Consider the following 131115-nt stretch of genomic DNA (forward strand, 5'->3'; position numbering starts at 1 on the left):
ATTTCTTCATTTTACCTTTCTGCACAAACCCAATACTCAGTTACTCTGTAAAACAGAATTATTTAATGAGAATTTTGTTGGAAAAAATGAGTAATAGCTCACTTTTGGCAAAAATTTTGGTAGGACCAGTTGGTCCAATTTGGAAGATCAAAGTTGATCCGTGTTCTCTTTCGTGAGAACATCATAATCGTATATTTATTTGCCAAAAATGAAGCTTAGGTGGATGAAAAATTGGAGCTCAAAGATGACAATTGAAAGATAGTTATGTGGAAAAAAATTGAAGTTAGTCCACATAGGAAAAATATGAAAGCAAGAACCACTTTATATGGAATTACACTTTGGAATGGTGTAATCATGTGTAGTATAAAGACTCTCTCCACGTGCGCACGCAGGGGGGTGCAAATCTCGGATAGAAATTGTTTTCGGACCTTGAACTTGTGTGCGGGCGCAACCTGCATGACCGGAGCAAGAATTTGCCCCTTTGGAGAGTCCATGTTTTATGCTATATTAGATCTCAAGTTTTCCAGCAATTAAACACACGAAGAATTCCCAAATTCTGTCGTGGTGGTGGTGATGATATTGTTCAGACGCTAAATCAGTTCGTCGGAGTAGTTTCTGTAGTACTCTGATTCTGCTGATTTTGTCGTTGTATCCTGGGAAACAGACGCTTGAACTAGACCTCAAGCACTTACGGTGAGAGGCGAATCTATTTTAAGGAAACTGTGATTACATAGGCCTCAGGTTAAAAGTCTATTCTCAGATTTATATTCTTTCCAGTTTAAATCTCTGTGCATTTCTTTATTTGCAAATTTACATGCTTTCCAGATTTATTTAACTTTCAGTTTAAATTTCTATTTTTTGGAATTTATACTACATTTGTGTTTCTGCAAACAATATAATTGATGTTCTCATTCAAGTAGTATAATTTGTTTTAATTCTCACAATTTAGATAATATTTTGTATGTACAAATAGGGATATGAAACCGTGTTTATGGAAATTCAAATTCTGTGTTGTTTAAATTATGTTATGAAAACAAACAGTTTGTCTAAAATCTGTGTTGTTTAAATTATCATAAAGTTTCTACAAATTCTGTTGCTATGTTACTGCCAAATACGGTAAGCTACCAAATATGGTGAGCTGTCTGGTATATACTGTAAGCTACCTGGCATATAAGGTAAGTTACTATATACGGTGAATTGAACTGCCAAATATGGTAAGCAATTGTCAAATACAGTAAACGTAAATTCGGTGTCTAAATCACATATACAGTATATGAGCACCCGATTCCACTCCATGCACTATTAATTAAATTTACCAACAAACTTAAAACAGATTCCTAAAGAAAAAAATTAGTTTCTTATACTGTTAATTTTTGAAATCTAATTTTTTTGTTTGATTTTCAGAAATGGCAACCAAATCGACCAACATGGATGTGACCCAAACTGTGCCTACTGAAAATCAGGCCATGGGCTTGTCAAGTCATGTTGTTAGTCAAACTGTGGCTCCAACAATTGGCCATACCGTTAATGTTCCGGTTAATCATGGAGAAAAATTGGAGAAATTCAATGGCTTGAATTTCAAAAGGTGGCAGCAGAAAATATTATTTTATCTGATCACTTTGAATTTTGCGAGATTCTTGACTGAGACTACTCCAAAACTCAATAAGGGTGAGGGAGATGTTCAAGCCATCAGTGTACTTGATGCTTGGAACAATATGGATTTTTTTGTGCCGAAACTATATTATGAACAGCTTAGCAGACATACTATACAATGTGTATAGTACTATGAAAACTGCTAAGAAATTGTGCGAGTCTTTGGACAGAAAATATAAAATTGAGGATGTCGGGGCTAAAATGTTCATTGTCGACAGATTCGTAGACTATAAAATGGTGGACTCCAAAACAGTTATCAGTCAAGTGCAAGAACTTCAAGTGATTCTTCACGAAATTCATGCCGAAGGGATGATTTTGAGTGAAACTTTTCAAGTGGCTGCAATTATTGAAAAATTGCCCCTCGCATAGAAAGATTTCAAGAATTATTTGAAGTACAAGCGAAAGAAGATGAACGTCCAAGAACTAATTGTTGGACTTCGAATTGAAGAAGACAAGAAGAGTTTCGAAAAGAAGTGGTTCAATCCTGGTGCCGCTAAAGCTAATGTTGTAGAGTATGGTCAAAGTAGTAAGAACTACAAAAACAAGTCTGGGCCATCCGGTGGCAAAAGGACCAAGCAAGGACTGGAATGTGAAATTTCTAAAAAGAAATTTCAAGAAAAATGTTTCAATTGTGACAAAATGGGCCATAAGTTTTCGGAGTGCAGATTGTCAAAGAAGAAGAAAGAAGCAAATATGGTTGATTACATAGCACAAGATGTGTCGGAGCTGAATTTCTCAGCTGTCATTTCTGAAGTGAACATGATGGGTTCAAACCCTAAGGAGTGGTGGATTGAAACTGGTGCTAGAGGCATGTGTGCTCTGATAAGGAACTGTTTGCTGCGTCTGAAGCAATTGAGAATGGGGAGAAGTTGTTTATGGGAAATTTAGCAACGTCTGAAATCAAAGATCAAGGAAAGGTGGTTTTGAAGATGACCTCAAGAAAAGAGCTGACTCTCAACAATGTGCTATATGTGCCGAAAATTCGCAAGAACTTAGTGTATGCATGTGATTTGATTCACAACGATGTATGTGATTTAAAACTCTTAGAAACAAGAGGTGACAACAAGTATTTCATTACTTTTGTCGACGATAACACCAAATACTGTTATGTGTATTCGTTAAAAAGTAAAGATGAAGTTATGGAGAAATTTGTTCTCTATAAGAGTGAAGTTGAAACTCGACTTAATAAGAAAATTAAGGTGTTAAGAAGCGATCGAGGTGGTGAGTATGAAGCACTATTTGCGAAATTCTGCGCACAACACGGAATCATACATGAAACCACCACACCTTATTCACTGCAACAAAATAGTGTTGTTGGATGAAAAAATCGCACTTTAAAGGAAATGATGAATGTAATGCTAGGAAATTTTGGATTACCTCAGAACATGTGGGGGGAAGCTGTGTTATCAGTTGATTACCTTTTAAATAAGGTGCCCCGAAAGAAAATGGAAAAGACCCTTATGAGTTATGGAAAGGAAGAAAGTCTTCCAATAAATATTTACGAGTGTGGATGTGTCTTGCTAGAGTGGTCATTCCAACACCAAAGAAAGTAAGGATAGGGCTAAAGACAGTAGATTGCATCTTCATTGGGTATGCACACGACAGTAGTGCTTATCGGTTTCTTGTGTATGATTCTAAAATCCCAGACATACACGAAAACACGATATTGGAATAAAAAAATGCTTCATTTTTTGAATATGTATTTTCGTACAAGTCCAAAGAGGAAGCAAGCTCTTCCAAACGAACATATGAGACTATGACTGAAAATAGTTGTGACGAAGAACTAGAAAAGGAGAATGAGGTTAGACGTAACAAATGGGAAAGGACAGAACAATTGTATAGTCCTGATTTTTTCACCTATATGCTAAAAAGTGAACCTCAAAGTTATCAAGAGGTTGTGAATTTCTCGAAAGGACCTCAATGGAAGAAGGCCATTAAAAGTGAGATAGATTCCATACTGCAGAATCATACATGGGAGCTAGTGAATTTTCCTCCAAGAAGCAAACCACTAGGCTATAAATGGATTTTCAAAAGAAAAATGAGAGCAGATGAAACTATCGAAAAGTATAATGCCAGATTAGTAATAAATGGTTACAAACAAAGGGAATGCCTTGATTACTTTGATACGTATTCTCTAATAACGAGAATAACATCTATTAGGTTGATACTTGCGATTGCCGCTTTGCGAAATCTTGAAGTATATCAAATGGATGTTAAAACTGCATTTCTAAATGGGGATTTTGTAACGCCCCGAAAATTTTAAAATATAAATGTATTTATTTTATATGTTATATTTTTATTTTGAAAAAAGAAAAAAATTGGACTAAAATGAATTAGATTTTAAATGCATATTTTATTTGTGTCAAATAATTAAATTTTGATAGAACGAGATTTTATATATCAATATTGGGCTCGTTGGATAACTCGTAATTAATTATATATGTTAGGCTCGAGAAAAAGTCGATTCGGATAAGTTAGACTAAAGATAATAAAGTTTATGGTCCTTGTCAATTATTGGTAATTGTTTATAATTTTAGTTGTGAATTTATAATGGCTCGAGAAAAAGTCGATTCGGATAAGTTAGACTAAAGATAATAAAGTTTATGGTCCTTGTCAATTATTGGTAATTGTTTATAATTTTAGTTGTGAATTTATAATGGATACCAAAGTGTAGACCTATATAACATTTTGGACACTTCCTTGATATAGTACACTGCATCCATTATTTGGTGCCACCAAAAGAGTAAATTGCCCTTTACTTGAATTAATTAAGTTGGCCTTTCCTTTCCTTGTATTTCATTAGTTGATGGACACGTTACATTTTAAATTGAAACAATGTGTAACTTAGGCAATTATATAGTAAATGTGTGTCCATATACGGTGATGGAAGAATTATGAATGATTCATAGGTATATCTCACGCGGATAATTATGACATACCTTAAATAAGAACATCAAATTGGGAATAATAGATGAAATATTTTTCTTTTAGGCTTTAAATGCATATTTTATTAAATTTCGACAGAGTGAGTATGAGTATACCTATATTGGGCTCAGTTCGTAGCTCGCATTCAATAACATATTTTCGACTCAAGAAAATTTAAGTTCTTCTAAGTTAAACCTAAGTTTTTCCAATTCAAAGAAACGTAGGTAATAAGTATTATTTTTACTATTTAATAATATTTCTTTTAAGATAACAAGGAAAGAAAGTAATATTTTATCATATAATTAACGTTATCTTTGTTATTAGAAAAAGAGATTCAATTGTCTTAATTGTTATTTACCTTTTATCCACCAGCAATTCAATTTTTTTTCTTGTGCGTGATTTGAGCATTTTAACAAACAAGAGAGAGAGATATTTCTAGTTGATTTGATTGATTGATGGATAGAGGAAAATGAACTTCACTTATTGTAAGAAGACTTTTACCTTGATTTTGGAATATAATATTAACTTAACATTTAGGACTTTTGATGTTCCCAAGATAACACACGTTTCTTTTGGTCTAGCTTTGAATAATTTATTACATATACTTTTGTACAAATCTCTTGGCGTGATTCATGGCAGTCATGACCTTTGTACTATTAGTGTATCAACTGCCTTTCAATTAGAATTGAAATAATTGTCTTAATTTCATGCACGTGAATGTGTGAAAAGAGCATAAACAAATTTAGCTATTTATGGGAAAACGCGTAGAATACACTATAAATGTTATGAATTATTTTGTGTAGAACAAAGATAGTCACAGATAGAGAGGAAAACAAATTGGGGACGTGAATTTCTTATTTTCAACAATCAAGGTAGGATACTTTTATGTGCAAGTGTATGTCCTTTCAATATTATGATTTTTATGCGTAATTTATTTCATGAAATGTTAATTGACCTGCGGGTTCCAATGAAATGAAATGAAATGTGAGATCGCCTTCGAGCCTTCTCAAATGTGCTAGAGCTTTCGACTGATCACCGATTGTTCTTGATGAAATGATGGTATGAAATGTTATGAATTTACGTTTTAAAAGTTATCATATTGTTTGGACGCACGTATCTTATTGAGTATTACTCACTCCTTCAACTTCAACATTTCAGGTCAGTGCGATCAACGTGGATGGTGGTTGGATGGTGCGCGGGCTGCCAAGTAAAATAAAATTTATGTTTTAGAAAATTCTTTAATAATAAAATTTTTAAAGTATATTTTTTTATGTTCTAAACTTTGTGTCATTGTTTCAATATTTGAGTATTCAATAAATTAAAAATCTTTGAATTAAATATTTCCGCTTCAATATGTGTTGTGAAATGATATTGGTGACACCCCAAAATCTAAGTCAATAAAATTTGGGGCGTTACAGATTTAGAAGAAGAAATATATATGGAACAACCCGATGGGTTTTTATCATCAGGGCAGGAAACGAAAGTTTGTAAATTGGTGAAGTCACTAAATAGCTTGAAACCAGCACCCAAACAATGGCATAAAAAATTTGATAATGTCATGATAGAGAGTGGATTTAAAATCAATGAGTGTGACAAATGTGTTTACGTCAAAGACACTAAAGATGGTTATGTCATTTTATGTTTTTACGTTGACGATATGCTTATTGTTGGTAGTGATAATAAGATGATTGAATCCACTAAAAATATATTGAATTCGAGGTTTGACATGAAAGATATGGGTTTAACTGATGTTATCCTTGGAGTAAAAATCTCAAGAACATCAGAGGAGCTTGTTCTAAATCAGTTACATTACGTGGACAAAATTTTGGAAAAGTTCAATAAGGATGATACTGGCTTGGCTAGAACACCAATAGGTACAAGTCAACATCTATCTAAAAATAAAGGTGAAAGTGTCTCTCAAGTAGAATACTCGAGAGTTATTGGAAGTCTAATATACTTGATGAGTTGTACAAGATCAGATATAGCCTACACATTCAGTAAACTGAGTAGATACACGAGTAATCCAGGAGCTGATCACTGGAAAGGAATAGTAAGACTACTAAGGTACTTAAGATATATTCATGACTATGGACTACATTATACCAGATATCCAGCTGTCATTGAAGGATACAGTGATGCTAATTGGATATCTGATATAAAAGACTCAAAGTCCACCAGTGGATTTGTGTTGACATTGGGAGGTGCTGCCATATCGTGGAAATCCTCTAAACAAACAGTTAAAGCCAGATCTACGATGGAATCTGAGCTTATATCTCTAGATAAATATGGTGAAGAGGCTGAATGATTACGCAACTTCTTAGAGGATATTCCAAGATGATCAAAACTTGTGCCAGCAATTTGCATATATTGTGACAGTCAATCAGCAATAAAAAGGGCACAAAGTAACATGTACAATGGTAGGTCTAGACATATACGTTGTAGACATAATACCATAAGACAACTACTCTCAACTGGAGTTATCACTATTGAATACATAAGGTCAAAAGATAACATTGTGGATCCGCTAACCAAAGGATTAAATAGAGAGTTAGTTGGGAAATCATCGAAAGGAATGAGACTTAAGCCCTTGAATGAATAAGTCATTACAAAGGAAATCCAACCTAGTTGACTGGAGATCCCAAGATTTAGGTTCAAAGGGACAACCTAATTATAAAGGCTTAATAAAATCACTGTGGGGGTGTTTCCTCCTATCTATTTCTATAATGTAACAATGATGCCTTCAAGGATGAAGGATAAACAATAGGCTTTTAATGATTCTTATGTGTTGAAAATCAAGTCAAGTAATGCGGGTTACTTGTAATAACAAATCACTTATGTGAGAGAGAAGTGGGGCCGCTTCTAAGAGAATTGTGTGAGGCTCAATTCTTAAGGACTCTCACAGAACCAGGCATATGTTCTGGCCAAAACGAACATAATAATAAGAACTGAATTGTGTTAGGAAGAATCCTGTGTGGAGTATATCATCGTTGACATAAATGGCAGAACAGTTCAAGGACAACATATCTACTGATCAGTTAGTAAAGTAAATATACTTTCACAAGGGAAGATTCAAAAGGCTACCATTCCTATACAGGTTTTAACCGTTGAACTTTATCACATAGTCTTGTGTCTTACGGTCACCAAGTCTTATGTCTCTCCCACTTTTCATTCATGTAGGTGATTGTTGAAAAAAATGAGTAATAGCTCATTTTTGGCAAGATTTTCGATGGGACACGTTGGTACAATTTGGAAGATCAAAGTTGATCCGTATTCTCCTCCGTAAAAGTATCAAAATCATATATTTATTTGTAAAAAATGAAGGTTGGGTGAATGAGAATTAGAGGTCAAAGATGACCATTAGAAGATGGTTATGTGGAAAAAAAATTGAAATTAGTCTCACATAGGAAAAATATGAAAGCAAGAACCACTTTATATAGAATTACACTTTGGAATTGTGTAATCATGTGTAGCATAGAGGCTCTCTCCACGTGCGCGCAGGGGTGCAAATCTCAGATCGAAATTGTCTTCGAATCTCGAACTTGTGTGTGGGCGTGACCTGCGTACACGAATGTTACCGAACGGAGCAAAAATTGGCCCCTTTGGAGAGCCCATGTTTTGCAATTTTTTTTTTTTTTTTTTGCTTTCTCCATTGACTTTTGAGTTTTTGAAACTTCCAAAACTCCCAAAAATTGAAGTAACTCCAATGTTAATTGTCATAGAGTTAATGACATGTTTATGCTATATTAAATCTCAAGTTTTCAACAATTAAACATATGAAAAACACACGAAATTCTCTCTGAGTGAAAAATTCTCAAATTCTATCGTCGTCTTCTTTCCGTCCAGTGAAGTCATCGTAGTGATATTGTTCAGACGCTAAATCAGTTCGTCGGAGTAGTTTCTGTAGTGCTTAGATTCTGCTGATTTTATCGTTGTATCCTGGAAACAGACGCTCGGATTAGACCTCAAGCACTTACGGTGAGGGGGTGAATCTGTTTTAAGGAAACTATGATTACATAGGCCTCGGGTTAAAAGTCTGTTCTCAGATTTATATGCTTTCCAGTTTAAATCTATGTACATTTCTTTATTTGCAGATTTACATGCTTTCCAGATTTATTTAATTTTCAGTTTAAATCTCTATTTTTTGAAATTTATACTACATTTGTGTTTTTGCAAATAATATAATTGTTGTACTCATTCAAGTAGTTTAATTTGTTTTAATTCTCACAATTTAGATAATATTTTGTATATACGAACCGGGATATGAAACCGTGTTTATGGAAGTTCAAATTCTATGTTATTTAAATTATTTTATGAAAACAAACAGTTTGTCCAAAATCTGTGTTGTTTAAGTTATCATAAAGTTTCTACAAATTATGTTGTTATGTCACTGCCAAATACGGTAAGCTGCCAAATACGGTGAGCTGCATGGTATATACGGTAAGCTGTCAAATACGGCGAACTGCCTGGTATATACGGTAAGCTACCATATACGGTGAGCTGCCTGACAAATACGGTGCCATATACGGTAAGCTGCCATATACGGTGAATTGAACTGCCAAATACGATAAGCAATTGCCAAATACGGCAAACGTGAATTCGGTGTCTAAATCACATATGCGGTATATGAGAACCCGATTCCACTCCATGCACTACTAATTAAATTTACCAACAAAGTTCAGTGCCCACAAACTAATTAGCTATATAGTTGACATTTAAGTAGCCAGCAGAGCAAGAATTCCTCGCATGTAACCGATTTCATGAGTGGTTCACCACCATAAATGCTAGCAACAAGTATCATACCATGCACAAAGTGTTCATAAAAACTAATTCATACAATTAATTATTTCGCCTTTCTCCTTGCCTAACCGTGAATTTAAGGCACAGTAACTTCGACATTTGTATGTTTGGTGGTGGGTTGGTAAGGAGTCAAATTTGGTGATGGTCATGGTGAAAATGTGGACAAATCAAGATTTGAAGAAAAATCCATAAAAAAAGATTTAGATAAAATTCGGGAAATAATATGAAAAAGAAATGTTTGTCTGTGTATAAAGATATATATGCTAACACAGGCATAATCACACGTGATTAAAAAAATATTTTATTTTCCCTGGGAGTAGAAACTGCTGTATATATGGATGCAACATAAAGAACGTGAAAATCGACAAACCATCTCTAAAATTTTTACATGCCAATTGTTCATCTATACGAATAAAAAATACCTTCTAAACTCTTTCAGGTTGTACGTCCCCTTTTACAATTGAAATCTTGTTTTATTTAACTATAAATGTTGATAAAAATTTAAGTCAAAATCAGTAATTAACTTTAATCACAAATTTCATCGACCCACAAATTTTTTCAACTTTTCAAACAAACATTTCATTAACTTTTATTAAAAATTACTAAAAATCTATCTTTTAGCAAAATCAGGGACGGAAGTTGAAACTCACAGTAAAAAATTTCAAGTCATTTAAAAATAAGATAAATTTATATATTTAGGCCATGTTTGAACCACATTTTTTCAAATAAATACATTTTTAAATATTGATTTGACATCATTTCAATCACACATTATTCAATAAAATAATATTACAAACAAATTCAAAACTTTTCTTTATTTTTTAACCACATATTTCCCAATATACTATTCAAAAATGCATTCTAAGAAAAATAATATGGTCAGACAAGGGCTTAAATTATGTTTTCTACTTCTATGCAAGTCAAATTCAATTATATGAAATGTATGATAATTGCAAACTGTTGAGTAATAAAATTGATTTTTGGATTAAATAATATGAGTTTAAGGATTTTGCTCATATGTCAAAATCAATTAAAAAGCCCAACATACTTAGCATTTCTGAAAATATCATCTAGAAAAATCTACGTAAATATCTACTAGAAAAATGTAAGTAAAATATGTGGTGATAAATGCTGTAATGTGTCAAGAAGATTATGTGATCTTATAAAGCCTATCTAGAGTATTCTAGGAAAATATCTTGTCCAAATGTGTGGTCTAAAAGTCTCATATAAATATGTGGTCTAGGAGTCTTTAGAAAATGTGTGGACTAGAAGTTTCATACAAACATTATATAAAGTGGTAGGGTCCTCCATTTTGTAGCAAGCCAAATGTGTAAGTTTTGGAATTGAGAAATACAAGTTTTCTTTTGTTCACTTCCTTCTTCCTATTAGTATTATCCTCCTTAAAAGTTTTAATCAATCCAAGTTAGTGAACCCCTCTTTCTTTGAACAAATTGGTATTAGAGCGCTAAGGTTCTTATGAAAAATGGCAAGTGGGATGATTCCTTTTCAAGTTTCCCAACTCAACAATGATAACTACGACAATTGGAGCATAAGGATGAAGGCATTGCTCGGGTCGCAAGATGCACGGGAGATCGTAGAGAAATGCTACACGGAACCATAAGATGAGGTCGCTCTATCCCAAGCACAAAGGGATAGTTTGAAGAATGCAAGGAAGAAGGATAAGAAGGCGCTCGCCCTCATCTATCAAGCCTTGGATGAAAGCATGTTCGAGAGAGTAACTTGTGCTACTACAAGTAAGGAAGTATGGGAGATTTTGCAAAACTCCCACAAAGGAGTTGAGAAAGTGAAAAATGTTTGACTTCAAACACTTTGAGGTGAGTTTGAAGCTTTACATATGAAAGAATCGGAATCAATTTTTGATTACTTCTCTAGAGTATTGGCCATTGTGAATCAATTAAAGAGGAATAGAGAAAAGTTGAACGACACTTGAGTAATTGAGAAGATACTTAGGCCTTTAGATTCTAAATTTGACTATATAGTTGTAGTCATTAAGGAATCTAAAGATCTAGATAGTATGAGTGTCGATCAACTCATGTAATATTTATAAGCCCATTAGGAAATATTAAAGAAGAAAGTGAAAGAAGATCCATTAGAACAAACTCTTCCAACAAAGCTCACTTTGAACGAGGGTGAAGGAAAGTTTGACAATATAAAAAGCCAAAGAGGAAGAGAACAAGGCCAAGATCGAGGTGGAAGTGCATTGTAAAAGGAGGAAAGAAGATAAAGCTCATTTTCCATCGAGGTCGTGGAAGAGGAAAAGGTACGAGGCAAAATGAAGGGCCAAGGTATGAAAAATCTCAAATTAAATGTTACAATTGTCAAAAACTTGGTTATTATGCTTTAGAATGTAGAAATATTATTAACCAAGTTGAAGAGAAAGCCAACTATGCTAGTCGGGAAAGTAAAGTGGATCATGTACTACTGTTGGCTTACAAAGGTGAAGAAAGCAAAGAAAAGAACATTTGGTATTTGGATACAGGAGCAAGCAACCACGTGTACGGAAGAAAAAACATGTTCGTAGAGCTTGATGAATCAGTAAGCGACAACATTACCTTTGGAGATGAATCCAAGATCCCTGTGAAAAGAAAAGGTAAAATCTTGATCTCCTTAAAGAATAGTATGCATCAATTTATTTCAAATGTCTATTATGTGGCCAATATGAAGAATAACATTTTAAATTTGGGACAACTCTTAGAAAATGGCTATGATATTCATTTGATATCATAATCTTTCAATAAGAGATCAAAAAGAAAATTTGATTGCTAAAGTCCCTATGACAAGAAATAGAATGTTTGCTGGAAGCATTCAAAACGATGTTGTTAAATGATTAAAAGCTTGTTTTAAATATTCATCTTGACTTTGGCACTTGAGATTTGGGCATCTTAATTTTGGAGACTTAAAATTGTTGAGTAAGAAGAGGATGGTGAAAGGTTTGCCTCCAATAAATCATGCGAATCAATTATTTAAAGGATGCTTACTTAGAAAGCATTCGAGGAAAATTTTTCCTAAAGAAGCATCTACAAGAGCTAAGAAGTCGCTGTAACTTGTGCACTCCGATGTTTGTGGACCAATCAATCCAAACTTTCTTGGTAAGAACAATTACTTTGTTCTTTTTATTGATGATTTTAGTAGAAAGACTTGGGTCCATTTTCTCAAACAAAAATCGAAAGTTTTTAGAATTTTCAAAAGGTTTAAAGCTTTTGTTGAAAAAGAAAGTGGCTATAGCATAAAAGCCATGAGATTGGATAGAGGAGAAAAATTCACCTCCAAAGAGTTTGAGAAATATTGTGAGAAGAATGAAATTCGTCGCCCATTGACAGTTCCATACTCTCCACAATAAAATGGAGTTGTCGAAAGAAATAATAGATCCATTCTTAACATGACAAGCTACATGCTCAAAAGTAAGAGATTGCCCAAAAAACTTTGGGTTGAAGTTGTAAATTACACCGTGTATATGTCTAATCGATCATATTCTAGAAGTGTGTGGAATAAGACACCACAAGAAGCATGGAGTGGAAGAAAGCCCAGCATCTCTCATCTATGAGTATTTAGGAGCATTACATATGCTCATGTACCAGATCAAAAGCGGTCCAAGATAGATGACAAAAGTGAAAGGTATGTCTTTATCGACTATGACTCTCTCTGAAGTCTACAAGTTATATAATCCAAGCAACGATAAGATCACCATAAGTAGAGATGTCGAGTTTGATGAAGAAGGAGTTTTGGATTGGGGTGTCCAAAAAGAAAGACTACGACTTCTTACCATTCTTTAAGGAAGAAGAACAAAAGAATGGAGAGCAGCAAGAGCTTATCAGTCCACCTCTATTACCTAATCATGGAGATGCTTCTCCATCATCTTTACAAGGAGAAAACTCAAGCGAAAGGATACCACGAATGAGGAGCCTACAATAGTTATATGGGTTAACAGAAAATCAAAATGATCTCACACTTTCTTATCTTTTTGCCGATTGTGAGCCAATAGGGTATGACGAAGCAGTGCAAAATAAAAGATGAAGAGATGCCATGGATGAAAAGATTAAGGCTATTGATAAAAATGACATGTGGGAGCTGACTACTCTTCCCAAAGGAATGAGAGCTATTGAAGTTAAGTAAGTGTACAAGGCAAAGAAAAATGCTAGTGGAGAGTGGAGAGATATAAAGTAAGATTAGTTGCTAAAGGATACAACCAATAGTCAGGAATCGATTATGAAGAGATATTTGCTCCTGTTACTCATTTAGAAACCATAAGATCAATTATCTCGCTTGCAACGCAAACTAAGTGGAAGATATTTCAAATGTACGTGAAATCAGCTTTTCTAAATGGTTATCTAGAAGAAAAAATTTATGTGGAGCAACCAATTGACTATAAAATAAAAGGACATGAATGTAAAGTCTTATAACTAAAAAATGCTTTGTATGGGTTAAAACAAGCTCCAAGGATATGGAATAGTAGAATTGACAAGTACTTTCAAGAAAATGACTTTACAAAATGCCCTCACGAGTATGCTCTTTAGACAAAGGTAAATAAAAACGGAGATATTTTGCTTGTTTGTTTGTATGTAGATGATCTTATATTCACAGGAAATAATCAAAGTATGATCACTGAGTTTAAGAAAGCCATGACTCAAGAATTTGAGATGATGGATATCAGTCTCACGGCCTACTATCTTGGGGTTGAGGTAAAGCAAATGGAGGATTTCTTTATCTCACAAACAGGATATGCGAAAGAAATTCAATATAGAGAATTGCAAGCTTGTATGCACCCCCGTCAAATGCGGAACTAGGTTGTTGAAGAATGATGAAGGTGAAAAAGTAGACCCAACAAATTTTAAGAGTCTTGTTGGAAGTCTAAAATACTTGATGTGCACAAGACCAGATATCCTTTTTGGAGTTGGGCTTGTCAGTCGCTATATGGAGACACCTACCATGACCCATATGAAAGCTGCAAAGGGATTCTTTGCTACATCAAATGTATGCTTGATTATGGCTTAGGCTATTCATCATCTAATAAATTCAAACTTGTCGGATTTAGTGACGATGATTGGGACGGAGATAGTGATGATAGAAGTAGTACGACTAAGTATGTGTTTTACTTGAGCGACACAGCTTTCACTTGGAGCTCGAAGAAGCAATCGATCGTAGCGCTATCTACATGTGAAGCTGAATATGTAGCAGCTATATCAAGTGTTTGCCATACAACTTGGCTTAGAAACTTGTTGAAAACGCTTGGAGTCTCACAAGAAGAACCGAAAGAAATCGATGTTGATAACAAATTGGCATTGACATTGGCAAAAAACCTAGTATTCCACGATAGAAGCAAGCACATTGATACAAGATATCACTTCATAAGAGAAAGCATTGCAAAGAAAGTAGTGCAGCAGAAACATGTAGCCTCTCAGAAGTAGATCGCCGACATTCTCACTAAGCCACTCAAGCATGATGTGTTTCGCAAGTTAAGAACTCTACTTGGAATAGTAAAATCAAGTTTAAGAGGGGATGTTGAGTAATAAACTTGATTTTTTGATTAAATAATATAGGCTTAAGATTTTGCTCATAGGTCCAAATCAATTAAAAAGCCCGACATACCTAGAATTTTTAAAAACATTATCTAGAAAAATCTATGTAAATATCTACTAGAAAAATTTAAGTAAAATATGTGGTGATAAATGTGGTAATGTATCAAGAAAATTATATGGTCTTATAAAGTCTATCTAAAGTATTCTAAGAAAATATATTGTCTAAATGTATGGTCTAAAAGTCTCGTGTAAATATGTGGTTTAGGAGTCTCTAGGAAAATGTATGAACTAGAAGTTTCATGTAAACACTATATAAAGTGGAAGGGTCTTTCATTTTGTAACAAGCCAAGTGTGTAAGTTTTGGAGTTGAAAAATACAAGTTTTCTTTTGTTCACTTCCTATTAGTGTTGTCCCGCTCAAAAGGTGATTCACTGTGATATTAAAACTACACTATTGTCGTACATTCATGTTTTTGTTGGAGGAAATAGGGGCCCACTTCCTATTAGTGTTGTCCTCCTTAAAAGTTTTAGCCAATCTAAGTTAGTAAACCCCTATTTCCTCCAACAAAAACATGAATGTACGACAATAGTGTAGTTTTAATATCACAGTGAATCACCTTTTGTTCAATTTGACAAAATTAGAAATTCACATCATCTATAGAAGATAGCTGCGAACACAGAGAAGAGATACAAAGACTTACTGAGCAATTAATAAGAAAGCTCAAAATGGAAAGTTTCTTTCTTGATGATGAAATGCAGTAGATGTCTGTCTAAATACATGCCAAGAGTGTTTGCGTCTTATTTGTTATTAAATGCATTTGAACTAATTTCTCAATAATTTGAATTTCTCAATAATTTGGCCAGTAATTCGACTTTCTTAACGTCGGGCAGAGAATGGCACCGCCGATGTTTTAACATGCAGTCAAGAGACAAAGGTCTAAAACTCAAAAGCCAGGTAGAGACGGTGATGGAAGGTCGATTAATTTTAGTGAATAAAGTTGAAAAAATGCTTTAAGAATTGATGGTATAAAATTTAAAATACTTAGTGACTAATTGAACCGAAAAGAACTTTGAGGATTAATTGGAAATTTTTTGCAAACTTCAATGACCAAATGTAAAATTAACTCAGATCCTTTTACATATGTATATATACACAAAAATTAACTCAATATCTTGTCTTACTTTATAATTCCGCCAACTTAAAATATTAATTTGGGGTTTCCAAACAACCAACCAAGGTGTGGCAAATAGGTTGAGCACGTTGTGGACTTGACTCTATCCATGGAAGATTCAAGCTCATTTGTAGACGAGCCATGGGTTGAAACGAGCTTATATTTTTTACTAGTCAAGCCCGCTCATGAGCCGACTTGTTATGAGCTCGTGGATATGAGTCAACGAGATGACTTGTTTGGGCTCATGGGTCGGCTATTTTTGGCTTGTTTTATTATTTTCTTTAAAAAATTGCTATTGAGCTAATTTTATTTTATTAATTTTTGACTTATTTTATTAAACTTATGTTAATTTATTTTTAAAAGCAAGTTGGCTTGATTTGTTTGAGCTTGTGGATGACTTGATTCATGAGGCCTACAAACCAAAGGATCGAGGCAATCATAAGATTTGAACAAGTAGACCACGCCATAAAATCTAATTTAATTGTGTTATTTATTGTCCTCCACTAATTTTTGACATTTTAATTTATTTGTACTAGTTAACTAATGAAAAAAATGCCAAACATGACACATTTATACACCATCTTGAAGCAATATCTATTCATTTCCTAACAAGAGTTAATGTACCAAATTGTCGAAATAAAATACAGTTAAGGGACCAGCTAAATAGAGACGACATATCACAACTTGAAATTAAAAAATCCTATTGCTCAATTTATTGTCAAAAATGAAAATGATTGATATGGACTACTAAACAATCGATTTAAGATTGTAATTAATTCATAGGTTTGTCCCATTTTCTGGAAAAACTTGTATGTGACAACTTGATCGTATAGGGTTTTGGCTGGGGTAATTAGCACAAAACGTCCCTACCTTTCGATGTTTTTGTGGAAAACGTCCATACCTTTCTTTTTTGGCGGATTACACCTTCACCTTTACCTTTTTGCGCAAAACGTCATTCTGTCAACTCTCCGTTAAAATGCTCCGTTAAATCAAAAGGTAATTAGCACAAAAGGCCCTTATCTTTTAATGTTATTGTGCAAAACATCCATACCTTTCATTTTTTGACATAATTAGCACAAAATGTCCATACCTTTCAATGTTATTGTGCAAAACGTCCATACCCTTCATTTTTAGCATTTTCACCCCTACCTTTCACCTTTTATTGCCCAAAAGGTCATTTTCATCCATTTTTCAATAAAATGACGATTTTACCCTCCTATTCAAATAAACAAAAAGAAAAGAAAAGAAAAATAAATAATTAATTGCAATCATAGTCCTAAATCTTTCAAAACATTACAAATAAATCCTAAATTCTCTACTACCGCCACTTTCACAACCCCACCAAGCCACTACCTATAGATCCATATGGCACCACCTTTCGGCCACAACACCTATTGGACTCCACCACCACCAGCCTCGCCTCACTCTCCCCAATATCATTCTCTATAGTATTGGTCACCAATCTGTCCGAAACAACCACATTTACGGTGGTTGAGTCCGGTGGGCATAGTGGCCGAAAGGTGGTGTTATATTGATTTATAGTTGGCAGCTTGATAGGTTGTGAAAGTGGTGGTGGTTGATAATTTATGATTTCTTTGTAATTTTTTAAAAAATTTAAGGACTATGGTTGCAGTTGGTAATTCATATTTTCTTTTTGTTTTATTTGAATAGGAGAGTAAAATCGTTATTTTATTAAAAAATGGATGAGAATGACATTTTTCGCAATGAAAGGTGAAAGGTAAGGATGAAAATACTAAAAAATGAAAGGTATAGACTTTTTTCACAATAACATTGAAAGGTATGGACCTTTTGTGCTAATTATGCCAAAAAAATGAAAGGTATGGACGTTTTGCACAATAACATTGAAAGGTAGGGGCCTTTTGTGCTAATTACCTTTTGATTTAACGGAGCATTTTAACGGGGAGTTGACAGAAGGACGTTTTGTGCAAAAAAATGTAAAGGTGAGGTGTAATCCGCCAAAAAACGAAAAATAGAGACGTTTTGTGCTAATTACTCTTTTGGTTGTTCAACGATGAAGCCAGTTAAGAACAAGAAGAGCAACCACTATGTGACATAATTGTTACAATAACAACATATTTATAACATAACGACTTTATGAAATAGTCCCTCAAAAACAAAGTTTTTATTCATCGAAGATATTGAATTCATTTTTAATCGTCGAAAATGAACTAAAAGCACTTACCTTGGTTTCACAGTAAATACATGTTATGCTGTTTTTGGGTCCATACCACCAAAATAATTAAGTGTTTGCCTTATTTACTAGACATATTGTGAGCCTTTGGACCATGACGTTCTCAACTGCTTGAACTAGGATTCATACTATTCACTGAAAATAAGGTAGCAGAAAGTTATTGGCTACTCAAGATGAAACTGGCTTTGAAGTTTGACAGTATGGTCAGGTCATGACTTTTTGTTGGCCAGAATAAGTTTACACCACACCCCATATCAATCGCATTGCACATGAGCTTATGTTAGACACCAGCTATTGTTATTGACATTGCAACGAAAGAAAAGTAGCCAAACCAAATTATTACAGCAAAAAATCTAAATACCCAGGAATAAGGTCTTTGAAGAAAGTTACTAGAATTTGAAACTACAAAAGGTAACGTCGTTTATCAGGTCTGTCTTACTAAACACCTACAAATATACATCTAAAGCAGAATTTTCATAACCAATCCATGTCCCCTACAGACATAATCACGGCAAAACTCAAAATCAATGATATGACTTATGCTCCTTGCAACAAATGGGTGTCTTTAAATTCAAGCATTTTCCAAAAGGTGCCCCCGCTAAGCCTTCAAAATCATCCTTGACACTACTGATGCTTTCTTTAACTTCCTGCAGTTTAGTCTGCAAAGAAGCAACTTCACGATTCTTCTTCTTTTTAGCTGATCTGGCAACCGAAAGCTCTTCATGCAAGTTCCTTATCTGTTGGTTGATCTCATCAATCTCTTCGTCCACCTTATTTACCTCGAGAGTCTTTTCAACAATTTGGCTGCTAATTTTCTCTAACTGGCCCCTAAACTTTTCCTGGCATTCTTTTACTGATCCCAAGCTAGTAATGCGGTTGTGCACTGCCCGAACATCAAATCCATGTCTGTCCAAGTCCACAAGCGTCTCCAAAATGTCATCCATTATGCTTTTAGGATCATCAAATTGCAAACTCAAAGCTTTATCGACCACACTCGAAAAGTTCACCATATAACCTATAGCCAAACCTTCACGAGAACTCTCTTTATAAGATTCCAGAGGTTTGAAATGTGGGTTTTGGGGAATTCTATGGAAAACTTCCATGGATTCAATCATTTTCCACAGGATTGAGTTCTTCACGAAGGGCAAGCTTTGCTGCTCACTTGGCACAGCAATTTCATTTTGCTTCTTGCAGCATTGAATACATTGCTCAGCAGTCCTTGCGGGGAGGACTTCTGCAGAAAATCAATGTTAGTAGGTAATCTAGATGTTTAAAAGTGATATCGCAAAGAAAATGTATATTAATGTTATACCTGAGCCATCAAAAGCAGTTGGAGTCTGTGTTCCTTCAATCCACTTTGAAAGAGGTTCATTGTCCAAGTTACTGCCAGGTAATTCAGCGACAATTTTCTTGGCCTCATTGACTACGCCATTTGAATCCATGGTTCTCTCTCGCGATGCATCTACAGAAACAATAAAAGGTGAAAAGGATAACATCAGCAGATGTAACATTATCAAGACATAAAACACAATTATCAATAAACTCAAGTCCATATACTTCTACAATTTGACAATCTCTATGATCGCTACATCCCAAAAATTGCAAATGCTAATAAAGGTTAAAAGTATTACAGTGTTTCCAAACCAATATCCGAATAAAGAAACTTCCTATAGTATAGAACAGCTGCTTACCTTGATATTGAGATGCAATGTATTGATCTGCAGAACGCCTTTTTCCTCTCTTTGATGAATTCTTTTCATTTGGAATGGTTGACATTCCAGCAACTTTCTCACCTGGGACTTCTGAGATGGTCTTTTTCATCATACCGACAGACATATTTTTCTGCTTTGGCAGATCATTGATGAAATTCTCATGATCCTTTTGTACTGTCATCTCCTGATTACACACTGAGCCCTTCATCCCTGACATCTCAACTTCACCACTTGTGTGAGAACCAGCTTCATTTTCTGGACAATAAGTTGTCACCATTTCATCTTCCAAAACATCTCCTCTTTGCGCAGTGCCTAAATTTCAGGAATATTTCAATCAGCAAAAATCTATGAAGTCATTATAACATTGAGGAAAAGAAATTTACAGATCAAGGAGGATATAAGGAAGAAAAAGTGAGACTGATTAACAAATGCACAGACCTGTTACTGGAGTTTGTGGGGTTTTGATCAATATCCTTCGAGGCCTTCCCCTCTTTCTCTTCTGAATGTTCACTTCAGTACCTGATTGTTTACTCTCCTAAAGATAGCACAACAGTAATAAAACAATCAGCAAGAGCATTTAATTAAACAGAAGATTAATTAAGGATAAGGACATGAAATAACTAGGTTCTAGAAAGGCCAATATACTCGTCATTGTCTAAAAATCCTGATTGAGACCTGCCTCAGAGCGAGGCGAACAAAAATGCCTGGCGTGGTTCTTCATGGAGTTTTTGAAGGTGTATGCCACATTCAAGGCTTGTAAAGCATGCTCTCCTTAATTTTCCAGACTTATTTACTTTGCTTTAAGCTTGAGCCCGTAAAACATTAAAAAATCTTATTGATCCACTTTATGAATAGCCTTCTACCGCCAGTAGCTATCACTAAAACATTAAAAACTGTGTTTCCCGATTAACCCACATTCAAAAACAGCTATTACTTAAACATTAAAAAGTTTATATTTCTCAGACTCAATTTGAGAATAGTTTTTCTTTTTTGCTTATTTACATATTTTTCTTTTGTTTCTTTTCACACTTTAAATTGTTCTATTATGAATATTAAATTTCTTTTGATTTAATACGTGCTTATTTTGCATTTTACTAATGTTTTTACATTGTTTTGGTTTATGCTTATGCCTCGCCTCACGAAGAAAGGAAAATGCATTAGTAACCGATTAAATGTACTAACAGAATCTAAATAAGTTGTTTATTTGGTGGAAAGGGATAGAAACCAAAAAAGGTAAATTACATTCTTTTTTTATACTTTGCTCTTCTCCATTTTTTTTTTTTTTTAATGCAAGAGGGGATGAGATGAAGTAAGGAATTCAAAGAAACAATAATTGGAACTGGCATTTTGCCGCTAATAAATTTAGCCACAAAATTCATGACAGTCAAATTAAAATGCCCAGGACTACAGGAAAAATGAACCAAGAAAGTGAAAGACACACTATCACAGAATATGAAGTCTGACATGAGATGAGGATCGAACAGACAAACGGAATCATGTTCCATGAAACAATAAGAGAAAGATACGATGAACTTAAGATTAGCAGTACTATACACGTAATGAAAGGGAATCATGAAAGGACTGAGGTGCCATAGTCTAATTCTTAAAGGAAAAAGATGAGCAAAAAATGGAAAAGAATCACTGGATAATTAAATAGTTTCAAAGAACTATTATCCAGATTATAATATAAAAAATCTGGAAAATATTACAATAAAATTACTCAAAAGCCCTATTATATGTTAGGTAGTAAGGAAAACACTACGTGGTCAAGTCACAATTTGAAACATGCAATAATACAACACAACCATTTGAAGAAACTGACATCAAAGGACGCACATTGAGATTAAAGGCAATTTTATTACTGCAGAAAGATTTTTCCTTAACATTTTTAAGAGAAATGAATCTTATAAACAAGAAATTACAAATATATCCTAAAATATTAGTTTATTTCTCTTGTAGACCCTTTTAGCATATATCTCAATAATCTAGCAATGCAGATTTAAAATTATAGAAGAAAGGTACGATCATTTAACTAATTAGTCCCACGAGATTTCAAGATTTCGTGTTAGCTGGCTTCGCACCCAGTCCTTAAATATTTACAGAGAAAGCCTCATCATCAAAATTCAAAACCATATATAAACAAGTGCCAGTCCAATCATTATAATTACCTTTATATTCTGTATAGCCAAATCATTTGATAGATGCTCCCGGACACTCACAGGCTTCAAAGATTCATTACCATCGGACTCCAGAGTCTTAATACCTGTTATAATCCCTGTCTTATGCCTTGAGCTCCCCAGCTCAGTACATTCCAAACCTAAGACAATTCCCAATCCCTTATTCACACTCGCCTTTTGAATATTTGCAGCATTTTCCACTAAATTGAGCTCTTTGCCTGCTAATTAATTTTCCAGTTACAGTATCTTGATAATAAAAAATTAAAACAAAGAAAGAACAAGAATGCAACAAAATACCTTCCACCAAAAGTTCTGGGATTCCAATTTGTGGCATTTGTGTTCTTCCACTTTTCTTCATAGAACTGGACATAAGGTTCTTTTGTTTTCTTTGTTTTCTCTGCTGCACGAAGAGTAACAGTTTTAAACATAAACGTCAGTTGACACTATAAATATAGCATGAACAACACAGGTATGGGCATTAAATTCTCACTTAGGCTTGTTTCATCCTCTTAAGGTTCTGTTTGGCTTGTAGTTTTTAATGACCAATATTTAAAACCAGTTTTTAGTAGCTTTTAACTTGCCTAAGGTGTTCAGTTATGATCAATACATATAATCCAACCAAAATCACTCAATTGAACTAGAAGAGAGGACCAGTGGCTATACGCAACCAAATCAGATTAAATAGTGCATCCATTCGAACATTAAAGCCTTGTGTAAATTTGAAATAGTTTTCACTGGCTTGAAGTAGCAGAAGACCAGTTTATTTCTCCTGAGTTATGAAGCATTTCCTGTGTTCATACGTGTTCAGCGATACAAATCATGTATCAATCATGGCAAAATGACAGTCATACACTAATATCTCCAGATTAGTTCTTCCTCAAGAATTTATCAGCTTTTGATTATGATAGTATCATCAAAGTTCAATCACTAAACAGGAGGGACTAAAACCGTAGCTACCAGTTAGTGGATTGAATTTGGGAGCACGCTTTCATAATCTTCAGGTATTTCACCTTATTCAATTGAGTAACCAAGATGAACATAATATATGATGAGAAATTTATGCGGAGGTGTGACTTACACTTCTCCCCCAGTAAGGATTATTAGAGGACAGATCCTGAGGCACGAATGGTTTGACAGAGCTGGTCACAGTAATTCCCGAGGTTGGGCTTACAGAACCATCCTGCACTGCTTTACTTGAAGTTTCAAATATAGTTTGTTGATGAGTTGCAAGAGATGAGGCCGCTGCTTTTCCTTCCTTGAGCTTCTTTAGAGGCTGTGAAAATGTATCAAAAGAACCAGAAGGTGAAAGATGCCTGCTCTTTGTCAATGGATTAATAACATGATAAGTTTCCTGATTGCGATGAGTTGATTGCTCCATCCGATTCCCCAATGACTTCAATGAACAAGGCATTTCCTCTTTACACTTGTCATTTCCATTGCCTGAGCTCCTTACTGCCACCGCAGTGTCATTGGTGCAAATATGACTTCCCTGTTTTCCATTCTCTGAAGATGGGATTGAGACATCCTGGAAGAAATGCCAAAGATATTAAGGAATAATCCAATTAAATTCCACATTGTAGATGAACGTATTTTCAGGCAATAAAGCACATAACAATAACTAAAGTTTAGGCAGACCACCATGAAGCCCTAGGTCCAGGTACAATAAATCGGTCATAGATCATTTTACAATAACACAGACATATTTGTGCAAACGGAACAAACCAGAAATAATATTAGAAAAAACGGTAATAAATGGTACTCCCTCCATCCCATAAAGATAGTCATATTTCTTTTTTCACACAGATTAAGAAAATTTAGTTAATATAGTTGAAATAATAAATTTTCCTACCATTTTTCCTAATATATCCATACATTAATGCAATCAATATTCAAGATAATTAAATTATATTCGTGATAACAAAGCACGTTAAATAAGGGCATATTAAAAAACTAATATATTAACTACACTCTTAAATAAGAAACAAGACTATAATTTGATTGGAACAGACGAAAAATGAAAACATGACTATCTTATGGGATGGAGGGAGTATTTAATCATAAGTAACCTTAAAAGACGGTATACAATTTAAGTTGTCCAATCTCAATACCCAACATGATAAGATACAATTGCAGAAATACATTTGCAAATTAAGCCCTTGTTTGCCTCGATTTCTTAAAACCATTTTTTTCTCAAACACATTTTCAACCACACATTTCTTCAAATTTTATCAAAATCTACTAAGAGTCCGATTCTCATCAAAACCAAACAGGGCCTAAATAAATTTTTGTGCCTAAGGGCCCAATTCAACATATGATGGTACTTATGGGTAAAAACTTCAACTCGTTAAGTGGGTTTCAATTTAGTCACTAAATATTTGTTTGTTATAAATTAATCATCCAACTTCAAGATATGTTTCACATGGGCCACCAAACTTTAATTTGTTCCATATTAGTCTCCCAACTATAAAATTTGTTACCTGCTATGTTAGTCTCCTTTAAACTTAGAAATCTTCTACCTGAATTAGCATCAAGTCAAGACATTTTTAAAAGAATCCCCTTTCCAATATGGCGAATGCATGGTCATCAAATTCAACATTGTTATAAATATGAAAACTGATGTAGTGATCAACGTGAACTAAAAATTGAAGTTCAGCGACTCATTTGGAGCAAATTAAAGTTAAGTGATTAGCATGAAACGAAAATCAAAGTTGAATGACTAATTTGAAACAATTAAAGTTGAGTTACAAAATTGAATCCGACGTATCAGTTCAGTGACCAATTTATTTTTTTTACTACATGGAATGGTGGCAAATAAATCCGCAGTGCAAATCGAAATAGATTAAGCTCAATTTTATCTCCCTTTCTAATGGTTCGAGATTGAATTTATCCATGGATTGAATACAATAAAACAATGGCAAACAAATTTACTACAACCTTAATGCCTTGAAAGAAATAAGGAATGTAATGGGATCTTTTTCGGTAATCCATTCAGGTCAGTGTTCAAACCAGAAGTACTACTTGCCTAGTTAACACATGCACAGCATAGACAAGTAAGGTCCTTCTGCCTCCTTCGCATCACAAAAGTATTAGCACTAGATCATAAAAAAGGCTTATAACTCTTTGCAAACTACGTGCAGATAGTGACAGCGAGAAACCCCAAAACATTTTCTGAACATAGTTGTTTTAGATAGATAATATAAAAGGCGGCCAAGGACACTACTGACCGCCACAAACAAACCAGAATTTGAATAAGCTGAGTAAAAAGCTACCTTGGAGGAAGTGATCCATTTGCCATCTTTCCACTCCAAGTGCGGTCTTATTTCCAAATGATGGAATTCCCTATTCCTATTTATCTGCTTGAAGAAGACAAGGTACCTACTATCCTCAAGCACTTTTGTAATTACTCCACTCCACCAACCATTATCGAAGGTTGCATCAACTTTTTCCAGTAAATCAAATTTTTTTCTCTTAAGAAGTGGTGGACGAGGTCTGATATGGAGGGGATCAGTGGTTACTTTCAGAGGCCGAGCCTCATCACCAACTTTTGGGCTCTGGTACTCCACTAGGAAAGAACCATTTCTTAATTTGTCAAATATAATAGCTGGGAACCAGACATCTCGACAACCTTCTGCATCAAATAAAACCTCTACTTCTGTCCCCACTTCAAACATCAAAGCTGCTGTGCTCTTTTGAATATCACACGAGAACAAAACGAAGAAAAATATAAAGAATAGAAAGTTGAAAGTGATATCATCTTGTAACTTAATGACCAACACAATTCAGCCGTTCTTAAAATTAGAACATATTATACTCATTTACGGGAATGTCACAATGAAAAATCAATAATCGACTCTAACAGCTCCCATTACATTTTCAACAGCTTCATCACATGCTAAAGAACATCAAACTTCTGAAAATTATGTAACTTACCATGAAAGACAAGTGTAGAGGTTTTTACCTCCCAAATGTAACTATCAGTAGGACTGAAATTACATGATCATGGTAATCAAAGTAATACCTAACTTCTAAAACATCTATGAAAGCATGGCTCACAATAAATATAAACCCACAAATAAGAAGAAAGAGAAAAAAAAAAAAAAAAAACAGAGAGAGAGAGAGAGTTTTTTCCAATATGAAATTCTAGCAATTGAGGAATATCAGAATATGGAAATAGTAATGTAAAAATCCACAATATATCGAACTCGATGTAAGGATACTACACTTCTGTTATCTAATATTTCCTAAATACAACCCAATATGTCAACTAATCGGCAGCATGAATGCAATTACTAAAGTATTGACCACCTTTCAAGCCCGAAAATCAAAGAGTTAATTGTTGCAGTGGTTACTGAATTTAAATCCATGTCTTTGATCGGCCAATGAAGCTCAAAATGTCGAGTTTTAGTCATTGAACTTAGGTCCATGTCTTCGATTGCTCAATGAACTTAAGTCCATATCTTCGATTGCTCACTGAAGTTTAAAATATTAAGTTTTACCTACTGAACTTTGGAATATGTCGTACGTTACATACTAGCATAACTATTGAATTTTGAAAAATATCGAGTTTACAATGAGTAATATACAACATTTTTCAAAATTCAGTAAGTAATATACAACATTTTTCAAAGTTCAGTGACAAAACTCAACATTTTAAATTTTAGTGAGCAATCGAAAACATAAATCTAACTTCAATGATCAAAATTCGATATTTTAAATTTCAGTGACCAATCAAAAATATGAACTAAATTTAAAATCAAATAGGTAAAGTAAATAGAGCCTCATAGACTCTAAAAATCCTAAATAGTTCGAAATGCATAAGGATAAAAAGACGAAAGGAAAGCGAAAACAATATTTCTGACAAATAAGACGAAAATGTTACACCTCATAGACCCTAACAACCTTGAGATCTTTACCGGCAGAACGGGTCTATCGACCCGACCCGCAGGTCTGTAACGCTAAATTGGAGCTCGTCTGGAGTGTTTTGAAAAGTGACTACAAACATCGAACCTCCATTACTCTCCTCACAACACCTGTCCGCCACCCATCCCGTGGAACGTCAACAATCTCTTCCTGTGGTGGCGATGACCTCACAAACGCCACATTTACGTACTCCCCCAGAAGCTCCGAACCATTTTCATCCGCCAACAGGTCTTGGTACTCCATGTAAACTTTCTAGTACCTTTTAGGGTTTGAAATTTTTTTCCTAGATTTTTGAAGGAATCCTAATTACAGTAGCTAAGAAATATACGTCTTCACAAACTTCCTCGTCAGATTTTACCTCGATCAGAGAACCCATTTGGAAAGAGAGAATTTTGCCGCCTCTTGAGTTCCTCTGGCTGTGAGGTGTTTACTGCATGACCCATTTTTTGGGCGCTCTTCTAGTTTGTATGTCCTCTGCTAGGCATCTCGACCACCACCCTAACTACAAGCCTACTTTTACGGAGTGCAAGTATGGCCATGGACATTGAAGTCTTCTTTTCATCCGTAGATCGACAAGTTCGAACAATTTAGCACACACTAAGTTATGTTTGATGATACCTAAACATGATCAAATAATGTTTTCATAAGCTGACAACCTTAGCCCTTATTTAGCCCTCATTAAATTATATTTTATTTTTCTATTTTTTTATTTTCAACCATATAATTATCCACAAAATAATATTATACGTAAATCGAATTTTTTTCTTTTTCAACCATTCATTTTTTATCTTAAAAAAATACTATTCCACTTATTTTTATTTCAAAAAATGGGACCAAACAGGTGCTTAATATGTCGTTTGGAGAGAGGAACATTCATAGTACTTAATATTCTCCTCCATTCGAATCTGCTTACATCATCGTAATGATAATTGAGCTTTGCATTGGGAATTGAGCTTTGCATCAACACATATTTCTCTCGTTGCAACAATAATAACAATACCCTCCTTTTATGGACGAGCATCCACACATTGTCCTGCATACATCTGCTCATCATAATTCTGTAATATCGTCTCTAACACCAATCTTTACCATATGATCCCATACGCATTAGTTTTTTCAGGTGGACGACCTATGCTACAATTATCGGTACGCATATCGAAGCAACACACAATCTTCCATCATTTGTGCTCGACAATATGAGCTCCATGAAACAAACATGACAAAGCACGTAGGCCTATTAGGACAACGAATGTCATTCTATCCATCATCCCTAAAGCTTTCTTCACGAGTTCCGATGCTTGCCCCGACACGATCTATGGTCCAAAATCTTTTTCTGCAAGAAAGCATGTCATCAATCTTCTACAACCAATAACGCACATTCGAGTGGTCTCTGATATCAACTTTCATGAACAGCAAGTTTGACCCACAAAATTGCACCTCAAAGCAACCTTCTCCTTATTCCATACGCATGCTTTTATGGGTATGATGCTAGACAACATCAACGCATCATAAGTGCACTATTCAATAAAATAAGTCATACGTCTAGCTATTGTTATATGGGAAAATGAGCTTTCTCAGTGTGCGTGACACCTATGATTTTTTCCTCCAAAATTCTTTTATTTTTTTTTTCAATATTTTTCTCTAATATAAGCTCTTTTATTGCTTATTTGGTAATTTATTTCAGACCATTTAGCCTTTGTTTGATAACTATTAAAACAAAATTCTTTTAAAAAAAAATCATTTTCAATTACATATTTTCACAATAAAATAATTTACACATATATCCAAAAAAATTTCTACTTTTAACCACTCACTCGTCGTAAAATAAATAAATCACGATACCATAACTCATTTTTCCAAATATAACTCATTTTGACGGTTGTCAAATAGAACGTAGTGGGTTTGCAGGTCATGTGGGAAGCTTCTTTTAATTATTCAGTGAAGAGAGGGAATTTGACTTTTTATTTTTTCTGTGGTATGAATATTGAAAAAAAAAAAATATCTTATATAGGGAGTGTTTGATAGATATTTTTATATAAAAATGCATTTTAGAATAGTAACTTGATGGGAAGTGTGTGGTTGAAAAAAAAGGAAATTTTTTTGATTTATGTGTAATATTATTTTAATAAAGAATGTGTGATTGAAAAAAAAATAAAGAAAAATGCATTTTGAAAAAAAATGGGTGCCAAACGGGGGCATAATGTAATTTGTTACACATATTATAATAAATAAATTACATGTTGAATTATTTAGAAATTCTTAATACAACAAAGTTTGTTGAAAAACTTTGAGCGGTGTGTAGAGAATTAAATAATTATGATATTGATAAAACAATTTTCTCCAACTATCAAAGCCACTTAAAGTTTATCAATTTCAAACAAATTTCCAAATTACAACGGCTGATTTTTTTGGAGCTGACAATGTGCTACAAAAATAGGAAAAAGTTATCCAAACTGTAGTAACAATGTTAAGAGTACCACATCATTCAATTTCCTCATAAAAAAGACACTAATAGCAAACATGGCAGCCATGACGTCAAAAAGATCCAGTTTTGCACTCGTCTTGCACGTTCATAAAAAAAGATGTGGAAATGAATGTGCACTCTCTTTTAAAATGAGTGAAAAGAAATTGAGGAAGGTGAATTGAAAACAAACACGATAAAACACAATATTAGATTTAAATTACAGTGGTGACAATTTTAAGAATACCGCACTCATCTTGCATTTTTTTTAAAAGAAGGACTAAAAATAAAATGGAGGGGATGACATTAATGGTCAATGTGACTCTCACTGTCTATGTAAGATTCCAATCACAATGATGATAATTTTAAGAATATTGCACTTTCCTAAAAACGAGTGAAGAGAAATGAAGGGACACAATGGCACTAATAACCAAAATAGAAGGAGATTTGCAACACTAAAGCCCTCAATATATTAAATTAGAATTGAGAAATAATCAGAAAAAATTGGGAGAAAAATTGTAGAAATAAGTTTGAATTGTGAGATTTAACACACTATTTTGAATATTAGATCTAATTCAAAGTTTTTACATACAACCATAGTCGGTGAAAAATGAGTCCGAGAAGTACAATTAAAAAGATTATTGGAAATTTTTGTAATGAGGTATATAAGTAATGTGAAAAAGATTTTCGAGAAGTCCAGTTAAATAAATAATTGGAAGTTTTTGTAGTGACATATTAAATTATTGCAAAAATGATTTTCAAGAAGAACATTTACAGAGATAAATGGAAGTTTTTTTTAATAAGGTATATAATTACAATGAAAAAGATTTTCGAGAAGTATAGTTAAAAAGATTATTAGATATTTTTGTAATGAGATAGTTAAAAAGATTATTAAAAGTTTTGTAATGGGGTACACAATTATTGTGAAAAGGTTTTCGAGAAGTATATTTAAGGAAATTATTAGAGAGATTGAATCCTCACTTCTCTAGCGTTGAATGAGTTTTGAGCTAAGGACGAAACTCGTACTTTAGGTGGAATTTCGAGAAGTACATTTACATAGATTAATGAAAGTTTTTGTAATAAGGTATATAATTACTAAGAAAAAAGATTTTCGAGAAGTGCAGTTAAAAAAATTATCAAATTTTTTTGTAATGAGATAGTTAAAATGATTATTAAAAGTTTTGTAATGAGGTATACAATTACTGTGAAAAAGGTTTTCGAGAAGTACATTTAAGGAAATTATTAAAGAGACTGAATCCTTACTTTCTAGCGTTAAATGAGCTTCGAGCTAAGGACGAAACTCATGCTTTAATAGGAATTTCGAGAAGTACATTTACAAAGATTATTGGAAGTTTTTGTAATGAGGTATATAATACTACGGAAATTTTTTTCGAGAAGTACGGTTAAAGAGATTATCGGAAGTTTTTGTAACGAGATAGTTAAAAAAGATTATTGAAAGTGTTTTTAATGATATATGCAATTATTGTGAATTTTTTTTTTTTCGAGAATTACAATTAAAATAAATTATTGAAAGGTTTGGTAATAAAATATTCAACTACTGTGAAAAGGATTCTCGAGAAGTATATTCAAAGAGATCATCGAAAGTTTTCGTAATAAGGTATACAATTATCGTGAATAAAGATTTTCTAGAGGTACAGTTAAAGAGCTTATCATCTCCTTGACAAGTAACTATGGCGTCCTCTTCGACAACAGTTGGATTGTCCCACTTTCCATCTTCTACAAAAATCCCAAATAAAAAAATCCCCAAACCCTTATCAGGCTCAATCAGGACCCTTAATCTCAAGAAGAAAAATCAATCGAATAGTCGAGAATTGAATGTTAGTGTTAAAGCCTCAGTGGGTGCAAGTGGGCCTCCTTCCGTCACCGCTGGGCTGTATTCCTCAGACCAATTCGAGCTCACCATTGAAAACGTCGACAAGGTTCTTGATAACGTCAGGCCTTACCTCATCGCGGACGGCGGAAATGTCGATGTCGTGTCTGTTGAAAGCGGCGTCGTTTCTCTCAAGCTTCAAGGTGCGTGCTTATTGTTTTAAGATTTCCCCCTTTTTTGACTTCAGCGATTAGAATTAGTATGTTGGAATTTGCGGGGGTAACTGATCCAACAACAATTCAGTAGAACTAGTGGTGGTAGGTTTTTTCTAAATTGGGGTCATCAAACAAAGGAGAAAAACTGGTTATAATCTGGACTGCAAGCGTAAATTATCCCTTTATTCTGTTAGGACTTCAGATTTATATTTGCAGATTTTTCTGTTCCTCTTTGTTGGTCATAGAACAATCATGAAGACCTTAAACCTTCAGAATCCAAATCAGTTCAAAAAATTAAATGAACACCAAACGATTAATCAAAGAAATCTGAAATATGTTTTTTTAATAACCAGAAATTGCATTCAAGTTGTTAAAAAAATGCTGGAATTTTCATGAAACCCTCATGCCATGTCTATGAAGAATTAATCTGTACATCAAGTGACATTTTGTTCAATAAAGCTAGTAAAATAAGAAGAGGCTTACCTTTAGCAACATAGTATCCTAATAATAGCCCTTTTTTTGTATTTGGATGCCTCAAGATTCTGTTGATGATGCTGTGTTAAGCATAGAAGGAAACAATGAAGAGTTACAACACTCAAACCTTCACTGTGAAACCTTGTAACCATACAACATATTGTCTTAATAATATAATTTTTTTTGTATTGGGATGTCTCAAGTTTCTGTTAATGATGCTGTGCAATTAAGCATAGTAGGAAACAATTAAGATTTACTACTCTCAAAACTCTCATTGTAAAATCATACATACTTTCTACCCAGATAGAAAGAGATACTCATAAAATGCACAAGATCACTTGAATTACTAAAACCTATCACCTATTGAATACATTATTGGACAAATTTCGGAAACCCTACCCAGAAACCCAAAAGATTGAAGAGGAGAGGAGGGTGGGTGGCAGGGACGGATCCAGGAATTTAGGACTTAGGGGATGAAATTTACCGACAAGGAATCAACAATTCATTATTTTGCCGACAAGGCAACAACAAGTGGACAACCAATGAGGATCGGTTATAAAAATGTTAAAAAGTCATTTTTCATTTTCTAAATAATATAAATTGAAGCAAGAGTATAAAACACGTTAAAAATTCAAGAACACATAACATATTCAATGCAAATTAATTTTTTTTTTACATTTGGCAACCTTAGTTTCCTCCTCAATTGTGAGACCCCATGAAATAATATTTTTTCCCCTTTTCATAGTGCAAAGAGTGAAATTTACATGAAGTTGAGGAGTTTAAAATTTGAACTCCATAAAAATAAGAAAGTCAATAACAGGGAATTTATAGTGGATGGAGGATTTTGGAGTAGGAAAATTCAAAATATTTGTAGGACAAGAATATTCAAAAAAATTGGAACACAATCAAAGCCAGTTAACAAAAAACTAACCAAAAAAAGTAGAAGAAAAAATTGAGACAAGAATACCTGTGACTCTACGAAGTCAAACCGTAGATCGTTAATTGTTTCTACACTGGAAACCTACCAAAACAACGAGATCGGTGTAAAATTCCACAAATCAAAGTTCCGAATATAGAAATAAAAGTTGACTTTATAAAATTTGGGACAAAAACAATTGGAATTGGGGATCTCTACCTTCAATAAACTTTCCTTCAAATCCTTTTTGAGTTCTTGGATTCTTGAACTTAACCTTGAGAATGGCTAAAGAATCGAACTAGACTCATCAATGTAGACGAGAGACTGATGTAGAGAGGGATCGGATATGATGTATCTAATTTTGATGGATTTGGGCTAAAGGGCACACTTGCTGCTCTTATTTTGGACATGAGAAGTGAAGCATTGACACGTTGTTGGCCGTTGGCGTATCGGTGTACAATTTGTATCGACGAAATTACGTCTCTAACATTGAGGTCCCTTGCGGCAGTTTTGTTCAAGAACTGAAGAAGCGGCTTTTCAATGCGTAAAGCCCTAGTTTTTAAGAAGAATTGGAGAAACCCAATTTATAGAAAAATTGAAGAGGCGTGTTTGGTTTTATTGTAAATGAGAATTAAATTTGCTCTTTTTTTAACAATTCAATTACCACTTTCTAAAAAAGGTGGTTTTTTAAATCTAAAAAGAAAGGTAACTCTATAACCACTATAATTTATCATTTTTACTCCAATTAAAAATCAAACTTGTAAAGGAAGCGAAATTGCCTTTTCTTTTATGTCAGGTTTGATTTATATTTGTCATTCAACTACTAATATTTGACGTAATACGTATAATTTTTATAAGTATAATTTTTATTACTTTAGACTATTAAATTAAGGAAATTAAAAATTAAAAAAATAGCATTTTAATCAACGTGTCAATGACGTATTAGGTTGAAATTTTTCGTAAAATCTTGTGTCGACATATTTGTGTAGTTTCTTCTTAGGACGCTTGCTAGTGTTAAAAATGTTTGATTTGAAATCAAAACTGTGCTGCTGGTCCATCCCTCCCTGAATCCACCATTGGTGGATAGGGAGGGGAGTGAGTTCCAAGAGTGTCATCTTCTAAGAAGCTCAAATACATGTAAACTTATTGCATACCCATATTCGATAGTATCCAAGATTGGGTATGCTCGGATACGCTCTAATACGTACCTGATACGCGTTTTCTAATTGTTTTAAATTTTTTAAATTTTCAATACATATTGGATACTTATGACATGAGAAGAAGAAGAATTTTATTGATTTTATACTCTTTTAATACTTATTATTGGTAATAGATAACAACGCTTTTTTTACTTAATACATATCTATTGTTATTATCGATAACTTATTGAAAATAGATAACATTTATTAATGAACAATTTTAAGAAAGTAAATGTATTTTAAGATAATAGATAATTACAATTTATGCTTACTATTGAGAATTGACGTAATAGTAAAAAATTGACAATTATAGCCCCTGTTTGGTTCTCATTCTTTTCTCATTAAAATGAAAAATATGACCGTTATCGATCATATCAAGCCACCAAATTTAAATTTCTATCTCTTGTGTGGGGCCCTTAACGGTTATATTTTTCATTCTCATTTTCGCAAAAATGAGAAACAAACGGGGCATAGTTTTATTATTGAAAATAAACAATAGTATTAAATCTTCTAATATATGTAAAACTGTGTAAATGACTATTTATAGTTTTATTATTGAAAATAGATAATAATATTAAAATTTTTAATACATTCAAAAGTATGATAATAATTGATGATTATAGTTTTATTATTGGAAATTAATAATGATATTAAAACGTTTAAAGAATCATGTTAATAAATTGTACAAAAGGAGAATTCAAAGTGTGGGACAATTAAGTATTAATATAAAATATTTTATATTAGATGAGCCAGAGTTTGGTTGCTTGAGATTGTTAATCTATCATTAGATGAGCCAGAGTTCGAGTGTGATTTTAATGAAAACGAAGAAGCAGATGATGGTGATGTTGAAGCACATGAAGTTGGGACAATTAGGGGCTGCTCTCTTCGTGTTTCAATTTTGTAATTTTGAGTTTTAAATTCATTTTGAGTGACTGTTTTGAAATGGTTGAAAATCCGTTCTTTTCGACATTTTGAAAAACAGTTTCTGGAAACATGAAATTGGAAAACGCATTTATTTTGAAATTTTGAGAATACTTTTTTATAATATTTTATTCAAGAAATCTGATTATTTAATAAATTTTAATATTTTAATGTTAATATAGTAATAAATAACATATAAATTTTGAAATTGGTAAAAAATGATTTGAATGTTGATGAAATGTATTGAATAACTCATTTTTTACCCTACATTCTTTAATAAAGTGTTGATGAAAAATGATTGGAGTGTTTATAAATATAAGCCAAATATAGCTTTTGAAGTTCTCAAAATCAGTTTCATTTGTAATTAATTTTCATTTCCACCACTAACATAAGTCAAAATTCAATGACATGAAACATGTTCGTGAAATGTAAAATTTGTCTTGATTGAAACCTCATGCGTACAAATTACTTCAAAAGTCTATAATCCTTTTGAGGCAAATAATACGTTTATATGTACAAATGTGAAACTATCCCTTCTATATTGAATTGCACATCACCAATGTTTGTAGTTTTATACTCACAATCAAGTATCATATAAAAAAAAAATAACATCCGTTTCTTCTTATGCTTCAAATCATAAAGTTCCATCTCATTTTGTCTCTTATCTTACTCTTTTTTATATCATCAGCTGTATAAGTAAGTGCAAGAATCTCATGTTACAATGGCCAAAGGTTATCTCATGTTACAAGTGCAAGAATCATCAGCTACATTTCACTACATCACGAGCCGCATGTTACAATAGCCAAATTGAACTTCAAGAACTAGCTAGACAGTAGCCACAAAATCAATTAATGAAAACTATTTGCCTAGAACTTATAACTCGCTTCTTGATCATAATCCAAGAATACTCAAGCATAGTTGTGGATTACACGCATATCTAACTTCTAAGTGCACACTTGTGGATAGCACTTTACACCACAGTAGAATAAACAATTTTCTCTCTCTTTTTCCTTAATACTGCCAGACACCTTAAGAAAATCAACCTATTGGCAAGAGCCCTGACCCGTTAAGTTTTTCTTCATTTCTTTCATTCACTGAGGTCAGATCGTATGACCCCTTCAAAGTATTGCATTGTTTGATTATTAACAATAAATAATCCACCCATGTGATGATTCGTGTAAAAACAAAGTAGGCAGATTGCTTGAGGATTCTTTTCCAAGCTTCAGCATACAATTATATTAATACATTGGAGATAGATGATAAATCAGATGAAGAGAAATTCCTATCAGTTCAATTTATTGTATGCAGCTGAACTAAGTTGTAAATATATATTTTGCGCTCTTTAATTAGTACTTTTTGTAAACATTTGTATTACTAGATCAAGGGCATGCTCGTCTCTAAAATTTCAAAAGTAAAAACCTCAATGCATAAACACTTTTGGAGGTCGTATATGTGAAATGGCTGAATATCTTACCTAACCTGTACGTGTATGAAGTGCTTAACAGCTCTTGGAGAATCCCTTAGATGACCATTATGATAAGCAAAGACTAGATTGAAATTCTGCACATCAGTTACCAATAATCCCCACGAGCATTCCCTGTTTCTGAAGTGGTGAAAGTTACATATCTCGAACCAAAATATCCATACTCACAAGCTTGGAAATGAATTCGGTGAAAGAATGAGAGTCTCACATAATCTCAGATTCTTGGTTATTCTGATAGTTTCCCCTTTGCTGCAATTTATTAGCCCAAATGCAACTGCTAGCTTTTCACTATGGCCCAATACTATTCGTTCTTTCTCCTCGCTATTGAGATCATAGAGTACTACAATGGTCTCTGGCACATAACCCTCTTCCTTCATCTCGGTAGACAATTTTAGCTGCAAAGCATGGATCTGCTCAATTTGTGAATTTAGCTCATCAATGAACTTAAATTTGCTCAGTTTGCAGACTCCTTCAGAAAATCAAGAAGCATAATATTGTCAAGATTCTCAATGAAGAAACCAAAGTACAAAGAAAATCCAGAAGACAAAAAGAAGAAATAAATTCAAAGAGCAGGAAGCAAAACTCACATTGCATAAATTTTTGAACTTTTCCCTACTTATCTTCCAGTTACTAAAGCTCCCATTTTGTGAATAGCTAAACCTGCTGGAAGTTCTTTAGTCTTAAAATTTTATATTAAACTTGTAAGCATCCGTTGGTCTGTATGTCAAATCTTAATTGAATGATGCCTCAATCACCAAGCTTTTTCAAATCAAACTATTACCTGTCTTGCCATATTATAACCCAAGTGTATCACATATACAAATATGATTTCTTGTTGACTGCATATCACGTACCCTTTCTCGGTTAGTTTCCACAATAGTTAATTAACCACAACTTCACCCAACAAAAATACAAAACAAAACCTAAATTACAATTAACTTTAAAACATAAAAGAAACTCGCTACTAATATTCAAAATGCAGTTAAAATGAAGAACAACTAATTACGCCTAAATACAAACACATAAAGGCAAATTAAAACTCCAAAAGTCAGCTAACACGAATTCAAATACTGAATTTTTAAAAATTACCTCTTTTTGCTAACATAGATGCAAAAACTTCTTCTCAACATCTAGACAAAATTGCAGGTGACCTATGGTGCTACTAGATGCGCCTGGTTGAGAGGAGTGGAGTGATGATCCGCGCTCAAAATGCTGGCCGACGGTGGTGGAAATATGGTGAAAATTGTGACTGGTAGCACGGTTTTGGGTGGTGATTGGGGTTGTTTTGGGCAACTCCGTGGCCAGGTGGTGACACGAGGTTGAAAAGGAAGGTGAGGGGGTTTGAATGGTTGTGAAATCTAGTGTTCTAGGTGGCGGGTGATGGTCGATTGTTGAGGAAGAAGGTAGCGGGTCTTGGTTGGTTCTATGCTCTCACGTGCTATAATGGAAAAGGGGTTTTTTCGCGTGTTTTCAATTTTTCTGTATTTTGTACTTGAAATGCACAAAACGTCTTTTTTGACGTTTTGTGTTTTAGTACAATTTTTTATTTTTTATTTTTATTTTTTTTGAAAAGTCATTTTTTCGAAAATGGGAAGGAGAACACATTTTCACCGTTTTGAAAAATCGAAAATAGAAAACGGCTAGAAAACAGCCCCTTAAGTATTAATATAAAATATTTTAGTATTTTATTTTATCTTTATTGTCTGGCTTTTGTTTTAATTTTTGTATTTTTTATTATAATAATGAAATTAAGCTAAATTTTATGATATAACTTATGAAAAACACTACACACACATATAGCTCACACATATCCGTGTGGTATAATTTTTGAAAACTTGTATCGACATACGCGTATTGTATCATATCGTATTCGAATCCGTACTTAGGTCAGTAGATTTGTTGCTGATGTAACACTTTTGGATGAAACAACGTGTACTTCATCAAGTTTAAAATGATGAATCATCTTGTCTTAATGGAATAATTGCATTAAAAGCCTCAAACCTTTAAAACACTAGTAGACTTCCTCCAAATATTTGATTTGTTGCCGTTGTTACCCTTAACATTTTCAAACGTTGTAGGTGAAGCCCCTTTGGACAGTTTCCATCCATAATTCCACTAGTTGACCAAAAATTTAACTTTGACCACATTATAATCAATTTTAATGAGGGTAAAATGATACTTTCATATTTATCACATTAAATAGCAAAATTTAAAAAAAAAAAAAAGGAAAAATTGTACCTTTTTCTTCCCAAAACAGACCTACAACAAACAGAAAACCCTAAATTTGATTTTCAAAACTAGATGAAAAGTAGCTAAAAAATACTTTTGCTTTCAAAACCTAAAAGTTAAAGACTTTTTAGCATGAAAACTAAAAATCGCCGCCTGGAAAAAATACTCCAATGGTGGTTTTAGATAGAGAGAATTGAGTTCAAGGTGAGGAGACGAGGAGTTTTGGAAAGGTAGAGATGTTGAGGATAGCAAAGACCAAATGCTTCAGTTTTGCTTTTAATTTCCCCTTCCATCACACTATACCTACCAGGCACACACACACACACACTCTCTCTCTCTCTCTCATCAAAGCCCTTTTTCCAGGTTATATATATATAACCTGGTTTAGTCGTATGTATGTATATCTTTGAACAACGTTTGACCTGAAAGAAGTGATTTGGTGGGTTGGGTGGATTTGGGAAAAAGGTACAGTTTTTCCTTTTTTTTTTTGTTATTTAATGTGATAAATATGAAAATACCATTTTACCTTCATTGAAATTAGTTATAATAAGTTAAGTTTTTGGTCAATTGACGAAATTATGAATGGAAACTGTTCAAAGGGGCTCCACCTGCATCGTTTGGAAAGGGTAAGGATGACGATTGCAACAAATCAAAGATTTGGAGAAAGTTTGTTTTAAAGTTTGGGGCTTTTATTGCAATTATCCTAGTCTTAATTGATAGTAAATGTGGCCTTGAGACTATCTTTGCCTGGTATGTCTTGAACAGAACAAAATGGAGGGAAACAATGACACTATTAATCAGAGATACTCACAATCTATAAATCCAAATTGCACAATTTATGAACAACAAATAAATAAATAGAGCATTGTGATATGATATTTTCTTTTCAAATAGCTTTATGAAACTTATTTTCACTGATTGGGTAACAACTAGCATGTTTTGAAAGGCCAAGGTCTAGATTGGAAGACGCTTGATGCTTATTGAAGTTGCTTTGGAATTAACATTATAAATTTAATAAATGTAAGTTATACTTTTAAACCCTGAGGTGTAGTTCAGTGGTCAGGTTACGAGTTTGCTCACCAATGGTCACCGGTTCGAGTCCTCTTAGGGTCACTGAAGTGAGTACCCAACTGTAAACTTCAGAGCTCCGTGGGATTAGTCAAGGTGTGCATAAACTGACTCGGACATCCATGGTCATGAAAAAAAAGAAGTTATTCCTTTAAACCAACTGCCTGTACAAATTAATCAGCATGATTGTTCATTTATTATCATGTTTTGATGAGATTTGTCATAAAAAAGTTTTTGTGGAAAATTTCTACCAATGTGTCAGCTAAAGTTTGGGTGGACAATTGTGTCCATTCCTTGGTCAGTGGGAGTGCAAATTACGTTCTTAGCTATCAGAGGAGTTAAAATTTTCACGCATTATCACAACTTATTTCATTGGTAGTCCTATAATCCTATTGCTAGTAAAGCTACATGTTAGCTTTAGGAATAGTAGCTTGCTTGTAAAATCTAGCGCCCTCAAGCGTAAATATTGTCTTGTTTACAGATCTATATGCAACTGACAGTGTGCTGTTTATAACAGATGAAGATTGATGCCATTTATTTTTGCATTAGACATAAGTATTGATGCCTACAATGATTTGGGGACAGAGAAACTGATATGAAAATCTTTACTGTACTCTGATGCATGAGTGTATATCATATTTCTTTGCTTTCCAAGAATCATGATAGAGTTTTTGAACTTTTAGACCGATTTTTAGTTTTAGAAAGTCAATTCCTTCTCAACAAGGATACTGAGCTTCTTTTGGCTAATATGGCAAAACGGTTTCATCAGCTTGTATGAGCCAAGCGATTACTGTTTTAAATCATGTATTTTGAGAATTATTACAGAACTTTAAGGCCTATTTTTCGTTTTAGAAAGTCAATTCGTTCTCAACAAGGGATACTGAACTTCTTTTCGCTAATTATGGCACAACTGTTTCATCAGCTTGTATGAGGCCAGGGATTAATGTTTTAAGTTATGGTTTATGGATAAGTTTAGCACACTAAAGAACACATGGATAACTTCCTTTTTATTCCTTGAGGACTTCCCAAAACTCACAATATAATCTTTGCTATAGTTATTCTATTTTGAGGTTTGGTTGCAAGGATGTTTGGCTGATTAGAGATTTCCCCTGGACTATGCAAAAGCAGTAAGTGAATCTACACAATTACCCTTGCATGCGATAGAGACTTCTTAATTATTAATTATGAATTTAGGTGAAAAAGAGTTGTCAGCCACTTTCTATTCTATCTACAATTAGATCTTTTTTTCTCCAGCAAAACTCTAGTTAGATAGCTGACAATTATAAAATAACCTTAGGTTATTCCTTTTGTAGTAATGTTGACACGACTCGTTCCGAATCATCCTAATAGGCCCGACACGTGTCGTGCGCCGATGGTAGATACCGGCTAAGTGCCGGACCACCATCAAGGCAACTTTGACCTGTTTTGATTGTAGTATGTGTTGACCCCAAAAAGTGCGCCAACAAATGCCGGTCTCACCCACGCTTGCGTGGACGAATGTCCAACACGTTAAAACACGTAGACGGTTTAAAACGAGCGGTTCAAAGGGGCGTGGGAGTAGCCCAACGACGCGGGACGGTGACGTTCGGAATCCGGCGGGTTGTTCGTAATCCGATTGTACAATAATTACCAACCGGTGCTCGTAAATGTATATGTGAAAGTGTATAAACTCGATTTGTGTAGTGCAAGTAAAATGAGAGAGTTGAGTAAATGTAGTCTTAAGTATTGATTCTAGCATTAACCTTTGACATTACACAATGGAAGTATTTATAGTGATATATGTGAAATGGGAGCCCTTGGATGAAGTGGCACGTGGAGTCATCTCTTTAGTTCAAACGTCTTTTCCTAGGTATGGGACTTGACTTGCTAGCTTACGGCGCATTTATTGCTTGCGCAGGTCCTCCATACTAGTGACAAGACTTGACCTTATGATTGTGACAAACGTTCCATCAATCATTCGAATAAGATCTCTGAGCAGGCGATCTCTTGGGAGAAGTGACTGTGGAGGTAGTTCCTCGTGGTTAAGAGGCTCGTGCATCAGCTTCGGGGTTTCAACCATTTGACAAATACTTCCACTTGAGGACCTCAGCTACATTCAAAAAGGTTTCCATGCTTCCGAGTCATGGGCCTCGGTAGTTGGACTTCGGCAGACTCGCGTACATCGGATCGAGGAGCCTCGACGGATGGACCTCGGCTGAAGCACTTCGAAAATAACCCACCTCGGCAATGTGTGCCACCTCGGCAGGAATGCCACGTGGATGAGGATGGGTGGGCCATTGGCCCAGGTGGGTAGGACAGGTGTGACAATACCGAACAGTATGCTTTGTAAAAATTTTGGCAGAGTTCCCCTGAATTATGGACTAAAACATATAGTTTAAAATAGGGTATACTGGCCCATAGAATATCAACTATTCAAAATACAACACTGACAATTCGACCTTTGCGACAATTTATAAACCCACAATATCCAAAATGCATAATATATATAAAACATAGCAGACCCAAAACATGGAACTAATTTCTGACCAAAAGAAGTGTCTATCCTAAAACATGAACTATTAAACTGATAAGATGAGTCATACAATGCTTGACAATTTATGGCTCAACCCGATAGGTCAACTGGCCTAGTAGTGCCCAACCCAGCTACTATCTAATAAGAGAAATTGTGATAAAATGTGAGCCTATAATTCAGTAAGTGGATATTTCGTAAGTAAATATATATTTTCTAGATATGCCAACTTTCTGAAAACTAGTATATAATGAAAATGTTCTTTTATTGTACTATAAACTAAAATATTTATTTTTTAAATTGAAATGACTAAATTCTGTAATCTGAAAACTGATGAATTGCAAGTTACTGAAAATCACACCGAAAAGATACTCGGAATAACCTTACTCATTTACCAGTTAGTACCGATATACATGGCAGAACTATTCGATTCTGTAACTTTGAAATTCTTAAATTCTGGTCATACGTGCGCAGAGCTTAAATTCTGGTCATACACTATGGAAACACATTCACAATAGTGCAGAGTGGGTTAAATCACTATAACTGGTCATACACTGTGGAAATACATTCACACTAGTACAGACGGGGGTAAAATCACCTGGGTACTTTCTGGTGGCTTTGAGAAATAACTTTAAATATTCTTAAACACGTAATATCGATAAAACATGCTAATGAAATTATTTAACTGAACTGGATCAAACTTTAAACACAACTATTTATAAATCAACTTTATTCTAAAAATTATTCTATCAATTCAACTGTGTGAAATAATAAATTTTCTGATTTACTATAAATTGAATAAATGCTTATTGCTGAAAAATTAATTTTCATCCACTCACTCAATACGAGTTACAGACTAGGCCGGTCGGTAAGCTTTTTCAATTTCTTCATTACCACTTGAAATACGTTACAAAATAACTAATTTATCCTCTATCAAATTAAGAAACCTTAATATCTAATGATAGAACTTAAAATTTCTTGATACTTGAATAAATTCCCAAATTTTCCTTTATTAATTGGAGTTAATCACACTTCATGATCTCTTGACTAATAACTAATTCATCAACATAACCTTCATTCCAAGCATTTATGTAATTACCACTTCATTCTAGTGACAACTTATCACAATGCTTCGACCAATTAAATTTTCCTCTTGTTCTATAATTTCATGCTTCCAAATAATTTTTTCCACATCACTATCATTTCTACAAACACTATTTAATCCAAAAATCCCCAACAAACTTTCTAGGGTTTGCTAAAATAATATTCCTTACCTAGCTGAAATTAGAATTGAAGTAATCCCCAAACCTGAGCTCCAATTCGTGTTTATCATACCTAAATTTGAAAACTTCTACTACAAGTTAAAACCCTAGAATTTTAACGTAAATCATACTTTATCACTTGAAACAAATAGAAAAATTCAACCCAAACTTGGAGAAAATAACATTAGCTTACTTCCTCTTCTTCCCTTCCCTTCTCTTCCTTTCTTCCTTCTTTCTCTTATTCTTCTCTTTTTTCCTTAGTTTTTCTCCCTTTTTTGGTCTTTCCAGCTCTCTGTCCCGTTTTTCAGTGTGTGTATTTTTGAGAGAAAATTGGTCAATTCTAGTGATTTAATGGTCCACTTGCTAAAAATTGCAAAATAAGTCCTTCAACTCCCTTTTCATAAACATTTAATCCTAAACTTCCAAAAATATATAAATAAATTTCCAACTTTAAATTGTATCCAATTTAACCTTCATAAATTGCCAATTGTAAAATAAACCTCAATAAAATATTTAATTTCATTTTAGTCCTTAATTAGCTTTGAACTTGACTAGTCAACATTTCAATTTTTGAATATAAAAATTGAGTTGTAACAATTTTTAGGCGCAGGAAAAATCTTGAATTTGTAGTTGGAGACAGTTTTTCTTAAATTATTTCCTTGGAAAGGGGTGTTGAGATTTGGCAAGCGAGGAAAGTTGAGTCCACGATATATTGGACCCTATGAGATTATTGAGCGGATTGGTCTAGTTGCATATTGATTAGATCTGCCAGATGAATTATTTCGGATCCATGATGTTTTTCATGTTTCCATGCTTCGCAAGCACGTTGCAGATCTCTCTCATGTTCTGGAGTCTCACCGAATTCAGTTGAAGGAGAATTTGACTTATATAGAAGAGCTAGTGAAAATCTTAAACAAGAAAGTGCAAACTCAATGAAACAAGACAGTTGCACTTGTTAAGGTATTTTGGCAGAATCAAACAGTAGAAGAAGCTATATGGGAGAACGAGGATCAGATGCGTGCTCAATATCCTTATTTATTCATTGCCTAGTCAGTTGTCAGTTGAATTTCGAGGACGAAATTCTTTTAAGGAGGTAAGATTGTTACAACTTAATTTTTATAGTAAAAAATTCAAATGTTGACTAGTCAAGGTCAAAGTCAATTAAGGACTAAAATGAAATTAAATATTTTATTGGGGTTAATTTTACAATTGGAAATATATGAAGGTTAAATTGGATACAATTTAAAGTTGAGAATTTATTTATATATTTTTGGAAGTTTAGGATTAAATGTGTTATGAAAAGGGAGTTGAAGGACTTATTTTGCAATTTTTAGCAAGTGGACCATTAAATCAGTAAAATTGACCCATTTTCTCTCAAAAAAACACACACACACACTGAAAAACGGGGCAGAGGGCTGGAGAGACCCAAAAAGGGATAAAAACTAAGGAAAAAGAAGAAGAAAAAGAGAAAGAAGGAAGAAAAGGAAGTGAGGTAAAGTTATTTTCTCCAAGTTTTGGTTGAATTTTTCCAATTTTTCCAATTGTTTCAAGTGAGAAAGTATGATTTATGTTAAAATTCTAGGGTTTTAAGTTGTAGTAGAAATTTTCAAATTTAGGTATGATAAACACGAATTGGAGCTCAAGTTTGGGGATTACTTCAATTCCAATTTCAGCTAGATAAGGAATATTATTTTAGCAAACCGTAGAAAGTTTATTTATGATTTTTGGATTAAGTAGTATTTGTGGAAATGATGGTGATGTGGAAATAATTATTTGGAAGCATGAAATTAAGGAACAAGAGGAAAATTTAATTGGTCGAAGTATTGTGATAAGTTGTCACTAGAATGAAGTGGTAATTACATAAATGCTTGGAATGAAGGTTATGTTGATGAATTAGTTATTAGTGAAGAGATTATGAAGTGTGATTAGCTCCAATTAATAAAGGAAAATTTGGGAATTTATTCAAGTATCAAGAAATTTAATTTTAAGTTCTATCATTAGATATTAATGTTTCTTGATTTGATAGAGGATAAATTAGTTATTTTGTAACGTATTTTAGATGGTGACGAAGAAATTGGAAAAGCTTACCGACCGGCATAGTCTGTAACTCGTATTGAGTGAGTGGATGAAAATTAATTTTTCAGTAATAAGTATTTATTCAATTTATAGCAAATCAGAAAATTTATTATTTCATACAGTTGAAATGATAGCATAATTTTCAGAATAAAGTTGATTTATAAATAGTTGTGTTTAAAGTTTGATCCAGTTCAGTTAAATCATTTCATTAGCATGTTTTATCGATATTACGTGTTTAAGAATATTTAAAGTTATTTTTAAAAACCACTAGAAAGTACCCAGGTGATTTTACTCCCGTCTGCACTGGTGTGAATGTATTTTCACAGTGTATGACCAGTTATAATGATTTTGCCCGCTCTACACTATTGTGAATGTGTTTTCATAGCGTGTTACCAGAATTTCAGCTCTGTGAGCGTATGACCAGAATTTAAGAATTACAGAATCGAATAGTTCTGCCATGTATATCAGTACTAACTGGTACATGAGTAAGGTTATTCCGGGTATCTTTTCAGTGTGATTTTCAGTAACTTGTAGTTCATCAGTTTTCAGATTACAGAATTTAGTCATTTCAATTTAAAGAATAAATGTTTTAGCTTATAGTACAATAAAAGAATATTTTTATTATATACTAGTTTTTAGAAAGTTGGCATATCTAAAAAATATATATTTACTTATGAAATATCCACTCACTGAGTTATAGGCTCATATTTTATCACAATTTCTCTTATCAGATAGTAACTGAGTTGAGCACTACTGGGCCAGTTGACCTATCGGGTTGAGCCATAGATTGTTAAGCATTGTATGACTTAGCTTATCAGTTTAATAGTTCATGTTTTGGGATAGACACTTCTTTTGGTCAAAAATTAGTTCCATGTTTTAGGCCTGCTATGTTTTGTATATATTATGCATTTTGGGTACTGTGGTTTATAAATTGTTGCAAAGGTCGAATTGCCTGTGTTGTATTTTGAATAGTTGATATTCTGTGGGAAAGTGTACCCCTATTTTAAACTATATGTATCTGTTTGGGATATTGGATTATATATTACAGGTGGTTTTAGTCCATAATTCAGGGAGAATTTTGTCAAAATTTTTACAAAGTATATTACAATCAAAACAAGTCAAAGTTGTTTTGATGGTGAGTCCGGCACTTGGTGTTTACCCTCGGCGCACGACACGTGTCAGGTCTATTAGGATGATTTGGGGCGAGTCGTGTCAAATGTACTACACAGAAACTCCTGATCTGAAAATGGAGCCTATCACTTCTTATTGCCAAACCTAAACGTGTTCTCAGATAGATTTTAATATTATGAAGAGGGATGCATGGATAAAGATTTTGTCTGTTAAAGCCGTCTCAACAGTGAATAAAGTAAATAAGTAATTGTAGGATGGAGTTAAGCTTGATCTTAAGTTTGAATATCAATCCATTGGATGGTAAATTTCTAAAATGGAGTAGTCAGAATTCTTGCCAGTAAGGTCCATCAGTATCAGGTTCAGTTTTTGCTTCGCATTATAGTAAGTTTTCCTTTGTTTAACACCCTTTCTAATGGAATTAAAGCTGTAATTATAATCCTTCGTCTTGGAAGCCTCAAACACATGTTAATGATGCCACACATCAGGGAAAGTTGCGTACATGGTCCCTAACATTTGGAGTCATTTGAAGTTTGGTCCCTAACATTCATTTTATGGAGCAAGTTAGTTCATTTTGGAGTGTCTCGACTATATCAGGTGTTAAATTCATTGAAAAGAACTTCTGCCTGTAGGTTAATGAAATCAAAAATTGAAGAAGAAAAAGGAAATTTTAAAAAAGGGAAAGCAAGGAAAAGTTAAAACAAGATAAAACAACATTGGCCTCCCCCCTCGTCCAACCTGACTTTGGAAGGGAGCTGGACGTTTGGGGAGGAGAAGGGTGGATGGCTGGGCTGGACAGGGGGAAGGAGAGAGGGCGTTCCATAAGTTGAAGGTTGGGGACCTAAATGCCCCAAAAAAAAAAAAAAAAAAAAGGATTGAAGTATTTTCTTTTTAACATCATGCCACCTCGCTCCTCTTCCTTTTCCTTCTCTCTTTACTTTAAGTCTGTTACGTCTGTACAAGAAGAAAAAATTCATTGTTTAAATCACATATCCTATGCTCAATGTCTCTAACAAACTCTTTATCACATTGCCAATTAGCTCCCACCTTATGTCCTGGCATCTCTGAGGTACTATGTTGAGCATGCTAAGTCTGAGTTCACTTTATCCATACCCATAGTTCCCACTTATTGGAGAACAACTATATCAATTAAGAGAGAAGCTTGCTCATGACCCTTGTCTAAGCTTGGACAACTATGAAAAATGTCAACTTCTTTGGCTCAACAATAACATTTTCGATTATCCCATGCCTAAATTTGATCCTTTTCTTTTTTTTTTATTCCATCATCCCCAAGATACTCTCAGCAGGATCTTGAAAGATCTTCCAAGCCTAGAAACACGGTACCAGGGCTTATGGTTTCAACTTACATTGAATTCCCATTTTGGATGTGCTTCATGAAGTGAGTCAAGTTCTTGGCGAATCAATTTAACTGACATCCTAATTCAATGGAACCCAACAAAAAGCATTGTAGGGAAAGGATTTGGAAGCATGGAACCCTAAGGATGAAGAGCATAAAGATTTTGGATCAAAGTGCACAAGAATTGGATTAGATGTATCAAAATAGAGTATTATGGAATGTTTGCACAAACTGTGATGATTTTCCTCATTGAGTGAAAATGATGCAAGGAAAATGAGCTTGTGGGCTTAATGAAGTTACTTTGGCCCTCATATACAAACAGATATCTTCAGCCTTCATATGTATGTATACATTCTTTAGGTTGGATTTTGGGTGTTTATTCCATAGAAGATCATTTTAATGAGCTTCAGCAGATAGTTTTGGGATTTAAGGTGGTCAAGATCAAGATGGTTGATGGAGTTGTATGCTTTGTTTTTAGGAATGTGATGAATCTTAAGAGCACATTGCCTCAACTGTCTTTGAGGAACAGAGAAGTTTGGTAGACGATGTCTGATATTTTGAAAACAAATTTCTTTCAGCTGGCCAATATATGTGCATGATTGCCTGGTTGAAATCCTAGAAGATATATCATATAGAAAACTTTTCATACTGGAAACATAATTGGGGTTTTAGAGTCTCTAATATTTTAATAATTTCTAGTATTTTGTTAGATATTTCTTACCTAAAATAGACTAGTTTAAACGTATATAAAGATAATGAAACAAATTGATAGTTTCTCATACAAAATTCTTCTTCCCCTTCTCTCTCCTCTTCTTCTCTTCCTTTCTATAGTTCTACTATTTTATTTAATTGCATTTGTTTATTTAGATCACTACTTGTGCTTCCAAATCCGATTCTTAGCTGCTGTTGTCTTTACCTGTACTTCATGAATGAACAACAGGAGCATGTGGAAGCTGTCCTAGCTCAACAACTACAATGAAAATGGGTATTGAAAGAGTTCTCAAGGAAAAATTTGGTGATGCAATCAGGGATATTTGTCAAATAAATGATGAACAAATTAGCGAGACAACGGTTGAGGTCTGTCTATATCGAACTTTATCAGTTTAAGTTAAATACAGTGAGTCTCACAATCAGCTTATATATCTGCAGGCAGTGAATTGTCATTTAGACATTTTAAGGCCAGCCATTAAGAATTTTGGTGGAAGTGTGGAAGTATTATCTATCACAGACGGGATTTGCCGAGTAAAATACGAGGGACCTGATTCTATTGGATCTGGAATTAAAGCAGCTATAAAGGAGAGATTTCCTGATATTATTGATATCGAGTTCACTAACTAGAAGAAAACTCAGACTTTCATGAAGGCATTTTTTTTCATGGCTTTGTTAGAGTACCATTTTTTAATTATTTTTTTTGGCAGTTTGAATGGAAATCAAATGTTATGCATGCCAGGAATGTAATTCTATGCACAGTACATATATATCTTGTTCCTAATAAGTAGTCTTGATTCTTGAACTAAGTAGCAACTACCTATATGAAAAATGTAATATTTTTTAAATATTAATTCTCGCCAGATAATAAAATAAGTGACTCTCTCTCTCTCTCTCTCTCTCTCTCTCTCTCTCTCTCTCTCATGTGATCCAAGGGGTAGAAATTATCAAGTATTTGAGGAATGTCGAGATAAAGTTAAGACCAAGAATCGAGCTAAATTTGAGATCTCGAAGAGCCAATAAAGCCGTCCAATTACTTGATTGGGCTATGGAGTACAAAATGTAGAAGTTGACAAGCCGAACAATTTATATGTTGGTCATAAAGGTGAAATCATGTTTGGTGTGTTGGATTCAAAGTTCTGAATGATATATGGAAAATGAGCAACGTGGATTAAAATGGGCATAACTTTCAACTCGAGTGTTGAATTTTTACTCATGAGTACAATTTGGAATCGTCACAAAACTCTGCACATGAAAAAGTCAGAGTTGAAATATAAGTTATGTGACTGCATAACTTTAAAGGCATGTGGCTGCACAACATGTTCACGAGACAAAACTAAAGGCTGTATTTTTATGTGACTATATGGCTTATAACTATACGACCGCATTTGAGACAATCTTATAATTAAGTTAAAACTCTAACTTTATGGTATCATTTTTAATCTTTAGACTTTATATTCGTGTCAACTAGGGTTTCATGAGTTTAGAATAAATAGATTCATTACTCTTCGTTGTAAAACAAGATTTTTTATTATGAATTATTAGAAAGATTTTTTGAGTGGCTTTTTGCTTAATAAATTCATTGCTCTTGTTTGAACAAATTTTCGAACTTATCAAGAGTGAAATCTTGGGGCATTCACAATCCAAGTGAGATTCATAAACTGTGTAATCAAACGGTCGACAAATCCATCGTTGTTAGTTGCTTGATTCATCGTTTTTTGGATTAAATCCAAAATCTTGACTTATTGGTTTTCTTGGAATTTGGATTCAATCTAGTCGTGGGTTTCGTAGTCACTATTAATATGGAGGTTCGCATAACTCCCCCCCACACCACCCCCCACGCCTTTCTCTCTCTCATTCATTTGGTTGTTTATGAATGGATTGGAGTATAGTAACCACCAGTGTCAGTCTTGTACTATAAAAAATGTATATTGAAGAGGCAGACATTCTTTTTCGGAAATAATATATTACAGAAGTCCAATATCTGGTAGTAGGTACTTTGAACCAGCATTTTATTAAAGTAATTAATAATTATCCGGCAATTGGCATAAGATACAGGTACACTGTTGGGACGGCATGTTCTGTTCTGCTCGCAAGCTTCGCTTTGTATCACCAAAATGCTCCAAGTGTCAAACCAAAGATGAAGTTTCAAGACCATCTATTTCAACAGTATCTCTCTCTGTCTTCCCCTTCTTAATAAGCTTGGTTTAACTTAATCGCATTAAAATAGAGGATGCAAACGTTATTCGAAATGATTGGACATAAGACGTTAGTTGGTGGCGTTTGTTTATTCTCTTGCACTGATATTTCTCGTCTCTTCATAGTGAAATGGATGATATGAAGTATCTATCAACTAGCAAGCTACGTAGCATTATTTTTACCGTAGTCTTAAAATTTTACAAAAGTCAGGAAAACAGCCGCTAAATTGTCATTTTTGCCGCTATATTAGCAGCATTTTAACTACTACTCACGTGTGTTCATGTCACCAACTTAATTAATCCAATAAAATAAACTAAGATTATCTAAAACGCCCACTAATTCTAATAAACAAACAGGGATAAAGGGTCCCTCTCTGAGTTGTTTATGATATTTTTCTGTAGGAGTTGACCAAGTCACATATAAATATTCTTTTTGATGCCGCCTGCAATAATAGACTTGACTTTACACCGACGTTCCTAAGATAAGTACCGCTATTTCATGTTGTTGTCTCTCTGATTGTTGCCGCATGTCAGCTTTTATTAATAAATTAGAAGATGATAATATGTTCCTGTTTGCTATAAATTAATCAAATTTTTTAATTGATATTAATAAAAGTTGATGAAATTTTGACTTAAAATTTTAACAACTTTTAATCTATACCAAACATGGCAGTATTACAAATGATGTCTTCTCATTACTAACAAGAATTATCTCACCTTTGGTTTAGTTATGAAAGTTGATAAATATTTAAATTAAAATCAACAATTATTTTTCATCATACATTTAGCAAAATCAAACACGGATTTAATTTATTGGCGCATCAATAATTCAAAAAGACTACAACTAAATAGGGGCAACATATCAAAACTCCGACAACATTAATGTGACTTTTGACAATGTGTGTATATATATATTTTTTTTTTAAAAGTTGATGGAATATACGATTGAAAATTTGTGACTATTATATATATATATATTTAAAAAAAACATTTTTAGATTATTAATAGTTTTTAACTTAAGTCAAACATCCGCGTGGAACGAGGACTTTTCCTCTTGGGTGATCGGGGCATTCACGTTACGCATGAATGGAAACGTTCGAATATTCCAATTGAGAGGGGACAAACCGCCGCTGCCATGTCAGCTTTGCTTCCTTTAAACTTTTCATACAAACATTCCTGCACGTGTAATCGGCCAATAGGGCGCTGACGTTTGGACAAGTACTCGTCCAAGAAGATTACTCCTCCTTGTCATCTTAATATTTAATATATTATTAAATTTTTAGACGGACATTAGAAGCATGTTTAGTATGAATTAATATCTGATTTTAATTTAAATCAAAATCAAACAATCAATATTAACCACACTTTCATGAGTTTCACAACTTTTTAACCACACATTTCGAAAACTTATATCACAATCTAATAGAAAATCTAATTTTAGCCCCTATTCGGTTTCCATTCTTTCCTCATTAAAATGAAAAATATCATCGTTATTCATCACATCAAACCACCATATTTGAAATACTATCTCTTGTGTGGGGCCCGTAACGACTGTATTTTTCATTTTTATTCTTCCAAAACTGAGAAAAAAGGGGGGATCATCACCAAACAACCTCTAATTTGCATAGTATTATAGTAGTTAAAAATTCAGATCTTGTTACTATCCATTTCGTGTAAATATCGACCAACTGATGTAAAATGAGTTTAATTTACGGTACTGAATTAATTTTTCTTGATGACCTATTTCTTTTAACTAAAAACATAATCAACTTGTTCCTCTTGGAACTTAATGTATTGTAATCTTGTGCAATTATATGTTCTAATCAAGAACATATTTGCAATTTTTTATTAAGTAGTGTTCCCCGTATGTTTTCTTCAACGGTCAATGGTCATCGCCAGTGCCTATATATACGATTGCCCCTCGTTCGCAACCTTAAGCTGCAAATTTATGTTCTTATTTCATTGATTAAAGCAGTATGGTTGTTCCTTCTGTAATTCCATTTCGAAGCAAAAAAAACAAGACCCCTCGGAATTCCAATCATAGATCTTAGTCTTGACAGGTCTCAACTGTCTGAACAAATTGTAAAGGCAAGTGAAGAATATGGTTTCTTCAAGGTGGTTAACCATGGAGTTTCTGCAGATGTAATTTCCAGAACTGAGAGACAAGGTTCAGAATTTTTCTCAAAATCTTTATTGGAAAAACAAGGAGCAGGACCTGCTGCTCCCTTCGGTTATGGCTGCAAAAATATTGGATTCAATGGCGATAAAGGCGAACTTGAATATATTCTCCTCGAAGCCAATCCTCAATCCATTTCGGAAACAACCAAATCCATTTCTAGTGACTTCAGGTAACGCATGCAATTAAGATTTGTATTAAGGTTTTCACAACTACTTTTCAATTGATGTGGTCAACTTGTCATAAATATAATTCATTACATTATTCTGGTCAACACGTTTACGTGCAACCCTTCAAACTAGAAGTTTCTGTCCATAGACACGTCCCGTCATATATTTTTGGTCAAATTTTTTATCAAAGATTTGACACGTACACATTTTTTTTTTTTATGGGAAAAACCATATGGACAGGGGATGAGGACAACAGGCGCCCCTGTCCCAAACCTTGTCCCCATCCCTGTCCACGAAGTAACACTCTTTTTTTATAATAGATATGTACGTTGGTTGGACCGTTGAACTGATATTTTTCATTTGCATTTTGTTGCAGTCGTACTGTAAATGATTATGTACAAGCAGTTAAGAACCTGGCATGTGAGATTCTCGATTTAGTGGCTGAAGGGTTGCGGGTCCAAGACAAGTCCATATTTAGTAAACTTATCAGAGATGTAAATAGTGACTCCTGCTTCAGGATCAATAATTATCCTCCAATTAGTACCATTGACTCTTCAGTGCCCAACTTGTTTGATGAGCAATATTCTTGTAATGTCAAACCAACTCGTATTGGATTTGGAGAGCATTCCGACCCTCAGATCTTGACAATCTTGCGATCAAATGACGTGGGTGGCCTTGAAATTTGTTCGCGAGATGGTTCGTGGATCCCAATCCCTCCTGACTCCAATCAATTCTTCGTATTTGTAGGTGATGCCTTGCAGGTTAGTGTCGTCTTTCCTTACTCGTTAATTAAATTTGTTCTTGAATAATTTCCCAACATAAAATACAAAGGGAATAATTACGTCAAGAAAAGTTGCGTCTTTCTAAAAAGTGACTTGTGACATGCCTAAAGTCGAAGCTTTTCTCTATATATTCTTCTGGTCTTGAAATTGAAAATCTTTACAACATTGACCAAGGAAAATGCTCTCTCTTGTTGCTAACTTAAGTCATACTGTGAAATGTGCAGGCTTTGACAAATGGAAGGCTTGTGAGCGTGAGACACCGGGTACTCGCAAACTCCGTGAAGCCGAGAATGTCAATGATGTATTTCGGAGCTCCACCCCTCAATGCAAGTTTATCTCCTGTACCACAAATGATTTCGTCTCAAAATCCTCGTCTCTACAGGCATTTTACTTGGGGAGAGTACAAGAAGGCCGCCTATTCCTCCCGTTTGGCAGACCATCGTCTCAACTTGTTCAAAAACCAACTCTAAGCCATACATGTAAACATAGTATTTTATGCGGCAACATACCATTGTAAAAGGCAGTAAATGAAAATCCCTCGTAAAAGTTTATTCTTTGTTGCTGGAAGATCACAGTTAGGAGTAAGGAGTAGATGGGGGAAAGTTTTGTTATAAAAAATATGCTTTTGTCTGGCAAAATTATTTGTGCATATTTTTGTATCAATTATCTACCAATTTAAGACAGATTAAAGGATTACGAATTGACAGCTTCTGCATGCTATGTTCCAACAAGGATGGATATGTACAACTTCAGCATTAGTTAAAGAACATGTGGAAAGTCAATTCCTTCTCAACAAGGGACGCTGAGCATTGCTAATTAGAGTAAAAAGTTTCATTACTCACTGAACTTTAGATACTATGACGTTATAGTCACTATATTTTGAGATTCTTCTAAACGGTCACTGAAATCTCACAAAATGCCCTCCATCCATCATTCCCTAAGTAACCGTTTGAATATGGTTTGATGCGGCATGATGGAATCCTACATGTCACTAGTGGCTGCCAAGTAAGGAAATTATATTTTCAAACCCGATTTTCATCCCTTGAAAGCTTCTATAATTCATTTCCACCGAAATCAAAACTCACAACAAACCCAAGAATCAGAAATTGCTCGTCGTCCAATGTAAGGTAGTGAAATCTTCAATCACCAAGGTGATATACAGGCTCAGTTGCCAAAACCACAATCAGTACCAAAAACAAACAACCCAAGAACAACACAAATGTTTCACCTATGGTTGCTAGACCTTTTGCCACTTAGAGACCACCACAAAGGAGGAGAAATATCACCAAGATATCAACACAAAGAAAAACGGTAGAAGGCAGTAGCGTCGAGGCGAAGAGAAGAGCACGCAGAGGCGAAGGAGAAAGACACCAAGTCTTGTAAATGTGGCGTGCAAGACCAAGTGAATCAATATTGGGCCAAGTCACAAATAAGGTAAGTTAGGTCTAGGTAATGGGTCATTGCCCAATAACACATAAGTGGAATATAGAGTGGGCCTCAAGTAATACTAGCCATCCAAGTAGGTAGAAAATATGGCCCATGAGCAACACAATAAAATTGGTTGCTTCAAATGGTTCAATCACTTCTTAGGTCGGGTTGTTCCAATATTGGTATTGATATATCGTTCTGTCATATTGCAAATGTTGACTGATAATTAATAACCGATTTACATCATCGCCCGGGAGGCCATTTGACAACAATATGTCTAATATCCAATTTCTAAATGTCCTCATTATTTTTCATTCATGTTCTATGGGGAACTTGAGATTTGATAATGGGAAGTTTTTACTCCAAATTTTTGACGGGTGGGAGTGGGGGCAATGGTTTCAGTCCTACTTATCTCAAACTTTGAGGGAGAGAATAAAATGAGCAAAAATATCGTGGATTTCTAGTATGATTTTCAATAATTTTAATTCTCTGATTTTGCTGGAATCGTGAAATGAAATATCTGTAAACTTCCTTGACTCTACTCTATATATCAATGCAAACAACATTCTCACCATAAATGCATTAGCAAGTGGCTGCAAATTAGTGCAACATGCTCTCTCTGCAAACTAAACATTCTCAAGTGTAAGACTTCAGTATGAACGTAGCCTCTGTTGGGGCTCTCACTTTGATCTAGCCACAAGCTATGGCAGCTCTAGCTCGCAACCATAGGGGCCCACCTTGTCGAATTATTTAGCAGAAAAAGGAGATGATTGAGACATGCTGGTGAGCTCGTTTTCTTGGATTCTGCCGACTATAAGTGTACAGTAGGAATGCAAATTCTACGCACAGTTTCATCAAGGACTCTTGTATTAATATTTTGCTTTCCCCATGAATGTTGTATTGCACTTCACTGTTAATTATGATATTTGCAGATAATTGAAATTTATGGCTCACTTATATGCCTGAAACAAAACCCTGATGTATAAAATAATATTTTTGGCTTGTTTTACCTCTCCCACACCTTGGGAAAATGGTCCACAAAGAAATGTGGCATGACAGGTCGGGCCTCTCTGCAACATGCTCTGTGTTATTGAGATTGACAGAATTTTCTGCAACTAGTCCATTTGTGATTTCGGCATTAATGTATCAGTAGTGCTTACCGTACACCCTTACACCTCTCTCATACTGAGGGCGGTCCACAATTATAAAATTCATGTGGGTCTCCTGACATTGTGAGAGGGCTGTACAAGAAGCTTTATTGTTAATGTATATGTATTTATGCAGAACTCGAATTTGAAACTGTTGAGATGCTTATAACACAAGGTTCCTAACAAGCCTCTTTCTCCTTAGCCTAATCTTATCTGCCGCCTACATCCGCAGTCTGCTCGAGCTTCAGCTGTAACTTGGATTCAAGAGGAAGGCTCTCACTGGGCACATTTTCCTCATTAATTTCGAGGAAGGGGCAGGAGATTCTGGATCAGTGGATCCTAACATCAGATGCCTTAATAATCAATGCTCCTCTCTCTTCGAGAATAAATGGAGTTAAAACTTAACATATGATTTTGGCTTCAAACAAACAGAATTACTGCATGGCATGGAAGAACCCAATTACAAAATTTAAAACCGTTATCAACTTCAACAAGATTAGAAGTGGAAATCGACAAGAACTACAAACAAAAGTTGCTGGTCTTAATTAATCTTTCTCATTTGATGAGCAATCTAGATTACTGAATTTGATAAGCTTAGTTTTACTTCACACTAAAGTATTCAGCTAATCAAATATTTGGCAGGCAACTGTAGATAAGATAGGAACGCAACAGACTAATGCAAAAATACAGGCCATTGTGATACAGAAAATCATAAAGAACACGTCATAGGCTAGAAAAACCACCAATAACCTGCACTTTCAAGAATTAATCTTTGGGGGTTTAGGTTACGGGATGATGAGGCAAGAAAGTTACGAACATTGAATAAATAATATAAATACTATTTAATTTAAATTGAAAAAAATAAAGTTTTATCAATTAAAAAGAATTTTAATTCAAAAAAACTTATCTGTAATATGAACAAAACAATTAAGAAATTTTAAAACTATTTCCAAAAACATTATAATATAAACAAAATAAATTAAACAAAAGAAAAACCAAATGAGAAAAAGAAGGAAAAATGGCGGACTTTAAGCACAGTCGGTAGAAGCCGGTAGTGCATCACCTGTTTCCAACGACATAAAGCTTTTTTTGGCCAAAATTCATCCTAAACCCAATAGTTTACCTAAACAGTGAAGAATAAATATCATAAAGAAAAAATTAATGCACAAATTCACACAACATGCAAAATAAAAAATCAATCTTTCAATCCCACAAAAAAACTAACCTTGTTAAAAATAATTATTGAGTTTTTTGGTGGTCGGCGTTCTGTAGACTATGAGGATGGCAATTTCGACAGGATCCCGATTGTAAAGATTGTGCGAATTTTTTTCTTTTTTCCTCTCCTCTCCTATCTTTGTCGAAGATGAGGTCAATTTTGACAACGAAAATTTCTATTCTAAGTTTCAAACTTTTTTTTTTTTAATGGTCAAAGGCCATTGTGGCAATATGACCGGATCAAATGGCTATTTCGGTCTATTTCCTCGGGGGTTCGTAGGGTTAGAGAATAGGGGGAAAGGAAGTATGATTCAGTGGAAAATTAGAATTATGTGGGCTTCTTTTTTCATATTAAAGACTTAAGATTATCGGGTTTGGGTTAAAAATTATGGGCTACTATTATGGGAGCCTTTTTTTCATTGTAAAAAAATTATGAATTCAAAGAGGGCAATCGCCCCCATTGGGCACTTGATGGGTTCGCCGCGGCACGTAGTGAAACTACTGCATGAAGCTCAACCCCCTTAATGTGTGTGGGGTCAGATTGTAAAATTTTTGGGATAAATGGTCAACTTAGCAAAGTGTCAAAGCAAATCCAAAAAAGATAAAGGCGATAATGGAGTTAATCTATGAATAGAGTTAATCTTTAGTCTATTTAATAGTAATCCCAGTGCCACATAGGTTGACGATGAACTCAATTCGAGTTAAATAAAATTACTCTTTCTTAATAAATTCACTGATAAGGGATGTATGGATTCTCAAAAAGAGATGAGCCGTGGTGGTCCTCCCCGAGCAGTTCCTTCCTAGATCCAGAAGCTTGAGCAAGAAATTCCCGCATTACAGATAGAGGTGCCTATAGACTAGCCTCTCTTTAATCCACAGGAGGTCAAATTCTGATTGCTGTGCAAGTAAATGAATCTATTTCATTCTAATTCGATTTACGAAGAAAAAATCACACTCTGTAGGATTTGAACCTATGACATCGGGTTTCGGTTCGGGTGTTTAGAACATTATTTCTAATGCATTCTAAAATTGCAATCTATGTGATATCTAAATAAGAAGGCTTTCCTATTTACATGGCATTAGTGTCTAATAAGTAGATGGCCAAATCGAGTTTACTACTATGAATTTAGTCTATAATTTAAATTTCATCTTTAACGCATATTTTATTGGAGAGAGAAATATAATAAACAAGAAGAAGAAGGAATAAGAAGTATAGAAAGAAAGCAAGAGAAATATAAAATTATGATGACGAACCTTGTCTAGAAAAGTCTCTACATCTAAACAAAATCCTTTATTTTTATTTTTTTTTATTTTTTGTCACATCAGCTACACATGGTCCTAAACATATTGCAATCGAGATGAATTTTTGTAGGCTCCTATATTGAACAATTTATTTTCATATAAGCCTCCTGTTTGCAAAATTTTTATTAAGAATTTATAAAATGTACGTCAAACTTCATTTTCAATCACATATTGCAATAAATCTACAGCTACTATTCATATATTCACCATTCATTTCCATTCATTAATAAATGAAACAATTCATATATTCTTCCCAAATGGAGGCCAGTTATATTTTCATATATTATGTATGTTATTTTTATTTATGTACAAATCCAATTTCATTGTAGATTTGTGTTGGATAGGCAAACACTTCCACAACTGATTGAAAGCAATTCATTTGAAATGTCACAATACTGGTAGTGTTGACATGGATTATTCCTTAACTATATTATTAGTATGATTTCATTCATGAAGTAAACACTCAAAACTGATTGAATCCCATTGATGTAGAAACCCACAAATCTTCATCCTCTAACGATATTGTAAGTGAATTCTCATAACCCAACGAATAGTCTCCGCCGTGTATGGACGCCTGAATCTCATCAATTCCTTCAAAGCAATAGCTGAAAGGGCTATATACTGGGAAGACGTCGGCCATAGGCTCGGGCGAAAAACCCATGTTGGCTTTGCTATTCATTTCCACCAGCCCAAAAGCAGGTTGATGAACTTCAGAATCTGTCATTAGTTTCTGGCAATTGATGTGGTCAAAATCAGTAGAGACTGCAGTGACAGTACTACACGACTGGGATCCTGAATTAGCTTCGGACGTGGGATGAATTTGTTCCTCCATTATGCTTTGAAGCCATATATAGTGCATGATCTCACGAAATTGTATGCTATTCACGTCACAATTTAGTTGCTTTGCTTGCTTTTTAATGGTCACTCTCCAGTAGTTCTTTATTTCATTATCGGTTCGTCCTGGTAACCGTTTTGCAATCTCTGCCCACCTTCATCATTAACTTGAAAACTAAGTAATGAAAGGAAAAATAAACAATAGAATTGAATTATAAGAACAAAAGAAAATTTAGATTACCGATTTCCATATCGCAAGTGTAGCTCTATAATACTAAGTTGTTCTTCAGGAGTGATATTTCCTCGTCGAACATTTGGATTCAAGTAGTTCAACCATCTTAATCTGCAGCTCTTACCTGTACGCCTCAAACCTTAATCAATGGCACAAGTGTAACATTAGTTAAAAAGTTAGTTTCAATCTCGTAATATATAAAAGATTGTTAGACATGATCTCTTGAAATTAAAGCGTGCAAGTTAATTTTAGAAGAAAATTCTGAGGTTGGAACATGAACTAAGTAAGTGCATATTTGTTACGCAATATTAACTACCTGACTTACGAGCCAGAGCGTCCCATCCTCCTCCTCCATGGATGGCAATATAGTCTTTGAGTATTGAGTCTTCGTTGCTAGACCATGAACCTTTCCTTATGCTTTTATCTCCTTCATTCTTACTTGATATTTCTTTGGCATCCATTGCTAGGTTTAGAAGAATCAGCAGCTTCGGATTAGTGCGTATATGCATGTGAGAGGTTTATATCGGAAACACGAGGAACTATTGGATCCTCTGAAATTAAATTAAAAGAAATTATGTATGTTAGCTTAAAGGTTAAATAATTGAATATTAATTTTTATAGGTGGAATGCCAATCTTGATTATGAATATTGGTTCTGAATTGATACTAATTTGTCTCTAGTCATGATCCACTAGTAATAATTAAAATCTTTTCTTAAAGATTGATGCTTTGAATTAGGCTTTTCTTTGATCTCTATCCATATGTGTGAAGAAGGTCATTCGTTTAAAGATACATTTATATTTGCACGCAAATTGTGAAATAAATTTTAGGGTTTTGGGAATGAGTAATGTTATTCACAGTCACTCTCCGTGATAGTCGTCCTATATAACATCCTACATGACCGTTTATGATTAATTTGATGTATTAATGTGAAAGTTTTTCTTACCTCATAAATCAAATCCCTAACCGTCACATTTATATCATGTATGGTGACTGCGACAGTGAGTGATTACAAATCGCATCATTCTTTGGGAATTTTGTGACAATGAGAGTTAAGATTATAGAGCTAGCTAGCATCATAACATAGGGAGATAATTAATGTGAACCTCTATAGTGTGTAGTTTTTCTTTTCAATGGAAGACGTAGAGGTGGGATGTGTTAATTCTATTTGGACTATCATTATGTAATAAATTTAGAAGGGTAATTTTGGAGATGTTCGAACAAGAAGCAGTACCAGCTAGACATGGATAATTGGTTTGCATCGCCAAATTAGGTTAACCTTACTATGGATCCCCGACACAAATTGAAGAGAAATTTAAGTCGTAAGTTTTAATTTATTCAAATATATAGGGAAAACTTGGGAATTTAGGGAACACTTGGGAATATATCCTTTTCTTCTTTGCTTTTACCAACACTAGGTAGATAAAGTGGCCTTTATAGTTAAATTATATGGTGAAGGAATCCAATTATCTCTTAAGTCAAAGGAAAGTGGTAAGTTTTTAGTCAAAAGTAAGAATTACTTTCACATTAATGCTTTTCCTTTTCGACTTCCCTATTTTAAGTTCAAGTTGACTACAAAATAATGTTGTTCGTGTGGATTTTCATAATATTCTTGACTCGACGCAATAAGATTTGGCTCCTTAATCTTCTACATAGTATGGATATAAGTCCAAAATCTTCAAATGAAGTTCTAGATCTTCAATCTATTTAAATCTGTGAATTTCGGCTCCTTAACTTATATCGAAGCGAAATGTTAAGTTGCAATTTCATGTCATGTAAGATTCTAACGTTCAAAATAGTTATTCAGATACACGGATAATCATATTTACAAACTTAACTAGGTTGTGAAGAACCGATAATCACGTCACGGTTAAGGTTGGGGAGCAATTCCAATTTTCCTAAATTTATGCAAACTATTATAGAATTATCGAAGTAATTACCAAAAAATAGAAAAATCTCACGTAAGTCATAAAAGTAATTTTATATCTTTGACGAGGGAATAAAACTTTGTTAATGGTGATAAAAAAATACAATTCACAGAATCATATACTCCTTGAACTTCTTGTCCTCTAATTGGTAGAAAAAATGTTAATTAAAATTAATAAACCCTTTTGTTGCATTGCTCTGAAAGTTCTAGATCGAAATTAGTTAAGGATAAGTCAATACTAACATAATCTTAATTACTTTGTACTGATCAAAGAATATTGTCTTTACGCGGAGATTGGTGCAGTCAAGACCAAACATGGGGTCAAGAATATAATTGGAACATGCTGATCTCATAATCATGATGTCAAAATTACATTGGATTTTTTTTTTATTAATAACAAAATTAAAAGATAATAAAATAGAAAGAAATAAAGATGAGGAATAAGCTAGTGGCTCAATGCCTGCCTTTGGTCAAAAGTTCAATATTTCTTATTGCGTTGTGGATTCTCTCATTTTATCCTTGTACGGTTAACACTATAGAAAGTCCGTACTTAGAAAACACATCCGTATCAGCCACCAAAAAATAATCCATGATGCTACAACTTCGGGTGAATTTCATCGGTGTCACGAAGTTTTAGCAATATGTTAACCGTGTCATTGAATTTTGATTTATCTCGATTGAATTATTGAATTTTTATTTAGTTTTAATTGGATCACTGAATATCGATTTGATTTCAAATTTCACCACTCAATAATGGTTACCATTATCTTCGAACTTGATGTTAATTGATAGACATATAACGGATCTTTCAAGTAATCATCGCGTTGCGTGTCAACTTACCAGTGTGTCTAGGGTTGGGCAAATCTCCCGAATCAAACCAACCAAACTGAACCCGAACTGAATCGGACCGAACCCGACGGTTCTTGTTAAATTAAATACCCGAACGGGTATTTGAATTGAGAACCGACGGGTCCGGTTCGGTTATCTGTTCTAGACCAAGAACCGAAGAACCAAATCTTTCTAAATTTTTTTTATATATTGAATAAATTAAATTATTTTAATTTTAATTTTTTCTAAACAAATTAACAATTTCTAAATCCAAATTTTTGGTCCAATAATTTGTTTCATTTCTAATTTTTTAATTTTTGGCTAATTACCTATTTTATTGTCTCATTTCTTAGCCTAACAAGATTCAACCCACTAAATAACCATAAACACCTACACTAAAGTGCATAACGCTGTCTCGACTCTCGCAGTCTCGCTAACATTACAAAACCTATACAATCGTCGACTGACGCTGTGACATCCGATCGAAGCTGTGACCTTTGCCAACCGAAATTTTGACTATAGCGATCATTTGAATAAGGTAGTCTACTAATCTCTGACATTTCAAAACCATTGAATGTATCATTAGTTGTATTTATATAATATTGTTATAAATGTTAAAAAATTTAATTATAGTACAGAACCGAACAGAACCGTTCCATAATTATATTTGGACCCGACGATTCCATTTACTAAATACCCGAAAATTTTGGTTCAGTTCGATTCTCTTTAGAACCGAGCCGACCCGCGCCCATCCTTAAGTGTGTCACGACAACAAAGGGTTAAAATGAAAATAAAAATAGGACGTCTTTAAACATTTTAATATAAAGACATTGTCATATCTATTATTTTATCATTTTTACCTTTAGGATGCCACATAGCCATTACATGAAATATTAGTTCTGTTTGTTACAAATAGAAAAATGTTTTGTCATATTCTTGTAAATATTTACATTGCCTGCATATATATTTGGTTTCCATTTTACACTAAGTCGGTTTTAGTTTTTTTTTTTTTTTTTTTTTTTTTTTTTTTATAAACTGCAGAAGAGCAACTTTGCAATTAGCACGCATTTTTCCAAAAGGTAGGAATGTGGGAACTGTTGAACAAACAAAAGTAATTTAGTATTTGAATCTTTTTGACTCATCCACCTACGATATGCTTTTATGCTAACTTTGTTCCTCGTCCACAAAACACTAGGTGGACCACTTAATTTTGGGTTTTGCAAATATCTCCGGTATTAAATTGATATATATTAGGTTAGCTAAAAAACTGTTCCCCTGAAGTTGTGCTTCAAACCATTCAAGTTAAAATACAATTTTGAAATATTTTGAGAAATGCGACTTTGTTTCAAAATTCGCCTATCATGGATGTTGTCGTTACTAGTAATATCCCATAACAATTAAAGATGAAATAAATATAAAACATATAAATGTTTGTCTATTTCTCATATCAAATGTCTACCTGTGTGAAGATTGAACGACAATTTTTAATATGTATTTTCAAAATTGGGATGAAATGATATGTTTGCGAGATCTAATGCGGCAACGTATGGTGACAAAGAGTATGCATATTAGGATTTAGGAGAAATGAAGTATAGGTTTTTTCATTTTGTATTATGTATTCCCATTCTCCAAACTGGGTAGAACGATTTTTTTTTTACCTTTAGTTGGTAGTTGGGTCAAGCCCCTTCTGTTTTATATTATGTATTTTTCCGATGTTAATAAATCATGCCACTTTTGCGCTATATAAAAAAAAGTAAGAGTTTGAGCTACTCAATACTAATAAATGTTGATCTTTAAGATGGAACTTATTGGGATTTTTGTTGACAACAAGAAAGCACATCGATATGAAATATGATTTATTTCGAGATTATATTGACAAACAACATCTAAAGTTAAAGTTCGTGGACAGAGGTTTGGATCTTCTATCTATGATTGACCAAAGTGGAATGCTGCGTCTATGGCGGGAACTGTAGGATTTGGGTTTGTTGGGGGCAAGGAGTGGTTTCTTTTCTGAAGTCTCAAGATCAAATCACATATATTTTCATCAAACCATTGAAAATTGATGTACTTTCGAAGTTTCGAGATTGCTCGGAGTTACCATATATCAAGTTTGAGGGGATGTTGAGAGTATAGACCTAATTTTTATATGGTAAGAGTTAATTCATGTATCTTTTGAGACATTGATGTATTGAACTGTAGTCTATATGATACACGTATTCTATGTACAAATGGATTTATGTACTTGGAAACCGATAAACAACTTCCCTGTGGACATTTATAATTTACACAATCTATTTGCGAAATGCTGCTTCCAGCATATTACATTTTCACGAGCATGATATGGCTAAAAGTTTGCTTCAATTGCCTATAAACAAAAATTTTACCTGTGCATTCTTCCATTAATATGAAATGAAATCCCTCTGCAGCACAAAACTTGTTACAAATAGCATATAAAGCAACAAGCTTGATTGAATTAACTTCTGCACTTCCATCTTATGCCAATTCTTCTAAAGGCCTCGATTTCTTCGATGCGTCTCTTCTTTTTTTTTTTTTCTTGGTTCGGTAGATGAGAACCTTGTACTAGGAGGAATTGATAAAACGATAAAAATATTAATCTAAGGGTGACCATTTTGTGTAAAATGTGACATAGATATATCATTCGCCTATATTATTAGTGCTAGACTATCATTTTATGCATGGGATAAGCACTTTCAAAACTGATTGAAACTCGTTAACGTAGAATCCCAGAAGTCTTCATCATTTAACGAGATTATAAGTGAATCCTCAGACTGAATCTCATTTCCATCGAAACCATAGATGAAAGGGCTATACACCACTTCAGAGCCAAATTTCTGCTCAGATAAACAATCGTAATACCAGTTAACATCTTCGAAATCATCTAGTACTGAAACATTGGATTTGTTGGATTGGCAATTCATTTCCACCGGCAGGAATCCAGTTTGATGGACTTCAGACTCTGTCATTAATTTCTGGCAATTCATGTTATCAAAATCAGTAGAGACTTCAGTGACAGTACTATTCAACTGGGATTCTAAATTAGCTTCGATCTTTGGATGCATTTGTTCCTTCAATATGCTTGGAAGCCATATACTGCGCAGGATGTCACGAAATTCTACGCTGTTCACGTCGCATTTTAGCTGCTTTGCTTGCTTTTTAATTACGGTTCTCCAGAAGTTCTTTATTTCATTATCAGTTCTTCCTGGTAACCGTTTCGCAATCTCTGTCCACCTTCATTAAATTTTATTTTTCAGAAACTAAGTAATGAATGAAAATCGAGTTGAAAAATGACATAAATAAAAACGATTATACAAAAAGCTGCTGAAATGTTTTTGCATTTACCGATTTCCATATTGCAAGTGTAGCTCTATAATGTGAAGTTGTTCTTCAGGAGTAATGTTTCCTCGTCGAACATTTGGATTCAAGTAGTTCAACCATCTTAATCTGCAGCTCTTACCTGTACGCCTCAACCCTTCATCAATGGGAAAAATGTTACATAAAAAAAAAACAGGACTTTGCTGTTTGTACAGAAAAATCTGCCAGAAGCAATGATTGAAAATGAGGGCAAATGATAGAATGTCATGTGACATGATGTAAACCTTGACGTACATGTATCATCTCCCTAGAAAAAAGTTGGTTTCAATGTTGTAGTAAAAGATGGTGAGACATGATCTTGAATTAGTATTTTACTCTATGAGAGGACGAGGAGATTTGATCATGATTACCTGCATTACGGGCGAGGGCTTCCCATCCTCCTTCGCCATGGATGGTAACATAGTAAATGAGTTTTGAGTCTTCATCGCTAGACCATGGACCTTTTCTTATTGTTATCTCTTCTTCTTTCTGAGCTGTACTGTTACCATATATTTCTTTGGCATCCATTGCTGGATCGAGTAAGTAGCAGCAGCAGCAGCGTAGGATAAGAACTTATATGGATGTGCAGTAGTGCTTTAGCCTTTCTATGTGTACATATGTAGGAATCATGAGGAACTGTTGGATCCACTGATATTTATTATTGGAAAATGAAGAAATATTACTTTTTAAAAAAAAAATAAAAAAATAAAAACTACCTCCAAATTAAGCGGAGTACTTATTTATGCCGAAAATAAAAAAGAAATATAAGTTTGAAGATAGTTTTACTAATTAGATTGGGATTAATAACATCTTCAAAAGACTCTCTACATACAAAATACTCTTTATTTTAAAGAGTCAATACTTAAAAATAAACTTCAAGAGAGCCAAACTCACAATTTATCTTAACATACAATGATTGAATTTAATAAGTTATAGATTTCAATATCTACTTAAAGTATTCAGACCATTAGTTATTGACATATAAAAATTTGCGCTAAATAAAATATGAGGAGAAATCGATAAATGCTTCTCGAGAAAAACAAAATAAAGAGTTAAAATAGAAAGCATTGTTAAAGTGTATAAAAATTTTGGCTCTTTATAATGAATAAGATGTTTTCAATAACTGAAAAGTGTCTTGGAGATGCTCTAAAGAGTAATAAGAAATATGATTTATATTTCATGTACTTTGGTCGCTCCTCATGCGATTTGTAAAATATCTTGTTTATTCGTGATGATTCTCATCATCAATATTCTTGTCGTTCATCAATTATTATACGTAAAACGATGGTTATCTTGATCGCTATTGTAGGTTTCTACGGAATTTTCTATTTCGGTGAAATGATACAACGAATTGATACCAATTTTGAATTTGAGGCTTTCTTCCAATTTTGATCAACGACAGATGCTTTGAATTAGTGCACTTTTTATCTCTATTTGTCTGTGTGAATAAGGTGACATCCAAACACCGTCCAAAGATACATATACTATATTTGCCGACCATTGCAAAATATATATTTATTTATTTTTATTTAAATCACCATTTGGAGTATTACAAAAATTTATAGGGAGACTATAGTCATACAAAAATGTGAACTTAGCCAATCTAATGGAATAGGATAATTGATAAAGGGTTGGATCCACCCTAAGGAATTTGGTTTTGAATGTAAATTGGGAAATATATAACTATATAAACAATTAAAAGAAATTTTATAGCTTACTATGCATTTATTTTAAAATTCTATAGACTTAAATTTAATTTAAATAGGAGATTCTTTGGCATATATCCTTCTCTTTTTCTTTTACCAACACTAGACATTTATATTTCATTACATGACGAAGAAATCCAATTACTCTGCTTGAATTGACAAGTGAAAGAAAAGCGATATGAAATCGTTCACATTAGATGCTTTTCCTTTTTCTTTTTCCAATTCTAATTTTAAGGTGACAAATGTAATATTGTTGAGCCATTCACTTGGAGACTTACCACTAGAATAATCTAACTTGGGAATCTTGTTTAATACTTACTTTGTTGCTCAAGATCGATGCAAGTTGATGGTTAGAAATTAGCCAAACTACTATGATTGAAATATAAAGATAAGAAATAAAAATTTAGATATTTTTTAGTAACTGGAATTAGTAGCAAACAATATGTATGTTTGTTTACACAGTTAACCTATTATAGAAATAATTATCAACACTACTAAAGTGAGACGGAAATTTATAAAGTTCATTTTATGTTATATATCCCTTGGACTTGGTGTCTTATAGTTGGTAGACATATATAGAGTACGTTCACATTCAGTTGGGTTGTGTTGAAAAGGGAGACGGGAAAGAAAACGCGACATGACACGACACTTGATAACATTGTACCTAAAATTATAATTTATTTTCGTAAATTAAATATTTATTAATTTATTTAAAATCTATCTAAAATTAATATTAACTTTAATTACGTGTTAAATTTATTGTAGTGTCAGAATTAAAGCCTCAGATTATGTAAAAGTTGTGCTGAAGTATTGGGAAGTAAAAGTGTTTATAGACATGTATAAAAGAGTGTTGGATCGTGTTGATAAATATTAATTCATAACCAATTTTTACCGTTTATAAATACTTGCTAAATATATTCTAGATAACGCATAGTTGAAGCCCATAAAAAAGTTTATAATAATGTGCATTTCTTAATCCAAATATTTAAATACTTTAAAAGTTCTTCTAAAGTTTCCTTAAGGTTATAATTTTATTAAAAATTTGAAAAACTTGAAATTTTATTAAGGCTATGTTTGATATCTATTTATTTTTCGCGAAAGATTCCATTTTCCAACTTTTGGTTGTTTGATGTCCAAAATTTTTCCTAGAATTCATTTTACAACTTTCTTGTCACACAAGTCAATTTCCATCTTTTCCTTGAATTGAAATTCTCACCAAGTTCCCTGTTATTGTAGCGATTTTTTATTTTTTTCAATTTTTTTACTTTTTATTTTTTGCAACGGAAACAAATTCTAAAAATTATTGTAAAAAAAATATTTCCCTTTAATTGACAATTTTCATGTAAAACAAAGTCAAACGAACACCAAAAGATAGATAATTTTCTTGAATTTTTTTCTTTTGACAATGGAAACAAATTTCATCCCAATATCAGTAAATTTTATCTCTTTAATTGACAATTTTCATGTAAAACAAAGTCAAACGAATATCAAAAATAATTTTATTTCAACATTTTCCACATGAAAAATTATACCAATCAAACACAATAATTTACAATTCTCAAATAATTTCTAGGTAATTCGATTCGCTGAAATTCGTTTTCTTTCCAACAAAATTTCATCTTTACAATCAAACGGAACCTTAGAGTTTTCAAATTGTCTTTTAATATTTTCAATTTTCGAATATGATCAAAACATAAATACTAGCATGATATCAGTAGAAATTGACATAGTTAAACTAATCTTCATTCTTTACAATTTAGTTTGGGATGAACAAGTAGTATCGGAGCTTCCACGCCCAACAAGTGGTATCAGAGTCAAGTTCCTTTCGTAGATTGGTTGAGATTTTTCGGGATGACTAGGTTGAAGTATGATATTCTGCAACTAGATCGCAATACAAGATTTTTTTGTGGCAAGTAAAGATGAGAGCTGTTTTGGCGCAATTGGATTTGGACGATGCGTTACTGGGTTTTGAGGAGATGCCAGCTGATTGGACAATGGAGGAGAAAAAACGGAACGATCAAAAGGCTGTGTAGTTGATTCATCTTCATTTATCCAGCAATATTCTACAAGATGTCTTGAAGGAGAAGACAACAGCTGCTTTGTAGTTGAGACTAGAGCAGTTACGTATGACTAAGAGTCTTACTAGTAAACTGGCTCTTAAACAGAAGCTGTATTCCCATCGCATGGTGAAAGGAAGATCGTTGGAAGATCACATTGTTGTGTTCAAGGAAATAGTTGTAGATTTGGAAACATTGAAGGTTAAGTACGATGAAGAGGATCTTAACTTGATCCTATTGGGTACGCTACTTAGTTCTTATGCGTCGTTTCGAGACACCATCTTATATAGTCGAGATACTTTACTATAGACGATATCTATAATGCTTTGCACTCAAAAGAGAAGATGAAGCATTTGGTTGGAACTACATCAAGGGATGGGCAAGCTCTTGTATCTCAAGGTGGTCGACTGAGAGGCAGATCGAAAGTCAACTTTAGCAATGTGTATTGTTACTATTGCAAAGGGAAGGGACATATTCGAAAGGATTGCGATATGTTGCAAGCTAGAGATGATTTAGCTGCAAAACGTGGAGCTCAACCTTTGACTTCAGACGAAATCAATGTAGTTGAGAAATTTTCATATAGCTGAGACGTGATGTTGACCGTGGTATCTGATGTGGAATCTAGGGCTGACGAAGAGTGGATTCTTGATTCGGCATGTTCGTACCATATGTGTTTCGATAGGAATTTATTTCAGATATATGTGGCTGATCAGCAATGTGGAGTTGTAATGGGAAACAATCAGTCTTGCAGTATCGCTGGAATCGGTCAAGTCAGATTGCGATTGCAGGATGGGATGGTCAGAACACTTTTGAAAGAGGAATCTTATCTCCGTGAGTGCCCTGGACGCAAAAGGGTATAAATTTTTTGGATGAGGTGGAGTCTTGAAGGTCCAAATGGGAGTCCGGGTTGTACTGGAGGGACGGAGAATATCCCAATTGTACATTTTACAAGAGAGTGCAGAACCTGTTAAGAGAAGACATTTGGACAAGTTTAGTACTGTGGTGGAAGTTCAGTTCTGTACAGTACCTCTTATGTTAGACTCTGAATCAGTTCAGATCACTGGTAAGGAGAACGTTGGTAATTCTGCTTTGCCACCAATTTCAGTAGGTACATTGTGTTCAGTTGCTGGGATTGGACTCATCGAGCGTAGACACCGTGGTGCCAGTAATGTCTGGGATGCTTCTAGAGACGTTGAAGGGAACAATTCCAGCAAGGTGCCTTCTGATCAGGCATCTGATTTGGTTCTTGCTTCAGGGTATGCTTCGACCTTGTGTGATCAACATTAATTCCGATGAGGAATTTTGGAAACCCTGGGATTGGATTCAGGTATCGCTTGTGGACGTCAGGCAGAGGACGATTATTTGGTTTATATGGAGTGTTTGGTTATTGCGTTGAGGAGATTTGCCAATTCATTTCGATGCAGACGGATTTGAAATCTAGGGGTTTCATTCGATTGCACCGGAATTCATGTCAAGGTGGAAATTGTTAGAATTTTGGATGACCCGAACTGTTTTGTTCAAATAATTGTAGAATTCTAGTTGAAATGCACATCAAGAGGAATTCTAATTGAAATGCTTTGAAGAATCGTATTCAAGTTTAATTGTCAAATTCTATTTTGAAGCCCAGTGGGAGTTGGAATTGAGTTGGACTTGAAGAGTCCAAATAAGGAAACTTTTAGGCATTTTATTTCATCTACAATTCTACTTCTAGAGATTAATATTTCCCTATAAATATGAGGCTCCTCTATTAGTTTTGTGATAAGCAATTTTGCTAAGTTGTACTTGTTTTCTCCATGTTGTTCAATAATAAACAGCATTTCTCTACAATTAATCATTTTTGTTCTTCTTTACTTTAAATCTTGTTTTTGTGGTGTGATTTTGTTTACTTCAATATTGTCATTAAATATTATTATTTACAATTCAGTTTGGAATAACAAGTGGTATCGGAGCTTCCGCGCCCAACATGACCCAACCCATGGCCACGTCATGTGGGTTTCTAAATTCCAAGGCAGCTGATGTCCATCCCTTCCAATTTGCTTAGGACAATGTGTGGAAGGTAACTGACCTATGATGGCTAATATATGACATTATTAAATTGGACGTATGAGCTGTTAGGATGAAATCACGTGTCAAGCATACAAGAAGCCTTGTTCACAACATTTTGGCCTACATTTACTCAATATTTTCTGTCATTTGAAAGCAAACTTAACATTTATGGTATAGTTTAAACCCAACTTTTGTATTTTCATCTTTAATGCTTTTTTCATACCTAAAATATAATTAGTAATTTGATTGGAGCATTGGAGTGGATATGATTATTGCACATTCGCCTTTGAAGTGACAGGTCTGTGCTTCTATCGAGTACGTTCAAGTGTGCAGATAATGTATACATGGATGGAAGAAGATTTAAGATTTGTTGGCTCTTGGACACGTCACTTTCGAAGGTCAACGTCCTTTAATTTATCGGTGCAATTAACATGCCACGTTAGGAAAGGAATGAAAATTGGAAAAGATTCCATATTTGGCAATTGACGGTGCCAAAATTTCGAGGAATATTAGGTCCAAAATGCTGTCATTATTCGTAGAAAATTTTGGGTGGTAAAATTTAAATTGTTTCTCTGTAAAATTTGATGGTTTGAATGGTCGAGAAATTCAATATGATTGTAATAATTTTCATTTAGTAAAATATCTTCGTCTTTGATAATCCGTTATATCCTTCAATTTTAAACTTTTCCATATAAACTCTTAGTGTTGTATTATTCCAATTTTTTTTATATGTTCCAACTACTATAAATTTAATAAAGATTATGTGGACAAATTGGGAAATATATACCTTAGAATAAATGACCACTTGTTAGGAAAGAATTTTCCAAGATTTGAAGCTATTTTGGCCCCGCTTGGTAGCCATTTTTTTCAAAATGCATTTTTTTCTCTTTTCTTTTCAACCACACATTTTTTATTCAAATAATATTACATGTAAATAAAAAACTTTTCATTATTTCTCAACCATACATTTCACATCAATTTACTATTATAAAATATATTTTTACATAAAAATGTCTATCAAACACCCCTTTTATGACCGTTGGGCAACTCAGAAGTGGGCCCATTGTAGATTTTGCTTTTGTCTGTCTTGTCACTAAATTATCACCGTTTTCAAATGTGTACAAGTAATTCAAAGTAATGAAAAGGGTACTACAGACGTTTATCATTTTTTAGGTGATATTTTCTAATGACGACGTAAATACGTAACTAGTAACAATGGAAAGACAGTCGACGGTCATATTTGGACTTAAAATCTTGAGTAAATCCCTCCGAGCCTTAATTTGTACTGATTGAAAAAATAATGGCCAGCGGCCGACCCACTGAGATGCTTAAAGAATTAGAGTTGTTTCTGCGGTCAAAACTACGGATGTCAATTGGGCCGAGTCAGCTCGCGGCTCGTCGGCTCGGCTCGTGGATTGTTCGGGCTCGTCAAATGACGAGCCCGAGCCGAGCTCACGAGCCCACGAGCCGGCTCGTCCAAAAATGTGGGAAAAAATAAAATTTTATCAATAAAATTTGAAAAATTTACGAAAAAAAAATAAAATTCACGAGCCCAAGCCCGAGCCTGAGCTTGTGGGTTAACGAGCCGAACCGGCTCGATTCGATCTACTGCCATTCCTAATCAAAACCAAACATGGCCTAATTTGGAACATTACAATGCTTACATCATATTCATGACATCAAAATTAATTTGAAAAAAAAAAAAAAAACTTTTTGAACTAACCAGTACTGTGAATTGATACGGATTATAATATGGAAGCCACCCACTCAACCGACCATTTGAAAATTCTTTCTTCTTAAGTTCCTTGGATTAACCCAAAATCTTGGATAGAGCTGAATTCGAATATATGCATGCATGCATATTCCGAAGGTAGTCGTAGTCAAAGTTACTTTCTACCCTATAAACGTCTTTTTGACTCATCCACTTCTGCTACTAGCTTTGTGTCCTCCGTCCGCAAAATAATTCTCTAATTAATGAATATATAGTTAGGTTAGGTTAAAAAAATAAAATAAAATAAAAAATAAAAAAATTAGTTTTATACGAAGAACAAGGTACAAATGGCTCATAATAATTAAGTTCCAACGTTAAGCTCCAAAATCAGCTTCGAGAACCAACGAATTTGGTTTGATTCTTGATTTTAAGCGACGAACTGTATCTCACTAATCTTTTTTAATTTATTTATCTTAAATAAGCAAATTATTTGATTTTTTAAAAAATAAATTTTGTAACTAATTAATTTAGTCTAAACTCAAAATATGATTTTCTTATTTCTAATTTTCAGTCCAAGCCCAACTTAATGAAATTGACCTAAATTTTATACATATCCATTTTTCTATCTTAGCGTCTTTTCTATAGTTCTAATAAATTGAATTGAAAGCTTGGTTACATTTCCCTTCATTATTGTGAACTCGCTATATTTCTCTTCCCAAGATTTTAACAATCAAATCTAAGAATAAATCAACAAAAAGAGGCACAAAAATTACATAAAATTGGACTATATTAATTTGTAAGAATTAAGATTGAACATATTATTAGTTAAATTAATGTACTATTGTTGTAAATATTAAAAAAATTAATTATTATATGGACCACTCGAGGTGCTATATTTTATTTATTAATAACAAAAGTGTAACATGCATGCAGTATAAATAAATAGCCAACCTAATACGTATGTTACCAAGGTAATGACAAATTTTTAACATCAATGCAATAGATTGCTGTTGAAGAGAGATTTAGCCCACATTTGATTTTGCTAAAAATTATATTTATTGAACGTTTTAATAAAAAAAATTGATAAAATATATGATTAAAAAATTGATAAAAATTATAAATCACATGAAAATGCGGTTGAAGACTTGGATTTTTGTTAACTTTTTCAGCTAAACCGAACGAACACTTAATCTAAAATTTTCATAGTTTTTGCGATCACGAATAATCTAGTAGCGAAAAATTAAACAAAATTGGGAAAATTATATTATTATGCAAGTACGACAAAACATCTTGTCTCATTGAGGATTTGGGCTTGGATAGGAACATTTCCTTACTCAGATTTTTTAGTGTATAGAAAAAATCGATTAAAAAAAAATATATCCACGTGTTCATTTTATAACTACCTCATCAAACACCAAATGGCATTTCATAGATGCTAATTTTCATGATCCACAGCCGAGTCCGATCATTCCAGGTTTTTTTGCTCTTCTCAGGACAAAAATAAAGTCAACACGTAATCCAACAACAGGTTCCAATATTAGCTGAACATTTTACTTCAAAGCTTTCCCCAATTCAACAGATACATATTTCAAGAATTCAGTGAAGAAAATTAGCAAATGACCTGTCAACTGTACTTGATGAAATTTCAAATTCATATGAAATTTTTATTTACAGAAATGACAACATAAACCAGAGGAACTTCAACAGATGAAATTCTATCTTTAATTGCTTAGAAATCAACTTTGTACAAAAAGTAAATATAACACACCTTTGAAGGGATCATCTCAATCCTTCCCTTGATGTCAATAAAACACAACATTTTATTTATTTATTTTGTGCTCTGCATCCACGTTTTAGCAACTTATTTCTACTTATTATTATGAACAATGCAAGCTAATTGTCTCCATTGTGAGAGAAGTCTAAGACAAAACCTGCAAACATTAAAATCAGAAAATATAAGATCAGATCAAATAAAGAGTACAAATGTGTCACATACAAAGAATAAAATGTACATGGAAATTAACCTGAGACTGCAAGTCCAGTGTCAGCCTTAGATTGAGCTGGAACTCAGTGAGTCAATAGGATCAAATTTATATTTGAGAGCTTGGCATGAACTTCTCCTTGATTCTGTCGGGATTAGAGGAAAAGGTATTTTTTTGGGGGGCAAAATTGTTCGAACTCCACCAACAACCCAACAATAATGGAGACGAAGGTATTGAATTCCACTATCTCAAGTGATCAGGTTTCCCCATCACTTTTGTGATCATTGTTAGTTGGGTTATGTGGTAGATCATTAAATCATGCAGAAGCCTTTTAAGGATAATATCAACCGTGCTTGAAAAACTCCAGGCAAGTACTCTCATCCACAAGCAGCCATATTGAAGAATACACGTGTATAGTACACAGTTCTGGACTCGACAGTACAACAGGTAATATTTTAGGCTTTTTTGTTTCCTCTCATACTGCCCAGAGTCTTACAAAATCCCCCCCACCAAACAAGCCATTACTGTACAGATATACAATGGTGCTAATTTAATTGAGTTCCTAGAATGTAGAATTTGGTGAATAAGAGATCCTTTTCTATTTTCTTCCTTCAATAACAAATAGGAAATGGAGAAAGGGGAGAGACCGTGGATTGGCTTATTTTGAAGTGTAAGAGGTAGTTTAACGACTGATGGCTTCCATGGCAACCCGAACAAGGCGTAATAATCCATCCACATCTTGGAAATTAAAATCAAGTGCCTTTTTGACAGAAGAGATACCCTCTCTATGCTGTGTTTCTCCAAGTCTTGGATTGGCAGCAGCAAAAGCAATTCTCGATTTCCTGGAGGCTTCCATAGCAAAACTAATGTCCTGTGCCTATAAAAATTGAAACTCAATAAGTACAAATTTGATGTAAGACACAAAAATTTCCCCATCCCCCTTCACTAAAAAGATATCCCAGGGAAAGAAACAAACATAGAGAAGTGCCAGGCCATTGTATGAAGGTTTGTAACTTTGTACTTAAAGTAGATGCATGTGAACTTGACAGGATTGAGGCCCAGAAAACCCCCTAAAAGTTACTGGCTACGAGAAGTACGAAAATTGTAAACCAGATTTGGTCATAATGCTTTGGAATCATTATTATTGATTAAGTCATAATCAAAAAATAAAACAAGCAAAGCACACAATAGCACATATTTATTGTTGTACACCCTCAATGTGAGAGATATGCCCATACACCGCCTCTAATGGTTAGGTAAAGCTCAACAAGTTACTCATATTCCAAAATTTGGAGGGAAACCATCTCAACTATTTCAAAGATATACTTGATCGTACTCTTTATGCAAATTACTGTGAGAAGTCGTGGTGCACCTGAATGATAAATTGTGCTTACATAGTCAAGTAGCCTCGTAAAACTAGAACGATTTCTTAGAGTGATAACATTGCTTCCAGCAACTTGAGGAGAACTAACACCTTTGGCAAAGGCAGCCTTGTCTACAGTTGATTGGTTGTTCACATTGTCAACATCAGAAGCCGAAGAGGAAGGAGATTCACCTAAATGTTAGTATGAAAATTATAAAAGAGAATAACTATTGTGAAAGTTGTCTCCTGAAAGAAAAGCAAGCACTTCACCAAAAAAAAATGGCGAAGAAATTTCTACGAAGCTACAATTACAATAAAATTGAGCATTCCATTATATCACAGCGGAGTCTTTGGAAACACATTTCCATTATCAATTATTTTTGTGCAGTTTATTAATGCTAAAACAGATTAGCATCTAGTGAAGACATCATTTGAGAGTCCAGTGCAATTTTTTTTTTTTCCCCGGAAGGAAACATAAAACTAAAACAATTTCTGTTATTTAAAGGCAAACTTAGTTCAATTTTAAGCAGCATCATTATTTTCCAATCGAATTGTGGCTACAAAGTGGTTTATGTTAAAAGCCGTAATCCTTAGTTATGTCGTCCATCTCAAATCAGGCCGGCTAATCTTATAATTAAATACCGACTGTGTGATTTAGTCTGAAATCCTGATAAGAATATGTTGTCACAAATTACCAGGTGGAACAATTTGTAGAACATTTTGCAACTCATTCTGATCCCTGCTTGCACTAGTACGTGAAGAATAAATTACTTTCATGTATGCGACCTCCATGCATTTATAGGCCAGAGAAGCAGCTCCCATGTCTTTCAACTTTTCATATTCACGAGCACAGAACCTATAAACAGAAAACAATTAATCGACATGAAAGGAGCTGTACAAGCCCTTAAAAGTTCCATTAAAGAAGCAATTAGATTATACTAAAAGTTACAAACAAACAATCTGAACCATCAGATTTAAATTCCACACATTCAATGGCTTTTCACATTCATCCATTAAAAGAGAACACAGAAATAACACAAAGCGCCCAGCGAAAGAAACAACTTATAGACTCACAAGTTTCATCCTCAAACATAAAATCAACAGAGAAAATAATTGCATAAAAAAATTTAAATATATGAAGCATAGACATCTCAGATAAATCATTTGCATATAACTTACTCGCAGAGCTTTGCCGTGCTACTATACATTTGAGTTGACTGAATTGTCTCATTACGCTTGCTCTCACTGTTTACAGATTCTAACAAAGATGCTCCATGGAGGAACTTGAGGGAAGCTTGAAAATAGAGGCCTGTACTTTCAGTTGATCCAGAACTCTGCAATAGAAGACCATGTAAAGAAACAGGCAACATAATAATGTCAATAACTACGTCAGATTCAACAGGATTTGTCTGAACCTTGAGACGATCTGCGGTGTGTTTAAGGGCCTTCGCCTCTTTTAAAGCATTTGTAGCAGCATGACTGGAGGAATCCCTTCGAATAGGACTTGGGGCTTCAAGATCCCGACCCTTATTCGCTTCTGGAGTAGGATGTCTTATATTAAAGGACTGGCTTCCATTCTTCTCAGCTTTTTTATCCTGACTATGTGCCTTCAATGCATCACAATTTTCAAATTTATCAATTACCAAAATGTTTTCTCCATTTTCTTTCTTTGATCCAGAAATAGTTGGTACTGTTTCAGCCTGGCCTCTTGCCAAGGGTGGTAGTGAGTGTAACTTTCCTCTACTGGAGGATTCAACCCCAACCCGGTTGCTTGTACATGATAGAAGCTTTCTGGATGATTTTTCGTCACCATGGTCCCGCTGAAGTTTATACATTTTATCGTGGCCTTTTGTAACATCCAAACCATTACGGCCTCCAAATTTTAACTGACTTTCTCCGTTACCACTGTCACTTAATATTCCTTCAGCAAAATCTTTCTTAGAAATGAATATCTTGTCCTCCTTGTCAGGAGTAACAAATTTTTCGTCGAACTTGTTTCTTCCACTCGTCAATTTTTTCTCACAGCAATGCAAATGGCCTACAGATTCAAAGGAAGAATCCGAAATCTCGTTCTTACCTTTATCAATGTTGGATTTAGAATTATGAGTCTTGTCTTTATACCGCGAAGAATACCCCTTTCCAGACTTCTTTGTCTGATGCCCACAGTTTTGAGTATTTGTTCTTTCTTCATCCTGGCATTCTTCATTAACTTGGCCTAAGCAATCAAAATGGTCATTGGTAACATGTTCAGTACCAAAATCACGACAAGCTAAACTCTCTGCCTTGACCTTATCGTGATACGGTTTACTCAAATTCCTATTCGAATATTCAAGAACATGGGAATCTAGTGAACTGTGATGGATGGCGTTGAAAGTTAAATCCTTTATCACCATTCCAGATTGATCATCACCCCCATTATCTTCACCACCCCAAAACCTTCCTGGACTAGCCGTAGTCAAAATTCCAGAGTCCTGGAATTCATCTTTGAGGACAGGGTTCCTTCCTGCTGATGAAAACTTATCTGCATCAGGATACCGAAAAGGGGAAGAAGACACTGATTCAACCGGGGAACCTTTCATTTCATGGACACTGGGCTTGTTTTTACGTGACCCAGAAACCTTTGAAGAGCTTGAGTTGGCAGCAACGGAGGGCTGTATAGCATTTTCAATTTGTTGGTCCTTCATACCCCTACCATTTTTGTCCAGTGCTACATTGCCTTTGCTTCTGTTATTGTCTTTCCCCTCGGACTTGGATATTCTTGTTTTCTTTTCTTTACTGTGCTTACTTTCATGGGTTTCTTCTATAAAACCCTCGTGGTCTTTGGAATGTTGTTCTGCACTAGGCAAATCAAGATATTCATGCTCTTTCCTCTTTGTAACAGATTTTTGACAATCATATTCCCTCATCCACAGCAAACCATCACCTGAAGTCCCTGCTTCCATTTCCAGATTCTTAGCTGATTTCTTCGCATCACATCTGGAATTTCTTCGATCAGTCCCTGCAGCATTAATTAACAAACCACTACTTGAATTATGACCTGGTTTTGAGGAGTCTCCACCATTGTCAGAGGTCCAATTTTCATCACCAAAATGTACATTCTCACTCTTAACTTTTTTAGAAACTCTAAAGCTCTCTGAATCAGACTCTCTCTTGTTCTTTACCTTTGAATTTGTACCTATTTACACATATAGAAGACAATTTAGATGATTCCAGATAAAGAAGTTCGAGAAGCTAAATGGAAAATCATACTAAATTAAGATACCTCTATCAGAATGGCCCTCTAGAGATGACTTTTTCTCTTTCTTATCATCCTTGTGCTTCTCTACAACTACACTACTAGAGTGGCGCAAATGCTGATATGCATCAACAGAAGGAGAGTAGTTCGCTCCAGTTTTGCCTGGTACCTTAACGTCCTTTTTCTGCGAGTCTGAAACGTGAGTGGGATCATCTAAGTCATTTGAATTTTTCACATCTATTGACCCGTGTTTTTTCTTCCCATTGACTCTATCTTGAGAACAAATATTTTGTCGTTCATCACCGAGACACTTAGCATCAGCTGATGATACTCCCAACAAAGTCCTAGCAGGATAATTAAGGGGATTGTGTTGGCTCTCAGAAGCAGGGGCAGGACCTGAAGTAGGAGCAAGATGGTAGAGGGCACGTAAAGCCTTTGTAGTCTGGTCCTCAGGGATACTACAGTGGTTCATTCCAGGCCTAGAGAAATGTTCAAATTATCAAGAGTCGAGTACTCTAAGCACATGCATGCGCATGCAGAATGTCTTTTGGAGCAGCACGTTTCTTGTTACAGAAACAAAATAAGCCTTATTCCATATATATTTGAGATAAATTGTTGTTCTTTTTTACTAGCCAATAGTTTATAAATATAACATTGACAAAACTTACAGCCAGGTGAGCATCCTACAACGCCATTTATCAGGAAGACTCTGAGGATTTGTACCAAGTGGAAGAAGTCTCCACCGTTGACACCTATCACACAGGACCCAATCTTCTTGGACAAAAGGATCCACTCCTGCAGAGGTAGCATCAGAAGTGGGCCCACTTACAGTTTGAGGGGCCATTCTCGAAGCCATTTCAGAATAGGAAGGTGGCTTTTTTATTCTTTTAACATCACTTTTCTCCTTTGATGCATTGTGAGATTCAATGATGCTCCTCTTTTCAATTAGCTGAGAGTCCTTCAAAATTCTCGAGGAAGGGATTTCCCCTGAAATCGATTCACTATCTTCTTCTTCAAGTTCTAGGTCTCCAAAGAAGTCCTTATATCTGTCTCCAGGCTTTCCATGGTCCCTCTTGAAATCAAGTGAATCATTTTTAGACATAAGATTGTTACCAAGAGAGCCCTTCCTACTTTTAGGCATCAAAGAAGAATCATGCATTAACTGATCTTTTGAAACACTCTGAACTTCTTTTGATTTCTTCCTGGATGCTGAAGATATATGCTCCTTTCCAGGAGTAAGTTTCACACCTTCCTCATTACTGTATGCTTCTTTCTGAACTTCCAATTGTTTCGCTTCAGCATCAGAAGCCTTTATCCCCTTACAGAAATTTGACTCAAATTGAACTTTTTCTGCTTTTTGGGCATCATCCTGTGGAAAATCAGCACTGTCAAACCCAAAATTTGCATTTTTATTTTCCGAAACCTTGTCCAGTGGATGCAGATCTTCATCGTACTCCTCAACCCTGTCAATATCTTGAGCAAACAAACTCCTGAAAATTTCCTTCTCTATCGGTCCAGAGCAGGTTTTGTCCGTCACCCCATCTTTAGAAGAAATATCAACTTCCCTAGAGGTACCATTCATAGGAATACCATCACCATGCTGTGAACTTGATAAAAGCGGGAGTTTAAGAGCATTAGAAACAAGTTCCTCACAACCTAAAATGTCAATATCAGTTTCCTTCTTCACCAGACTATCGTTGTTCTTCTCGCTTATGAATTGTGTAGAAAATGTGTCATCCCTTTCAGATGACATCCATTTCTTTAAAACTTTCTGATTTCTCCTACTAGATAGAGACCCACCAATTAACATCAAAGAACTTTCCAAGGTTTCTTTATGCACGAGTTTGGATTGGATCTTCCCCCTAAACTTTCCTTTTTCAAAGAGACGAATCAGATCATCGGATAGAGGGGATAAAAGAAGGCTCCCGTGGGCAGGAAATGATGTCATAATCTGTTCCGATGCAGTAATAGTACAGTGTCAAAATAAACCTCATAATATCAGGTTGATTTACCATTAAAAGAAAAATGAAAAAAAGAAAGAGAGAAAGAATCAGAAAGTCGAGATGAATGATGAGGGACTATTATTCACCTGAAGAATACTAGTCGGAGATTTGTCTGGCACATCCTGATTGTTACCACATAAACCTTCATTAACTACTGGATTATCATCTAATGAAGATGATGGAGATACATCAAGACCAAGTCCACTGTAGATTTCAGCATTCTGTCGTGTCGACAAATTTTCAGCATCAACTTTGATTCGGACCTTCAAAGTTCTTTGTTCAGAAGGATTACCAGACATCTTAACAAGCCCGATGTTTGAAGTGACCTCTTCAGCATGTGTGGACAGGGTGGAGACATCCCTTTTCACAGGATCGCATATGGCTGCAGTCTTTCCTGAAGATGCTCCAGGCCTTGAAGATAGAGAATCACTTGTCAAAGCGAATGAGTTTTCCCTACTGTCCTGTATCGTATACAACTCAGAGTGTTCAAGTAAACTAGAATTTTCATGTCAGGGGAGACAAGTCCTTGTTCCATTGTGCTGTAGAGAATCATGAACAGAAAAAGTATAGATTCAAATTTAAAACTATCTACCTCCGAATGCAGATTGTTTAGGAATTTGGGCGCACTATAGTTATGAACTTCGGGTGAACTCTTTGGACGAGACGAAGAAGGAGACCGTTGATAAGTTGGTAAAAATGAACCATAGCCGCCAAATTTTGCCCCTGTTAGGCAATTAAAGTCCCATCAGTACTTCATACTCTAAGCCACATTAGTGTGACCCTCGAATTTTTTGTGATCAGTCATTCTTCGTGTCAACTCACCCAAATTCTCAGCTGAAACTCCACCTTCAAAATCTTTCTGAAAATGTCCGAGAACATTTTGGAGTTTCTCCCCCTTCAAAAGTGCAAAATAACACATTAAAGACACATTCTAACCAAGACACCAACAATGACTAACTTCTACAACTCTTTATGACAGATCATTATCTCTAGTCCTACTCTAGCCATCTTCGGAAGTTCAAAAACTAGACACAGTGTACCATACATCATTAATAATGCCCAAACATAGTATTTTTTATCTCTCTTAACTAAGTCTGAACAAGAATTAATTAAATACGAAACACCAGTTATCCCTTTTATTAACATATTCTTGGAACGAAATTATTAGGCATAAGTAACTAACAATAAACAGAAATAGCACACATAATTGAGAACTGAACAGGATATCTATTCATAAATCATACTACATCCAGCTTATAATTGACAAGTGAACAGGATGTCTATGAATATTCATAAATTAGACTGCATCCAGCTTAAACTAATTACAAGAAAAATTAATAAAAAAAATGAACTTACAATGTAAGAGAGAGTAATATCAGGGTCAATGGTAGAAGCGTCGCCATCATTCAGCAAACAGCCGGCCTCTCCTTCTTCGAGTTCGTTCACTTCCATTTCTGACCCTAAACCCGACAATTTTCTCCCATCCATACTACCCACCGAAATCATCAAAATTGAAAAATTACATTAATAGAAGATAAAAGATAGCAAAAAGTAAGCTATTAACAACCCTCGAGAGACAGTTTCTTACTCTACAAAACCTCCTTTAAAACCAAAAAAAAAACTCAACGACCCATTTGACAAAATCGAAAACCCAGAAAAACCCCACCAGGGATATCTCCTGACCGGATATATACTACAATTTATTGACCTACCAAACACAGCTTTATTGTATATATATGGTATTATATGTATGTGTACATACAGATACACTCAGAAAAAATAGAAGATAAAGGAATAATTTGAATGTAGAAGTTAAGATCTCTGATTTGAAATTTGTAGAGCTTGTATCGCGTCGTGCGATCTCTGAAGCTCAAACCAATGAGCAGTGAGAGAAAGAAGAAACTTTTTCCCAAGATAATTATTTTTGCGCATACGACTTAGGAGCAGCGTTTACTCTCTCTCTCTTTTTCTGTTTCAATATAACTGCTTTGCCAGAAAGGATAAACTAACAGAACATACCGATCATAATAACACGAACTCTATAGCGCGTGAAGCCAGACGTATTGGAGCAGAGCAAGTTTGGCCAACGACTTTTTTATAGCATTTATCATATTTAAAATAAGTAACTTATTTATTCTTAAATTTGATTTACTTACTTAATAGTAAGTAAACTTATTTCAAATTAACTTCTTAATCACTGTTAGAGAATCAGAGAACAAAATTCTTGAAGAACAGATTATTTTACAGTTGGATGTTACAAATACATTCTAGCATCGAAAAGAAAACTAACAAAAAAAAATTAAATCGTTAAATGTTATAGAAATTACTATCACATAATAAAATGTCTTCGAATCTCCAGATATGCGTAGTTTTGGGAACAAAAGTTCTTCATTAGTATATTTCAGTTATCGACTGACACTTCCTCAAATTCTCAAGTTTTTGTTGAGATTATTGTAAAATCTTTTCCTAAATTCTCATTCTGATGCAAGTAATATAAGCTTATCAAGACATCGTTCAACAACTATTCCTGATACATTTGGATTGTCCAATGGTTCTGTCATCACATCTATAGATTCTGTCATCATATCTTGAAAGTGTTATGTTATAGGTCCAATCAATTTATATTATAAACACTTTTGTATGTTTAATGTATTTATTTTGAAAAAAAATATTATTTATTTGAATCACTATTCTGATATTAAATAATAGAGTTTGGTGGATTTAAGATTTGGTGATTGTTAATCATAAAGAGTTATGACTGTGAGATATAAATTACAGATGACTGAATCTTAAATTATCATTGATCATAAGTAATAACAAGATACAGACATTGTTATTATAAATAGATCATCACCTGTGATATTTCTTACTTGTGAAAAAAGTAGCTGATCTCACGAATTAAAGTATGGTGACACTTAAATGAACACGTGAATGTTTTATTATAGAACAAAACATTGGAAGCCCATTTGAGAGATTTTACAGGATAACTATCCGAGTGTCAGTGGTTAATATCTAATGTTCAATAGTGGAATTGGTCCCTGGACTTGAGATCATCATAGTGTCTTATATGAGGACGGTCATACTTCGATAATATTGGATATTGTTTTGCCAATGGCTACTAATACAACATCATTTTGGGTATGTCAATAATCATATGAAAGTTTTGAAATAATCAATAGAGGATTCTTCACTCTTAGTAAGAGATTATGATCTACATTTTATTCAGTTAAGTCGATAATGAAATCCTCGACCAAAGTGTACTTATAAATTGAAAAAGGAGTTTTGACTTATATTAACTTACCCCCCGTTTGATTCTCATTCTTTGGGTATAAAAATGAAAAATATGACCATTATCTATTATACTAAGTCACCATCTTTGACTTTCTATCTCTTGTGTAGGTCCCGTAACGACTATATTTTTCATTTTCATTTTTAGAAAAATGAGAGTCAAATGAGGCTTAATAGTAAAATGAAAGACATGATCGATAATTGGACACTTCTTCATCAACTCCTTAAATCTGTTTCATGCATCGTGATAGCTTTCCCCATCTATTTTTTTAAAGGTTTGAATTTTCAATCTGATTTTTGCTACTTTAGTTGGTGGAAAGAACTTATTGCAGAATTTTCTGATTAGTTCCTCTCATGTGGTAATACTTCCATCCGATTTGGCATCTAGTCATTTCAACGCTGCATCTCTCAGTGTTTATGGGAATAATCGTAGCTTGATGGTGTCATCATTAACCCCAAAAGCATGACAATTCCTGAGAAACCTTGAGATATGTGTGTTTGGATTCTCATGAGGTAACCCGTAGAATTGTAGAATGTTACTCATCAAATTAATCCAATCAGCCCGTATCTGGAAGTTGTTTACCCCAAAATCTGGATATACTATACTGGATCACGCGGGTACTGCTATAGGCGTCAAAAACTTAGAAACTGGCAAGTCTCCTTCATTTACTTCCATTTGCTTTTGCTGTTGAGCTTTCGCGGCCGTTTATTCAATTGACTGTATAGGAATATGATTGTTTAAATTATCAACCATTTGATGTTGCTATTTTTTACTGTGTTCCCTGTGTTTTCGTCTGAAGGTACGTTCTATTTCCAAATCAAACAGTTCAAGATCGTCACCTTGGGTATGGAGTATACAACGAACACAGTTTTCTATAAATAAATAAAAAAAAGCAAATCAAATAACAATTAAAAATAAGATAAAAAAATAAATAAATTAAGACTAAAAATAATAGTCCCCGGCAACGACGCCAAAAGCTTGTTGTCGATTATATCCCGCAAGTGGACGGAGCGTGACAAGTAGTAAATTGGACCTTTTGAGTCCGGATTATCATTCTCACGAGAACTATGCTTTAGTACTGAATTTATTTTTCCTAACTTCTATTCAATAAAAATAAACAAAAAATGATTAAATGTGATTTTTAAATCTAACAACTAAAATTTTCGTGAATACAATAGAAAATGAGTGAAAATTCAATTAATAAATGCGGATTAGGGCGGCACAAATTCACTATTGGTCATCTTTACCTCTAATATCGTGATTCATAAAATTAAAGTAGTGTTCGGTCGAATTCTTCTATTGTATTCAACTTACCCCTCTCGAGTTCTCGTTGAGCCTATTTAATTAGTTCAATTACATATCTCTATGCAAATTAAATTTAATAAAACGAAATAACAGTTCTAAGAATTTCTATTGGACCGCAACAATTAATATAGGTATCTTTACACGTTATATTAATTTATCGAATTTTAATATGTGGTCTAAATAAGAATCCGTATCTTTACGTAATTATTGTTCACGGAATCATTGAATAATTAGCCGAAAAAATTCAAAGTATTAAAAACATAATTAAAATCCACACATAAAATATAAAAGAACAATAATTTCAAATAAAAGAAATAAAGGTCCCAAATCAGTTACATTGTTCGTCCTAAAATTTAATTTAAATACGCATATTAATGAGAGAAAAATAAGAATTTATGGAAGACATCACCAGATTAATTGACGAAACGTGAATAATTTGTAAAATTGAACCTGCAACGTGTTTTTCTCCAATTAATTCTTCCAAAACTGCCTCCTATTTCTCTCTCCAAAGGATCCGTCTGTGTCAATCACCTCTTTTTGCAGAAAGTGTTGGCTGCCTCAATTTTGTGCAAAATATATACTATATAATTGGCTCCCCCAATTCCTCTATGCATGTACGTATAAATCTCTCTCCAAAAATAATTAAGTAGCCATCAAATTTGAACAAAAAAAGGGATTCTAGCTGCTTCGATTTTCGTGCGTGCATATAAGATATTGGCTGCCCCTTTTTTTGTCTCCTGCGTGTGTCTGATAAAAATTTCAGCCACCAAATTTTGCATGAAATATATCAAATTGGCTCCTTCTCCTCCCCGTTTTCTATATATATATATATATGAAACCTAACAACCACAAGTTTAATTCTAAAAGGGACTAATTTTATCCAAAAAACTCCCAGCTTCCTGTGTGAATTATAATACAACTCTATAGCCACCATCTTTGACTTCAATTCAAAGTCTTAAATGTAATATTACCCCTCAAGTCTTCAATTTTTCATTATAATAAACTTTTGTCCTTAAACCCTTTTATTCTTGCAACTCATGTATTCTTTGGTTCAATTTAAGTCCTTTACTTTCCAAAATATAAAATTTGATCTCCAAATTCTTCAATCTTCGATTCATGGTCCGGAACAACTATTGAATTGTTACAACTTGGTCCCCAAACTTTTGCATTTCGTCCTTTTTTGCTTCATTCCTTCATAAAATTTCACATATTAAACATAAAAGACAAAAATTTAGGATATAATTTGTTAAAAGTACCATCAAATATCGCTATTTAAGGTACAAAATAAGTGTATAAAATACACTTATCAAATACCCCCAAACTTAAATATTTGTTTGTCTTCAAACAAAACTATAAACTAAATAATAATTAACACACAAGCATGCAAAAATATTCGGTTGGACAATCTAGCTTCTCACCTCAGGAAACAAGATTTAAGTGTTAATTTTACCAACATGATTCAAAGTTACAACACCAAACTAATATTCACTCTTCCAATGTAAAATCGACGTGTGTGTGTAGAATTATGTAGACATTAATGACATAAGTTATTCCAATTCCCGACCCTTTGTGGTCAAATATATCATTTCATCACTCGTAAGATTCACATACCTCCAAATACATTCTTTTCACTCATTTCTCAATGTGTGATTTAAGGTTGAATTTTTCATTAATATCCTCACCCTCTTGAGTTCAGGTGGACGTCACGAATTGCAAGTCAACACTTCTCCAATTATTTGTTTGCTTCGACCTCCAAGACTCAATTAGTTAATTATCTTGCATCAAAAGTCAAATTCTCTCAAATAAGTGTTAGGACTTAACCAAGGTATTTAGTGCTTTTGTTCTTTTCATGCACTTGCTTTTTTTGATATATATATATATATATTCTCTCTATTAAGCTTTCTAGATGACCTATGTAGCAGGCTTTAGACCGATGACTCTCAAATCAAATGATTTTAGGGCACCAGATTTTTAAATACCTTTTCAGGCTTACTAACCCGATTCAAAAATGTTTCGAAAAGAACAAATTTTTTTTTCAAGTGCAACTTCGTCTTTTATTGCCTTCTAAATGACCCTTGTAACGAGCTTTAGGTCGATGGCTCCCAAGTCCGACGACGTTAGGGTACCAGATTTTAAGACAGCCTTATAGATTTAATCATTCGAGTCATAAAGGCTTTAGAGAGAAGTTTAGAATTTTCAAATGTATATGCTTTGATTAGTACAATGTCCTTTATCACACACTTATTCAAACAAATCGACCTCTAACTTAAGACTTTCTCAAAGTTTTATCGTGTTAGTCTAAGATAATACACGCATAAGTGTTCACGCATGGAATCCACATTCATATTTGTATCTTCCTACAACTGTAAAATCACCCCCAAACCGTGCTAAATTTGGTCTAAGGATAGATAATTTATTATGGTTTAGGTAAAGCATCTATGTGGTAAAGCATCTATGTCCCACTAGATCAACCTATCAAAAGCAAGAAACAACTCATTTAATTACAATGTCAAACTCAATTATAGTGCGCTTGTAATATCAAATTTTGCAAGGTTGAGTTTCAATTAGTCTAGCATGCATCTTATCCACAGTTCATAAATCAACACCAAATCTCAAATTAAATCATCATTGTTTGCCAGACTGTCTAACTCACACAAGCACACAACTGAACAAAAAGAGATTCTTTTTATTATTTTTTTAATTTTTCCATTTTGTTCTTTTTCTTTTTTTCTTTTTTTTTTTAAACAAACACACAAAAACATAAAAATATACAAAAAAACAAAAACTAAAAGTTTTTCATTCTCAAACTTAAAATTGACATTGTTCTCAATGTCATAAAACATAAATAAGCATATAAAGAGGGTAGGGAAGAAAAAGAAGAAAATACTCCCCAAATTTTTCTGTTGAAAGGTTTGAACCACTATGTGTGACGGCTGAATAATATTCTTCATCATTCTTTCCCTTGGATTTATATTGATTTGAGTGTTCCACGACGTCATGTTTTTAAAAAAATCAAATTTGACTAATTAAATATAGGAAACAAGAGTTACTTAACTCAAACAATCAAAATAACCAAAAACAAATTCAAGGGTCTGAGGGCAGAAGGGATATGGGTGATGTCTCCTAAAAATTGAAACGTGCTTAAATCTAATGCAACCTAGTAAACAAAACAAAACTATATGCTATGCGATACAAAAAGTAAAATAAAAAAATTGAAAATTGGGTTGCCTCCCTCCCAATAAGCGCTTCTTTTAATTCATTAGCTGGACTTTGTGCAGCTATTATTCTGGTACAGCTAAGTCAAGGCTCTCTTTAGATGTGGGAAAATCTTCCACGTAGTGCTTGATATGTTGGCCATTTACTTCGAAGTTTCCTTTTGTTGGATGATGTAATTTAACTGTGCCATACGAAAACACTTGGGAGACCGTATAAGGGCCGAGCTATCTAGATTTCAACTTTCCTGAAAAAAGTTTAAGTTTGGAATTGTATAAAAGCACTTGATCTTCCAGTCTAAAAATTCTTTGCCTGATGTTCTTGTCATGCCACTGCTTCGTCCTTTCCTTGTAGATGACTGCATTCTCATATGCTTCTCTTCTGAATTCTTCTAATTCATGTAGCTACATTATTCTTGTTTCTCTAGCCTTTTCGAGGTCCATGTTTAACTGCTTCAATGCTCAGTATGCTTTATGGGTGACCTTATTGCCCGGTTCAGAGAGCACTTGTGTATGTGATGCAAGTGAACGTGTACGAAAAAGCTGTCGTAAAGTNGCCCGCCCGCCTACCAATCAAAGAGGCTGAGAGTAAGCGTAAGCTCACCCGTAAGCTCTTCGAGCTTCCCTTCATTCGCTTCGTCGGAGCCGCACAGCACATAGCTGGAAGTCAGAAGGCCCATACTACCTGCCTAACCCTTTGCTCCGAGGGACCGTAGATCGGAAAGCGCCTTCTAAAGCACCCCATTCATCCAAAAGAGAAGGGAAGGGGCCTATTTATTTGCATGACCTCTGCAGATTTCACCCTATCTACACCCGGAGCCACTCCCCTAGCGGTCCTGCCACCACGCCGCAGAACGGGAGCTCGTGTGGAACCTTTTATTTCTGGCGTAACAGCGGTAGAACGTAACAAAATATTACGGCCGCCTAACATAGGGGCCGGAGGTACGGTAAACACTGCCTGGAATAACCAATTGCGGAAGTGAGTTCCACCATCACTTATTATGGCCCTAAGTGATCCATAGCGGTTAAAGATGCGTTTCTTTATGAAGTCTACCACCACCATTGCGTCATTTGTACGCAATCCTTTAACTTCTACCCATTTAGAGACATAGTCCATTGCCGCTAGGATGTACTGATTGTTATAAGATGATGGAAAAGGACCCATAAAATCAACCCCCCAGACATCAAATATTTCCACTTCCAAAATATTGTTAAGTGGCATCTCGTGACGCGCTGATATGTCACCTGTTCTCTGACACTTATCACATGACCTACAGAAATTGTGGCAGTCCTTGAATAGTGTAGGCCAAAAGAAACCACATTGAAACACCTTTGCTGCTGTTTTAGTGGGGCCAAAGTATCCTCCATAAGCCGAAGCATGAACCCGTGCAAGGATCGGTTTCATCTCATCCTCTGGTACACATCTCCTAATGACCTGGTCTGACCCTCTCCTGTATAAATTTGGATCATCCTAATAATAGAATTTCGCTTCATGAAGCAGCTTCTTCTTCTGCTGATAGGAGAGATCAGGATCCATAGAGCCACTAGCTAAGTAATTAACAATGTCTGCATACCACGGAGCCTTTTCTATCTGCAATAACTGCTCATCTAGAAAGACCTCATTAATATCCACATCATTTAAATCACACAGTTGCTCCAGTCTTGATAAATGATCCGCTACCTGATTTTTTGTATCCTTTTTGTCATGAATTTTAATGTCAAATTCTTGCAGTAATAGAACCCATCGAATCAGCCTAGGTTTAGCATCCTTCTTCTTAAACAGATATTTCAATACTAGACTATCACCTTTGAACCAATCAGATAGGAACGAAATTTGTCAAAAGCAAAGACCAATACTAGTATCTATTTTTCTGTTGTTGCATAGTTGATCTGAACATCTGTCAAGGTTTTGCTTGCATAGTAGATTACATGTACGACTTTTCCTTTACGTTGGCCAAGCACCGCTCCCACTGCAAACTCACTAGCATCACACATAAGTTCGAAAGGTAGATCCCAATCAGGTGCTATTATTACAGGTGCAGAAGTTAACTTTTCTTTTAAAATATTAAAGGCATTTAAGCATTCATCAAAAAAGTGAAATGACATATCCTTCTCCAGTAGATTACCTAGAGGTTTTTTAATTTTTGAGAAATCTTGAATGAACATTTTGTAAAACCCTACATGTCCTAAGAAGCTTCTGATCTCCTTAACTGAATTAGGATGCTGCAATTTTTCAATCACTTGTATTTTGATTTTATTAACTTCAATGCCCTTTGAGGAAATCCTGCGGTCTAGCACTATCCCCTCCTTTACCATAAAGTGACACTTTTTCCAATTGAGCACCAAATTCTTCTCTTTGCATCTTTGCAATACAAGAGACAATCGATCCAAGAAGTCATCAAATAAATCTCCAAACACAAAAAAATCATCCATGAAAATCTCAATGTACTTTTCTTCCATGTCAGAAAAGATAGTCATCATGCATCGTTGAAAGGTTGTAGGTGCGTTGCATAGACCAAATGGCATCCTTCTAAACGCAGAAGTTCTATAAGGGCATGTGAATATTGTTTTCTCTTGGTCTTCTGGAGAAATAACTATCTTATTGTATCCTGAATATCCGTCCAGAAAGCAATAAGGAGAATGACCTGCCAACCTCTCTAACATCTGATCAATGAAGGACAATGGGAAGTGATCCTTTCTGGTAGCATTATTCAACCTCCAATAATCTATACATACTCACCACCCTGTCAATAACCGTGTTGGTATCAGTTCATTGTTCTCATTCTTCTCCACTGTAATTCCACCCTTTTTAGGCACAATATGTACTAGACTCACCCATGAACTGTCAGATATAGGATAAATTATTCCTTCATTCAGCAATTTCAGCACTTTTTTTCTCACCACTTCCTTCAAGGTGGGATTTAATCTTCGTTGTCCTTCCACTGATGGCTTTGATACGTCCTCCTTTAAAATCTTGTGCATACAAAGAGTTGGACTGATTCCTCTGATGTCAGCTATTGTCTATCCAATTGCCATTTTGTGTTACTTGAGTACCTCCAACAATTCTTCTCTTCCCTTGTCATATCATTCGCAGTGATTACTGAAAGTATTGTGGAGTCTCCCAAATATGCATAACGGAGATGTAAAGGCAAGGGCTTTAGTTCAAAAGTGGGTGCTTTTTCTACTGAAGGTACTGGGGGTGAAGGGTTGTCACCAAGAGATTCATACTGCCAATGTCTTCTTCCTATTGGTTGCTTAGCCAAGTTGACAACACATTCAATTTTTTCTGCACTTGTTGCTCCCGATTGTGCAATTTCTGCTTCACAAAGAACTATTTGATGCTCTGTCTCAAATGTATCTGTCATCAACTCTTCAAGAACATCTACTTGACAACAGGTGTCTAAAGTCAGTGGATGTTTTATCGCCTTGAATATGTTGAATATGACTTGCTCATTGCCTATCCAAAGAATCATCTTTCCATCGTAAACATCAATCAGTGCTCTTCCAGTAGCCAAGAAGGGTATTCCCAAAATTAGAGGGATGTTTGAATCCTCATCCATGTCCAAAATGATGAAATCAGCCAGAAAAATAAATTTATCAACTTTGACTAGCACATCTTCAATAATCTCCTTCGGTCGTTTGATCGATCTGTCAGCCAATTGCAAAGAGATTGTTGTAGATTTTGCTTCTCCTAATGCAAGAGACCAGTAAACAGAGAGAGACATAAGGTTAACAGTGGCACCCAAATCACATAAAGAATGTTCAAAATAATTAGAACCAATTGTGCAAGGTATCGTGAAACTCCCTGGGTATTTTAGTTTAGGAGGTAGCTTTTTCAAAAGAATTGCACTGCACTCCTCGTTTAGGCAGACTATCTCATGTTCTTCCAGCTTCTTTTTGTTAAACAGGATCTCATTCAAGAATTTAGCATAGCTGGGCATTTGGGCAATTACATCTACAAACGGAATATTGATGTGCAGTTTCTTGAAAATCTCCACAAACTTGGCAAACTGCTTGTCCAACTTCTTTCTCTGTAACTTTTGAGGGAAGGAAATTGGTGACACATAAGCTTTCACGGGGCTTGGTGCTCTAACTATGGATGTTTCTTTTCTTTCGTCTTTCTCATTAGTTAGTGGTTCAGACTCTGCTTCTTTCTCAGCCTCCTTAACCATTACTTCTTTATCTTTTCTCTCTGGTCTTTTCACATATATCTCTAGGAGTTGTATCCCACTTCTGGCTCTAATAGCTTGCACTTGCTCTTTTGGATTGACCATTGTGTTGCCTGACAACGTCTCTTATGGGCGTTCTGCAAGCTATTAAGCTATCTGACTAATTTGAGTTTCCAGCTTCTTAATGGATGCTTGCTGATTCTGAAAGTTAGTGTCAATCTGTTGGAACGCCTTGTCTGTCTTCTGCATGTACTAGTTGAATATCTCTCCCAAATTGGTTTTTTCTCCTTTTGTGCATTGTTCGAATTGTTCCTTTGCTGATTATCCGACCATCTGAAGTTTAGGTGTTGTCTCCATCCTGGGTTATATATTTGTGAAAAGTGATTCAAATTTCGAGAGCCATTTTGAATGAAGTTGACTTGTTCCTCCGGAAAGCCCATAGATGTACAATTTTCTGTTAGGTGATTTGCCCCATAGTTTTCGCAGGATGGGCCAGTTATCACTACATGTGCTTCTTTTGTTTGTGACTTCACCAATAACTCTACCTGTTTTGTCAATGCTGCTATTTGGGCGTTGGTAGATACTGTGCTGTCTAATTCATAAATTCCCGTTGCTTTTGGACGCACCACTTTTTCTGATGAAAACATGGAATGAGTATTAGCAATCAACTCAAACAAATCCATACATTGTTGCATTGATTTCCCTATGATCAATCCGCCTGCAGAGGAATCCACTTGGGATTTGGATAGTGGTGAAAGTCCTATGTAGAAATACTGCACTTGATTTCCAATAGTGATTCCATGATTTGGACACTTCCTCATCAACTCCTTAAATCTGTTCTAGTCCTCGTCATAGCTTTCCCCATCTTTTGTTGAAATGTTTGAATTTTCAGTCTGATTTTTACTACTTTAGCTTGTGGAAAGAACTTATTGCAGAATTTCCTGATCAGTTCCTCCCATGTGGTAATACTTACATCCAGTTCAACATTCAGCCATTCCAATGATGCATCTCTAAGTGTATATGGGAATAATCACAGCTTAATGGCATCTTCATTAACTCCAATAGCATGACAATTCTAGCAATTCCTTGGAAACCTTGAGATATATGTATTTGGATTCTCATGAGGTAACACATAGAATTGCGGAGTGTTGCTCATCAAATTAATCTAATCAGCCCGTATCTAGACGTTGTTTACCCTAAAATCTGGATATACTATGCTGGACCGCGCGGGTGCTGCTATAGGCATAAAAAACATAGAAACTGGCAAGTTCTCTTCATTTACTTCTCTTTGCTCTTGCTGTTGAGCTCTCGCGGCCATTTGTCTAATTGGCTGCATAGTGATATAATTGTTTAGATTGTCAGCCATTTGATACTACGATTTTTGTTTGTGTTCCCTGTGTCTTCGTCTGAAGGTACGTTCTATTTTCGAATTAAACAGTTCAAGATCATCACCTTAGGCATGGAGCATACAACGAACACAGTTTTCTGTAAATAAAAGAAAATAAGTAAATCAAATAACAATTAAAAATAAGATAAAAAAATAAATTAATTAAATTAAATTAAGACTAAAAATAATAGTGCCTGACAATGGCGCAAAAAACTTGCTGTCGATTTTATCCCGCAAGTGGACGGATCCGTGACAAGTAATCAAATGGACATTTTGAGTTCGGATTATCGTTCCCACGAGGACTATACTTTAGTACTCAATTTATTTTTCCTAACTTCTATTCGATAAAAATAAACAAAAAATGATTAAATGTGATTTTTAAATCTAACAACTAAAATTTTCGTGAATGCAACAGAAAATGAGTGAAAATTCAATTAATAAATGGGGATTAGGGCGGAACAAATTCACCTATTGGTCACCTTTACCTCTAATATTGTGATTCATAAAATTAAAATAGTGTTCGATCGAATTCTTCTATTGTATTCAACTTATCTCTCTCGAGTTCTCGTTGGGCCTATTTAATTAGTTTAATTACATATCTCTATGCAAATTAAATTTAATTAAACGAAATAATAGTTCTAAGAATTTCTATTGGACTGCAGCAATTAATATAGGTATCTCTACACGTTATATTAATTTACCCAATTTTAATATGTGGTCTAAACAAGAATCCGCATCTCTACGTAATTATTGTTTACGAAATCATTGAATAATTGGCCAAACAAATTCAAAGCAATAAAAACATAATTAAAATCTACACATAAAATATAAAAGAACAATAATCTCAAATAAAAGAAATAAAGATCTCAAATTAGTTATATTGTTCGTCCTAAAATTTAATTTAACTAAGCATATTAATGAGAGAAAAATAAGAATTTATGGAAGATATCACCAGATTAATTGACGGAACATGAATAATTGTAAAATTGAACTTGCAACGTGTTTTTCTTCAATTAATTCTTCCAAAATTGCCTCCTATTTCTCTCTCCAAAGGACCCGTCTGTGTCAATCATCTCTTTTTGCAAAAAGTGTTGGCTGCCTTAATTTTGTGCAAAATATATACTATATAATTGGCTCCCCCAATTCCGCTATGCGTGTACGTATAAATCTCTCCCCAAAAATAATTAACTAGCCACCAAATTTGACAAATAAAAAGGCATTCTAGCTACTTCGATTTCCGTGCGTGCATATAAGATATTGGCTGCCCTTTTTTTTTCTCCTACGTATGTCTGATAAAAATTGTAGCCACCAAATTTTGCATGAAATATATATATATATATATATATATATATAAACCTAGCAACCACAAGTTTAATTCTAAAAGGAACTCTAAATTTTTTTTTTTTTTCCAAAAAACTCCTAGCCTCCAGCGTGAATTATAATACAACTCTATAGCCACCATCTTTGACTTCAATTCAAAGTCTTAAATACAATATTACCTCTCAAGTCCTCAATTTTTCATTATAATAAATTTTAGTCCTTAAACCCTTTTATTCTTGCAACGTATTCTTTGGTTCAATTTAAGTCATTCACTTTCCAAAATATGACATTTGATCTCTAAATTCTTCAATCTTCGATTCATGGTCGGGATCAACTATTGAATTGTTACAATTTGGTCCCCAAACTTTTGCAATTCGTCCTTTTTTTGCTTCATTCCTTCAATTCCTTTTCCTTCATAAAATTTCACATATTAAACATAAAAGACAAAAAATTAGAATATAATTTGTTAAAAGAACCATCAATTATCGTTATTTAAGGTACTGAATGAGTGTATAAAATACATTTATCAACGATGATTATGAATTAGTGATAAATTGAAATGGGTGTTTTAATTTATTGATTTTGATTATATTAAAATAATAATTCACGTCGTTGGGTATTGTGATTGAGAACTTAATCGATCACTCACAAAAAGAGAACTAGAAAAATGAAATGTACCGATTAATTAATTAACAAATGTTGGATAATTAATTAATTGAGTGCTTATAAATAGTCCAAATTAATTAATTGATTGAATTAATTAAATATTAGACTGGGCTAAGAGACGGATCAAACTCGTTTAGACTTATATAAATAAGTTGTTAGGGTTTGAAAATTGTAGAAAAATTTCGTATTTTTGCTGGCACAAGAAAAGTAAAACCTTGGTTCTCTCAATCTTAATATCTGCGTGAATTTTCATTAGAGTCTGAACAATTGGACAGCTCTGGATTGCAAATCATAATTGTTGAAAAAAAAAAGTGAAGGACTTTTCAAAATTAAACAAATGTATAATTTCTATTTAAATACAAAACAAATCCTTGATGGGAATTGAAATATTGTTTAAAGTCGTTATGTATAATTAAGTAAATTTTCAACACATCTATTATTTCAAGTCTTTCTCCACTTAAATGTTCGTCATTCTAGTCGGGTAAGATCTCCACTCTGGACTCTCCCTTTGACTAATTGAGTAGGATATACATAATGGGAGCTTAGTATCAATCACGGTAATCTCAACAATAAACCTCTTCGAAGTTCATTTAATTATATATTTTAACAATTGTCCATGCTCATTATAAAATCAATGGTGGAAGAGATTCTTTATTCACACATGATGCTTAGCGATAATCATGAGAATCTCAACGATAAATCTCTTGTGAGCTTATTTAGTATTTAGATGTAAGTTAACAATTATCTTGTTAGCAAAATTCTTAAATAATCCTTGATAATTGCTTATTATTTTGAAGTGCTGCAACTAAAAACTGTCTTTAACAACCATTTTGAAGAAAATACGAGAACGGGGACTTAAAAAACAAAGGTTGAGAATAAGTTGGTAAAAATAATTAAAAGTTGAAAATGGTGTGAAGACAAGACAGTTGGAAACTTGGAATCAGCTTCGGTTACATTTATATTACAGTGAAAATGTTCGACGCTCCCAAAAGCGCGTGGAAAGCAATGTTTCACAGTGACACATTTTGATTTTGCCTTAACAAGAAGCTACCCAAGAGAAACAACTGGGAAATATGCCCATATTATTTGACCAAAATGCCATTTCGAACAGCAAAATGAATGTCAAATTTGTCAATTCAATTGGTTTACAGTGAAATTCATAAATGGTGATTATATTATCACCATAATTTTTATTTATTACATCACTTTTTAATTGTAGTTAAATTCTTCAATCTTGCTCATTGTAGCAATTTTTTTATTATTATTTTTTGTTCGAATTCTTATCTTCAATATTTCATTAATTAATATAGAGGAAATTACAAAAAATGTCCATTTTGACAGTCATTTGCGAAAATGTCCAAAATTTTTCAATGTCCACTTTTGCAATTATTTGAACGAGAATACCCCTAAGTAGCTCTCATGAAAAGCTACATTAAAATGATACTCTCGATATTTTAAATATCGTTCTCGATATTTTAAATATCGTTCTCGATATTTGAATTCGTTTATATTTCAAAAACATACATGTCAAATAACAATATTAAATATTCTCAACATTTCAAACGTTGTTCTCGACATATTAAATGTCTAGAATGACATTTCTTTCCAAATGTGATATTTTTCTACACTTTAAATATTGTTCTCAATATTTCTATATTTAGCATTAATTGTGATTTGATATGTGCAATATGAAATTATTTATTCTTTCATTAAGGGTAAAATAGAGAATTTGGTATCAAATTTGACCATTTTTACAAAGATTATCAAAAGTGGACATTTTTGAATTGACATATGTAAAACTAGACATTTTTGCAAATGCCCCATTAATATATCTCATCCTTGAAGATGATTTATATTAAAATATTTTGTTTCCATACTTTGAAATGAGGGAAAACTATTTTTCGCACTTTTTATTTATCTATTATTTAAAAATATGGTAGAAAAATAAATTGTTTTACGTCATTTCAACTAATTTTTGGACATAAAACTATTTTCAAATACAAAATGTGTTAACTTGTATAAATTTCAAATATAAGAACGCCATGAAATTTCAAATTTGCAGAATAGTAAAAATGATGAATCTGTAGGCTTTTATAATACAAAAAAGGGTATTGTAAAACAAACGAGGAAAGCACCAAATCTCGTGGTCCATCAAAGGGATGACTCATTCCCATTTACAGCCGAACGTTAGGAAAGTTGGCTGCCACAGTAATGTCGTCTAGAGTGCAATCTGACGTCAGCTATAATGTTTCTTCTTATTGAGTGTGCCAATTTGTTTTGCTATGAAGGTTTTTATTGGAAGAAGAGGTCGGCTCTAGCGGCTCATAATGGTGTTTGGAATGTGCGTTGATATTATCATCATTATAGATCTTTGATTGGTTGAAAACAAGGTGCATAGATCAACTATGTCACGTCCTTGGGAGATTGGTCAGAGAAAAGGTGATGACATCGCCCTAAGTCAAATCAACGATCATGATGTTCCTTAATCACGGTAGAGCTCACCAAGCTAATGAGTGGATGGTACCGAGCCATTTCTAGAAACGGGGTGAAACAATAAAGTGCAAGTTTCGCTTAAGGATCTTCATTAGGTGATGACGTCACCCTAAGTCAAATTAATAATCATGACGTTCCTTGATCACGGCAGAGCTCACCAAGCTAATGAGTGGATGGTACCGAGCCATTTCTAGGAACGGGGTGGAACTGTAATTGCATGTTTCGCTTAAGGATCTTCATTAGGGATGTTATTATGGTCAATCCTTGATTAGGGATACGATGTCAACAAGATTCAATTCAGACACACGAGTTAACTAAGAATAAGAGTCGAAACTGAAAAATAATAAATTAAAATGCAAATTGATATAATTGCTCGAGAAGAAAATACAACTAAACATTTTAAACTAAAACAAGCGCAAACCATGAACAAGAAAATTATTTACTAGTATCTTTAATCAACATGAACTAAATAGATACACCATGAGAATTGATTATTGTTATTTTTATTCATTAAAATATTTTAGAAACCACTAAATTCTGATACCTGTCTCTAGAAATATTATTATCCATCAGTAAGTTGATAATTCATCGTGACAATTGATACATGTCTCTAGAAATCGCTAAATTCTGCAAATGATAATATACCATAGTTTTCCTAAAAAGGAACATTTCCACCATGTCTTCACAACATATTATCACCCAAAAAATACGCACATATTTAAAAATCAATTAAAACATCCTGAAAAAATAAATTCTAGATTATAACACCTTTAGTTTAAATAATTGCTAATGGTCCACGTAAAATCAAGCAACTCCATTCTATTTATCACTATTTTTAAATTCGACTTGGACTCTGACTTTGACCAATGAAGTAGGATAAAACTTCAATCATGATAATCTCAACGATAAACCTCTTGAAAGTTGATTTAATTCTATATTTTAACAATCGTCCATGCTCATTATAAAATCGACGGTGGAAGATGTTCCTTACTCACATGTAATGCTTACTGTTAATCGGGAGAATCTCGACAATAAACCACTTGTGAGCTTATTTAAAAATAAGTTATTGGCAAAATTCTCAAATGATCCCTAATAACTGCTAATTATTTTGAAAAGCAACAAAAAACTATCTTTAACTGAATGAGGACCAAAGAACGTTCTATATACCTCTCGCTCAAATATGTTTTAACTGTGTTAACATGACACTTTCTCAAGCAATGGTAAATGAACTGCGGCTGTAAACAGTGATAAAATAAAGTTATAAAAAAAAAAAAAAAAAAAAACAATTCTATTGCTTTAGATACAAGTGTTGGGTCAATTCTATAATTTCTATTACTTTAGATTTGAAGGTACCAATCTACATAAGTAATTAGCAATATCAGAAGAAAATATAATCAAACGTACAGCACTGAAACAGCTTATCACGAGGCTCCTTGGAACTGCTCTCGCAGCAATTCGTATTTCCTGAGTTCCGCCATTGATAGTGAAGGAGATAGGTCTCCTAAGACCTTCAAGGTGTAAACACAATATTTCAGAGATCATTATGCCAGATTTGGCAGATTCTTTGAACTACAACGCTTTAACGGACATTTGTGGTATACAGTATTATTACATGAGTGGACGTGACAATAGACAGACAAAATGAAATTCTTTTTCTTTCTTAATACTGACCTTACCAAACAAGCCATCGATCACAATTTCTGCTTACTATTCATAGAATTGCAAAAACCGTATTTTCCTATTCACCAAGTTTTAAAGACTCACTGTAGCTTTGTTTATATTTTCAAACACTTCTGTTCTTGCCAATGTGGTAGACACATTGGAGACTGACAACTCCATTAAAATTCTTTCCATCTCTAGAGATCAAATGATCTGTTGCCAATTTTCCTTCCTTCCCTCCCTCTCTGAGTGTGTGTGTGTCTGTGAGGGGCGAAATCATCAAGGTTCACACTTCATAAATTGAAGCTCACTCGTAACTACAATTTTTCTGCTTTTCTGATTAAATGATTACTGTTAATAAGATATCATAATCCTCTCTATGTATAGGAACATGCGGTCATCATACCTTCAAAAAATCCTCATATTCAACAATAATGGAATCAGGCTGATCGTGCAAGTCCATTGAATCTGAATCAGTAACTAATACCTAAAACAAAAATAGTCAAGCTTAATTTCTCTTGCAACAAATATTAATCGACTAGTGCTTAGGCAAAAGTTTATGCATTCATGGTGCTTGAAATTTTTCAAGACAGAAAATAACAGGATTTAATTAAAAAAAAAAGGGGAAGAAAAAAAGAGCTATCCCATCTAAATTTTAGAAGAGAAATTTGGAGGAGAAGAGGTTATTTTAAAGCATACGAGTAAATAGACTCACTTTACGTTTTGCAGCATGAAACCAAGCATCAGCACACAAGGCATACATGTCAGCACCGGTAAAGTTTGGTGGGCATTTCTTTGCTATTTCATATAATGACACTTCCTCGTGCAATTTAAACTTCCGTGTCAGTGCTTTTAGTACCCTGCAAAACACAGTAGAAGGATGAAATATGGAAAGTATTCAGAAAATACAAGCTTAAGTAAACTGATGAACAATAAACCTCTCCCGGTAAGATGCTTCAGAATTAACACCGACATAGAGAAGCTTATCAAATCTGCCAGGCCTCAGAAGTGCTGGGTCGATAAGATCTGGTCTGTTGCTAGCTCCTATTATAAACAAGTCCTATTGTCTCTCCGAACGAAAGTAGTAGAAAATGTAAGAAAGTAAAGAAGTTAAACTGGTTAAAGAGACAGAGACAGAAATAAATCATGCAAACAATAAAGCAACAGTTGTCAAAGACTATAACCAACCTGTGTAGCGTCATTTAGGCCATCGATCTCTGCAAGCATCTAGAAACAATGGAGTATATTAGGCAACCATGCTGGATTATATGTCAGTTATTTTTTCCCTTTCATTCCTCTTTTAAATTTTCTGTTTTATTCAACTCTTGTACATGTGTCTTAGTGGTCATTGAGTTTACGGTATTGGTTGCAAAAGATCAAAAATAATCTGATAAAAAGGAAGAGAAAAAAATTGGCACCTGAGAAACCACCCGATCCATGACACCCCCAGAATCTCCAGAGGCACCCCGGGCAGGAGCAAGAGAATCAAGCTCATCAAAGAATATAACACAAGGTCGAGCTGATCTGGCCTGAAAAAGATGAAGAAATTAATCAGAATAGTTTCCAAGTCGAACAGAATCTATGGACTTTACTCACTACAAAAAGATAACTTTTACCTTCTGAAAAATCTCTCGTACATTTTTCTCTGATTCTCCTATGTACATATTTATCAATTCAGGTCCTTTAACGCTGAGAAAATTCAGGGAGCATTCTGTAGCAACAGCTTTTGCAAGTAACGTCTGTGGCAGCAAGAAAAATAATGGTTAAGGTTATAGAAATGGTCACTTCCATAGATATTGAAATGCAGAGGTATACTGGAAATCTCATCTGATGTAAATAGTAGTGGAAAATTTTGAAAAGGCTGACACCTATAACTTACTTTCCCAGTTCCTGGTGGACCATAAAGAAGAACTCCTGATCGCTTCCGCAACCCAGATGAGAACAAATCCTTATGCAGGAGAGGAAGCTGCCAATATGATTTGAAACATTCAGCATCAACAGGGACAATGAGCCAATCAAAGTTGTTTAGATTGACTACATCATGTTAACTGACACTCTTCTATGTACATAGCAAAGGCATTGTGTAGGAAGAATAAAGGATGAAAAGGGGGAAGGGGATACTAATAAAATAATTGGAAATTAATATTGTTTTGAAGTTATTAAAATATATAGTTACTCAAATTTATTTAAAGATTTTAAGACGAATTTTGGGTACTCAAATTTAATTAATGATTTTACGTTGAATTTGGTGTGGACAACGATATGAAAATAAAAATAAAAATGATGAATAAATTGGCAGTCCAGCAAGCAAGGATAAACTGAAGATTTTCATTTTAACAAGACAGAAATATTAAACTCAAAGTTAAATTATCAATTTGAACCCTTTCACATGAAGGATTTAAAATCTCAAACGTATTACAACATGACAAATTGTTATGTAGTAAAGGCTTGCTCAATGCACTTCGACCATCACATGAACTGCAAGGACGATTCAACAAATTCTTTACTCTTTGGCAAAAAATTCCTCACAAAACCAGGCATCCATTAAGCCAATTTCCAGCACGCTAAAAATTTCATATGACAAAAAATTGAAGTATAGACTTTGAAACAGGGAAACAGTCAACCTCTCAGTGCAAAATACATGCACGTGAACTAATTTTTTTCTAGTGTGAAAACAGCTTAGGCACGATTTTTTAGACTCAAAAGAAATTTAAGGGAATATTCAGCTAAAGATCGTTATATTCTGTTGCGATAAACTATACTTCTATCCTGATTATAAGAAAATAATAATAAAACCTATATTTCTAGTCGATCCATCTTTTGCAGCAGTAAAAAAGAGAAAAAGGGCCTCACCTGAACAGTATCCAAAATTGATTTCTTTACATCCTCAAGCCCACCAACGTCTTCCCATTTGACATTAGGTACCTACAATAGTATCATCCAAGGGGATTATAAGGATAATAGTATACGAATATATATAAATATCTGCATGTACTAACTATCTAACTCTTAATAAGCATACGAACTGCTACCAAAACTGTTCCAAACTGACCCTTTCACCTTTTCTGATACATAAAAATACGACACAGTCAACATTGCTCTACAACAAACCAGTGCTTTGATTGGCTATGTTGATTCCATTATCTATTTCTCTTCCCTTTTTTACCTGGAAATTAGATTATGGAAGAAAGACCAAAGCATCCTATTGAGCTTGAGTTTACCCAGATTACCTTCGGAGTACCTAGAGCAGATGCATTTTGTTTCTTTGATCTTTCCAGTGCTCTAATAAGGTCTTCTTTTCCCAGGCTCCGAGGTGCATTTTCTGTGGGTCTGCAATTCTCCACTGGATTAGAATTGAGTGAAAACTTGCTTTTTTCCACAGATTTGAATTTCTCCTCCTGGAAACTGGTACTAGATATTAAATTTGCACCAGCGTCAGCAATTAGTGCACGCAGATCCCTGGCCATGAAACCTGAAGTCTGTCCAACTATGTCTTTTATAAGGTCTTCTGAAGAAGTCTGCAGTAAGCAATAATCTGATCCGTCAAAGTCAACAGCTGGAGAAAAGGTATTCGCAAAACAATATATAAGAAAAAGAACAATGGAACCATCAAATGCAATTTCACTTTTTCCATCTTTCTATTATTCTTCTAGAATCTATGTTCGTGCAATATGATACTACCATTTATTAAATTTCGGTATTACATAATGACATGATTGTTGCATCAAGTTTGACTAACATTGGGACATAAAGGAAGGAAGTGAAATGACTTTTGTCCCAACCTCGAGGGAAAGAAGTATAGTAATCCTACTTTCACCATATATATAATATCAAAAGTAAATAACATAGTAACGTACATTAGGAACCAATTCAGAGACAGTTTGCAAAGACTGGGACAACAGTTGAATCCTTTGTTCTTCTGTCAAAGGTCCCATACTGATTTCATGACTGAAGCAACGCCTAATAGTAGGTGGAAGGCCTTCAGAACTGTCTGCGGCTGCAACTAACAATACTGGGTGCCCGTTTATCCTTTCAGCTACTTTAAAGTGCTGCATCAACATGAGAATCGATGAGGATACTTAATAGTTTTCTCTCAAACATGTTTTAACTACACAAACTTCCATTTTCATCTATGAGTCCTCACTCACAACTATGACTGGGTTACTTTTTCTAATTCCCAACTCACTTAAAAGTGAATGCTAGAAGAGAGACGTATATGCTAGAAGAGAGACGTATGCTTTAAGTTAGGTTTTTGAAGGGCCAATAGAAGCATAGGAGCTGAAAAATTCGAACGACACACAAAGAACATTTTAAGTCTCTTCCAAAAGATGTTAAACACTCATCACTAGTGCTGTGGCATAGTTCCACCAGATGCACTTTGTCCTTAGAAAAGGGGATAGGGTTCATAATAGAGTGAATTCTGTCTCCTTACTGTATGCTCATAGTGTATGGGATAAAGCAAAACTACTAAAGATGACGAAACAAGATGGTATATTTGACTACTACACGCATTGATCAGAAATATAATAAAGATTTGATCAGGAAGCTTTAAATTTTACAAAAGGATTAGAGTATAAGTGATCTGGGATCGATAGCTTGCATCTTACATGATCACCAAGTAACTTTTCTTCAAAATCATCATCTTCATCTTTGAGAACTGGCTCAGTATATTCCCTAATGACAGACGCAACTTCTGAGTTAACACCTACTTGCTCTTGTGGCGAACCCTCTTGTGATGCTAAATTCCGGAAAACATCAAAATGGCGAAGCAGAAGAATTGTAGGAGCGTATCTGCAACAATGATAAAATAAAGAAATTAGAATTGTCAGGACAGAATTAAACAGCATCAAGTTACTAATTCAAAACTAAAGTTGACTAAATTTATGAAAAGCAAAAACATATGCATCAAATATTTTATTACTGGAAACCTTATATGCTAGATGTTTTGTATTTGAAGATGGACATCCCGAAGCATTTGTCCAGTCACTGAAATCTAGAATAAGAAGCATTGATTGATGGAGGAATGACAGGTTTTTGCCAGAAAAAGTATTAAAAAAATGAAAATGGAAGGTGAGAATGAAATGCCATTTCAAGTATCTGGCAATTTTGAACACATCATGATGGGTGGGTGACATATGGCATCGAGAACACTAGAAGGAAAACAAAACATGTCAGAAAGAGTATCTTTTTTATCCTGTTGTACCCTATTCCAGTTTTAGGGGTTTGTGTTGGAATCGTAGAGCGGGGAAAGGAGGGAGATGCTGAGAAAACGAAAAGAGAAGAGACACTTTTTCAATATTTCTTCCCGGGTATTTACAATTTTCCCCTCCTTCAAGCACAGGGGTCATACTTTTGCAATGGAATTGAAACCATGGTATGAATATCCATATTTAGAAATCAGATAAATTCACTATATAATAACACTATTGCTTATTACTTGACAACTCAGGGATGTCAAAATACCTGCGGGCTGTACTGAAGGCTTCAGCTATTGCAGAAGATGTCTTTCTCTCAGAGGATGCCAATAGATTATGACAACTGTATTCAACCATATGCAAGCCCAACTTTCGAGCAACATATTTAATCACAGACCTCTTCCCACAACCTACAAATTGTGATCAGAAATTTCAGCACATGCAAAGTCCTTTCTATAAGTTAGAGAACCTTTCTGAAGTTTTAAAATCTTCAGCCATGTTCTTTTGATATATTTCGTATTTAAAGTTGCAGAAATTAGAGGACAGTCAGAATTCATAATAAACATTCAGGAACCATGGATCATAAATTTAGTTTTATATTTTCGGTAATAAACTAAGAAAATTCACTTCTTTCTGATTCTAAGCTGTGAATCGAGAAGTTGATTACACACCAGAAAGACCATATAACAGGATGGCAACCCTGAATCTGGATGAAAGTGCTGATGAACATAGAGTTGGCGTAAGTATGGAGGCTAAAGTCTGGACAGTGTCGCCTTGTAAAGGTGTCAAATGTTTTGGTCCAGGAATTAAAAGATCAGGGGGAACAGCAGAAGGAACACTCCCTCCGAGCACAAGAGCAGTTTTACTACGATTCACTCTAAGAACAGGTTCCTCTGATGGTTCAATAGACACAACCTGAAAAACTCGCATGATGAAAACTATAATAAGTGCTGCAATCTTCCTCAAGCAATTAGCAAGACAAAAGAAATTGAAGAAAAAACTAATTAACCTTGAAGTATATAATATCATTGCCACCATTTTGCATATTTTGGCTGCAAGGGATGCATAGCTCTGAGTTGCAATTCCATTTTATGCATACATTGAAGAGATCACCTCTGGCAAGATATCTATCTATAGCAAAGTAGTTGTTCAACGCCAAATCTATCAAGTCTTGACGATCTTTCACTTCAATAGATGAACTGCTTTTAAGGGTTTCAAGGGTACCGCATTGTGGAATCTTTACAAAAGAAACCCTCAAATGTGAGGCATGCTTTGGCAACTGAGACCATGGTTCAAGTCCAAGACTTATGATAGTCAGCTCATTGTCCTTTTCACTTGTGTCACCATCAACATTGACATCAAACAAAGATGACAAAGTCTCTTTCCCACGGTGCAAAATATATTTCAAGCATGACAAATGTAAATTTAGATTGAATGCTAGAATGGGAGATAAATAAGCCACTTGAGGATCAAAACGTGTAGATTGACTTTGAGGATAGGTATATAATGGTAATAGCCGCATTAATCGAGGAGAATGAGAAGAGATTGATGTATTGTCGGAGGAGTTCTCATCATCATTTGGTGGATCTAAAACCACTGCTTGTCCAATTCTACTTATATTGGTATCTCCATTCTTGATGAGTATCTACTTGTTAAATAAGGTAAAAAACAGGTCAATGAATACTCTTATCCATCAAGGCTCCACTCAAAAACACAAAACTATCGGAAAGTTGTAAGTTGTCAGTTTTTTTTCCAATATGTGTAGAGAGTGTCCATGGAATGATTATATTAGCAAGCCACTAAAGTTCTTGAAAAAAAAAAAAGGGAAAATCCTCAAACGTGTATATAAGAAACAAAAGAATAAAAAAAAAACTAGTAGAGACAGTTGTAAATTCCACTGAATCACTTTAAACTTCCGAGGGAATATGATAGTATATAGATAATTAAGAATTTGAATAAATAACTCAACTAATTTGCCGATCAAAATACGGATTGTTTCAACTTTGCATAAACGCAGAATTAATTTACTTAAAAGTAATTTAAAAATACTACACAAAAGCTGAATGTCAAAATTATACCAGAGAGCCTGAAGTGATAGATAACTGTTTCAGCATAGAAGTCGAGAGGCCAACCAAAGCAGAATCATCAAGAGATGGTAAAATCACATCCTCGCCCTTACAGAATCTAAGAATTCCGACCGTTAACTGCAGAGTGGGGGAGGAACTAAGGACGGACGCCCGATGTTCAGTTTGATCGACTTCTTCAGTTTTGGATGGAGATTTCAGTACAGAATTAATCAGAGCTTTAGTTGAAGAAAGCACCAATGGTTTCCTTCTCTCCACCATTTTTACACCCAATTCAAAGCACAGCTGCAGTCCACAAACCCTAATCTTCAACCGAATCACTAATCAATTCACTATCCAAATTATACGAAAAAAAGTGTACAAGTAGTTTCATCCATTATACTAACTAACATTAGAACACATGGGACATAGATACAAAGTCTGTACATCTTTATACGGAAGTTATGGGGAAATTGAGCAAATCAAGACGCGCATCGACGGTTAATTATTTGAACGGTGATTGAACTATGTAAGTGTTACTACTTAGTCCCTACATATTTTCTTCTAAAACAAAACTCTTTAATTCATGTACTTATTTTCAACCAGACACATAAATCCAATATTTTCGCACCTTTTAACTAGATATTCTCAAAAAAATAACCATTCAATTTTTTTTTTTAAATAATGGCCATCAAATATGAGCTAATAACTGAATCTTAGTATTCACTGAAGTATGAATCATGTTATCCATCCATCAATTAAGTGAAAAAATCCATTACTTCAACAAACGACTTTGATTTGAACGATAAAAGGATAACACGATGCACAATTTAGTAACCATTGAAATACCCATAAGCAAAATTCAAAATCTCAACCACCCACTGCCAAAAATACAATCTATACTTTTTTTTTTTTTAAATAATGGCCATCAAATATGAGCTAATAACTGAATCTTAGTATTCACTGAAGTATGAATCATGTTATCCATCCATCAATTAAGTGAAAAAATCCATTACTTCAACAAACGACTTTGATTTGAACGATAAAAGGATAACACGATGCACAATTTAGTAACCATTGAAATACCCATAAGCAAAATTCAAAATCTCAACCACCCACTGCCAAAAATACAATCTATACTAAAATATCAAATAATAAATTTGGAAAAATTGATCTTTTGCAGAACTTTGTGATGTCCAATTCTGAAAAGTTATATTTTTCTTCGAATATTTGTTTCTATTTTTCAATTTCCTCTTTATTCCTTCATTTTCTTTTGATTCTTCTTTTAGATATGTCGATTTTAGATAAGAACAAATTGTTACTACTTAATAATTGAACTTAACATTATATATCGACGGTCACTTACATAGTTCATCACCATTGAGATGAATTTTTAAGTTTAGTTATTTAGTAATAACACTAAATATAGTTCAATGACCATTCAAATAATTAATTACGCTAGAGATAAGAGCTTAAAAGATTGGCTTATATAAATTATTTATATTAAAATCATATTATAAGTGCACAATTTTTTGACAGAAAAATTTTCCTGATAACACATGACGCGATATAAAAAGAGAAAAGAAAAGAAAAATACTCCACTCAAATTTTGCCATGTCAACGTCGATACAAGTTCTGTTACATTTTTCTCGTACTTATGGCTTTATTGTTTATATTACTTTAAACGTTAATAAAATATCAGAGCCTATTATTTCAATATGTATTTTGCTGTAACATTATATATTTATTAATCATTTATTTATAATGATTTCTTATAATGGTATGTTGATATAAAATTTTATCAACTCTAATCGCATTAAATAGAAATAAGAAATTGCAACAAGGATATTTAGGCTATGTTTGAGCCCATTATTTTCTCATTAAAATGAAAAATATGATCATTATCCATTACATCAAACCATCATATTTGACTTTTTATCTCTTATGTGGAGTCTATAACGACTATATTTTTCATTCTAATTTTTACAATAATGTGACTCAAACGGGAGCTTAATTTAAAGAGAACATTTTTTTTTCTCTCAAATGCAAAACCATCTACATTTATTTCTACTGTCTAAATAGGCATACTACATATCTCAAATATAAAATTTGGAAAATATTATTTTTCTACCTTTTATGTGGACTAGCGCGTGCCTCGTGCTTTGCACGAGTATTGTATAAATTATGTTATTATTAGTGTGAAATGTGTAGAATTTAAAAAAAATGTATTTTTAAGTTTTTGGAAATGAGAAATTACTATTTTTATAATTGAGATGTAAATTGAACAAAAACTAATTTCATTGAAAACTATAAAATAAGTACAAGCCACACCAAAAATATATATAATAATATCCAAAATGAACTGGCTTGGTATTCCAACCATTTCAAAAGATAGTATAGCTGAATTTTTTTCTTTCATTTTCTACTTTATTTTTCTTTCATTTTGTCTGATGAAGTAAATGGATTTGAACTAGGACTTTCTGACTGCTCAATAGCTGATTTGAAAAGAGCTCTCTTTGCTGGAGGAGACAAATTGTCATCGGCATCTATGTCAAAAATTTTCAAATTTTTTTTAGAATCAACATTATTTTGGTGGCATTCTTGTTGTTCTTCTGCAATTAAAGATTCGATGGAAACGATGTCAAATTTGTAATTGGATGAATCAGGTTCTGCTTGAGTCTCTTTGAAATAGAATGCTCTTTCAGTGTTTTGCATTTTCCAAATTACATCTCCAAAATTTGCTTCTGAACCTTATATAAAAAATATGTATGTTATGAAGAAATCCACAAAATATAGAGATTGGAGGAGACGGTAAATTATTACAAAGTTTGTTTCTTCCTATAAAGTTTGTAAATATGTGAACATAAGTTTCTTTATGCACTTGCATTTATACATCCCGTGACATCTGATAATTTGACATATGCTCTTGCTTTGAGATAAAGAGAGTAATTATTTATTTGGGAATAAAATATATGATATATATAAAGGTGTGGAAAAATATATTTTACCGAGAAATAGCTCTGGAATTGGAACTTTTACTGAAGATACAAATATATATTTCACCAAAATCACCACTTGATCATCGATAGCAGTTGTTGCAAGCCATGTCCTAACATTTGTAATCTATTTTTTTTCCATTTTTGCTCTGAAAAAAGAATATCTAACTTATAAAGAAAGATAAATAGAAACTATAATTTTATTGTGTATAGGAATATATAAATACTGGCAAAAGTCGGCCATGTAAATTTTGTATTAAGGTGAATTTACTGCGAAGTGGAGGAGACAATTTTGTAGGAGATTTTTGAGTGTATGACTTTTTAAAAATTAACTCATTAATTTTGTCTGAATTTGTATCTTTCCTGAAAGAATGAAAGAGTAAATAAGCCGAATAAAATCATAATAATTGTAAGCATAAGAATATACATACAAACCATTCAACCAACTTTTGTATTGCAATGAAAGGAGTATTCATGAAGAAGGTATTACGAACTTTTGTAGAGAGTTTTAAGCCTATACAATTCATTGATCTAACATATTAAATGCATTTTCAAACAGAGTTTAAATAAGGAAAAATAATAGAAACATACCGAAAAAAGAGGTGACTTTTAGGTTTGTTGCAAAGATTACCGATTTTTTGTCAATATTTTCTGCCAACAATTTGTATTCTCTGTCAACAAATGAATTTCACAGTGTCAACACCATTATTTTGAATTTTTGGTTCAGAAGTATTACATCATGTACTCAAGTTTGGTTGTCATCTTTTGATTGAATCAATCGTCATATCATTTACAATTGTCAAGATGTCTGCAAAATGAAAAATAAATAATTTTTTTGTGTTGCCTGTAATTCTAATTATTTGATTAAATTAAATATAATAGCACTATTTATTTTGAGAATAAAGATGCAATTTCTTACTTATATCAGTATTTGTATCCATGAACCGTTCAACTTCATCGAAAGAAGTTAGGTGATAGGTTGAGAAAACAAGTTCGAAGTTATTGTCATTCGACTTTTGAACACTAGTTTTTCCAGAAATCGTTCATTGTAGAGCTCCTGCTGAATATTTGTATTTTCCAGTGTTGTTTTTAATATAAGTTTTAGAAATTGCATAGATTTTTCCAAGAACAAGTTCATTTTCGAATGCAATGATATTCGAATCATAGAGACTTGTGTGGATAGTGTTACACTAATAGATATAAAGATAAAAATTCATTAGTGCAGGAATGTATATTATATATAATAAAGAGAGAAAACATATTTTCAAAAAGAAAAAGAAAACTTCTTGTCTAATACCAAATAAATGCATAACTTACCTCAGTATCCATTAGCATCATGTGTTGGTATCTTCCATTGCTTTATCTCGAAGGTTTTGGTGATTGTTTCTCTACAATAATTATTTTGGCTTTGCACTTTTGATTGTTGAATAGAATTTTTTGTATAAGTTGGTACTTTTCTTCCATTGTGATTGTGACAATGTTTGTATAGATTAGAAAATAGGATGAAGACACAGAGTAACTTTTGAAAGAAAATGTTTTTCTGAGATAACCAATCGAAAAACAGAAGAAGATATATATAGACACTTATAGTTATATCATTTATATTTTTTATATTATATGTAACAACAATACATTGTAAAATCTAATCTATAGTCATACCTCGTTGTGGTATAAGGTATGGGGATTACTTGTAAACTTGTAGTACTAATAAGATGAATTGAATTAATTATCAGAGTAAATCATATAAAATAATATTACATCTATTTTTTGTACTACATAAAACTAATAAAGCTACGTTATAGTTTGTAAAATTTCATCGTGTCTATACTTTATTGAGTAATAACTTCTGTAAATAGATATTGATGCGAACCCCGTAGCAATGTTAACTACGAAATCCACAACGAGATTGACGAACCCAAAAAAGCCAAATTAATCCAAGAGTTTAGGATTAACCCCAAAGAAAGTCGAACCAAAAAACCCAACAAGAACGACGCTTGAAAGACCCCTTGATCACGCAATCCAAGAATTAATTTCGGTTGTTTTAACACCACAAGTTAACACTTAATAAGTTCGAAATTGTTCAATGAAGAACGATGAAGAGAAGACAATATGCATCACTTTAATTCAATATCAATAATGTCAAAAGTTTTTAACAATTGAATGGAAACTCCTATTTATATTAAATCTAAAAATTAGGTAAAAATCGTGCAAAAGTCGATCATAATCCCCAAAATATGGAAAAGAATCAAAATCTAACAAAATATGAAAAAAATACCAAAAATAGAAAATTCGCCAAAAAAATGACATATGCGACCGCATAGTGTATTTTCATGCGGTCGCATGGTTCAACCAAAAATCACATCTTGAGTTTCGGTATACCTCCATGCGGTCGCAAGCCTGATAAGCCTATGCGATCGCATAGGCTTAGTTTCCTCCGTCTTCGGCCTTTGATATTAAATTGATCCAAGTTGATTCGGCCTTCGACCCGAACATAAAAGTTGCTCCATTTTGAGTCCCGAACATGTTTCCGTCAATGGTTTCTTGAACGAGCAATCTCATTGCTTGTTTCACTTGCTTTGCCCTTGATCACGTCATTGGTTTGCCATCGACTATCAACGGGTCTCGTCTCGCACTCGCCTTCGTCGGGCTTGACTCCTGGATCATATCATCCCCTTTTTCTTCAAAAGAATTCGTCCTCGAATCTGAATCTGCATCAAACAGAGAGAGATCAGATACATTAAAAGTAGCCAAAACATTGTACTCACCTGGAAGGTCCAACTTGTAAGCATTGTCGTTTATCTTTTCAATCACTTGAAATGGACCATCGCCCCTCGGTTGCAACTTGGACTTCCTTTGTTCCGGAAACTGCTCCTTCCTAAGGTGCACCCAAACCCAATCTCTTGGCTCGAATGTCACGCGTTTCCTACCTTTATTCGCTTGCGACGCAACCAACTTACTTTTATTTTCAATTTGCGCTTTTACCTTTTCATGGAGTGACTTAACCAATTCCGTCTTCTTTTTGCCATCTAAACTACCACGTTCATTCACAGGTAAAGGAATTAAATCCAAAGGAGTTAACGGATTAAAACCATATATAATTTCAAATGGAGAATATGACGTAGTAGAATGAACAGCTCGATTGTATGCAAATTCAACAAATGGTAGACACTCCCCCAGCTCTTCAAACTTTTATTGATTACTGTGCGTAACAATTGTGTCATAGTCCTATTCATTACCTCAGTTTGCCCATCCGTTTGTGGGTGACAAGTTGTGGAAAATAGTAACTTAGTACCTAACTTACCCCACAAAACTCTCCAAAAGTGACTCAAAAATTTGACATCTCGATCCGACACTATACTTCTAGGAACCCCATGTAAACGCACAATCTCTTTAAAGAATAAGTCAGCAATGTTCGTGACATCGTCAGTTTTGTGACATGGTATAAAATGTGCCATTTTGCTGAATCTATCTACAACCACAAAAATAGAATCTTGACCTCTCTTAGTTCTAAGTAAACCCAAAACAAAGTCCATCGAGATATCAACCCAAGACTCACTAGGTGTAGGTAAAGGTGTGTACAAACTTTGAGGTAAAACCTTAGATTTAGCCTTTTTACAACTTATGCATCGACTACAAATTCACTCAACATCACTTTTAATTTTAGGCCAATAAAAATGCTCTTTCAATACATCTAAAGTCTTTTGAACCTCAAAGTGTTCCATCAATCCACCACTATGTGCCTCCCTTACTAACAACTCCCGAATAGAACAATTAGGAACACATAACCTATTTTTCCGAAATAAATACCCCTCATGCCTAAAGAACCTATCAACCGCCCCTTTTATGCATGACAAATAAATATTCAAAAATTCAACATCATTTTCATACAATTCCTTAATTGTTCAAACCCAATTAGCTTAGAATCAAGAGTAGTTAGCAATACGTACCTTCGCGACAACGCATCCGCCACCACATTTTCCTTACCTTGTTTATACCGAATGACGTATGGAAAGGTCTCAATGAATTCCACCCACCGTGCATGCCTCTTGTTCAATTTACCTTGTCCCCGCAAGTGCTTTAGTGACTCATGATCGGTGTGTATTACGAACTCTTTCGGCCATAGATAATGTTGCCAAGTCTCCAAAGTTCGAACAAGTGCATAAAGTTCTTTGTCATATGTAGGATAATTTAAAGCAGCTCAACTCAATTTCTCACTAAAATATGCAATTGGCCTCTGATCCTGCATTAAAACTGCTCCAATCCCTATTCCTGATACATCACACTCAATCTCGAATGTTTTATCAAAGTTAGGTAATGCCAAAACAGGTGATTCACACAATCTACCTTTAATAATATTAAATGCAAGTTCCTGTTTATCACCCCAATGAAAACCTACACTCTTTTTAACTACTTTCGTGAGTGATGCGGTGATAGTGCTAAAATCCTTTACAAAACGCCTATAAAAACTAGCCAGACCATGAAAACTCCTAACTTCCGTTATACTTTTAGGTATCGGCCAATCTCTAATAGTTTTTATCTTTTCATCGTCTACTTCTACCCCATTAGCACTAACCACAAATCCAAGAAATATAACTCTATCCATACAAAATGTGCATTTCTTAATATTATCATAGATTTGTTCTTTCCTTAAAATAATTAGCACACATTTTAAATGTTCCAAATGCCCTCCTAGATTTTTGTTATAGATTAAGATGTTGTCAAAATAAAATACAAAAAATTTTCCTATAAAAACACGTAAAACATGATTCACTAAATGCATAAAAGTGCTAGGTGCATTTGTGAGTCCAAACAGCATAACCAACCATTCATATAAACCATATTTAGTTTTAAAAGCCGTTTTCCATTCATCACCTTCTCGCATACGAATTTGATGATACCCGCTTTTCAAATCAATTTTAGAAAATATACAAGCACCATGTAATTCATCAAGCATGTCATCTAACCTAGGTATAGGGTGACGATACTTTACCGTTATGTTGTTGATAGCCCTACAATCCACGTACATTCGTCATGTTCCATCCTTTTTTGGTACAAGCAAAATCGGTACCGCACAATGACTCATGCTTTCCCTCACGTATCCTTTGCTCATCAACTCCTCCACTTGCCTTTGAAGCTCCTTAGTCTCCTCGAAATTATTTCGAGAAGCCGGTTGATTTGAAATGACAACTCCGGGTATGAAGTCAATTTGATGTTCAATGCCTCGAATAGGTAACAATCCACTTGGTGCATCCTCCGGAAATACATCGTCGAATTTCTATAACAAAGACTTAGCCAAACTAGGGAGGGGTGGGTTAGTTTCCTCAAAATTGAGGAGTGCTTCCTTATAAATGAACAAGATCATCTCTTTTCCCTCAACTACCGTCCTCCTCAAATCACTTTCTTTTGCAAAGAAATTCGCTCATATTCTCTCTTTTCTCGGGGCACTCTCTTTCTTTTCTCTCTTGTGATTGCTCTCTTTTTTTCTCTCTAATAGCTATCTCAACATTTTCTCTCTTTTTCTCCAACTCGCTATTTGCTCTTATTTTTTCTAACTCTTTTGCTCTCCTCTTTTCCTCACTTCTCAATTTTAATTGGTCCTCATAAACTTGCGCCGATGTTAATGGCACAAGCGTAATGATCCTTCCATCCTTAATGAAACTATATCGATTTTTATACCCATCATGCATAGCCTTCCTATCGTATTGCTATGGTCGCCCCAATAAAATATGTCCCGCTTGCATTGGCACCACATCACACACTAACTCGTCCTTATAACTCCCAATTGACAAATTAATTAACACCCTTCGATTCACCTTCACCTCGCCATTCTCATTCAACCATTGCAATTTATAAGGTCTCGGGTGTCTCAACAATGTTAAACCCAATTTTTTTACAAGAGATACGCTAGCTACATCAGTGTAATATCACCATCAATTATAACACTACATACCGTATTATTGACGTGGCATCGAGTGTGGAAAATGTTCTCCCGTTGCAACTCCAAGTCATTCGCTTTGACATGAGTAGTGAGAGCTCACCTTGTGACTAGTAGATCCCCAACCTGCCCTTCAACTTTTTCTTCTTCACTAACACCCTCCAACGCCAGCATGTCATCAAACTCGCCATCACTATCGCTCACAATCTCTCCATTATCCCACAACATTATCGCCCGTTTGTTTGGGCATTGAGAAGCAATATGCCCCGTTCCCAAACACCTAAAACATTTGATGTCCCAATTGCGCCACGGTTGTGCCTCCGATTTTAATATTGGTTTGCTAGCGTTTTTATCCTTGCCCTTTTGCCAATCATTTTTACCTCTAGGTGCAGCCCCATTTTTGTTGTTGTCATCCCACTTCGATTTTCATGTTGGATTAGGAGTCGAAGTACCTAACGGTTGCCTAGACGTCACCTTCCTCTTCAATTGCCTCTCGACCTTCATTGCCACATGTAACATATCCTCGATTTTCACATAGTGTTGCAACTCTACAACATTTGCAATATCCCGATTTAACCCATTCAAGAACCGTGCCATGGTAGCTTCCCGATCTTCATCCACATTAGCCCGAATCATAAGAATTTTCATCTCCTTGTGATAATCCTCTACGCTTTTTGATCCTTGGTACAAACTTTACAATTTTTGATGGATTTCCCTATAATAGTGACTCGGAACAAACCTCCTCCTCATCAACACCTTCAATTCATCCCAAGTGCTAATTGGTCTTTCCTGACCCCTACGCCGTGATGTAAGTACTTGATCCCTCCAAGATATCGCGTAATCCACAAATTCGTGCACCGCTTATTTTACCTTTTTCTCCTCCGAATAATTATAGCAATCAAAAATCATCTCAACTTTCATTTCTTACTCTAAATAGGATCGCTTCTCCTCTTAAATTGTGGAATAGTCATTTTAATACTCTCCAAATTTTCATCTACTTTATCTCCTAAATTATTTCTACCCCGTCTTTCCATCCTATCGCCCCTATGCCTCGCTCGACCCATATCAATGTCATTTTCATCAAAATCATCCTCATCACTACGATACTCATCCCGTCTTCCTCTCCTAGATTCACGCCTACCCGGCCCCTTAGCATTAGACATCTCCACTTGTCCCCGGCTAAGATTAGCAATTGTTGTACCTATTTGCACCATCCATTCTCCTTGCCTATCCACCTTCTCCCTAACATCACCAAGTACCCTTTCAAACCTCATTATCATGTCCTCCGATGCATTCTTATCATTATCATTTCGGCTTGAATTAGAACCTTCTCTTTCCGACATCATATCACAAAATTTTTTTTGCCTCACAAAGATTTCACTCAGAAAACACTCACTATGGCTTTTTCCCTCTATTAAACTCACCATTCGACCTTTTACCACTCAAAGTCTCCCTCCAAGCACTTCAAAAAACCAAGTGAACTAAATCAATTGTTTTACCGGGAATTCAAACAAACCGAATATTAATCGAAGACTACGAGACTCAAAGGACTTGAATAAGTGGAATAGATGAATGTTTTGACAAGAATATGTGAATAGACTCAATAGAAGATTGAAAGAATGGAACCCAATTGAATATCCCAAAATCAAACACAATGTAGGAATTGTTGTTGGCAGAAAAATAAAATCAAACAATGATAATATCAAAAAAAATTTCTCTCTTTTTTTGTACTTTTTTTTTACTCCTTGATGAAAGAAGATGATTAAACTATCAACAATTCAACGAAACAACGAAAAGAAAAACAAGAATGAAAAAGAACTAAGAAAGAACAATTAAAATTGAAGAAAAAACTAAGAAAACAAAATTAACGACTCAAACGAATAAAGAAAAGATATAACCTTCAATTAATTTGGAGCCAAAACTCTGATACCAACTGATGCGAATCCCGTAGCAACGTTGACTACGAAACCCACAACAAGATTGACGAACCCAAGAAAGCCAAATTAATCCACGAGTTTAGGATTAACCCCAAAGAAAGTCGAACCAAAAACCCAACAAGAACGACGCTTGAAAGACCCCTTGATCACGCAATCTAAGAATTAAATCCGATTGTTTGAACGTCACAAGTTAACACTTGATAAGTTCAAAATTGGTCAATGAAGAACGATGAAGAGAAGACAATACGCCTCACTTTAATTCAGTATCAATAATGTCAAAAGTTTTTAACAATTGAATGGAAACTCCTTTTTATACTAAACTTAAAAACTAGGTAAAAATCGTGCAAAAGTCGATTATAATCCCCAAAATATGGAAAAGAATCAAAATCTAACAAAATATGGAAAAATACCAAAAATAGAAAATTCGCCAAAAAAATGGCCTATGCGACTGCATAGTGTATTTCCATGCGGTCGCATGGTTTAACCAAAAATCACATCTTGAGTTTCGGTATACCTCTATGAGGTCGCATAGGCTTAGTTTCCTCCGTTTTCGGCCTTTGATATTAAATTGATCCAAGTTGATTCGGCCTTCGACCTGAACATGAAAGTTGCTCCATTTTAAGTCCCGAACATGTTTCCATCAATGGTTTCTTGAACGAGCAATCTCATCGGTTGTTTCACTTGCTTTTCCCTTGATCGCGTCATTGGTCCGCCATCGACTATCAACGGGTCTCGTCTCGTCTCGCACTCTCCTTTGTCGGGCTCGACTCCTGGATCATATCAGATATGGGGTAGTAAAGTTTTAGTTTCAGTACAAGTACAACAATGGCTAATTTATGATGATAGAGTTTTTAGAAAAGATATTTATGTTACTTTGTTAATGTAAGAAAAAATTTATGAAGCTAGTTATTAGTTTTTTGAGAATAAAAGTGAATAAATATGTTGATAATGTGTATGAAATACTAAAAAAAAAAAGTCAAAAGAAAATTTATCTCCTACAATTATTATCCCAACTAACTCACAAAACAAAATAATAATATTCCTACAATTATTATCTTCACTTATTGCATCAACTACTAAAAGTCACGAGAGTTCTCGCATGTGAAGATTCTCACATTTTATCACAATCATACTAAAATTTTAGCATTTTCACATTTTTGCAACAAAAGAAAGGTGTTCAAAGCAGAGAGAAAAGTGTCCAAAGTGCTAACATTTAGTTACATAAAAGGTAAGATTTATTGTTAAAATGGACAAGAAAAGGCTTCGTGCACAAAGAATTTGCTTCTCGGTGCACAGAGAGCCTGTGGGAGCTCTCCGTGCATAGAGAGCATGGAGAGAGGGGTCTCAATGCTCTCTCCTTGCCTGCGTGTCCATGGAGTATTCCAGTAATTTGTGGTTCATGTAAATATAAAGTAATAAAAGCTTAACAAATATATGTTTAATTGAAAGACATTTTCTTCTTAAAAATAATTTAGATTTTATATTAAAACATGTTTACTGTAGGCAGAACTAATAATGCAAAGGAAACTAAAAACTATAACTACTTTCAAAATAAAATCTCTATTTAATAAGACAGTTGTCTTATTCCAAGAGACAGAAAAAAGAAAGATACAACATGAAGGGAAAATTGTAGCCTTAGTTATTCACTTGTAAGCCCCTATTCTACCTGACATATAGTATATTTTAAGTATAAAGTCTTGGAATTATAGTATTCTTTTGTCATAATCATCTGAAAACATAGATAATAATACGTGAATTGTTACCATTGTGAGATGTAGATATAGAGTTAGAATTTATGGAATTCTTATAAATATAAATTTGTCTACTTCTTTTATTGGATTTGTCTATACAGATATCTCTAGAATATATTGTCCCTCCAAATCAATGATTTTCTGCCACTATCTGTCAATATTCAAATCGGAAATATCTCAAAAATTTTATTGAATTTATAGATGCAAATCAACAAGCTTCCATTATGTATAGTAATTTCTATGGATTTTTGCGGGAGTTATTTATAGGGCAGATGAAGAACAATTTAGCAATAGGTTGATACATGAATTTGTAATGAGGTTTATACATTGTGGTAAAAATAACAAAGTATGGCAATGTTAGGTGATCGTATTGCCAGGTTTAGCATGCAAGAATATTGTCTCATTACTGGATTACCATACCATGAACCATCTATGGAGATTAACCATAATAATTATCGCCTTATAAATCATTATTTCAATGGTATGAGAAGAATTAATATGAGAATGTTGCACCAAGCGTTCCATTCATGCGAAGATGACGTAGGTAAATTTAAGCTGGGGTTAGTTATGTTTGTGGAGTGTGTTTTGAAACCAACTAGCAGAATTATTGATTATAAGACTCTTGGTATGGTCGAGCATCTCGATGAGTTTCTTGCCTACCTATGGGGTCGAAAAACATATTTTGTTTTGTTAAATTCATTGCAACAATCACAAGTGGAAAGAGTGCAAAGAGCAGAACAAAATCAACAAACAGATTATAAATATGCATTAAAAGGATATCCACTTGCATTCCAGGTAATTTTTTTTCTATTCTTTTATTGGTTGGTATATATATTTTGTATAACTTATTTGTATAACAAATGATTATAATTATTTTTAATTATCTTGCAGTTCTGGATATATGAAGCGTTTCCAAAGATTGAAAAAATGTTTGGACGTCGGAGATACAAAACACCACAAAGTTCTCGAATGTATAAGTAGAGACCTAATGCAATATTGACTAAGAAAATGGTAAAATAATTTTTAGCCACCAAAGAGGTATAATATTATTTTTTTATGAATGCACAATTACAATTACATTTGTATTTCATTATTTAAAAACTAAATTTAGTTGTTATGATTACAGATTGAGGTAATTGCAGTCTTATATCCCACAAAAGAAGAGTTAGAAATATCATGTTATACAACTCTTTCAATGTCAGCTGATAATCAACATAACATCTTAGATGGTATTGTCAATGAAAAATTAGACAACATAATACAACAAATCCCAGAAAACATCTTTGTGCAAGAAACGACCATTCCCAGTAGTTCGAGAACTTCTCCTGGAGTTAGCCCCAGTTCTACTTTTGTTTTTGATGCTTCCAACTACATAACTCGAGAACAAATGGAAGAAATGTTGGGAATACATAGACAACATGTAATATTAGATGTGTCTGGTATATGCCATAACTTCAAGGAAGAAATAATTCACAACCAAAATCAGTTGTTTGAACAATACCAAAAATGGCAAGAAGATCATATGCAATCCAGTATTCGTTCTTATATGGATACTATTCTTGACAGCCACAAACAAGTATTCCAACAGTAGCAAAAATGACAAGAAGATAATATTTTAGGGAGCATGCAATCTTATATTGATAGTAGTTTAAGTTCAATAAGATCTTATGTAGATGAACATAACAAGAATACGTTAAACAATGTATCAAACATAGAAGCCATTATTGGTTCTATGCAGCAAGATGTTCCTATCCACACAAATCCAATTCTCGGCGATTTGCGAAGGCAAGCATCAACATCTCAACAACAGACGGAAAGTTTTGAAGAGTCGAAAAGAGAAAAAAAGTAAGGGAAAATAGATATTGTCTTCGTCATCGAAAAGTCGTCCTTTAGAAAAATATCCAAAGGACAAGTACATCATGATTAGAGATTGAAAATTGCATAATCCATCAGAGTAACAAATCTAACTCTACTCTATTAGCTTGAATACTATTTTTTTTTATTCAGTGGATAGTAAATTATATTATCTAACATTAATTTATTTTTTTATATAGTACATATTGGGAGGACGGCATATGCAATTTTATTGGAAGGAACATGTTGAAAAATTTGTCGAATGTAACAAAAGATGTAAATGCCACGGTGAGTAAAGTGTAGTAATTACAATTAATTTAATTTTATATTTGATATCAATAAATTAAATTGATATGTATTTACTCTATTAGAGTATTGAGCTGGAGTTGAAGTTACTAAGACGACTTATTAAGGATGGTTCTACCCTAATTTCTAAGGACTCTGCAATTATGGACTTCAAATTTGAAGATGAGTGTTCTCATATTTCACGTGGCTAATATAAGAGAAAAGCAAAGCCATTAAAGGTGAAGTAGACTTCACTACATTAGAAAAATACGCGAATGGTGTTTCGCCTATAAATGGTCGTAAATGGATGGCGTACAAGCATCTATTAATTCCTTGCTCATTTCCTAGTAATTGTTGGTATCTTTTTGTGGTGAATATTCCTGAATGAAGATTTCAAATATATGACTGTAGCGATGATATTCTTATACTAGATCAAGTCATGACACATGCAAAAGTAACATATAATACAATCCATGCATTCATTCTGAATTCTAAGCTTTCTACCAGAAAGGATGTAAGGAAACATAAAACAAAACCAATGCAAGTGGAGACCATATATCTACTATGTGCAGGCAATGGGTGAGCATTTAAATAGTTGTTTATTTGTTATAATATTTAATTTTTCCTTTATATTAATTTAGCCTAACGTATACAGGCCAAACTGTGGAATGTTCGTACTAAAATATATAGAATGCTTTGTCTTAGGACAACCGATAGAATTAGTTTCACTTGATAGAATGTCCATTTATAGACAGAAGATGGTAGTGGATATTTGTAACAATGAATATTTTCTCCATCCTGGTCCTTAGTTATTAGGTCATGTAATGAGAATAAAGATTATGTAATAAGTTTTTGTTGTCCTTTTTTTTTTTTTTTTTTCTATTTTGTCATATTGTTGGTGTATATATAGAAAAAAATAGTGGTAAAATAGTTATAAACCTACACTGCATTTGGGAGGAATTTTGAGAATTGATTTTTGACTGTTAGAAGAAAAGTGAAGCCCACTCGTGAGAGAAGAAGTAAAAAATTATGGTTGGAATAGTGAAATAACGGTCAAAAAATCAATTTTTTGGATAAAAAAATCACTCCCAAACAGGCTGCTAAAGGAATTGACAGTGTTTTAGCTTTAGTATGATCCAACGTTATAATATCACAATTTTACATGGTTTCTTTCCTCATCAATTTATTGTTAAATATTCATATTTATGATTTAAGTAAAAAAGATAATGAAAAAAATCAAGCATATTAGCAAACAAAATATAATTATAATTAAAAAAATATGAAAATAACTAACCTTATATAGCTCATCGTTATTCTTCTATTGAAACATGATGTATAAATCTCCTCTTTGGCAGCAACGGGACGAAAAATTAATTGTTGGACAATTTTCAATTTTAGACTTGTTAAATAGAATGTATTAAATTCAAAATTTTCAGATAGACCATATTTTTTGTGCAACAAGTATATGATTTATTTTCGTCTGTTGGCTTAATCAATTTTTTTTTATATTTTATCTTGTTTTTGCTCTAGATAATGCAACGTATAGTTGACCATGTGAAAAGACAGATTCAATAAGATATAGATCTACAAAATCTAATGTTTGACCTTTGGCCTTGTTAATAGTCATAACAAAACAAGGACGAACGTAAAATTGTGTTCTTTTAAATGGTACTAAATGTTTATCTCCTTCAAGTGGAATAAATGTAAAAATACTTGTTTTTATGATATTCACCGGATCCAATTTCAACTAAAATAACATTTTGTTTAAATTCACAGCAAATAAGTCTAGTTCCATTGCAAAAACCTTCCGAAAGATTAATATTTCTGAGCAATATAACAGGACATTTTTTTGAGAACAGTTCATGTGGAGGTATATCATTTGGAGTTAAACTATTCAAAAAATCTTCATGAATAAATCCTTCTGTTTTATCAATCACTTCATCAAAACTGAAATATGTAAATGCATCTCCTGAAATTTCTTTGACTAACATATTGTTTATCATATCTACATATTCATTTTTTGGAATTAAAATAATTCTGTTCATCATAGTATTTAAATTATCACTATAAGTACGAAAACTCAGAAACACAATACTGATCAACTTTTTCAATGATTTAAATTCATCTTAAAAACTATGACAATATCTGAAGGAAGCTTAATCATGTGACATGTATGCTCTTTTTCAATTCTGTTTTCAATCTTGAGTAAATATTCACAAAATGAAGGATCCAATCTAGCTATCATATTTTGAGTTAATGGTAGTTGTGTAAAGTACTTCCACAAATATGAAAATACTAAACTTGCTTTCATAATATCGTCTTTTGTTCATCTCTGTACCACTGATAAAACTCGACGAAAATCCCCTCCACACAAAATGACCGTTCCACCAAATGGCAATTCACATTCAGTAATATCTTTTAACATTTTATCCAAAGTTTCAAAAGCATACTTATTAATTATTGGTGTTTCATCTCACACAATAAGTTTCGTCATTTTTAAAAGCTGACCAAATGCATATTGTTTACTTACCAAACATCGCATATCAGGACTTGTTTGAAGAGGAATTTTAAAATGCGAATGATCAGTTCTTCCGGCAGATAATAAAGAAGTAACTACTCCAAATGATGATGTTGGTAATGCAATGAGTTGTCTAGATCGTACCGTAGCAAGCAATATTTTGTACAAATAAGTTTTACCAGTACCTCCTGGACCATCAATAAAAAAAAGTTCATTTTTATCGTTCAAAACACAATTTAAAATAGTATCATAAGCAAATTGTTGTTTTTTATTTTAACTTTTTGTAAAATGCATGTCAGACTCAACATTAATATTTGCACTTTCTTCTAAAATCAACATGTTGGCGTCATTTATAGTAATGTCGAAATCTATGAAGCAAAAATCATTTACACTTTTACTAACAACTTCTGAGAATGAATTTATGCACTGTACAGCTCTAAATTCAGCATCGTACTTTGTCTGATTTGTATGTAAAAAATCTTCTATCATGTAAGCTTTAAATTTAATCCACAAATTTCTAGGATTCGTAGGGGCACAAAAAATCAGTACATTAACGAAAAGTCAATGGAGTGATATAGGCATTTGATAAAAAATTGCCTCAGTTAAACACATTTCACAATAATTATTTTCACTTATTAGACCATGTAAGAATGCAGCCTGGCGATAGGTAGGTGCTACAACACCATTAACTGTTTTTAAATCTTCAAAAGATTTTGGTCCTTTAATATGATTCATTAAAACTCTTAAAAAGTATCTTTCAGCCTCAAATGGATTAGCAGCAACTATTCTACCAATAACATTTTACTTTTTTTTAGGACTCCAAACTCGTAAATATGTATTCCATATAAAGTATTTAGGAAAATGTTTATAAAGTAAAGTCCAAGCATTTTCATTAGAAATATTCATTTGAAAAAATTCAATTAATATTGTTCATTGGATAAAGTCTTTATTTATAACTTTTCATAAATCATCTATTTCATTGTACGTAACTAATTGAGAATTTTCAACATGTAACTGTAAAGAAATTACAGAAGAAGATATGTCAAATAAATCAAAACTAAAAATTCTCCAAATAGCTTCTGAAGCAAATATCCATCAAGCAGTTTGGTATTTTGAAATTTCATCAATATAATGTTCATTGGTTTATTTATTTACAGCAAAATTACCACAGTCATACCCTTTGTATACATATTTATATAAATATTTCACAGGTTTAACAGAAGAACATATTTCTACATTAATATGACAATCATATTTAACTAAAATATAAGGATTGCATGGTACAACCCATCTATTCTCTACCATGCATCCTCTGACTCTAACAGTAACACCATCGTTACGACATCTGCAAAGCGAGTATGAATCATTACTTAAGAAAGTATGTAAAATATATTCTTTTGGATATTTATTTTTACAAGTATGATTGTTTTCCATGCAAATAATTGTAAGATTTAATTGTCTACAAGGACCATGTATCATATGTTTGATCACAGTAGCATACATGTAAGGGTTTTTCTTTTCATCTGGTATTTCACACAAAAAATGTCATCAATTTGCATAGAATTAGTAATCTTAAAATTTGATTTAAATATAAGAAGAAAATGAACGTGAGGCAGACATCTTTTTTGGAATTCAATCACATAAACATAAGCAACTACAGGCCCTTACTCTTTAATAAATCTATTTTTAATTCCTCAAGCTTAGCTCGAAATATTCGTGCTAACAAATCTGGCCTATTTTGTATTTCATCATTATGTCTCAATTCTTGTTTAATTTCAAACCAATTTGGATTGCATGTCATTGTTAAAAACATATCGGGTTTTTCATATCTTTGAACTAAAGATATTGCATCAATATATCTTTTAGTTAAATTTCTTGGACCTCTAATAAACCCCGTTGGTAATACTATTGATTTACCAATCTTATAGTCTCTATTCTCACTACTTTTACACTATCTATAATTCCTTGGTAAAGTTCCGCTCTTATAATTTTTTGATTATTACGAAAATAGTCCAATCTTGCAGTTTCAATCTTAACATGCATATGTACTATATATCGTTGCAGAAGTCTGCCTGTATGAAGAAGTACAGACTTATCTGAAAACCTCACTTGAAGTTTGTAGCAATAATATTCGCGACAGGATACGGTCATCCGTTTCTTCGTTTTCTTCAAAACTGAAAAGAAATATGAAGAAAAAAATTTGATAATAAAATTACATACTCTTTCGTTATATATAAAACAATTTCACAGATAATAAAACTTACCACGATCTTCTATTTCCAAAAGTTGTTCAGTGGAATGAATGTTATTAATTTGTATCAAATTTTCATGGATCAGTGAAGAAGTATTTAAATTGACCTTTTGGATACATTCATGTCATCCATGTTCTCCATAGGCAAATATTAATGGATATTGAAGTGGATCATAGCAGCCATAATAGTAATTTACTTTATGTGCAGTGTTTGAATGTCCATTAATTAATATATTATGATTTTGAAGGCTTGCAGATGGGTCTTCATCAACCTATACTGCGGCCACATGCTCACACGATGGCATATTATATAATTTTTGGTCAAGACCTGGATCACACCTAGGTACAATATGATATGAACCAAAATCAGAAACTTCATTTAATAATCGAAAAAACCGACAATATAGATTCATCTTTAGTGCATCTATCAATTTTCTCGAAGTTGTTTCACATAATCTGTCAGAATTTTTTAGTTTATTAGTGATTTCATTATCAGTGTCATAGAAGTATAATTGTAAATATATGAATTTTCCATCAGCTGGTAACAATAGATTTATAAAATGGTACACCTGTCCCTGAACTCTAAATGTATATATACCTTTATTATTTCTAAATTAATTTTTATCATATTTAACACCAAAAGAAGTGAAAGCAAAATGATTGTTATAACTACGAGCAACTTTTTTAAAAGCAACTACCTCATATGAAGTAGAAATAAATAGCTCAAATAATTCAGGAGAAACACTATTTAACTGTAATCTAACTTTTTTATCACAACAGCAAAAGCCCTTACTTTTTTATGAAACTTTTTTGCACCACAATATTTACAAATTGTACATAATGGAAGAATATAAGATTTGACCGGAATATCTCGTAAATTTATTCCTTTGGATTCAATCTCTTTTAGAATCACGTAAAATATTAGGAACTTTTAATGTTTCAATTTCAGAGTCTTTTTCAAGGTAAATGCTTTCATCCTTGTATAACTCAACACAATCATCAATAGAACCTAAAAACATTAAAATAAGATTGATGAAAGATAACATAAACAGATCTAAAAGAGAGAGAGAGAGAGAGAGGAAAAACACAAGGAAATGGACATAAAAAAAACCCAAATCTGTTTCAAACTCACGACACCTAGTTCGCCTTTCTAGTGCATAACTTGTAGTAAATTCCAGAATATCAAATATGTATGTTAAAATTACGTAAAAAGGGGAATAAAAAAAATCATATTTCAACGAATAATCATACCTAAAACCCTTTTACACAATTTGTCTTCTTTTACCATTGACTGAAGTTCAGAATCTTGTATTTATGTGGACGGTGTTCTTAAATGAGCACGTTTAATCTTAAACCAATTATAAACATTCTTATCCCAAATTTGGCCATATAACGACAATTCAGAGACTGTTTATGCGATCTTTGATTTGTTTGGAGTAGTGTTGCCTTGATGAAATATAGATTCAAGAATTTGGAGTTGGGAAAATGTAGGTGTCCATCTACCCATTATCACTATGAAAGCAAGCAAGTCAACTACAAGATATGTAAATCCTCAAACTTAAAACAGAAAAATTAATAAAATATATTATACCGACGAGGAAAAAAATAAAAAATATATTAATATTATGCTAACTCTGAGGAATATAGACTATCTATAGCTATGCATAGATAAGCCGCATGCTTCAACTATTTATCAAAGCGTGCATAGGCATCATACTTCAATTATTTATTTAGCAAAATGTTAAGTTGAAAGCATGTCTAATGAATAACTTGTAATCATGAGAAAAACAAATATAATAGGGAAAAACCTAACTATCATTCACTTGCAGTAAAAATTGGGAGTAAGAGTTAGTTTATGTGTTTTTTTTTTCACATTATATAACATGTATATGTTGGCAAGAAATCATCTAAATTTTTTTGGCGAGATTAAGTAATTTGAGATAGATGTTTTCAGTTTCATTTGATTCGATAAGGTTTATGCATGAATTTGGTAATCAGGTTCCTTGTTCTTGCATTATGCCGTTTGGCAGAAGAAATTGATAATTGATTAGTTGGAAGTATTGCTTTCTTATTTGGGAAATGAAACAACCTAAAAACTCCGGTTGCTTTTACTTGGCTACTCCGTGCAGGGCCATTACCTTCGTGCACGGAGACTTAGGTCTTCCTGCACGAACG

At 33.8% G+C, this 131115-nt stretch overlaps 9 protein-coding genes, 2 long non-coding RNA genes and 2 pseudogenes across 21 annotated transcripts; 2 read left to right on the forward strand and 11 right to left on the reverse strand.

Annotated features, from left to right (window-relative positions):
• The window catches only part of LOC111404561, a 19662-nt pseudogene extending 19168 nt beyond the window's left edge, over window positions 1-494 (reverse strand).
• Window positions 495-18609: 18115 nt separating this feature from the next.
• On the reverse strand, window positions 18610-27725 carry LOC111394715 (DUF724 domain-containing protein 7-like). 5 transcript variants are annotated; one of them, XM_023020675.1, is made up of 9 exons: window positions 27463-27725; window positions 25454-25870; window positions 23263-23709; window positions 22482-22581; window positions 22176-22402; window positions 20446-20542; window positions 19987-20319; window positions 19608-19757; window positions 18610-19529 (listed from the first exon to the last, which is right to left on the reverse strand). In XM_023020675.1, the coding sequence occupies exons 1-9, from the start codon at window positions 27478-27480 to the stop codon at window positions 18820-18822; spliced, it is 2499 nt and encodes an 832-aa protein (XP_022876443.1). In that variant the 5' UTR covers window positions 27481-27725; the 3' UTR covers window positions 18610-18819. The 5 variants fall into 5 exon arrangements, with proteins under 5 accessions (XP_022876443.1, XP_022876451.1, XP_022876434.1 ...); XM_023020683.1 differs by having other exon boundaries at window positions 18610-19526; window positions 22482-22584; XM_023020666.1 differs by having other exon boundaries at window positions 22482-22584.
• Window positions 27726-31166: 3441 nt separating this feature from the next.
• Window positions 31167-49795, forward strand: LOC111394739 (nifU-like protein 1, chloroplastic). Its single transcript, XM_023020710.1, has 3 exons — window positions 31167-31599; window positions 49174-49310; window positions 49383-49795. The coding sequence occupies exons 1-3, from the start codon at window positions 31257-31259 to the stop codon at window positions 49569-49571; spliced, it is 669 nt and encodes a 222-aa protein (XP_022876478.1). The 5' UTR covers window positions 31167-31256; the 3' UTR covers window positions 49572-49795.
• On the reverse strand, window positions 31606-34552 carry LOC111394759. Its single transcript, XR_002702703.1, has 3 exons — window positions 33221-34552; window positions 33053-33106; window positions 31606-32165 (listed from the first exon to the last, which is right to left on the reverse strand). It is a non-coding gene; the product is annotated as an uncharacterized LOC111394759 (long non-coding RNA).
• On the reverse strand, window positions 36305-38181 carry LOC111394747 (pentatricopeptide repeat-containing protein At3g46790, chloroplastic-like). Of its 2 annotated transcripts, XM_023020730.1 has the most exons (3): window positions 37694-38181; window positions 36813-37073; window positions 36305-36724 (listed from the first exon to the last, which is right to left on the reverse strand). In XM_023020730.1, coding segments are annotated over exons 1-3 (279 nt in total). In that variant the 5' UTR covers window positions 37710-38181; the 3' UTR covers window positions 36305-36722. The 2 variants fall into 2 exon arrangements, with proteins under 2 accessions (XP_022876498.1, XP_022876490.1); XM_023020722.1 differs by having other exon boundaries at window positions 36305-37073.
• A 3305-nt stretch (window positions 49796-53100) lies between the features above and the next one.
• LOC111394765 lies at window positions 53101-54982 on the forward strand (annotated as a pseudogene).
• A 1146-nt stretch (window positions 54983-56128) lies between these two features.
• Window positions 56129-58321, reverse strand: LOC111394774. The gene is made up of 2 exons (XR_002702705.1): window positions 58069-58321; window positions 56129-57280 (listed from the first exon to the last, which is right to left on the reverse strand). It is a non-coding gene; the product is annotated as an uncharacterized LOC111394774 (long non-coding RNA).
• Window positions 58322-59823: 1502 nt separating this feature from the next.
• On the reverse strand, window positions 59824-60887 carry LOC111404570 (transcription factor MYB2-like). The gene is made up of 3 exons (XM_023033364.1): window positions 60743-60887; window positions 60436-60565; window positions 59824-60349 (listed from the first exon to the last, which is right to left on the reverse strand). Exons 1-3 carry the CDS (start codon window positions 60885-60887, stop codon window positions 59824-59826), a joined length of 801 nt encoding a protein of 266 aa, XP_022889132.1.
• Window positions 60888-65474: 4587 nt separating this feature from the next.
• On the reverse strand, window positions 65475-67170 carry LOC111394779 (transcription factor MYB2-like). The gene is made up of 3 exons (XM_023020765.1): window positions 66924-67170; window positions 66541-66670; window positions 65475-66429 (listed from the first exon to the last, which is right to left on the reverse strand). The coding sequence occupies exons 1-3, from the start codon at window positions 67078-67080 to the stop codon at window positions 65892-65894; spliced, it is 825 nt and encodes a 274-aa protein (XP_022876533.1). The 5' UTR covers window positions 67081-67170; the 3' UTR covers window positions 65475-65891.
• Window positions 67171-75601: 8431 nt separating this feature from the next.
• Window positions 75602-88032, reverse strand: LOC111394790. Of its 4 annotated transcripts, XM_023020783.1 has the most exons (13): window positions 87700-88032; window positions 84012-84144; window positions 83478-83550; window positions 83248-83378; window positions 82742-83116; window positions 81321-82603; window positions 80680-81131; window positions 78833-80592; window positions 78597-78751; window positions 78113-78273; window positions 77449-77609; window positions 76097-76931; window positions 75602-76003 (listed from the first exon to the last, which is right to left on the reverse strand). In XM_023020783.1, exons 2-12 carry the CDS (start codon window positions 84141-84143, stop codon window positions 76737-76739), a joined length of 4878 nt encoding a protein of 1625 aa, XP_022876551.1. In that variant the 5' UTR covers window position 84144; window positions 87700-88032; the 3' UTR covers window positions 75602-76003; window positions 76097-76736. The 4 variants fall into 4 exon arrangements, with proteins under 4 accessions (XP_022876551.1, XP_022876559.1, XP_022876543.1 ...); XM_023020791.1 differs by lacking the exon at window positions 87700-88032 and having other exon boundaries at window positions 77449-77549; window positions 84012-84727; XM_023020775.1 differs by lacking the exon at window positions 87700-88032 and having other exon boundaries at window positions 84012-84724.
• Window positions 88033-91206: 3174 nt separating this feature from the next.
• LOC111404577 lies at window positions 91207-93125 on the reverse strand. Its single transcript, XM_023033368.1, has 3 exons — window positions 92391-93125; window positions 92036-92235; window positions 91207-91912 (listed from the first exon to the last, which is right to left on the reverse strand). Exons 1-3 carry the CDS (start codon window positions 93123-93125, stop codon window positions 91207-91209), a joined length of 1641 nt encoding a protein of 546 aa, XP_022889136.1.
• A 72-nt stretch (window positions 93126-93197) lies between these two features.
• Window positions 93198-94735, reverse strand: LOC111404580. The gene is made up of 3 exons (XM_023033372.1): window positions 94076-94735; window positions 93516-94012; window positions 93198-93303 (listed from the first exon to the last, which is right to left on the reverse strand). Exons 1-3 carry the CDS (start codon window positions 94733-94735, stop codon window positions 93198-93200), a joined length of 1263 nt encoding a protein of 420 aa, XP_022889140.1.
• A 7030-nt stretch (window positions 94736-101765) lies between these two features.
• On the reverse strand, window positions 101766-109862 carry LOC111394808 (peroxisome biogenesis protein 6). 3 transcript variants are annotated; one of them, XM_023020815.1, is made up of 16 exons: window positions 109429-109860; window positions 108360-108629; window positions 108022-108265; window positions 107619-107760; window positions 106763-106946; window positions 106013-106204; window positions 105386-105673; window positions 105009-105080; window positions 104035-104121; window positions 103772-103894; window positions 103574-103684; window positions 103344-103382; window positions 103094-103215; window positions 102871-103015; window positions 102562-102642; window positions 101766-102004 (listed from the first exon to the last, which is right to left on the reverse strand). In XM_023020815.1, exons 1-16 carry the CDS (start codon window positions 109693-109695, stop codon window positions 101918-101920), a joined length of 2454 nt encoding a protein of 817 aa, XP_022876583.1. In that variant the 5' UTR covers window positions 109696-109860; the 3' UTR covers window positions 101766-101917. The 3 variants fall into 3 exon arrangements, 2 of the variants coding, with proteins under 2 accessions (XP_022876583.1, XP_022876581.1); XM_023020813.1 differs by having other exon boundaries at window positions 108360-108995; XR_002702739.1 differs by lacking the exons at window positions 101766-102004; window positions 102562-102642 and having other exon boundaries at window positions 102879-103015; window positions 103094-103222; window positions 108360-108995; window positions 109429-109862.
• Between the last annotated feature and the right edge of the window lie 21253 nt (window positions 109863-131115).

The sequence above is a fragment of the Olea europaea genome, chromosome 1, assembly GCF_002742605.1.
Source record: "Olea europaea var. sylvestris chromosome 1, O_europaea_v1, whole genome shotgun sequence".
Taxonomy (NCBI): Eukaryota; Viridiplantae; Streptophyta; class Magnoliopsida; order Lamiales; family Oleaceae; genus Olea; species Olea europaea.

Bases quoted from the DNA above. Each gene is read 5' to 3' on its own strand.
- LOC111404577 (XM_023033368.1), bottom strand. From the start codon at position 93,125: ATGTTAGAGAGGTTGGCAGGTCATTCTCCTTATTGCTTTCTGGACGGA. The intron at 92,236-92,390 runs GTAATCTACTAT...TATCTGTTTAAG, and splicing joins GTAAAGGAAAAGTCGTACAT to AAGAAGGATGCTAAACCTAG. The intron at 91,913-92,035 runs GTATGCAGACAT...AAATTTATACAG, and splicing joins CAGATAGAAAAGGCTCCGTG to GAGAGGGTCAGACCAGGTCA.
- LOC111394715 (XM_023020666.1), bottom strand. The intron at 19,758-19,986 runs GTAAGCAGCTGT...TTGTTTCTGTAG, and splicing joins CATTGCATCTCAATATCAAG to ATGCATCGCGAGAGAGAACC. The intron at 19,530-19,607 runs GTATAACATTAA...GATTTTCTGCAG, and splicing joins AACTGCTTTTGATGGCTCAG to AAGTCCTCCCCGCAAGGACT.
- LOC111394739 (XM_023020710.1), top strand. From the start codon at position 31,257: ATGGCGTCCTCTTCGACAACAGTTGGATTGTCCCACTTTCCATCTTCT. The intron at 31,600-49,173 runs GTGCGTGCTTAT...AATGAACAACAG, and splicing joins CGTTTCTCTCAAGCTTCAAG to GAGCATGTGGAAGCTGTCCT. The intron at 49,311-49,382 runs GTCTGTCTATAT...ATATATCTGCAG, and splicing joins TTAGCGAGACAACGGTTGAG to GCAGTGAATTGTCATTTAGA.
- LOC111394779 (XM_023020765.1), bottom strand. From the start codon at position 67,080: ATGGATGCCAAAGAAATATATGGTAACAGTACAGCTCAGAAAGAAGAA. The intron at 66,671-66,923 runs GTAATCATGATC...CCATTGATGAAG, and splicing joins AGCCCTCGCCCGTAATGCAG to GGTTGAGGCGTACAGGTAAG. The intron at 66,430-66,540 runs GTAAATGCAAAA...AATTTAATGAAG, and splicing joins CACTTGCAATATGGAAATCG to GTGGACAGAGATTGCGAAAC.
- LOC111394790 (XM_023020775.1), bottom strand. From the start codon at position 84,161: ATGATTTCGGTGGGTAGTATGGATGGGAGAAAATTGTCGGGTTTAGGG. The intron at 81,132-81,320 runs GTAAGTTTTGTC...ACATTTCTCTAG, and splicing joins TGTAGGATGCTCACCTGGCT to GCCTGGAATGAACCACTGTA. The intron at 80,593-80,679 runs GTATCTTAATTT...ATGTGTAAATAG, and splicing joins AGAGGGCCATTCTGATAGAG to GTACAAATTCAAAGGTAAAG.
- LOC111404570 (XM_023033364.1), bottom strand. From the start codon at position 60,887: ATGGATGCCAAAGAAATATCAAGTAAGAATGAAGGAGATAAAAGCATA. The intron at 60,566-60,742 runs GTAGTTAATATT...CCATTGATTAAG, and splicing joins CGCTCTGGCTCGTAAGTCAG to GTTTGAGGCGTACAGGTAAG. The intron at 60,350-60,435 runs GTAATCTAAATT...TTAATGATGAAG, and splicing joins CACTTGCGATATGGAAATCG to GTGGGCAGAGATTGCAAAAC.
- LOC111394808 (XM_023020813.1), bottom strand. From the start codon at position 109,695: ATGGTGGAGAGAAGGAAACCATTGGTGCTTTCTTCAACTAAAGCTCTG. The intron at 105,674-106,012 runs GTACGTTACTAT...TGCTTACTGCAG, and splicing joins TCTCTGAATTGGTTCCTAAT to ACTTCTTCAGAAGACCTTAT. The intron at 102,643-102,870 runs GTGAGTCTATTT...TTTTTGTTTTAG, and splicing joins TTCATGCTGCAAAACGTAAA to GTATTAGTTACTGATTCAGA.
- LOC111404580 (XM_023033372.1), bottom strand. From the start codon at position 94,735: ATGGTCAATCCAAAAGAGCAAGTGCAAGCTATTAGAGCCAGAAGTGGG. The intron at 94,013-94,075 runs GTGCTAGTCAAA...GACATGGATGAG, and splicing joins CGAAGGAGATTATTGAAGAT to GATTCAAACATCCCTCTAAT. The intron at 93,304-93,515 runs GTACTCAAGTAA...TATATCTGACAG, and splicing joins GAAGAGAAGAATTGTTGGAG to TTCATGGGTGAGTCTAGTAC.